The sequence below is a fragment of the Ranitomeya imitator genome, chromosome 9, assembly GCF_032444005.1.
Source record: "Ranitomeya imitator isolate aRanImi1 chromosome 9, aRanImi1.pri, whole genome shotgun sequence".
In the NCBI taxonomy this organism is placed as follows: Eukaryota; Metazoa; Chordata; class Amphibia; order Anura; family Dendrobatidae; genus Ranitomeya; species Ranitomeya imitator.
In genome coordinates, this window is record NC_091290.1 from 42,962,010 (window position 1) to 43,083,905 (window position 121,896).

The window sequence follows — 121,896 nt, forward strand, 5'->3', positions numbered from 1 at the left end:
CCTCATATGCAAAGTTTTATCAGTCATTTTGTTCAGAATTTCTTCAGAGCGCCATCAAAGTTTGGTCCTACTTTCATTAGTTTTTTTTCAGACATAAAAAAAGATGAAAAATTTTAGTATCCGAGTGCTGTTTGATTTTTTTTCACAGACCCATAGACTCGCTTAGCCAACACTTGGATCAATATTGGACGTGTCTCTGTGATTTCGTACTGACCAGTCATTCCAGAGGCGGACACAGACTGCAGAGGGCCCCTGTGCAAGAAATCTTCCCGCCCCCCCCCTCCATAAAGTTATGTAAACATATACTGTAGGTTGTAATATTTATCAGTTTAGAACACAACTATCAACTCTAAATAATACATTTAAGTTCCATACTTAACAACTGAATATAACACAAAGCAGTCATGCAATTGATGTCATATCTGCACAGAAGACCCTTGCAGATCATCCTGTCAGCCAATCACAGATGTGCTTGTAAGGCAGTGTGTGATTGGCTGAGAGGTAACCATGCACAAATGTCACTGTGCACTCCATATAACCTTAAAAATGTACCAGGCACTCTGTAAATCTCTATCCCCATCCACACCCCCTATAAAGTGGATCAATCATTTTAATACATTTTTTCCGGGTGGGCCGGCCCTTCCCCTACCTAGACCAGTGATTAATTAATTCCTCCCCTCACCCCCCCATTTTCATGTGTAATGTAAAGACCCAGTCCCGTGGATCACTGAGGCTCTGGGAATAGTGCACGAACTACTGCCCGTGCACAGCAACAGTGAGTCACAAGCAGAGCAAGCAGGGGTGGGATTCAAATTTTTAACAACAGGTTCTGTGTTTGTGTGTAGGAAAACCACACCCATTTTTTAAGCCACATCCATTTACACAGACCTTTTCCTCAAACATATACAAGTAGGGGCGCAGTCAAACCATACCTCCCAACTTTTGAAGAGGGGAAATGTTATGACCTGGTGGTCAGGACAATAATTGACCTGGTGGTTAAGAGCACACGGAATGACCTGATAGTTACTGATAATAAAGGACGAGCTCTGGGACGTGGGAACTCTGCTGACCGCAATCCCTAAACCTATCAACCGCACTAGAAATAGCCGTGGATTGCGCCTAACGCTCCCTATGCAACTCGGCACAGCCTAAGAAACTAGCTAGCCCTGAAGATAGAAAAATAAAGCCTACCTTGCCTCAGATAAATTTTTTTTTTTTTTTTTCTCTCTCTCTCTCTCTCTCTCTCTCTCTCTCTCTCTGTCTCTCTCTCTCTCTCTCTCTCTCTCTCTCTCCCTCTCTCCCGTCCCTGAACTGAAAAGCTGGTGTTACACAGTGCAAATCGCTACAGCGCACAAGCGACAACATGGCGATAGGCTGAAAAAAATGGCACCAAGCGCGTCATACGAAACGCGACTTTGGCGCGAAAGTCGCGTACCGCATGGCCGACCCCACACAGGGATCGGGTCGGGTTTCATGAAACCCGACTTTGCCAAAAGTCGGCGACTTTTGAAAATGAACGATCCGTTTCGCTCAACCCTAATAATGACTGTGAGTAAAGATGAAAATACAAACACAGAGATGAAATAGATTAAGCAAAGTGAGGCCCGACTTACTGAACAGACCGAGGATAGGAAAGGTTACTTTGCGGTCAGCACAAAAACCTACAAAAAGACCCTCCGCACCGACTCACGGTGTGGAGGCGCTCCCTCTGCGTCCCAGAGCTTCCAGCAAGCAAGACAACAAAATAAATAGCAAGCTGGACAGAAAAATAGCAAACCAAAGAAATACAAGCTGGAACTTAGCTTCTGATGGGAAGACAGGTCACAAGAACGATCCAGAAGTGAACTAGACCAATACTGGAACATTGACAGGTGGCCTGGAGCAAAGATCTAAGTGGAGTTAAATAGAGCAGCAGCTAACGAATTAACCTCGTCACCTGTGAAAGGAAACTCAGAAACACCCACCAGAGGAAGTCCATGGACAGAACCAGCCGAAGTACCATTCATGACCACAGGAGGGAGCCCGACAACAGAATTCACAACAGTACCCCCCCCTTGAGGAGGGGTCACCGAACCCTCACCAGAGCCCCCAGGCCGACCAGGATGAGCCAAATGAAAGGCACGAACCAGATCGGCAGCATGAACATCAGAGGCAAAAACCCAGGAATTATCTTCCTGACCATAACCCTTCCACTTGACCAGGTACTGGAGTTTCCGTCTCGAAACACGAGAATCCAAAATCTTCTCCACCACATACTCCAACTCCCCCTCAACTAACACCGGGGCAGGAGGATCAACGGATGGAACCACAGGCGCCACGTATCTCCGCAATAACGACATATGGAACACATTATGAATGGCAAAAGAAGCAGGAAGGGCCAAACGAAATGACACAGGATTGATAACCTCAGAAATCTTATACGGACCAATGAAACGAGGCTTAAACTTAGGAGAGGAAACCTTCATAGGAACATAACGAGACGACAACCAAACCAAATCCCCAACACGAAGTCGGGGACCCACACAGCGCCGGCGGTTGGCGAAACGTTGAGCCTTCTCCTGGGACAATGTCAAATTGTCCACCACATGAGTCCAAATCTGCTGCAACCTATCCACCACAGTATCTACACCAGGACAGTCTGAAGACTCAACCTGCCCTGAAGAGAAACGAGGATGGAAACCAGAATTGCAGAAAAACGGCGAAACCAAAGTAGCCGAGCTGGCCCGATTATTAAGGGCGAACTCAGCCAATGGCAAAAAGGACACCCAACTAGAATACTATAAGGATATACTTAGATTAGACAACCAAAAAGAACACAATATCCTAAAAAAATACTTTATTGATAATATCTAAAATTATAATAGAGAAAAATATACTTAAATGTATGCTACCAACATCAACCACCTGGGTTCGGGTAAGGTAGGAAAAAAAATGTAGGAAGTGGTAACAAATGTATTCCTGAAGCAGTCCCTGTTAGGTGGCCCTAGAATATATTACACCTACCTAACAGCGGAGGTTGGCACCCTAAATAGCGATGTGGCGCCCCCGCTCCACGTCGACTGTCCCTTCTTGCCCTAACTGGGCCCTACCAACTACCCACGCCCAGGAGCCCCACAGACATACAAACAAATTGACCAGAAAGGTCACACTAACCAAAAACGTGAAAAAAATTGTGAAAAAAAAAGTGAAAAAAGTGTAACAAAGCCTACTAAAAAACCGCAGCAAAGGAATAGTGCTGCGTAAAAGTCCACTAAATTACATGTACCCCAAGGCTATATCAGCCAAACTGGTATATATATTGCTCGAAAAAATAAAAATGAATAATAATATACAAGCAGCAATCAAAAACCAGAGTTATGGGGTACAGTAGAGCACCAATCTCCTGTGCTCATAAATGCTTCAGAGGTCATAAAAAATAATAAGAACCCCTAGTGTTAATACTCATATGTCACTATCTTTGTTAGTACATGACCCACATGTCATAAGCGGCAGACCTATACCTAGCACCCATACAAGAGGTAACTTCCTAGACTAAGTGTCTAAGATACGAAAATAGCAGATATATCAGCTTACTCAAAGGGTGTTCAAATGTTTAGATGTTATATAAATGTACATCCTAGATACCAAATGAATTCAGCATAAGATGTCAGATATAAAAAATGAGCAAAATATTCAACAAAAAAGAAGAAAAAATGATCAAACACAAATGAAAAAATGAACACTATGCCAGGTATCACGTATAGTGTCTCTCATTTAGGCCGGGGACACACACAACGTATAAAAAAAGGTCCGTTTTTGACGGACGAGAATCGCACAAATGTTACCAAAACAATGATCCGTGTGCAGTGCGAGGATGCGATTTTCTCGCATTAAATGATCCGTGTGACATCCGTGTGACATCCGTATGGCATCCGTATGGTGAGATTTTCTCACACACTTGCAAAATGAGCAAATAATGGCTGAGCCTTTCCTGTCACCTGCCCAATGCCTGAGAATTTCTCGCAAGTCACACTGCTGGTCCGTGTGCTGTGCGATTTTTTTTCTCACCCCCATAGACTTTCATTGGCGATTCTCGGCCGAGAAACGCTGACAATCGCAGCATGCTGCGATTTCACTCGGATCCTGAATACGGCCGAGAAAATATCGGATGATGGGAGCTGCCCCATTGATTAACATTGGGACGAGTGCTATGCGATTTTTTATCACCTTGCACTCGTCCGTATTACGGTCTAGTGTGACCCCGGCCTTAGACTGGGCCCATATGTAAGCAAGCCCCACGTAGCTGAGGCCAATCCCTCAATACCATCCCTTTTATAAATGCTATACTAGATACGAGCCCTTTCGTCTGGGAGATGTTTGGTGTCACATATGATGTCTCTCATTTAGATTGGGCCAATATATGAAAAAGCCCAACACACCTGAGGCCAATCCCTCATTCTTTGCATATAGGTAAATGCTGTACTCCGTTCTGTGAGAGCTTATTGGGATGGGTGATATATAAATTTGCACCCTAGGTACCATACAGGCTCAGCATCAGATATAGAAACTAAAAAATAAATAAAATATGAAACTAAACAAAACCAAATAATCAAAATCAAATGAAAACATGTCTGCTATATCAGGTATCACATATGGCGTCTCTCATTTTAATTGGACCTATACATATAGGAGCCCAAGACGCCTGAGGCCAATCCCTCATTACTTTCTTATAAGTAAGTGCTAAGTTCGGTCTGCCATGACTGAAAAAATGGAAAAACTTATCTGAGTATGTGACATAGTTCGTCCCATCTCGCCATCCCTACGCGTTTCGCCCCTTCCCAGTATAGGGGCTCATCAGGGGATAAATTAGGGTGTAGCAGCAATGGCTCAGGAAGTGGATTTATCGCCTCAGGCCTCAGGCGTCTTGGGCTCCTATATGTATAGGTCCAATTAAAATGAGAGACGCCATATGTGATACCTGATATAGCAGACATGTTTTCATTTGTTTTTGATTACCGTATATACTCGAGTATAAGCCGACCCGAGTATAAGCCGACCCCCCTAATTTTGCCACAAAAAACTGGGAAAACTTATTGACTCGAGTATAAGCCTAGGGTGGAAATGCAGCATTTACCGGTGAATTTCAAAAATAAAAATAGATCATTATTTCCCCATAGCTGTGCCATATAGTGCTCTACACCATTCATATTTCCCCATAGCTGTGCCCCATATAGTGCTCTGCACCGTTCACTGTGCCCCCTAGCTGTGCCATATACAGTGCTCTGCACCGTTCACTGTGCCCCATAGCTGTGCCTTATACGGTGCTCTGCACCGTTCATTGTGCCCCCTAGCTGTGCCATATACGGTGCTCTGCACCGTTCACTGTGCCCCCTAGCTGTGCCTTATACGGTGCTCTGCACCGTTCATTGTGCCCCCTAGCTGTGCCTTATACGGTGCTCTGCACCGTTCATTGTGCCCCCTAGCTGTGCCTTATACGGTGCTCTGCACTGTTCATTGTGCCCCCTAGCTGTGCCTTATACGGTGCTCTGCACCGTTCATTGTGCCCCCTAGCTGTGCCTTATACGGTGCTCTGCACCGTTCATTGTGCCCCCTAGCTGTGCCTTATACGGTGCTCTGCACCGTTCATTGTGCCCCCTAGCTGTGCCTTATACGGTGCTCTGCACCGTTCACTGTGCCCCATAGATGCTCCACATTAATCTGTGCTGCCGCTGCTACAATAAAAAAAAAAAAACACATACTCACCTCCCTTGATTGCAGCTCCCAGCGTCTCGTTCCGGCGACTCCATCTTCCCGGCGTCTCTGCTCTGACTGATCAGGCAGAGGGCGCCGCGCACACTATATGCGTCATCGCGCCCTCTGCCTGATCAGTCAGAGAGCGCAGACGCCGGGAAGATGGAGGCGCCGGCCGGGAAGATGGAGCGACGCTCGGCGGCTGGAACGAGGACAGGTGAATATGCTATACTCACCTAGTCCTGGCGATCCTCGCGCTGTCCCTCTGCCTGGTCTTCGGTGCCGCAGCTTCTTTCTCTATCAGCGGTCACCGGCACCGCTGATTAGAGAAATGAATAAGCGGCTCCGCCCCTATGGGAGGTGGAGCCGCTTATTCATTTCTGTAATGAGCGGTCCCACGTGACCGCTGAAGAGAGGAAGAAGCTGCAGCACAGAAGCCCGTGGGACGGCAGGGACAGCGCGAGGATCGCTGGGACTAGGTAAGTATGCCTCAGCGCCCTCAGCCCCTCACCTGCCGACCCCACCGCTACCGTGACTCGAGTATAAGCCGAGGGGGGCACTTTCAGCCCTAAAATTTGGGCTGAAAATCTCGGCTTATACTCGAGTATATACGGTATTTGGTTTTGTTTAGTTTCATATTTTATTTATTTTTTAGTTTCTATATCTGATGCTGAGCCTGTATGGTACCTAGGGTGCAAATTTATATATCACCCATCCCAATAAGCTCTCACAGAACGGAGTATAGCATTTACCTATATGCAAAGAATGAGGGATTGGCCTCAGGTGTGTTGGGCTTTTTCATATATTGGCCCAATCTAAATGAGAGACATCATATGTGACACCAAACATCTCCCAGACGAAAGGGCTCGTATCTAGTATAGCATTTATAAAAGAGATGGTATTGAGGGATTGGCCTCAGCTACGTGGGGCTTGCTTACATATGGGCCCAGTCTAAATGAGAGACACTATACGTGATACCTGGCATAGTGTTCATTTTTTCATTTGTGTTTGATCATTTTTTCTTCTTTTTTGTTGAATATTTTGCTCATTTTTTTATATCTGACATCTTATGCTGAATTCATTTGGTATCTAGGATGTACATTTATATAACATCTAAACATTTGAACACCCTTTGAGTAAGCTGATATATCTGCTATTTTCGTATCTTAGACACTTAGTCTAGGAAGTTACCTCTTGTATGGGTGCTAGGTATAGGTCTGCCGCTTATGACTTGTGGGTCATGTACTAACAAAGATAGTGACATATGAGTATTAATACTAGGGGTTCTTATTATTTTTTATGACCTCTGAAGCATTTATGAGCACAGGAGATTGGTGCTCTACTGTACCCCATAACTCTGGTTTTTGATTGCTGCTTGTATATTATTATTCATTTTTATTTTTTCGAGCAATATATATACCAGTTTGGCTGATATAGCCTTGGGGTACATGTAATTTAGTGGACTTTTACGCAGCACTATTCCTTTGCTGCGGTTTTTTAGTAGGCTTTGTTACACTTTTTTCACTTTTTTTTTCACAATTTTTTTCATGTTTTTGGTTAGTGTGACCTTTCTGGTCAATTTGTGTGTATGTCTGTGGGGCTCCTGGGCTTGGGTAGTTGGTAGGGCCCAGTTAGGGCAAGAAGGGACAGTCGACGTGGAGCGGGGGCGCCACATCGCTATTTAGGGTGCCAACCTCCGCTGTTAGGTAGGTGTAAGATATTCTAGGGCCACCTAACAGGGACTGCTTCAGGAATACATTTGTTACCACTTCCTACATTTTTTTTCCTACCTTACCCGAACCCAGGTGGTTGATGTTGGTAGCATACATTTAAGTATATTTTTCTCTATTATAATTTTAGATATTATCAATAAAGTATTTTTTTAGGATATTGTGTTCTTTTTGGTTGTCTAGGCAAAAAGGACACCCAATCATCCTGATCAGCAGAAACAAAGCATCTCAGATATGTTTCCAAAGTTGGATTAGTTCGTTCGGTTTGGCCAATTGTCTGAGGATTGAAAGCCGAGGAAAAAGACAAATCAATGCCCATCCTAGCACAAAAGGATCGCCAAAAGCTTGAAACAAACTGGGAACCTCTGTCAGAAACGATGTTCTCCAGGATACCATGTAAACGAACCACATGCTGGAAAAATAATGGCACCAAATCAGAGGAGGAAGGCAATTTAGACAAAGGTACCAAATGGACCATCTTAGAAAAGCGATCACAAACCACCCAAATGACCGACATCTTTTGAGAGACGGGGAGATCCGAAATAAAATCCATAGAAATATGCGTCCAGGGCCTCTTCGGGACCGGCAAGGGCAAAAGCAACCCACTGGCACGAGAACAGCAGGGCTTAGCCCGAGCACAAGTCCCACAGGACTGCACAAAAGAACGCACATCCCGTGACAAAGACGGCCACCAAAAGGATCTAGCCACCAAATCTCTGGTACCAAAGATTCCAGGATGCCCAGCCAACACTGAACAATGAATCTCAGAGATAACTCTACTAGTCCATCTATCAGGGACAAACAGTTTCTCTGCTGGGCAATGGTCAGGTCTATCAGCCTGAAATTTTTGCAGCACCCGCCGCAAATCAGGGGAGATGGCAGACAAAATTACCCCCTCTTTGAGAATACCCGCCGGCTCAGGAACACCCGGAGAGTCAGGCACAAAACTCCTTGACAGGGCATCAGCCTTCACATTCTTAGAGCCCGGAAGGTACGAAACCACAAAATCAAAACGGGAGAAAAATAACGACCATCGAGCCTGTCTCGGATTCAACCATTTGGCAGACTCAAGATAAGTCAAATTCTTGTGATCTGTCAACACCACCACGCGATGCTTGGCTCCTTCCAGCCAATGACGCCACTCCTCGAATGCCCACTTCATGGCCAACAATTCACGATTACCAACATCATAGTTACGCTCAGCAGGCAAAAACTTTCTAGAAAAGAAAGCACATGGCTTCATCACCGAGCCATCAGAACTTCTTCGCGACAAAACTGCCCCTGCTCCAATCTCAGAAGCATCAACCTCAACCTGAAACGGAAGCGAAACATCTGGCTGGCACAACACAGGGGCAGAAGAAAAACGACGCTTCAACTCCTGAAAAGCCTCTACAGCCGCAGAAGACCAATTGACCACATCAGCACCCTTCTTGGTCAAATCAGTCAACGGTTTAGCAACAGTAGAAAAATTAGCGATGAAGCACCGATAAAAATTAGCAAAGCCCAGGAACTTTTGCAGGCTCTTCACAGATGTCGGCTGAGTCCAATCGTAAATGGCCTGGACTTTAACAGGGTCCATCTCGATAGTAGAAGGGGAAAAAATGAACCCCAAAAATGAAACCTTCTGAACTCCAAAGAGACACTTTGACCCCTTCACAAACAAGGAATTCGCATGAAGGACCTGGAACACCATTCTGACCTGCTTCACATGAGACTCCCAATCATCCGAAAAGACCAAAATATCATCCAAATACACAATCAGGAATTTATCCAGGTACTCTCAGAAGATGTCATGCATAACGGACTGAAATACTGATGGAGCATTGGAAAGCCCGAATGGCATAACCAGGTACTCAAAATGGCCCTCGGGCGTATTAAATGCTGTTTTCCATTCATCGCCTTGTTTAATACGCACAAGATTATACACCCCTCGAAGATCTATCTTGGTGAACCAACTAGCCCCTTTAATATGAGCAAACAAATCAGACAGCAACGGCAAAGGATACTGAAATTTGACTGTAATTTTATTAAGAAGGCGGTAATCAATACAAGGTCTCAAAGAACCATCCTTCTTGGCCACAAAAAAGAACCCTGCTCCTAACGGTGATGACGACGGGCGAATATGGCCTTTCTCCAAGGATTCCTTTATATAACTCCGCATAGCGGCGTGTTCTGGCACAGATAAATTGAACAATCAGCCCTTAGGAAACTTACTACCAGGAATCAAATTAATAGCACAATCGCAATCCCTATGAGGAGGGCACTGGCTTTGGGCTCATCAAATACATCCCGATAATCCGACAAAAACTCTGGAACTTCAGAAGGAGTGGAAGACGAAATAGACAAAAATGGAACATCACCATGTACCCCCTGGCAACCCCAGCTGGACACAGACATAGATTTCCAGTCCAATACTGGATTATGAACCTGTAGCCATGGCAACCCCAAAACGACCACATCATGCAGATTATGCAACACCAGAAAGCAAATATCCTCCTGATGTGCAGGAGCCATGCACATGGTCAATTGGGTCCAGTACTGAGGCTTATTCTTGGCCAAAGGCGTAGCATCAATTCCTCTCAATGGAATAGGATACTGCAAGGGCTCCAAGAAAAAACCACAGCGCCTAGCATACTCCAAGTCCATCAAATTCAGGGCAGCGCCTGAATCCACAAATGCCATAACAGAATAGGATGACAAAGAGCAAATCAGAGTAACAGACAATAGAAATTTAGACTGTACCGTACCAATGGTGGCAGACCTAGCGAACCGCTTAGTGCGCTTAGGACAATCGGAGATAGCATGAGTGGAATCACCACAGTAAAAACACAGCCCATTCCGACGTCTGTGTTCTTGCCGTTCAGCTCTGGTCAAAGTCCTATCACATTGCATAGGCTCAGGCCCATGCTCAGATAGTACCGCCAAATGGTGCACAGCTTTACGCTCACGCAAGCGTCGATCGATCTGAATGGCCAAGGACATAGACTCATTCAGACCAGCAGGCATGGGAAACCCCACCATGACATCCTTAAGGGCTTCAGAGAGACCCTTTCTGAAGATTGCTGCCAGGGCACATTCATTCCACTGAGTGAGCACAAACCACTTTCTAAACTTCTGACAATATATCTCCGCTTCATCCTGACCCTGACACAGAGCCAGCAAGATTTTCTCTGCCTGATCCACTGAATTAGGTTCGTCATAAAGCAATCCAAGCGCCAGGAAAAACGCATCAACATCACGCAATGCCGGATCTCGTGGCGCAAGGGAAAATGCCCAGTCTTGAGGTCCCCACGTAACAAAGAAATAATGATCTTTACTTGTTGAACAGGGTCACCTGAGGAGCGAGGTTTCAAGGCAAGAAACAATTTACAATTATTTTTGAAATTCAAGAACTTAGATCTATCCCCAAAAAACAAATCAGGAATAGGAATCCTAGGCTCTGACATCGGATTCTGAACCACAAAATCTTGAATGTTTTGTATCCTTGTAGTGAGATTATCCATCCAAGAGGACAGACCTTGAATGTCCATGTTTACACCAGTGTCCTGAACCACCCAGAGGTAAAGGGGAAAATTGAGACAAAACACACTGCAAAGAAAAAAAAATGGTCTCAGAACTTCTCTTATCCCTCTATTGAGATGCATTAGTACTTTGGGCCACCTGTACTGTTATGACCTGGTGGTCAGGACAATAATGGACCTGGTGGTTAAGAGCACATGGAATGACCTGATAGTTACTGATAATAAAGGACGAGCTCTGGGACGTGGGAACTCTGCTGACCGCAATCCCTAAACCTATCAACCGCACTAGAAATAGCCGTGGATTGCGCCTAACGCTCCCTATGCAACTCGGCACAGCCTAAGAAACTAGCTAGCCCTGAAGATAGAAAAATAAAGCCTACCTTGCCTCAGAGAAATTCCCCAAAGGAAAAGGCAGCCCCCCACATATAATGACTGTGAGTAAAGATGAAAATACAAACACAGAGATGAAATAGATTAAGCAAAGTGAGGCCCGACTTACTGAACAGACCGAGGATAGGAAAGGTTACTTTGCGGTCAGCACAAAAACCTACAAAAAGACCACGCAGAGGGCGCAAAAAGACCCTCCGCACCGACTCACGGTGCGGAGGCGCTCCCTCTGCGTCCCAGAGCTTCCAGCAAGCAAGACAACAAAATAAATAGCAAGCTGGACAGAAAAATAGCAAACCAAAGAAATACAAGCTGGAACTTAGCTTCTGATGGGAAGACAGGTCACAAGAACGATCCAGGAGTGAACTAGACCAATACTGGAACATTGACAGGTGGCCTGGAGCAAAGATCTAAGTGGAGTTAAATAGAGCAGCAGCTAACGAATTAACCTCGTCACCTGTGAAAGGAAACTCAGAAACACCCACCAGAGGAAGTCCATGGACAGAACCAGCCGAAGTACCATTCATGACCACAGGAGGGAGCCCGACAACAGAATTCACAACAGAGAAAGAGGGTGAAGTTTGTGGTGCGCGCAGCGCGCCACAGCAAATCTTAAGCCACGCCTCTGACCACACCCATTTCACAACTAGTCACACCCATATCCACATCCCAACCACAGCCATTTAGCATTGCTGATCACACGGTTTCATAAACAATAATTATAAACAAAAAATATGGCCACACAGTGCTCCATACTGTATAATGGCCACCAGGGGTGGATTAAGGGTAGCCAGGGCCCCGGGCTGTTCAGACACTGTGGGCCCCCTCGGTCATGTGACGTGGTCATGTGACGGGGGTCATGTAATGGGGTCATGTGACGGGGGTCATGATATACCTGAACCAGATTATTCCAGAAAAATGGCCGGGCCCTACTCTACTGTAACCTATTAAATATTAGTTAAAATATGCAATACAATTTAGGTATATTTTGATTTATTTTTCAATTTTTAAAATGACTAATATCACATACAAGGAACAAATACCACCGCACCATGACCAGACCACAAATTACAACCACATTGATCGAATAATATCACATACAAGGAACAAATACCACCACACCATGTCAAGACCACATATTACCACCACTTGGTGACCAAATAGCACATACAAGGGACAAATACCGCAACACCATTTCCAGACCACATATTACCACTATATAGTGACTGAATACTACGATACTGATCAGTAATAAAAAAAACAAAGCACAATACTATCACTATAAGTGCCAGTATTCACAGGAGATCTGTACTTAGTATGCAGTGTCTGTGTAGAGGTAATACAGAGATCACTGGTGGTATTTTACACAGGAGCTCTGTATATAATGTTTAGGTAAAACAGTGATCACTGTTGACATTGTACACAGGACCTCTGTGTATAGTATACAGTGTATAGTGTCAGTGTATAGGTAACACTGACTCACCAGTGACGTCTCTAGGTAAAGTCCTTCATCTTTCATCCAGCACAGACCGCCATCATTTCTTCCAGCCAGGACTCAACTCGTTTCTGCAGGAAATAACACAGTTATCTCAAGCTCCGCTTGCAGAACACATTACTTAATTTTTAACAACTTCTACATTACACCACATGAAGAAAAAAAGGCGATATAGTGTCACTCTGCACAGCAACAGGACCGCCCCCCATTTAAAACAGTATACTCAAAAAATAAAATAAATACAGTACATCACTGCAGTAATAATATCCCTTAATTAGCCCCTATGGTAATAATAAAATTCCCCATCCTGGCCCTGTGTATCTCATTCCTGGCTCCAGCCATATGTTCTCGCATCCTGCACTCATGAGTACCCATTCTACCTCATATGATCTCCCCATCCTGCCCCATCAGTCTCCATCGTATCCATCCTGCCCCATGATCCTGCACGATCTGTCTCCAATCCTGCCCCGTGTCTTTCATTCTGCCCCGTGTCTCCAATCATGCCCCGTATCTACATTCTGCCCATGCCTCCAGTCCTGCACACACGGCTCCACTCTGTACACCTCATACACACACGGCTCCACTCTGTACACCTCGTAGCGGGGGCACACGGGGCACTCTCAAATCGGGACTCCTTAGCGATATACGGGAAGGTTGGGAGGTGTGGTACTGGATCGCGGCTCTGAATCTCCCTCGTTCGGGGAACCAGCTGCTTTTTTAACAAGCGGTTCCATTGAACCGGGGAGAACCGGCTGAATCCCACCCCTGAGAGCAAGCTTCAGTGACTCACTGTGACTGAGAGGCCCTCCTTCACCCTCCTCCTCCCTCCTCCTCCCTCCTCTTTTCTTGGTCCAACGTCTGCTACCTGTCCCCTCACCGCAGACCGCAGCAGTGACAGCTGGCTGGACAGCAGCATAATATATGCTAGCAGGTGAGGAGGGGGGCCCATTTAACTGTCATATCACATGCGTGCAGCAGAGCGGGCCCCCCTGCTTCTCCTGTTAGCAGTAATATTACCGCCAGCTGTCATTTACATTCATTGCTTTGAATGCCCGTCGGGGGCCCCCTCCCTCTCTGGGCACAGGTTAAACAGGCGGTATGTCCGCCCATGAGTCATTCTGCAAAAAAAAAATTGGTTATGTGAACAACCCCATAAACTGCTATGCTACGTGCAAGTTCTATGAATGAAAAATACTGATAACACCCGTCTGAGAAAAACAGATGTCTGAATGAGCTCTAATTATCTTATTTCGAAGATGCAATTGGGACAAATTTAAAGGAAATAAATTAATATTTCATTGAAATACTGGGAAAAGACAAATATAAACAAGTAACTGTTGTGTTTGGTCCCGCTTCAGTCATATTCCTGTAAAATAACAAGGCTAAAAACTTATCCACCATGCACAGAAAGTGATTCCCCTTTGGCTTCTGTGGGTGCAAATAAGAAATCTGATCCTTCCCCTTCTCCTCCTTGCCCTTCCCCTTCTCCTTCTCCTTCCCCTTCTCCTTCTCCTTCTCCTTCCCCTTCTCCTTCCCCTTCTTACCTTCCCCTTCTCGCCTTCCCCTTCTCCTTCCCCTTCCCCTTCTCTTTCCCTTTCCCCTTCTTCTTTCTCCTCCTCTTCCAATTCCTCCTCAGAAAAGGGAATAATTGCTAAAAAGAAAAAATGCACAGCGCAAGAAAATATAAGGCAGCATTCACTCATCTCTGTGTCACGGTCCAAGACTAGAGGCGGCAGGAGTGGACACCAGCTTATCTTAATACTTGATTCTACCTGCTTTTGAGGTGGTAGTAGCCCCTTACCTCTTGGACCGTGTGGCCGCACAGGTTGCACCAATGGTATGTCCGTCCCTGTGCTGGGGGTCTCCTGACCTGAACTTGATAGGCTCATTTATGACTAAGATATGGCAGCACCCTTGGGATTCGCAGTTGTTTCCCTATTCCTTTGTATTGCCTCAAAATTGGCATTAAAAAAAGATCAAAAAGTTTTGCGTACCAATAAAAACTACAACTCATCCTGGAAAAGAAAAGAAAAATAAAGATTTCACCAAGCTTTATCAATTGGGGCAGCGGAGGTGGGGATGGAGTACAAAAAATTGGGTTACACTATTTGTAAGACAAACCTAATTTTAAAGATTTTTTTAAAAATGTATTTTAAAATTAGTGAAACAAGAAAGTAAAAATATAGTAAATGGTATGGCAGCAATAGTACTGACCTGCAGAATAAAGTTAACCCATTTCCAACATTGGGCGTACATTTACGCCGATGTCAGACTCCCTCCTTTGATGTGGACTCTGGCAGTGAGCCCACATCTTTCCCGGCACATGTCAGCTGTTTTGAACAGCTGACATGTGCCCCAAAGAGCTGTGGGTGGAATAAGCAAACCCACATGAGGCTGTGATGATAAAAAAAAAGTGTAAAAAGGTATGACTCTGGAAGTCGCAGATGATAAATCGGAAGCAAAACAATGAAAAATGGCACGGTGGGAAAAGAAGCAGGTGCAGAAATGTGATGAATGCTTTGTTACATACCAACTATAAATGGCTTTGCATGGGACTATGAATTCTACAGAATAGAATTAAATATGCTCTGAGGGTGTGCTGACACGGAAAAAATTGTTACATTTTGCTTTTCTTTACCAGGACCTTCCATGCTTTTGGCTGATAAATGGGGAAGAATCCATAGCATGACCGTGACGTGTAAGAAAAGCTCTTAAAATTGAATTGTATTGTGACCAAACCCAAATTTACAGCCTGATATATTGTTTTGAGGCTCCAATTAAGATTTTAGGAGTACCACGGTTAGTCTGGACTTTACAGCCTGATATATTTTTTTGAGGCTCCAATTAAGATTTTAGGAGTCCCACGGTTAGTCTGGACTTTATGGACCATTTATGGACTGTGAAATACCCTCACGTAAATCCGGCTTTAGGAACAATTCAAGACCAACCTAAGGCTGAAAGATACCTATGTAAAATTACCCTTTGGTGCCACAAACCCATTGATTTTTTTCCTTTTACTCAATTTCCCCAGGACTCAAACGGGGGCAGGAGGCATTTTTTTTTATATCTTTGGAATATTGATTTATGCTTTTTTCACACATAGGACACAATTCTTAATTTGTCTTTGTTTATTTATTTTTTACGCCACTGTTTTTTTTTTTCCCGCATTCATTGATTTTTTTTCTGTGCTTAATATTCTTCAAAAGTAAGTGGTAAATAAATTTTGAGCAAAATCAAAAATGCTCAGAAAGTTGCTTTTTCCTCTGTAATAGGCAAAATTATCTAGCGTACAGAAAAATCACTCAAGGGGGAAGCTTGGAATACTTTTTCGTCAATTTTTTACTTTTTTTAAGAACTCGTGATTGATATATCTGGAAGCCCTAAATACTACCCACAATGCTGAACATTAAAAAAACAAAACACATGAAAAAAGATAAAAATCGACTTTTAAAAGGGCACAAATGAACTGAAGAATTAGGTGAAAATGAAAAACAGTCAAAAAACTCCAAAATTTGGACAAAAGAAAAGGCGCAAATGTAATGATGAATCGGATCGATAGTTTTTTTTTTTGCTGACGTGAAATAACCCACCCATATGTATTGTACTATAAATTGCTGTATGTGGTGTTGAATATGCACCTGAAATCCACCATGTCTGAATTTACCCTTAAAGGGATATTCCCATCTCATACATTTATGCCATATCCACAGGCTATGAAATACATGTATAGCAGACTCTGATCTCATCAATGGGACCCACAGTTAATCTCATGAAAGGAGCACAATTGCATTCTGCTTTTTATGGAAAGGAAATCAAAACTTCCATATGAATGAATGAGAATTCTGTCCATCTCTTGGCTGAGAGCAAAAAATGTCAGAATCCCATACTCAAGGTACATGCAGGTCAAATTGGCAGGAACAGCAACTCCTAAACATTAGTCGAGGTCTCAATTCTTCATGGCCCTTATTCACATTTATGTTATTAGACATATGGTAAGATTTTTATACTAGAGGTTAGGACAATCCCAAGTAGGGTCACCGTGACGTGGTGGGATTAGTTTTACATTTTTTTTAATCAAGATTATGATAATCAATTACCCTATATTGTTTTTAATGCTCTATTGCTATTTCTTTACTGCAGGGTATATGCTCATTTTGTTTTTATCTTTGGTTTTATCTATTTAGTGGCCTGTGTGAACATGCGCTTACATGCTGCATGCACACCGACTTATATTAAAGTTCATTTCTTTCGTTTTTTGATTCAGTTTTTTTCACTTTGTAAATAAGGGCATGGCGTCCCTTTTCTTTGAGCGGGACATTACGTTTATAAAGTTCCTCACTGCCGGGTGTCCATTAGTCACGTTTTCGGTCCTTTTTCACATTTATGTCATTACTTAGTCATATGGTAAGTAGAGATGGGTGGACCATTGGATGTTCAGTTTCGCGGGTTTCTGCTGAACAGTTAAAAAATGAGGGAGCACCCCATTTTTTTTTTATTATTATTTATTTAAATAATTAAAAAACACAGCATGGGGAGCACTATTTTTGATAACCAGCCTTGCTAAAGCTGACAGTGAGTTTTGCCTGTGTTGGTTATCAAAAATACAGTTGAACCTATGCCTTTTTTAGTAAATTATTCATTTAGAGAGCAGGCATTGGCTGATGAATACTCCCATCAGCCGCACCTCCTCTTGCTGTTATTAGCAGCAGCAGGTGAAGGCTGATGGGAGCAGTAATCCCATCAGCCCACGCCAGTGACCAGAGGTAAACTTTATACTTTCAATCACAGCTGTGGGCTCACACTGTCATTTGACAACATGGGAACCGTGGCTGTCTGACCAGCAGTAATGATTTTACCACCGATCAGAAGCAGTGTTTGCTGTGCTGACATGCAACACTTGTGTTCCTGGTGTAGTCCATGTTCGGTGTCTGTGCCCGAACAGTAGATGTTCAGTACAATAGCTGAACTTTACTGTTCGGGTTCACCCAACTGTAGTATCTATGCTTATTAACACCTGTACTGCAGATGAGAGAGCCAGCAATCACCAAAAGAACTAGCAAAATGATGCTCATTCATCGGCTTATTGGGTAATTTATGCTGGAACAAAAATGATTGTTCTCAGCAGCACCTTGCCTGTGTCATCAGGAGATGTGCTGCCGATAACATATGATACTTATAGGGACAGAGCGTCCTATTAGAGATCATTCTACCCCCTTAATTCTTCGCCAGCCTGTGTAAAGAGGCCAGTAAACGAGCACCGAACTACTTGAATATTGTCTATTGTTCCCGTTTAATGGTCTGAAATCAACTTGTGTAAATACAACATAAATATTTCTTTGAGGCAGCAATATGTTAGCATTGAGGGCCACACTTTTATTTTTTTGCAGAGAGCTACATTTTATCTAAAACCAGCTCTGACTAAAGATTACCACTGTCAGATGTAAAAAAAAAAAAAATCCTATATTCAATTTCAAGAGTGCCCATAGCCTTTTAAGAAAAGCATAGCAATTTACCCCAGGTATGCCTTGTGGGGAAAAGCGTTAAAGTAATTCAGGTGTGTACTAAATAAGTAGGGCAGGTTATTCTTGTTGATCTAGCACATTATGCCAGAAACTGAGCATATACCATATGCTGCTGAGCTGACAACACATTGCCGGCTGCCTGCACAGAATCACACGGTAAGCTCCTGATTTTCAATGTTACGTTATATTCATTAGTTCTCTATTATCTCGGCTTAATTTCTATAATAAAATAATAGAGTTCACTGTGCAAAAAATAACATTGCAGCAGCATGAATGCCTTTTCGTACTTCCTCGAGTTGTAGCTGCTGCAGAAGATTTCCACTGTGGAAATTGTCATTTTTTTTTATGTCTCAGTTTTTGTGATGTTTGATCATGAAGGGAATTACTATAAATACTGCAGACAGTTAAAATAAAAAAGTACTTTTTTTCCAGTTGAATGAAAGCCAAAATATGTCTGCTTTCTGCAAATATTCTTAATTATTATTATTATTATTATTTATTGTTATAGCGCCATTTATTCCATGGCGCTTTACATGTGAGGAGGGGTATACATAATAAAAACAAGTACAATAATCTTAAACAATACAAGTCATAACTGGTACAGGAGGAGAGAGGACCCTGCCCGCGAAAGCTCACAATCTACAAGGGATGGGTGAGGATACAGTAGGCGAGCGTAGAGCTGGTCATGCAGCGATTTGGTCAATCGGTGGTTACTGCAGGTTGTAGGCTTGTCGGAAGAGGTGGGTCTTCAGGATATATATAAATATAATATAAATTTAAAGAGAACATAAGACCATGTTTACATGATGTGAAAACACTCCATTATTTGCTGCGATCTTTAGTAATTGTGAAGTAAACAGTTGCAATTTTTTTTTCTTCAAAACCACGATTTGGAAAATTCCAGCAAGAAAACATATTGCATTGCATGAACACAGCCTAAAACTTCCTCCACATTCAAGTTTATTTACTTAAAGTTAACCTCTCAGCAGGATTTTGCTAATTAACCTACAGACATTGTCAGGTTGTCGCTCTTGCACTGATTAAAATGATACCTGGGGTGAAGAAATCTGTCTTGTGGTTCTTGTGTAATCAATGTTAGAAGTTTTCCGTTAATGGTATGCCCATGCTCCAGAGCAGGACTGTAGGCAGAGTCTTATATTCCTACTCTAAGCCGGAGAAACCAAGGAAAGACCTGCCCACTGGCCGTCCCAAAGCACAAACATGTTCCTTATCATAGAGACAGAAAGAGACAGACTGTTTGTGCTTCGGGGCGGCCTGTGGGCAGGTCTTTCTTGGTTTCTCTGGCTTAGAGCAGGAAGATAAGACTCTGCCTACTGTCCTGCCCCAGAGTACGGCATATCATTAACGGAAAACTTCTCACAGTGATTACACAAGAACCACAAGATGGATTTCTTCACCCCAGGTATCATTTTAATCAGTGTATCAACGATAACATGGCAGCTTGTAATTTACTTAGCAAAATCCTATCAACAGGTTCACTTTAAGAAACACGTCAAGATGTCCAGAGTTTTTTCATGTTTTTTATTTTTTAGCCATTTCTTGTGTTTTATTTTTATTTTTTACTTTTTGCTAATTGCTTTACTAGTTAACAGTGGGATATTTTTAATATCACAAATAATGTGATTTATTCCCTTCTATCCCAGGCCATTTTCTTTTTTCGTTTTCTCCCCCCTTCTTCCCAGAGCAATAACTTTTTTATTTTTCTATCAAAATGAGCGGGCGAGGGCTTATTTTTTGTGAGACGCGTTGTATGCTTGAACAACACCATTGATTTTACCAAATAATGTACTGGAAAGTGGGAAAAAAATAATTCAGTGTGGTGAAATTGCAAAAAAAAGTGCAATTCCACAATTTTTTAAATCATGTTCACTAAATGCTATAACTGACCTGCATTTATGATTCTCCAAGTCATTTCAAGTTCACAGATACCAGACATGTATAGGTTATTTTTTGTTCAACCTTTTTTTACACTTTTTATTTGCTTTAATAGTCTCCTTAGGAGACCGGAGGCAGCAATCTTCTCATTGCATGCTTCAGCTCTGCTATGTGTAGCAGAAATGCTCATCTGCTATGAACACCGGCCACAAGGGCGGCGCTCATATCAGATCAGCAATGACAACCACAGGGGTCTCCAATAAATCTCAGATTGTCATGCCAACCCACTGGCACCAGGCGATCATGTGACAGGGGCACTGATGGGTAGAGTGCGATCATGATAAATTCCGCTGTGAGAGATTAATTAATTCATCATGTTAACATCTGTGGGTGGATCACAATTCCACCCGCGGCTGTTAGGGCCACATGTCAGCTGATCAAATCAGCTGTCATGTGCCGGAAAAGATGCGGGCTTAGCACAGGCATCCGCGTCAGAGTGTGAACCTCTACATATGATGTTTTTGAAGGGTTGCACACTCCTAAGTCATACTGATAGGGAATATAGATTGTGAGCCCCATTGTGGCCAACGATGATAATGTCTGAAATGGTACTGCGGAAAATGACAGCTCTACAGTCATGGCCAAAAGTATTAACACCCCTGCAATTCTGTCAGATAATACTCATTTTCTTCCTGAAAATGATTACAAACACAAATTATTTGGTATTATTATCTTCATTTAATTTGCCTTAAATGAAAAAACACAAAAAGTATTGTCCTAAAGCCAAATTGGATATAATTCCACACCAAACATAAAAAAGGGGGTGGACAAAAGTATTGGCACTGTTTGAAAAATCATGTGATGCTTCTCTAATTTGTGTAATTAACAGCACCTGTAACTTACCTGTGGCACCTAACAGGTGTTGGCAATAACTAAATCACACTTGCAGCCAGTTGACATGGATTAAAGTTGACTCAACCTCTGTCCTGTGTCCTTGTGTGTACCACATTGAGCATGGAGAAAAGAAAGAAGACCAAAGAACTGTCTGAGGACTTGAGAAACCAAATTGTGAGGAAGCATGAGCAATCTCAAGGCTACAAGTCCATCTCCAAAGACCTGAATGTTCCTGTGTCTACCGTGCGTAGTGTCATCAAAAAGTTTAAAGCCCATGGCACTGTGGCTAACCTCCCTAAATGTGGACGAAAAAGAAAAATTGACAAGAGATTTCAACGCAAGATTGTGCGGATGTTGGATAAAGAACCTCGACTAACATCTAAACAAGTTCAAGCTGCCCTGCAGTCCGAGGGTACAAAAGTGTCAACCCGTACTATTCATATAGGTCTGACTAAAAAGGGACTGTATGGTAGGAGACCCAGGAAGATCCCACTTCTTACCCCGAGACATAAAAAAGCCAGGCTGGAGTTTGCCAAAACTTACCTGAAAAAGCCTAAAACGTTTTGGAAGAATGTTCTCTGGTCAGATGAGACAAAAGTAGAGCCTTTTGGGCAAAGACATCAACATAGAGTTTACAGGAGAAAAAAAGAGGCATTCAAAGAAAAGAACACGGTCCCTACAGTCAAACATGGCGGAGGTTCCCTGATGTTTTGGGGTTGCTTTGCTGCCTCTGGCACTGGACTGCTTGACCGTGTGCATGGCATTATGAAGTCTGAAGACTGCCAACAAATTTTGCAGCATAATGTAGGGCCCAGTGTGAGAAAGCTGGGTCTCCCTCGGAGGTCATGGGTCTTCCAGCAGGACAATGACCCAAAACACACTTCAAAAAGCGCTAGAAAATGGTTTGAGAGAAAGTACTGGAGACTTCAAAGGTGGCCAGCAATGAGTCCAGACCTGAATCCCATAGAACACCTGTGGAGAGATCTAAAAATGGCAGTTTGGAGAAGGCACCCTTCAAATATCAGGGACCTGGAGCAGTTTGCCAAAGAAGAATGGTCTAAAATTCCAGCAGAGCTTTGTAAGAAACTCATTGATGGTTAGCGGAAGTGGTTGGTCGCAGTTATTTTGGCTAAAGGTTGTGCAACCAAGTATTAGGCTGAGGGTGCCAATACTTTTGTCTGGCCCATTTTTGGAGTTTTGTGTGAAATGATCAATGTTTTGCTTTTTGCTTCATTCTCTTTTGTGTTTTTTCATTTAAGACAAATTAAATGAAGATAATAATACCAAAGAATTTGTGTTTGCAATCATTTTCAGGAAGAAACTGAGTATTATCTGACAGAATTGCAGGGGTGTTAATACTTCTGGCCATGACTGTAAATAAGCAAAGCACAATAATAACAATGATAATGGAGCAGGCTACTTGTTTTCAAAGTGCCAAAGCTTGTCATCAAGCCTTTACAACAAGTAGCTCTATTTTGAAAACTGGGTTATGTTTGTGTACCCTCGAGAGTACGTTTAAAATCAGTATTCAGCCTATTCATCAATCTAAAAACACGGTGGCAGACAGCCAGCAGATGATTTCTTGGCTTGACAGTGGCAGCAGCAGACGCCGCACCATAGAGAATTTGGACTTGGCAGGTAAAGAGATGTTTGACAATGTAGGGCCAGCAATCTTCAGCCTTGGTAGCAATCACAAAATGATTAAGCAATTGCATGGATAACCTGGTCTTCTTGGATTTGACAAAGCCACCAGCTCCTCCGAATCTCCTCTCTAACAGTACACTGGAAGCTGGACCAGCTTTCCACTGGTCCAAACTGCTGAGTCAAAAGTCCATGGAATCGGAGATCAGGGTATCTGCTAGAGAAAGTACACAATGCAGGTCTGACTGAGCTGTTCAGGTAGTACAACTTTGCTGTCATGGAAGTGAAATAATTTTGGTTTGTCAACTTTAAAAGATTTACCCTTTTATGACCTGCTTTGCAGAGGGGCTTCACATGTGAGGAAGTGGTGACGCTACAGGAAGTGGTGACGCTACAGGAAGTGGTGACGCTACAGGAAGTGGTGACGCTACAGGAAGTGGTGATGCTACAGGAAGTGGTGACGCTACAGGAAGTGTTGTCTGATCAGACATATGGTCATCAACTGTCACATGTGCAAAAGCTTCATTGATTAAAGAATGCAGAATTTCTTGATAATACACAAATCCCCCTCCACCCCAAAAATATCTTAACAATTTATGAAAAAAATTATAATTTTGGTAAATAGTATTGCAGTCATAGAAGACAAATTATTTTGTTTTGATAATTTTCAATAATTTTGCCCTTTCTTACAATCCGGAACAGGGGGTTACCAGACAATTTACCCCAGATGCAGGCACAATAAAATTGAATTTCACCCAAAATTACAAAGATGATTTCATTGTAGAAGAATAAAACAAATTGATGAACATACGTTTTGTGCCCAGACCTGACAGGGTTGCCATTTAAGTAAATAAATAATGGCAGCTAGGTAACCTCCATTGTGCTTGAGGGCATGCAATTATTATGCAACTGGAGGTACAATCCATTGTAGTGAACATGGACATGCGAGCGTACAATTTCCACATAATTGGATGACTGAACACAGGTTTTTTAGGCACACAAAAGAAAAACCAATGATGCAATGGAGATAGAGGAGGAAGTGTAGGGAAAGCAGTAGGTGAGGATAATGATGGGGCTGATGGCAATGACAATGCTCTTCTTGTGGGTACAGACTCATTACCACAAAATTGATCACAAGGTAAAGGATAGCTAAAGTGTTGCTCATCTTCTTGGTCACTTTGCTTTCCCCACATGAGCAGGTAATGCTGTTTCATATGCTAATGGAGAGATGTAGTTCCTATTTGATCTGCACCAGGATTTACCCAGCTTATTTTCCAACAGCGCCACTGGCATTCTGAAACAAACTGGTCCTGCAGCAACATAGTAAAGAATTCCCCTACATAAGATGCCTACACATATCATCATTATCTCCATCACAGTTGTAAAGGCTCCATCATCAACAACAGTCACAACACAACCTGCTCCAGAGCTGAACTCCAAGAAAGCAGAGTTTGTCTTAGCTAATTTAGCCATACATCATGAACAAAAGCAGAAAAGGATTCTCCGCACAGCTGCTATATAGTTAGATTCTGTACGTAACACAACCCAAATCACTACGAGAGCCGGCATGAAAAAATACCTTTTACAATAGAAACGGGGCGCAGCCTCCAAAGTAATACATTGTAGTCCATGAAGAGGTAGAAAAGAAGTGCACTTACCCGTATATAGTAGTCACAATATTTATTCGGACATATTACAAAGCGTGCAGGGAGGGATGTGAAAAAAAGCGGACAACGGCCGTTTCGTGCCTCAGCACTTCAACGGGTCCAAAACGGGTAAGTGCACTTCTTTTCTACCTCTTCATGGACTACATTAGCCATACATCACCTGGCTCCCAAATCTTTTCCACCACAGAATTGTTATCATTATCCTCATCATCGTCATCCCTGATTCAGCTGACATTTGCCTCAGTGTAGGAAATGGTCTGGGCTCCAAGCCCCCTGTCTGATTACATCTCAAGGTGTGCCCTGGCTCAGAGGGCTACTACCTTCCAGTACCCCTACTACCATGGATTCCATAGCCAGTTAAACAGCTTAGCATAAAAATCATGCCCTCTATCTTTTCTGCTCCTATGTCATCCAAGAACAAAGGCTGACTGTTCACGTCTTTCAACAAATTAACTGGAAGAAGTTGTTCTGGTGTAGTACAGTGGGGGAAAAAAGTATTTAGTCAGCCACCAATTGTGCAAGTTCTCTCACTTATAAAGGTGAGAGAAGCCTGTAATTGACATCATACATAGACCACAACTATGAGAGTGAAAATTAAGAAAGCAAATCTGATGGTGTCACTGTCAGAGGCTACATCATCCTGGTGTGATTGAGTTGAATGGTGTTTCACCCAAAATAAGAGTATTTTGCTCATTTGTCGGGTAATCGTTAGCCTGTTTACACTGCATGATTATCACGAACGACCATTCCTACGAACTCTCAATTGCATCAGACGTGCAGTGTAAATGCACCTTAAATGTGCAGCATGATAGCTATGAAGTCATTAGAAGATAATGGTAAGAAGTTAGGTATCTTTCTTTTCAGTAACAAAGCATGAGGAGAAATAAAATTCATGTGACTTGTTCAAATACATTGCCCTTTGTTCTCAGAGCAGTGTTGCATTTGAGAATGTTCTGTATAAATAGATTTATCCTGTTTAACCCCTGAGTAACCAATTATAATTTTGACAAACACAAAAACTGCAATTTTCCTTTGCTTGATAAGTTTTCGAATTTTACAGAAGAACACTATATTTTTCCGTGGTCATTAAAAATCCAAATATTTTAAAATATAATTACCGTATATACTTGAGTATAAGCCGAGATTCTCAGCCCACTTTTTTGGGCTGAAAGTCCCCTTTTTGGCTTATACTCGAGTCATACCCGGGGGTCAGCAGGGGAAGGGGAGCGGGGGCTGTCTAATTATACTTACCTGCTCCTGGCGTGGTCCCTGCTTCCCCGGCGCTGCAGCTTCTTCCTGTAGTGATCGGTCACATGGTACCGCTCATTACAGTAATGAATATGCAGCTCCACCTCCCATAGGGGTGGAGCCGCAAATTCATTACTGTAATAAGTGGTAACGGCGACCGCGTCACTACAGGAAGAAAATGCAGTGCCGGGGAATAGACGTGCAGGGACCGCGCCAGGAGCAGGTGAGTATGACGGGGCAGTGCGTGATATTCACTTGCTCCTCGTTCCACCATCGGCGCCGCTGTGTCTTCCGCAGTGACGCTCAGGTCAGAGGGCGCAATGACGCGATTAGTGTGCGCCGCCCTCTGCCTGGACGTCGGTGCAGAGGATGGGAAGACACAGCGGCGGTCAGCGGTGGAACGTGAAGCAGGTGAATATAGCAAGTGCAAGGGTCCTGAGAGTTGAGTATGTAATTTTTTTATTTTTTTAATCACAGCAACAGCATATGGGGCAAATATCTGTATGGAGCATCTTATGTGTCCATGTGCAGCATGATATGGGGGCAAATATCTGTATGGGGCATCTTATGTGGCCATGTGCAGCATTATATGGGGGCAAATATCTGTATGGGGCATCTTATGTGGCCATGTGCAGCATTATATGGGGGCAAATGTCTGTATGGGGCATCTTATGTGGCCATGTGCAGCATTATATGGGGCAAATATCTGTATGGGGCATCTTATCCGGCCATGTGTAGCATTATATGGGGCCATGTGAAGCATGATATGGGGGCAAATATCTGTATGGAGCATCTTATGGGACCATAATCCACATTTGTGGAGCATTATACGGGGCAAATGTCTGTATGGAGCATCGTATGTGGCCATGTGCAGCATTATATGGGGGCAAATGTCTGTATGGAGCATCTAATGTGGCCATGCGCAGCATTATATGGGGCAAATATCTGTATGGGGCATCTTATGTGGCCATGTGCAGCATTATATGGGGGCAAATGTCTGTATGGGGCATCTTATGTGGCCATGTGCAGCATGATATGGGGGCAAATATCTGTATGGGGCATCTGTATGGGGCCATGTGCAGCATTATATGGGGCCATGTGCAGCATGATATGGGGGCAAATATCTGTATGGAGCAACTTATGGGACCATAATCCACATTTGTGGAGCATTATACTGGGCAAATGTCTGTATGGAGCATCTTATGTGGCCATGTGCAGCATTATATGGGGGCAAATATCTGTATGGAGCATCTTATTTGGCCATGTGCAACATTATATGGGGCAGTTATCTGTATGGAGCATCTTATGTGGCCATGTGCAGCATTATATGGGGCAAATATCTGTATGGGGCATCTTATGTGGCCATGTGCAGCATTATATGCGGCAAATATCTGTATGGAGCATCTTATGGGGCCATAATCAACATTTGTGGAGCATTATACGGGGCAAATATCTGTATGGAGCATCTTATGTGGCCATGTGCAGCATTATATGGGGGCAAATATCTGTATGGGGCATCTTATGTGGCCATGTGCAGCATTATATGGGGCAAATATCTGTATGGGGCATCTTATCTGGCCATGTGCAGCATGATATGGGGGCAAATATCTGTATGGAGCATCTTATGGGACCATAATCCACATTTGTGGAGCATTATACGGGGCAAATGTCTGTATGGAGCATCGTATGTGGCCATGCGCAGCATTATATGGGGGCAAATGTCTGTATGGAGCATCTTATGTGGCCATGTGCAGCATTATATGGGGCAAATATCTGTATGGGGCATCTTATGTGGCCATGTGCAGCATTATATGGGGGCAAATGTCTGTATGGAGCATCTAATGTGGCCATGCGCCGCATTATATGGGGGCAAATATCTGTATGGGGCATCTTATGTGGCCATGTGCAGCATTATATGCGGCAAATATCTGTATGGAGCATCTTATGGGGCCATAATCAACATTTGTGGAGCATTATACTGGGCAAATGTCTGTATGGAGCATCTTATGCGGCCATGTGCAGCATTATATGGGGCCATGTGCAGCATGATATGGGGGCAAATATCTGTATGGAGCAACTTATGGGACCATAATCCACATTTGTGGAGCATTATACTGGGCAAATGTCTGTATGGAGCATCTTATGCGGCCATGTGCAGCATTATATGGGGCAGTTATCTGTATGGAGCATCTTATGTGGCCATGTGCAGCATTATATGGGGGCAAATATCTGTATGGGGCATCTTATGTGGCCATGTGCAGCATTATATGGGGGCAAATATCTGTATGGGGCATCTTATGTGGCCATGTGCAGCATTATATGGGGCAGTTATCTGTATGGAGCATCTTATGGGGCCATGTGCAGCATTATATTGGGGCAAATATCTGTATGGAGCATCTTATGTGGCCATGTGCAGCATTATATGGGGGCAAATATCTGTATGGGGCATCTTATGTGGCCATGTGCAACATTATATGGGGCAGTTATCTGTATGGAGCATTTTATGGGGCCATGTGCAGCATTATATGGGGGCAAATATCTGTATGGGGCATCTTATGTGGCCATGTGCAACATTATATGGGGGCAAATGTCTGTATGGAGCATCTTATGGGGTCATAATCAACATTTGTGCAGCATTATATGGGGCATATTTTATTATGGAGCATCTTATGGAGCCCATCATAAACTGTATGGAGCTTTATATGGGGCTCTTGATTCAATATGGATATTCAAAAACACTTAACCTACTGATGTCTCAATTAATTTTACTTTTATTGGTATCTATTTTTACTTTTGACATTTACCGGTAGCTGCTGCATTTCCCACCCTAGGCTTATCCCCGAGTCATTAAGTTTTCCCAGTTTTTTGTGGCAAAATTAGGGGGGTCGGCTTATACTCGAGTATATACGATACCTAGAATTTTCAAATCCTCTAGACTGTAGTCAGCAATGTACACTTAAAATATTTATCCCTTAGCTAAACAGAAAACTTCGGGGGTGCAAAGTGTTTAGATGCAGTGAAAATTGATACTGCCAGGTGACTTGCCACATCTGAAAGGTGGCGTCTGATGAGGACCTTCAATGAGCATGATGTACAGCCTGTATACTGTATACAGAATTATCCATTATATTCTTTATTTAGATGCCAAAGAAAAATCAGATGTTTTCCCATTTCCTCTAGATATCTTGTATGTCCTCTTGTCTCTTCTTGACTTGCATCCAGATTTTACTATTGGAAAAGTAATCCATAGTTAATCATTTAATGAAGATAGAAGTCTTTAGTTTCTGATTGTAGAGAAGATGAGTTGCCAAAGAAAATGTCAGAAGGTGCATCAAGAAGTAGTGACTGATGTCAATTCTCACAAAATCACTGTTGACGAATTAATCAACACTGGCATTTTGCAAGTCAATCTTGGTGAAAGGAATAATTAAGTAAGATGCTCAAATTCATTACAAAGGACCCACTTCTTAATGACTTTGACTCATCTTTCAGACGTCATGCGCCACCACAAGAAATGTACTCTATTCGTGGACTGGAGTACATTTCTGTCGTAAATTACTACACGTTTGATGTGTTAATTCATGGTCGTGTACGACCATTCCTCCTTTCCACCAAGCTTGGCAACATTTCCACAAAGTTTGAAGAGCTGGTTCATAAAGACACAATAAACTAAATAAAACTTCTAAAGTTGCATAAAAAAGTTACAAAATCTGAAACAGAATGAGTGCGACGTCTGTGTTGTGATGAAAATTGGTCTGTTTTTTTCACATGACGTCTGAATGAGTTCTTGGGCTGAATTCACATCTTCTTATCTCAAGTAAACAGAGCATTGATGATATTGAGGTGCCGTCCAATCACATCACTGAAACATTCAAAGAAATGTGTGTGTCTGGTACTCAAATTGGACCAAACTAGTTTTTGCAGTTATCGGCCCACAAATAAAAATGGACATGTAAACGGAGCCATAAACTATAACATCTCCATGAGTTTTCTGTTAAGTGAACCAATAGCAGATATGTGATAACAGATGGACTTGTTAATGAGACATTCTCTCTTCTGAACCATATTCTAAGGCAATTATTTATGACCAATTTAGAAGTGATGAACTAAAAGTTTCTCTCCTGATCCAAACAGGTATCATTCTAGATCAATATCCACAACAAGAATTCTATATATTAATGAAGGTGTCGGAGACCAGGGCAGCAGCCATGGCCGACAGCAATCCCTATATCGCTCCCTGGACCCCTTTCCGCATAGGATCACATCTCTGTTGCAGTACTTTGTAGCTGGCTCCCTGCACTATTTGGACTTGCCCGGTATGGGGATGTATTCCTCACAGACGGTTCCGCATTAAAGGAGACACACTCCGGCTTAACTTCAATGTTAACTCTTTTACTCGGCCCAGCTTGTTTAAATACAGGCACTTCAAGTATCACAGTTCATTTCTTCCTTTCTGTCCCTTCTCTGTCCTTTCCTTCACTATGTTCAGCCCCGGGTCGGACCGAATCTCCCAGTCCGGTAAAACCCATTCCCTCCGGAATCCTTGCCTCACATGGGGGAGTTCTACACTAATTCTCCCCGATTTTAAGAATTGCCACCCAGGCAAAGATCTGCCACATCTTGCTTGTGCTGCCCAGCTGAATAATCTTCTTTCTCTATGGGGACAGATTCCTTTATCTGAGTCCGCAGCGCTGTCGTACATCTTTCCTCCTAGAGGAATTCTTCAGCACTATGTATGCTATGCTGGGTCCCTCTCTTTAATGATGCTGGGGCACATTGACTCCTGGCCAAAAAGCCCAGTGAGCTGCACGGGCGCCCAGGCTCAACTGATTAAAGCCAGGAAGATTATTCTTATCCCACTGTGCCCCCTCCTACTCTAACGATATGACATCCGAGTGCAGTACTATGTTTTACACCCAACCATAGAGTTGAATAGTTGCGCGTGATCCAATTTATGCAGATTTTTTTTAATCTCATGAAGAATTGACATGAGAAAAAAGGCAGATCTGCACTACCCCATAGTATAATATTGGTCCGAGCTCTATCGGATAGCACTCATCAGAGTTATATGCTCGTGTGAACGAGCCCTGATTCCCACTATAGTCAGTTTCTGGGGAAGCTTTTTCCATAGATTCAAAGTTCTTGGAAATAAGGTTTTTGGTATCTTTTCTTTCTTCACAGAGAAGGAGTGTGCCCTTGGCATGTTTTTTTTTAGCAGTGTAAATTGTGTGGTTTTCACTCTGATGGAGACTCATCTACCTTGGTTGATGATGGTTTGGTTTTTGGAAACACTGAGATAAGTTTTACATTTGGCATTCATGCAAACCACAAAGTTTTACAGAAAGTCTACAATTAAGTAATTCTACTCATGATACTGTCTGACACTGCATTCATTTCTGGAGAATCAGCCATAGTCAAAACTAGGAGTGGATTCAAAACAGGATGGCGGTGAAAACCTCTTTTTGACTTTCAAATAATTACCAAAATCCTACTGTGTGTAAAGTGTATTTATACACCACTTACTAAGCTGACAGCATTGAATGGAATCAATAAGTTTGCAAAGGTTTTGGCACCAATGCTCTCATAGTATACTGTAGACATGGTAAACGTGTGCTAAGGAGGCAAAAAAGATGGCAAGGTATAACCGCCCTCCTTTTTCTGTACGTCCCTAACTTTGAGCCTTCCAATGGCACATATGACATAGTTTTTAAGGTTGAAGGTAGACTTAAGTCCATCGAGATCAACCTATAGCCTAACATGTTCAAGGCAAAGCCTCCATGGGGCAGACATTAATAGCTTAATATTAGGGTCAAAAGTCCTTTCCGACTCTACATATGGCAAACAGACTAGTTCCCTGGATCAATGCCCCATTACAGAATCTAGTGTCCATAACTTATAATATTATATTTATCTAGAAAGGCATCCAGGCCCTCCTTGAATATTAGTAGTGAATCAAACATTACCACATCTTGTAGCAGAGAGTTTCATAGTCTCACCGCTCTTACAGTAAAGAATCCATAGTCTTTCATCTCTTACAGTAAAGAATCCATAGTTTCTCCTCTTACAGTAAAGAATCCATAGTCTCTCCTCTCTTACAGTAAATAATCCATAGTCTCTCCACTCTTACAGTAAATAATCTATAGTCTTAGCTCTCTTACAGTAAAGAACCCATAGTCTCACTGCTCTTACAGTAAATAATCCATAGCCTCAGTGCTCTTACAGTAAAGATTACATAGTCTCACTGCTCTTGCAGTAAAGAAATCATAGTCTCACTGCTCTTGCAGTAAATAATCCATAGTCTCACTGCTCTTACAGTAAAGAATCCATAATTTCACTACTCTTACAGTAAAGAATCCATAGCTTCACTGCTCTTACATTAAAGAATCCACAGTCTTACTGCTCTTACAGTAAAGAATCCATAATTTCACTGCTCTTACAGTGAAGAATCCATAGTTTCACTGCTCTTACAGTAAAGAAATCATATTCTCACTGCTCTTGCAGTAAAAAAATTTGCATCTGTGATTATGATTAAATCTTCTACGTCTATAATTATAATTAAACTTTCTTTCCTCCAGTTTTCAATTTTATATTTTTAATACCATAGGCTAAATTCACTTTTGCATCGGAGGCTCAATTGAAAGTTTGGTCATTATTTTGCCAACAAAGTAAGTCTTGTTAAAAGATATGTGCCTTACTGGATTTTTCTCCCCTCTAGGGTTTGTTGATGCAACCGGACAATAAGGCTAAAGGTACCGTCACACTAGACCATATCGCTAGCGATCCGTGACGTTGCAGCGTCCTTGCTAGCGATATCGTCCAGTGTGACAGGCAGCAGCGATCAGGCCCCTGCTGTGCTGTCGCTGGTCGGGGAAGAAAGTCCAGAACTTTATTTGGTCGCTGGACTCCCCGCAGACATCGCTGAATCGGCGTGTGTGACACCGATTCAGCGATGTCTTCACTGGTAACCAGGGTAAACATCGGGTAACTAAGCACAGAGCCGCGCTTAGTAACCCGATGTTTACCCTGGTTACCATCCTAAAAGTAGAAAAAAACAAACACTACATACTTACCTACAGCCGTCTGTCCTCCAGCGCTGTGCTCTGCACTCCTCCTGCTCTGGCTGTGAGCGTCGGTCAGCCGGAAAGCAGAGCGGTGACGTCACCGCTCTGCTTTCCGGCCGCTGTGCTCACAGACCGTACAGGAGGAGTGCAGAGCACAGCGCTGGAGGACAGACGGCTGTAGGTAAGTATGTAGTGTTTGTTTTTTTTTACTTTTACGCTGGTAACCAGGGTAAACATCGGGTTACTAAGCGCGGCCCTGCGCTTAGTTACCCGATGTTTACCCTGGTTACCGGCATCATTGGTCGCTGGAGAGCGGTCTGTGTGACAGCTCTCCAGCGACCAAACAGCGACGCTGCAGCGATCCGGATCGTTGTCGGTATCGCTGCAGCGTCGCTAAGTGTGACGGTACCTTAAGTTAACACAAGATGTTTTGCTGCTTTTTTTATTATAATTTTCAGCTGCATTTTACAGTACCAGCAAAGCATTTGAGGTTTCAGAAATCTCATCCACACACATTGTTTTTTTTGTCATCAGTATTTTGTGCTTTGCATGTTTACTTGGACATAGAGCCTGGTCACTTCTCAGTAATTTTTCAGCGTTCTTCACCCAACTTGAAAAAATGCTGAAAAAAGGCACCAAAAACACATGTATCATTTTTTGCTGCATTTTTTGTGCCGAAACCTGTTTCTATGGAATATGACTTTTTTTTTTTAACACTAAACTTTATCAGCATGCACAAGGTAAACATTTGGCATGCCAAAACCACTGCAAAAAATGCATCAGCTTCTTTCCTACCAAGAGATCAGGTTTTGCTGCAGAAAAAAAAAATGCTGAAAAAGCGTCTAGTGTGAACTTACCCTAAAACTCAAAGATTGAGTCTGAGCCGGACAGAGAATAACTTGTTTGCTCAATGTATGTCAGGGGTGTCAAACTGCATTCCTCGAGGGCTGCAAACAGGTCATGTTTTCAGGATTTCCTTGTATTGCACAGATGATAATTTAATCACCTACACAAATAATGAGTTGGTGATTAAATTATCACCTGTGCAGTACAAGGAAATCCTGAAAACATGACCTGTTTGCAGCCCTCGAGGAATGCAGTTTGACACCCCTGATGTATGTGACATGTTCATTAATATCTACCGTAATTAAAATGAAAAAAAAGAAGAAGCTATTTTCTATTAGATCTGTCCTATCATTTAATCTAAGGCATAGAATTAATAATTAACATTTGTGATCTCATTTGTTAATATTGATTCTTGAGGTATAGGAAAGACAAAGAACATTCTGGCACTTAAGGACTGAATTTCTCTAGCAAAATACTATAAATCCTGACGATCGGTTTCGTCCTATTTAAAAGATTACCGGTATTAGTTGTTTTTTTTTTTTGGTGGGGGAACTGACGGCGTTACTACTTCAGTAATTGTTATAGTTTTCTTAAAAACTTCTCGATAGTTACAGGATATAAACGGAATTGATCTTTAGAATACGTCGGTGTACTTGATGGGCGTATTCGCCTTTTCTTCTGATTACGCCGTCTTAAATAAACACCGTTGCTGGAGATAAAGTCCTCAGAACACACATGGCACATAGCTCTAAACAATTAAACTGTAAAAACGAGTATTCTGCTATGCCTCCATAAGGCGCTGACATTTCCCGGAGTCAGGTTTTGCCGGTACTGTGACATTTTTAGAAGGAGTGGGCTTGGAACGTGCAAAATTTTTTTTACTACTCTTCATATCACAAAATACTGAAATGTCTCCACTGGAAGAAAGTCCGTCTGCTGAACTCCCCTAGTACTTCTAATATTCTTTGAATCCTCCTGAGCTATGGATATAACAGAACTTGGAAAATAATGAGCAAGTGATCTCTATAACGGGGAAGCAGAAACTTTGGGTATGTTCACACATGGCATATTTGTCATAGAAGTGTTTGCAGAAACAACCACATTCAAATGCGTGCAATTTAAAAACTTAAGGTTAATTTGGATCTTTATTTTACTGTTTGTATATTGATGTGTCAGAAGTTATGTAATCTAGCCTAAAACTGGAGATGCCGCGTGTCAGGTGGAAATAGGGCCAATTTGCTGGCACTCGTCACACGATTTCACATATATCGAGTTAGTTTAAATAATTACTGTCATTATTGTAAAAGCATTACATGTCGCAGCCCCAGAATGGAGATTTACACCTGAGGGATGTCTTCTTCCAAGGCTGAAATGAATAATTGTTTAAAGAGGTGGTCCAAAACACAAATTAATTTTAATTCTAAGTGTCTGTGTATTTGATTTCATGATCTATTTTTTAAAAAATTCAATATCCTGCCCTAACTAGACTAACTGCTTTCCCCCCTACTTCCTCTTTGATGATGCTTCGTGTGAGAATCCCAGTGTATGCTGGGATTATCAAAGCGTTATCAGGGGGCAGAGGCGTTGGTCACTGCCGTAGCCTCTGCCCTCTCCCCAAAACGAACCCTCATCAGTGACCTCCGTTTCAGAGGCCCAACTTGAGTCACTTGTGGAGGCGGCGCTGGTCTCTGCACGCCGGGTATTCTTACAATGCGCATTGACAGTGCGCTCTCTTGTCAGCTTGTTACTTCTGATCAGAGCCAGCGAGAGAGCGCACTGTCACTGTGCACTGAGAAGAAGAGAGCACAGTGGGAAGAATCTACTGAGCTTATGTCGGAATTGATACCAACGCATGCTCAGTAGAGCAGTGACCAGTCCAGTCTCGGAGTCTCTGCACGCTGGGTATTCTTACAATGCACATTGACAGTGCGCTCTTTTGTCAGCTTGTTACTTCTGATCAGAGTCAGCGAGAAAGCGCACTGTCACTGTGCACTGGCAAGAATCTACTGAGCATATATCAGAATTGATACCAACGCATGCTCAGTAGAGCAGTGACCAGTCCAGGCCCAGAGATCACTGGTGATTCTTCAACAACTCCATGGCATTTCCTCAATGAAATTTTGAATTCCGACCATTGTTTGTTACAACTTAGAGAAATTCTCCAGGTGAGGGTATTTCCAAAAGATGCATTGATTTTAAAACAAGGGAATCTGTGGTTCCACACATTCATGAGCTTCTTGTATTATTTTATATATATATTTTTTTCCATATAGTCTCCAGCCCAGAGTTGTAATTATGTGTCTAGGTCTTAGCAGAAATAGTTTAGCAGCCTATTATATTGACATTGTACTTCTTGCACTGGGAGAGGTGTATCTTTCTAGATCATGTTGCCCTACTTACTTCTACACCTCCCAGAGTATAAATCATTAGAGCAAGCTCTGTGCAGACACTATGCCAGCATGAAATGTCAGCTCAGCAGCAGTAAGTACATGCGAAATACAATAGATTTGCAGAAATTAAGATAATCCAGCTGTATTCCGCGTATCCTGTTTACATAGTTTTTTGCGTATTATTTTTATTCGTTACTCTGCTTCTGTGCCAAATTGTACAGCACAAAGTAATATTAAAGTCATAGGTGTATGAAGAGGACATGGCTTTAGGATATTGCCGGCTTTAACTTTTTGAAAAATTGAGATAATTAAAGAGAATCTGTCAGAAAGTTTTTGTTTACCCATCTGAGAGCAACATTATGTAGGGGCAGAGACCCTGGTTCCAGTGATGTATCACTTAACGGGCTGCTTGTTGTACTTTTGATGAAATCACTGTTTTCGATGCAAAAGATATAGCAGTTCTTTGAATGCCCGAGCTCTGTATCACCCCGCCCACATCACTGATTGGCAGGTTGGTGGTGTGGGCGGAGTTATACAGAGCTCATGAATATGGAAGACTACATGGCGGCAGGTATACTAGTCCTCTGGTAATAATTTCCTGCTGATAAAGAGAGTGATTCTATAAAAACTGCACGAAGCAGCCGAGTAAGTAATACATCGCTGAAATCACTGTCTCTGCCCCTACATTATGCTGCTCTCAGATTAGGAGGCAAAAACCTTGTGAAAGTTTCCCTTTAAAGAGAATATAAAAAAAAAAAAAAAAATCACTGATCACTTGGTAAAGACACCACCACACTCCATGGCCGAGTCTGTCTGTAACCTTTGGTAGTTTGTGTAATGAATGATACACTGAGGCTGGAAGTTTTACAGGGCAAGATCTGGCAGTGTTGCCTAAGTCTGTTATTAGCATATTGAATATGATGTCTTATGGCATTGGTAATTTTCGAAAACAATAAGGGTGCGTGCACATGGAGAGTTTCTGCTCCAAATACTCTGCAAAGTACTCAACCTCTGCAATCAAATTCATAAATTTTGGAGATTGGGAAGCAAGAAATAGATTCTTTTTGGATATAAGGCCTTTACATGTACAAGATAAGTAGTAAATAGTGATGAGCGAGTATACTTGTTGCTCCGGTTTTCCCGAGCACGCTCGGGTGGTCTCCGAGTATTTGTGAGTGCTCGGAGATTTAGTTTTTGTTGACGCAGCTGCATGATTTACAGCTGCTAGCCATCTTGAGTACATGTGGGGGTTGCCTGGTTGCTAGGGAATTCCCACAGGTATTCAGGCTGTCCAGCAGCAGTAAATCATGCAGCTGAGGCAACGAAAACTAAATCTCTGAGCACGCCAAAATACTCAGAGATCACCCGAGTGTGCTCGGGGAGACCCGAGCAACAATGCTAATCGCTCATCACTAGTACTAAACCATTTTGTATCTTGGATGCTATAGAGTGGTGTTTGAGTATATTTGTTCCTTGATTTCCCTGAACATATGGGACACGAGACATCGATCGTCTGGTCATTGGGCTGGTGATGAGTGTTAAGCCCCCGTCTCACATAGCGAGATCGCTAGCGAGATCGCTGCTGAGTCACAAGTTTTGTGACGCAACAGCGATCTCAGTAGCGATCTCGCTATGTGTGACACGTAGCAGCGATCAGGCCCCTGCTGTGAGATCGCTGGTCGTGTCGGAATGGCCTGGACCATTTTTTGATCGTTGAGGTCCCGCTGGGTAACACACATCGCTGTGTTTGACACCTTACCAACGACCTCGTTGACAGGACGTCCCATTGAATCATCATGAAATAGCATCGTTCTACAGGTCGCTACAGTTCGCCGCATCGCTGCTGCGTCGTTGGGGAGATCGCACTGTGTGACATCTCACCAGCGACCACATAGCGACGCAGCAACGATCCCTGACAGGTCGTATCGTTGTCGGGATCGCTATAGCGTCGCTATGTGTGACGGGGCCTTTAGTCCAGATACAGTCTCTCTCTCTCTCTCTCTCTCTCCATCTTGGTGAAATCTCTCACTGCTCTGCAGCCTGGTGGAAGGAAAGTCTAGATGCGAATGTAAGAAATGAATCTTCAAGGACATGTTACAGCCAATATTCTTATATATTCTGATGAGATTTTCCACCAACTCTTCATAGTTATCTGCTCTTGAGTTTCCCCCCAAAATAAGTTACCATTAATGCAATAAACGGAGAAACTTCTCATCTTGAAGAAGCTTATGCATCTGAGGACCAATAAGGACTCTTTCCTTTATCTTTGCTTCACTCAACCTTGGAAATATATCAATGAGATACTTGAATACGTTTGCATTTTTATCCATCGCCTTTACAAAGTTCTTCATTGGGCCCAAACTGATATGCAATGGTGGTAACAAAATCTTCTGTGGGTCAACAAGTGCTGGATGCAGGACATTTTTACTCCCTGGCTGAAGTGAACGTTGGAAAGGCCAGTTTCTTTTATTGTAGTGTTATTCTCCTGCACTCACAAAGCAACAGTACTCTGTATATCCACCATGGAGACCAAGTAAGAGGGCAACTACCTATAAGTTACCACAGAGGGACCACAAATGTTGGTCATAGTTCAGGCACCTCAATAGCTGTTTCATGTTATCATAGGTTTCTTTCTTGTGGATTGTATAAGCAACTGGAATTGAAGGTAGCGCATTCCCATTATGTGGCAAGACGGCTTTTAGGCTTGTTTTGGACGAATCGTTGAAGAAGATCCATTCCTCTGGATTATGACTTAGTTTCAGACTTTCCATTTAACTGTTGACGTTGTTGCCATAAGATCGCCTTCCATCAAGAAGTGTTGGACAAGATCTTATTCACGGTTGCGGAACAAAGAAATCTAAACACTGCCCACTAGGACATTCCACTGAAATAGCATAATCTATCCGCTTTGTTAATGTAAGAATGAGGCTTATCTGAAAAAAAAAACATAGAAATTTGTCAATAAGCTAAGAAACTAACCTAAGAAATCCTAAAACTGTATACCTTACACAGGGAGCATTTAGAAGAATAGGTGACACAACTGTAATTAGGATGACGTTGTCGGAGCTGAGTTGGCGTTTTTTGATTGATTGCCATAAAATGAGAGACTACTGAAGACTCAAAAGACTAAATAGATGATTAATAGACCAGCTACTAGCAATACAATAATGATGATGAAATAATAAAGACACTATTTTTCTATAAACCTGCATGTTAGGAGTCGAGTTCCGGCCGCTGCACAGGGGGAATCTCGAGCCATGTCTGCTGCGGTCTCCCATTCTGCTTCATCTGCAGTGGAACCTGCTCAGCGGAGACGTTTGTCCCAGCGTCTCGCTCAGCCTGATACTGTGCAAAGGGTTACTGCTGCCTTTCCAGGTTCTGCTTTTGTAGCCAGCACTGGTCAGCGGTGTGCAGGCTTTTCTTGGACTAAGTCCTGCTTTGCACACACTGAGCATGCCCATGGAAGGACCTCTCATTGGAGGTCGGGGGGGTCACACGCTCAGGCCCGGTAGCAGCTCCTATTGGACCACTTGGAAGGTCCTTGTCTGTTACAGCTATAAAAGGTTTGCATGGCCCCACGGCCATGCGCTAGTATCAAACCAAAGTCTATGAGCTCAGCGCCAGTGTGGTCATGTCTGGATGTGGTTAGGGTCTGGCTGGAATAAGCCCCTAGAATACCGGCACCTCCGGTGAGGAGTTTGTATGTGTGTATTCAGGGCCTTGGCTGGAATAAGCCCCTAGAATACCGGCACCTCCGGTGAGGAGTTGTTTGCCTGTTTCTCTGACTGCATGACCACAGTTTTGCTCTGTTTGGTAGCTGTGTACCTCTGTGAGGTTAACAGGGCACAGCATCTTGTTTCTAGCGAATCTGTGGAGTTAAAAGAGTTCGCTTATACCGCCATATAGCGCCGCCATTTGCCAGCAGCAGGTTCCTCTCCTGCACGGTGGACCCCGGGTTGCGAACGCACCTATTAATACATATATGTATACTCGGTGCGTTCCGCCAACCCTAACACTGCATGAAAGGTGTCATAAGTAATTGCAACTTCCACTGGTTATTGAAAATTAGAGACAATCAGTAAATTTAAGTATCATATTCTTTTTTAGCACCAAAAAATTAGTTAGGTTCAACTGTTTTCATCTCTGAGTTGGCAGGAACGTTTTATGAAAGGGGTAAATCACTTTAAAGCACCACTCCAGCATTATTTTTTGGAGTGGAGCTACTTATCTAAATTTCCTGTTCCTTGTCTCAAACTTACAAGTCTCCATCTTCATCTGTTCTTGGCACAACTCTGGTTCATATCCAGCAGTTTGTGACCTACCGGATTGCTCCAGTGTTTGCTGAGGGATCCAGAAGACACAACTCAATGTTAGTCTGTGAGAACTAGAATGAGGCCAGAATGAGTATATCATTGACTTATATTGAGAGCTTATGACCATCAGCTCTGAATTCCGATGAGTCAGAAGGTGCCGTCACAAGATTCTGGCACAGGATCCGGTCCCAGCTTAAGAAGGAGGTTGGTAAGTATAATACTATGAGCAGGGAACTTAGATTAGGCTAGGTTCACACTACGTTAGTGCAGTCCGTTCAACATATCCTTTAAACGGACTGCACTAACGCAAGTGCCGGCGCTTGCACAGCACTAGCGCAGATAGAGCTTCTGCTAGCTCCATCTGCGCTAACGGCACGCTAGCAGTGACGGACCCAGAAGCGCTTCAGGCGGCGTCTCGGGTCCGTCACTCAATGATGGCACATCGCTAGCGCACGCCCATTGTGGGCGTGCGCTAGCAATGCGCTCGCCATTGCTTGTAATGGCGGCGTTAACGGACTACGCTACATTATGCCGCGGTGTAATGTAGTCCGTTAAACTTGTTCACACAACGCAGTGTGAACCCAGCCTTATTAGTAGCACTACTCCAGTGCTGCAATACAAAAAATTGCTTTAGTGGTGAGAACATCAGGGACAATGAAAAAAATACAAGGCTACTTCAACAAGGGCTTTTTCATAATCCTAAGAGCACCTTCTCTGGTTTTTCTTATGGCTCCATATCCATGTAGTTGTTGGTGAGGCATTTTTACAGAGGTGGTAAAATACTGCCCAATGTTTGTTCTCAGGCTCCAGCAATCTCTGAATTAGAAATAAGATTATTTTTTCTACTAGTTCAAGATTATAGCATACTGAACCCACAGTTAGATAGACTGTGTTCAAAGAAGTGTCACAAAAGTATATTAAAAACTGAATATCTTTATTATAAATGGTTAAAATACATAAATAAACATGAACATTGAATAAGGTGCCTCAAACAAACCAACAAATACACATGAGGTCAGCTGGAGCAGGACACTTAATAATTTAAACAGGAATGAAACTATATGAACAGTGCACATATCAGGGTGTTGGAGGATGCACATGATTCAATGCAATCCTCTGGATTCAATGGCAAGACTAACCAAGAACTTAAGCCATGGATCTAACAGATCCCAATGCACTCTATGTTTCACACTATTACTGTAATCACAGAACATGTAAATAGCAAAATACCCCACGCCCCAGGAAGAAGCCCACGCGAAACGCGCGTCGGGGCTGGAAGGTTCAGCGTGCCATTTGGCCGAGCACTTTGGGAGAGACACGGATCAGGTAATATGTACAGGGCGTGGGGTATTTTGTTAACCATTTATAATAAAGATATTCATTTTTTAATATACTTTTGTGACCCTTCTTTGAACACAGTCTATCTAACTGTGGGTTCAGTATGATGTAGTGTTATGTGAAGTGCTGCCCATCCCTTGCAGGGAATATGGGCTTGGGTGTTATGCTTATAATTCAAGATTATTTAGAGTTTTGGAGGCAAAGTAATTTCAGCAATATTTTTCATTTTTGCTCGGGCAAGCCCAATCGACGGTGAAGCCTCTGGGTCTGTCTGGTGAGGTCCCACTTGGGACAGTTTGAGAAGCTCTGCTGTAGGCACTTCATGACTATTACTCATTGTCAATAAATAAAGTAAAAAAATAGTTTTTTAGAAGAGTTGTAACATTTAGCAAAAAGCTCCAGGATAAAATGCCATGCAGTACATACGTAGTTTAAACACTAGCGGGAAGCTGGTTAAACGGCCAACAATTGTCGAAAAATACGCAAGTGAAGACGTCCACTGGACATTAGGGTACACCACTCTTAAGCCCCATTTTACAAAAAAAGGCATTAATCACTGTGAATGCTCTTTGGTGTCTGGGAATACAGTTAGGGTATACTTTTTATGTTTCATAGTCTGATGTTAACTTATACTTTCTAAAAGAACTATTTCTGTTTCTGAAAAGTGTAGTTTTGAGATATTTGTAACTTTTGCATTGTCTGCATATTTTGGTGTGTACAAGCCTTAAGCATCATTCAGATGTCCGTGAATCACCTACATGTTCTATCTGTGAATTTTTTGGATAAAACTTGTACCCATTGTAATCTCTGAGGCTGTACACATGTCTGAGTGTCCTATAAAAAATAATGGAAACATGTCAGTTTGTGATCTGAGTCATGGATCAAAATGACCCATACAAATCTGTGACAACACATGGATGGCATCAAAGTTTATTGCAATGAATGGGAATAGCTTTGCAATCAATATTTTTTACGTGAAAATCACTGATGGTGAAAACTAAGGTTGGGGTCATACAACATTTTTTCTCTCATCCAAAAGAATCGGATTCTGATCAGAGTGTGATCCAGTTCTCTCAGATGAGAAGATGGAAAAAAATATTTTTTCCATCTTTTCTATGATTGGCAGCTTTCTGTGTACACTGTGAATAGGCAGAAAGCTGCCAATCAGTGGCGGGGGCTGGGGTTATACACAGCTTAGCATTCAGAGAACTGTTGGATCTGCAGCAGATAAAACTATGACTTTATAAAAAAATGTAGCAAGTAGCCTAGTAAGGGAAATGGAGTGCCCGCTAGGACCATGGGGTACTCAGGCTGGGTCCGGCAGTACTTAAAGAGGTGGTCACGAAAGCGGTGATCCGGTCCGTGGCCCTGGGCGTCCAGCAAAAATGATGAAGGGAAGTGGACAATAAAGTATATGGGAGACAATTTGTGACGCCACCTGTGGTATTCAGCCAGAATGGCCGACGCTGCTTAAAGGGACCGCTGGGGCAGATGGTAACACAGTGAGGATGGTTCTGCTCCACACAGGTGGAGCAGGGCCCCAGGGCAACCGATGCAGTTGGTAAGGGATGATAGACGGTGGGGTGCAGGACTGAGGGCGCAGGAAATAATTGAAGGACACAGAGATTGCAGTTTCCTTTACCTTTTACTGGTGCAGTCTGGGGCACAGGTTACAGGTGTTGATGGGGTCCGGGCTGCCTGAGAGTAACTTGGGATCCACCTAGCCAGGTGGGTTCGGAGGCCTTCCTTCTGCGCTGAATTCTCTGTCTCTTGCTGCCTGAAGCTTTACACAAGTTCCTCTCAGTGTCTGTTACTCCTAACCCGTATGGTTGACAGCATGAACCTTTCATGGGCACTGTCTTCTCACTGGCAGCCCCAGGCTCCTGACTTACTGTGGTGCCTCCAGGTGCTAGATGGGCCAGGAGACCTGCAATCTCCTTCCCTCCTGTACTAGTTGCTTGGCCTTTAGTACCCATGCAACCATGGACTCCAGTGTCCGGTTTCTTATGCGCTTAATCCTGGGAAGAGCTCAGTCACAGCTCCACTCCCAGTCTCTCTCCTCACATGCTTCCTCTCCCTTCACTGTTTCACACAGAACTCTCTAACCCTGCCTCCAGACCAGAATTTAAAGGGAAGTTCCCCTGAAACTGGGTTTAGAGCTCTTCCTTCTGACTGGAGTCAGGAAAGTGTAGTATGTTTGTATTACCTGCTAAGGGGATCCCTCCTTACCTCCAGGCATGACATTGCCCCCCATGGGAAGGCAATGCCATTGTGGCAACTGGACTCCTGGGGTGCCACAGAAACATTGCTGGTATCAGTGTCTCTGCCCCTACATCATACTGCCATTAGATTGAGTAGAAGTAAATCTGATTCCCTTTAAATATGGCTTTTTTAATTATTCCATTTTTAGCATTGTGACCTCCACTAAGAAGCACATCTTCCTTTTGTGATTCTACACTATTAAATAGAACTGCATTAGGTTTGCGATTGGACAGTACAGTTGTCTACTCTGTTTTTATGAACATAAAAATAGAATTAACTTGCAAAATGGATAAGTTACATAACTGGTGAAAACCAAAAGTAGAGGAACTCTATTAACTGGGTTGTCCTCTACTTTAACATTGATGACTTATCCTTAGGATAGCTCATCAATGTCTCATCCTTGGTTTTATGACACTTGACACCCGGCACCCCCACCGATTAGCTGTTCCCGGTGTCAGTGGCAGTTGGAACTGCTCAGTTATGGAGCTGCACTGCACAACTCCGTCGACGGAATAGTGGGCAACGCTAGGTATAGCACATTCACCCTCTATTAATTTGAATGGGAGATGTGCAGTATTTGGCTAGGGCCACTATACAGTTAACGGAGCTGTGCTGTTTGTGCAGCTCTGAAACTGAGCAGTTCTGGTTGCCACAGACACTAGGAACCGCTGATTGCTGCAGGTGCCAGATGTCGCACCCACACCAATCAGACAATGATAACCTAGCCTAAGATTAGGCCATCAACATTAAAGTCTCGGACAACCCCTTTCATTATTATGCAATTTCTTTTAGGTTCCATTATGTCAGTTTTCCAATGGAAAAAAAAGCGCATCATGCAGAATTTTTTATGTAGTTTTAAAAACGATCACATAATGGAACCTAGAGAAACACCATAATATTTAATAGGGACGCTGTCACGACTCTGTTGTTGTCACGCCCTACAGACGTGTCTATCAGGTGGACCCACTGGACCGCAAATACAGCGGTTACTGATACCAGGAAGGGAGAACCAGACCAGGAAAGCAGGTTCAAACACTTTATTGTACAGTAATACAAACACTAGGGGAGACACCCCAAAGGAAGGCCACAGGGCCACAACACCAGAAAGCCTCTAAGGAGACCAAGGCTTGGAGTGACCCCTATACAGGGATTTCCCCTAGACCACCAATAGAGGGTCCGATGAGGCAGACACCTGTGTTAAACCGACCTAGGAGGTAGGAAGAAATGAATAAACAAAACAGGGCTGAATGTGGAACTTGGAAGCAGGAAGAAGACTGCAGGGAACCACACAGGATACTGGACTCCGGATGCTGTGGAGACCAGACTCGATCCTAGGGAAAAAGGAATACAGAGTAAGACAGGCAAATTGGACTGATAAGCTTAGCAGGATAAGACCTGGAGCAGGAACTTCAGGATAATAGAAGTTGCCCAGGCGGCGTCCAGGAGTGACTGAGATCCTTATATACCTCCAGCCTCCAGGTGATAGGCCGGGAGGAGGGGCAGTGAGTAGGGAGGGGCTGACCCTTTAAGAAGCCAGAGAGCTCACCTGCCCGCCCCCTGTGCACTCCCTAGGAGAGGGAGAGAAAGGAGAAAGTGCAGCAGACATGGGAGCAAGGACCCGGGCAGCATGTCTGCAGGGACGGACCCCGGAGCGCCGGCGGACGACCGGAGCGTGACCCTGCTGGCTAAGGACAGGACCAGAAGAGGTAAGAGCAGGCGGGGAAGAGAAAGAAGGCGCCCCGGACTGCGAGGTGGTGACAGTACCCCCCCCCCCCTCCAGGCCCCCCCGGGCGGCGACTGGCAAAGAACTGCCGTAGGAGACGAGGAGCATGGACGTTGCCCTCCGGCTCCCAGGACCTCTCCTCAGGACCAAACCCCTTCCAGTCGACCAGGTACCATGTGGCACGCCCTCTCTTCTTCATGTCCAGGATGGCACTGACCTCATACTCGTCATTGGCCGAAATCGGAGGAGGACGCTCTCCCGGATCCTGGGAGAAGCGGTTGAGGATCACAGGTTTGAGGAGGGAACGGTGGAAAGAATTATGTATTCGCAAAGAAGGAGGCAGTAGTAGCCGATAGCACACATCGTTGAGTCTCCGGGACACCTCGAACGGTCCGATGTACCGAGGTCCGAGCTTGAAGGAGGGCACCTTAAGGCGGACGTACTTGGCTGATAACCATACCTTGTCTCCTGGTTGAAATATCTGGGCATCAAGTCTTCTCTTGTCAGCATGGTCCTTCATGCGCTGGGATGCTTTCACAAGAGCCTCACGAGTCTTGTTCCAGATGTTGGCGAAGTCGCGAGCCACGGCCTCTGCTGCAGGATTGGGAGTCGCGATGTCCAAGGGAGTCGGGATCCTCGGGTGTTGCCCATATACAATAAAAAATGGAGTGTTACGAGAGGACTCACCAACATGATTATTGTATGAGAACTCCGCCCAAGGCAGTAGGGACGTCCAGTTGTCGTGGTGTGCGTTGACAAAGTGTCGTAGAAAACCTGCCAACACCTGGTTTACCCGTTCCACCTGTCCGTTAGACTGTGGATGATAAGCCGAAGAGAAGTCCAAGGCAATATCGAGTTTCCTGCAGAGAGACCGCCAGAATCGGGACACGAATTGTACTCCCCTATCGGAAACAATGTTGGAGGGTAACCCATGCAACCGGAGGATATGTTGAACAAACAACTCGGCCAGCTTGGGTGCCGAAGGAAGACCAGGCAGAGAAACGAAGTGACTCATCTTGGAAAATCTGTCCACCACGACCCAGATGACAGTATTCCCGGAGGATGTAGGGAGATCCGTGATGAAGTCCATCGCAATGTGTTGCCATGGTTTTGATGGTATAGGCAAGGGCAAGAGTTGACCGGTGGGAAGCCGTTTGGGGGTCTTGTTGCGGGCACAGGAAGAACAGGCTGAGACGTAGTCTGACACCTCTTGACGCATCCCAGGCCACCAGTAGTGCCGACCGATCAACTGTAGAGTCTTTGTCAGACCCGCGTGGCCGGCTAGCAAGGAGGAATGTCCCCAGCGAAGGATGCGTTCTCGACTCAGTTCGGGCACCAGCATCTTACCAGGAGGTACCTGCGACAGTCGAAGCGGTGCAACCATGATCACCTTGGATGGATCGATGATGGGACGAGGCTCCTCCTCCTGATCGTTGGTAAGAAAAGACCGGGAGAGGGCGTCAGCCTTGATATTCTTATCTGCGGGACGAAAATGAAGACGGTAGTCAAACCGAGCAAAGAATAAAGACCAACGGGCCTGACGAGGATTGAGCCTCTGGGCAGACTGGAGAAAGGCCAAGTTCTTGTGGTCGGTGTAGATCACCACCGGGTGCACCGCTCCCTCTAGGAGGTAACGCCACTCCTCCAAGGCCATCTTGATGGCAAGGAACTCACGGTCACCAATGGAGTAATTCCGCTCACAGGGGGTAAAGGCCTTTGAAAAGAAGCCGCAAGAGACCATGCGTCCGGAGGCGGCTTTCTGCGTGAGGACGGCACCGGCACCTGTGGAGGATGCGTCCACCTCCAGAAAGAACTGCTTCTCAGCGACGGGCCTGTGCAGGGCTGGTGCGGAGGAGAAGGCCCGTTTGAGTGCCTGGAAGGAACACTCGGCCTCTGGAGTCCATCCATTAGCAGGTATTCCCTTGCGTGTGAGTGCTGTAGGAGGCTTGACCAGATCCGAGAAGTGCTGGATAAACTGCCGGTAGTAGTTGGCGAATCCTACGAACCGCTGGATGGCTTTGATCCCGACCGACCGAGGCCAGTTCATGATGGCCAACACCTTGTTAGGATCCATCTCCAGCCCAGAGTCAGAGACGATGTATCCAAGGAACGGCAGAGAAGACCGCTCGAAGAGGCATTTCTCATACTTGGCATACAAGCGGTTCTCCCGTAATCGAAGGAGAATTCGTCGGACGTCTCTTCTGTGTGTGGGTAGGTCTGGGGAGAAAACCAAGATGTCATACAGGTATACCACTACACATACGTACAGCATGTCACGGAAGACGTCGTTCACGAACTCCTGGAAAACGGCTGGTGCGTTGCACAGTCCGAAGGGCATCACCCGGTACTCGAAGTGACCATCACGGGTGTTGAAGGCGGTTTTCCACTCGTCACCAGCCCGGATGCGGACAAGGTTGTAAGCCCCTCGCAGGTCCAGCTTGGTGCAGATTCGGGCTCCCCGGAGCCGATCGAAGAGTTCTGGAATAAGAGGCAGTGGGTACTTAATCTTTACCGTGATAGCGTTTAATCCGCAGTAGTCAATGCAAGGACGCAAGGACCCGTCCTTCTTTTTCACGAAGAAGAACCCGGCTCCCACAGGGGATGTGGACCTCTGGATGAATCCCCGGGCCAAGCTGTCTGTGACGTATTCTGACATCGCCTGAGTCTCAGCAGGGGACAGAGGGTAGACTCGTCCTGTAGGAAAAGAAGCACCTGGAACCAAATCGATGGGACAATCATAAGGCCTGTGCGGGGGCAAGACCTCTGCTTCTCGTTTATCGAAGACATCCGCAAATGCCCAGTAGGCCTCCGGAAGTCCGGGCAAGGACGTAAGTGAGGGAGGCAAACGGATAGGCCGGACGGACAGCAGGCAACGGCTATGGCAGGCCGAACCCCAACGCTGGACCTCCCCACTTCGCCAGTCTATGACTGGCTCATGCGTACGCAGCCATGGCAGACCGAGCATGAAAGGCGGAGAGAGAGTGGGTAGCACGTAAAAGGCAATCCTCTCAGCATGGAGAGCTCCGATCTGAAGCTCCACCTCACTGGTAATGCCCTCAACGGAATCTAGTAGGGGTCTCCCGTATATGGTGGTGATGATGCGGGGATGCTGCAGGGGGTGTATAGGAATGCCGAGGCGGAGAGCCATGCCTCGCTGAATAAAGTTACCTGCAGATCCCGAGTCCAAATACGCCAACTCTGAGAATCGCCTGTCACCGACTTTCACCTGTATGGAAACAGTTAACGGTAGAGAGGTATCACTCTCACCTAGGATGGCCTCTCTTACCTGTCCTAGGTGGAGGAGTTTTCCGGTCTTCTGGGACATTGCCGGCGGAAATGGTTGGAGCCACCACAATAGAGACACAACCTCCGGGCGACTCTCTCCTCACGCTCCCGGGGACTCAGCCGGAGACGATCCACCTCCATGGGTTCGGGTGCTTCAGCAGAAGAAGCGTTACCTGGTAACAGGGGCCTCTGAAAAGAGGGTGCCAATCGAGGTGGTCTTTTCTCCTGGGTTCTCTCCTTGGTGCGTTCTTGTAGGCAGCGATCTATCCGGACGGCAAGGGAGATGTATTCATCCAGGGTACCGGGAAGATCTCGTACGGCGAGCTCGTCCTTCAGGCGACTGGATAACCCTCTCCGGAAGACACCGATCAGGGGCTCGTCAGACCAGCGAAGCTCAGAAGCCAAAGTGCGAAACTGTATGGCGTATTGGCCAACCGACAGAGTACCTTGCTGTAAGTTGAACAACTCCTCCGTGGCAGAAGCCACCCGACCTGGCTCATCAAAGATCTTCCGGAAGGTGTCCAAAAAGGCCCGCAAATCGGATACAATGGGGTCCTTGTTGTGAATTCTGTGGCTGAATTCACTCCTGTGGTCACAAGTGGTACTGCAGCTTCTGAGCTTCCTCCCTCAGGTGTTCTGGTGAGCTCGTTGGCTGCTTTGTTATTTAACTCCGTCTGATTCTGTCTTCCTTGCTCCTTGTCAATGTTCCAGTGTTGGATCTGAGCTTCTGGATCTTTCCTGTGGCCTGCTGCTCTGCTTAGATAAGTGCTTCTTTGCTTTTGTTGCTACTTTTTCTGTCCAGCTTGTCTATTCGTTTTGCTGGAAGCTCTGAGACGCAAAGGGTGTACCGCCGTGCCGTTAGTTCGGCACGGTGGGTCTTTTTGCCCCCTTTGCGTGGTTTTTTGCTTTAGGGTTTTTTGTAGACTGCAAAGTTCTCTTTGCTATCCTCGCTCTATCTAGAATATCGGGCCTCACTTTGCTGAATCTATTTCATCCCTACGTTTGTCTTTTCATCTTGCTAACAGTCATTATATGTGGGGGGCTGCCTTTTCCTTTGGGGTATTTCTCTGAGGCAAGTCAGGCTTGTTTTTCTATCTTCAGGCTAGTCAGCTCCTCAGGCTGTGCCGAGTTGCATAGGTAGTGTCAGGCGCAATCCACAGCTGCCTTTAGTTGTGTTTAGGATAGGTTCAGGTATTGCGGTCTACAGAGATTCCACGTCTCAGAGCTCGTTCTATTGTTTTTGGATTATTATCAGATCACTGTATGTGCTCTGATTGCTGGCACACTGTGTCACTGGATTGCCTACATAACAGTACAAGGAGCCAAACTAATGATTCTCAATAGAGGGAAAAAAGAAGTTCTGACATCATTTTTTTTTCTCAGCTCTGTGTTCAGTCTTTTTTTTCCCCTAGACATTTGGGTGTTTCAGGACACAGGTGTGGACATGGATATTCAGGGTCTGTGCTCTTCAATGGATAATCTCGTTACAAATGTACAAAGGATTCAAGATACTATTGATCAGAAATCTATGTTAGAACCAAGAATTCCTATTCCTGATTTGTTTTTTGGTGATAGAACTAAGTTTCTTAATTTCAAAAATAATTGTAAGCTATTTCTGGCCTTGAAACCTCATTCTTCTGGTAATCCTATTCAACAGGTTTTGATTATTATTTCTTTTTTGCGCGGCGACCCTCAGGACTAGGCATTTTCTCTTGCGCCAGGAGACCCTGCATTGAGTAATGTCAATGCGTTTTTCCTGGCGCTCGGATTACTTTACGATGAGCCTAATTCAGTGGATCAGGCTGAGAAAAATTTGCTGGCTTTGTGCCAGGGTCAGGATGATATAGAAGTATATTGTCAGAAATTTAGGAAGTGGTCTGTACTCACTCTGTGGAATGAATCTGCGCTGGCAGCTTTGTTCAGAAAGGGTCTCTCTGAGGCTCTTAAGGATGTCATGGTGGGTTTTCCTATGCCTGCTGGTTTGAATGAGTCTATGTCTTTGGCCATTCAGATCGGTCGACGCTTGCGCGAGCGTAAATCTGTGCACCATTTGGCGGTATTGTCTAAGATTAAACCTGAGCCTATGCAGTGCGATAGGACTATGACCAGAGTTGAACGGCAAGAACACAGACGTCTGAATGGTCTGTGTTTCTACTGTGGCGATTCCACTCATGCTATTTCTGTTTGTCCTAAGCGCACTAAGCGGTTCGATAGGTCTGCCGTCATTGGTACTGTACAATCCAAATTCCTTCTGTCCATTACCTTGATATGCTCTTTGTCATCGTATTCTGTCATGGCGTTTGTGGATTCAGGCGCTGCCCTGAATCTGATGGATTTGGATTATGCTAAACGTTGTGGGTTTTTCTTGGAGCCTTTGCGGTGTCCTATTCCGTTGAGAGGAATTGATGCTACACCTTTGGCCAAGAATAAACCTCAGTACTGGACCCAGCTGACCATGTGCATGGCTCCTGCACATCAGGAAGTTATTCGCTTTCTGGTGCTACATAATCTGCATGATGTGGTCGTGTTGGGGTTGCCATGGCTGCAAACCCATAATCCAGTATTGGATTGGAACTCTATGTCGGTATCCAGCTGGGGTTGTCAGGGGGTACATGGTGATGTTCCATTTTTGTCTATTTCGTCATCCACTCCTTCTGAGGTCCCAGAGTTCTTGTCTGATTATCAGGATGTATTTGAAGAGTCCAAGTCCGATGCCCTACCTCCGCATAGGGATTGTGATTGTGCTATCAATTTGATTCCTGGTAGTAAATTCCCTAAAGGTCGATTATTTAATTTATCCGTGCCTGAACACGCCGCTATGCGCAGTTATGTGAAGGAATCCCTGGAGAAGGGACATATTCGCCCATCGTCATCACCACTGGGAGCAGGGTTCTTTTTTGTAGCCAAGAAGGATGGTTCGCTGAGACCGTGTATTGATTACCGCCTTCTTAATAAGATCACTGTTAAATTTCAGTATCCCTTGCCATTGTTATCTGACTTGTTTGCTCGGATTAAGGGGGCTAGTTGGTTCACTAAGATAGATCTTCGTGGTGCGTATAATCTGGTGAGAATCAGGCAAGGAGATGAATGGAAAACTGCATTTAATACGCCCGAGGGTCATTTTGAGTATCTAGTGATGCCGTTCGGACTTGCCAATGCTCCATCTGTGTTTCAGTCTTTTATGCATGACATCTTCCGTGAGTATCTGGATAAATTCCTGATTGTTTACTTGGATGACATTTTGATCTTCTCAGATGATTGGGACTCTCATGTGAAGCAGGTCAGAATGGTTTTCCAGGTCCTGCGTGCTAATTCCTTGTTTGTGAAGGGATCAAAGTGTCTCTTCGGTGTGCAGAAAGTTTCATTTTTGGGGTTCATCTTTTCCCCTTCTACTATCGAGATGGATCCGGTTAAGGTCCAAGCCATCCAGGATTGGACTCAGCCGACATCTCTGAAAAGTCTGCAAAAATTCCTGGGCTTTGCTAATTTTTATCGTCGCTTCATCTGTAATTTTTCTAGCATTGCCAAACCATTGACAGATTTGACCAAGAAGGGTGCTGATTTGGTTAATTGGTCTTCTGCTGCTGTGGAAGCTTTTCAGGAGTTGAAGCATCGTTTTTGTTCTGCCCCTGTGTTGTGTCAACCAGATGTTTCTCTTCCGTTCCAGGTCGAGGTTGATGCTTCTGAGATTGGAGCAGGGGCGGTTTTGTCACAGAGAGGTTCTGGTTGCTCAGTGTTGAAACCATGTGCTTTCTTTTCCAGGAAGTTTTCGGCTGCTGAGCGTAATTATGATGTGGGCAACCGAGAGTTGCTGGCCATGAAGTGGGCATTCGAGGAATGGCGTCATTGGCTTGAAGGAGCTAAGCATCGCGTGGTGGTATTGACTGATCATAAGAACCTTACTTATCTCGAGTCTGCCAAGCGCTTGAATCCTAGACAGGCCCGTTGGTTGTTATTTTTTGCCCGCTTCGATTTTGTGATTTCGTACCTTCCGGGCTCTAAAAATGTGAAGGCGGATGCTCTGTCTAGGAGTTTTGTGCCCGACTCTCCGGGTTCATCTGAGCCGGCGAGTATCCTCAAGGAAGGAGTCATTGTGTCTGCCATCTCCCCTGATTTGCGGCGAGTGTTGCAAAAATTTCAGGCGAATAAACCTGATCGTTGTCCGGCGGAGAAACTGTTCGTCCCTGATAGGTGGACTAGTAAAGTTACAGGTCCTTCTCAAAAAATTTGCATATAGTGTTAAATTTCATTATTTACCATAATGTAATGATTACAATTAAACTTTCATATATTATAGATTCATTATCCACAAACTGAAATTTGTCAGGTCTTTTATTGTTTTAATACTGATGATTTTGGCATACAACTCCTGATAACCCAAAAAACCTGTCTCAATAAATTAGCATATCAAGAAAAGGTTCTCTAAACGACCTATTACCCTAATCTTCTGAATCAACTAATTAACTCTAAACACATGCAAAAGATACCTGAGGCTTTTATAAACTCCCTGCCTGGTTCATTACTCAAAACCCCCATCATGGGTAAGACTAGCGACCTGACAGATGTCAAGAAGGCCATCATTGACACCCTCAAGCAAGAGGGTAAGACCCAGAAAGAAATTTCTCAACAAATAGGCTGTTCCCAGAGTGCTGTATCAAGGCACCTCAATGGTAAGTCTGTTGGAAGGAAACAATGTGGCAGAAAACGCTGTACAACGAGAAGAGGAGACCGGACCCTGAGGAAGATTGTGGAGAAGGACCGATTCCAGACCTTGGGGAACCTGAGGAAGCAGTGGACTGAGTCTGGTGTGGAAACATCCAGAGCCACCGTGCACAGGCGTGTGCAGGAAATGGGCTACAGGTGCCGCATTCCCCAGGTAAAGCCACTTTTGAACCATAAACAGCGGCAGAGGCGCCTGACCTGGGCTACAGAGAAGCAGCACTGGACTGTTGCTAAGTGGTCCCAAGTACTTTTTTCTCATGAAAGCAAATTTTGCATGTCATTCGGAAATCAAGGTGCCAGAGTCTGGAGGAAGACTGGGGAGAAGGAAATGCCAAAATGCCTGAAGTCCAGTGTCAAGTACCCACAGTCAGTGATGGTGTGGGGTGCCATGTCAGCTGCTGGTGTTGGTCCACTGTGTTTCATCAAGGGCAGGGTCAATGCAGCTAGCTATCAGGAGATTTTGGAGCACTTCATGCTTCCATCGGCTGAAATGCTTTATGGAGATGAAGATTTCATTTTTCAGCACGACCTGGCACCTGCTCACAGTGCCAAAACCACTGGTAAATGGTTTACTGACCATGGTATTACTGTGCTCAATTGGCCTGCCAACTCTCCTGACCTGAACCCCATAGAGAATCTGTGGGATATTGTGAAGAGAAAGTTGAGAGACGCAAGACCCAACACTCTGGATGAGCTTAAGGCCGCTATTGAAGCATTCTGGGCCTCCATAACATCTCAGCAGTGTCACAGGCTGATTGCCTCCATGCCACGCCGCATTGAAGCAGTCATTTCTGCCAAAGGATTCCCGACCAAGTATTGAGTGCATAACTGAACATTATTATTTGTTGGTTTTTTTGTTTGTTATTAAAAAACACTTTTATTTGATTGGATGGGTGAAATATGCTAATTTATTGAGACAGGTGTTTTGGGTTATCAGGAGTTGTATGCCAAAATCATCAGTATTAAAACAATAAAAGACCTGACAAATTTCAGTTGGTGGATAATGAATCTATAATATATGAAAGTTTAATTGTAATCATTACATTATGGTAAATAATGAAATTTAACACTATATGCTAATTTTTTGAGAAGGACCTGTATCTCTGAACTTCATTGTTCGGTGTTGGCTGGTCATCCTGGAATCTTTGGTACCAGAGAGTTGGTGGCTAGATCCTTCTGGTGGCCATCTCTGTCACGGGATGTACGTACTTTTGTGCAGTCCTGTGGGATTTATGCTAGGGCTAAGCCCTGCTGTTCACGTGCCAGTGGGTTGCTTTTGCCCTTGCCGGTCCCAAAGAGGCCTTGGACACATATTTCGATGGATTTCATTTCTGACCTTCCCGTTTCTCAAAAGATGTCAGTCATTTGGGTGGTCTGTGATCGCTTTTCTAAAATGGTCCATCTGGTGCCCTTGGTTAAATTGCCTTCCTCCTCTAATTTGGTGCCTTTGTTCTTCCAGCATGTGGTTCATTTGCATGGCATTCCTGAGAATATTGTTTCTGACAGAGGTTCCCAGTTTGTTTCAAGATTTTGGCGAGCCTTTTGTGGTAGGATGGGCATTGACCTATCTTTTTCCTCGGCTTTCCATCCTCAGACTAATGGCCAGACCGAACGAACCAATCAGACCTTGGAAACATATCTGAGATGTTTTGTTTCTGCAGACCAGGATGATTGGGTGTCCTTTTTGCCGTTGGCTGAGTTCGCCCTTAATAATCGGGCCAGCTCGGCTACCTTGGTCTCTCCATTTTTCTGCAATTCTGGGTTCCATCCTCGTTTCTCTTCAGGACAGGTTGAGTCTTCGGACTGTCCTGGTGTGGATTCTGTGGTGGACAGGTTGCAGCAGATCTGGACTCAGGTAGTGGACAATTTGACCTTGTCCCAGGAGAAGGCTCAACTTTTCGCTAATCGCAGACGCCGTGTGGGTCCCCGACTTCGTGTTGGGGATCTGGTTTGGTTATCTTCTCATCATATTCCTATGAAGGTTTCCTCTCCTAAATTTAAACCTCGTTTTATTGGTCCGTATAGGATTTCTGAGATTCTCAATCCTGTGTTGCGGAGATACGTGGCACCTATGGTTCCATCTGTTGAGCCTCCTGCCCCGGTTTTGGTGGAGGGGGAATTGGAGTATATTGTGGAGAAAATTTTGGATTCTCGTGTTTCTAGACGGAAACTCCAGTATCTGGTTAAATGGAAGGGTTATGCTCAGGAAGATAATTCCTGGGTTTTTGCCTCTGATGTCCATGCTCCAGATCTTGTTTGTGCCTTTCATGTGGCTCATCCTGGTCGGCCTGGGGGCTCTGGTGAGGGTTCGGTGATCCCTCCTCAAGGGGGGGGTACTGTTGTGAATTCTGTGGCTGAATTCACTCCTGTGGTCACAAGTGGTACTGCAGCTTCTGAGCTTCCTCCCTCAGGTGTTCTGGTGAGCTCGTTGGCTGCTTTGTTATTTAACTCCGCCTGATTCTGTCTTCCTTGCTCCTTGTCAATGTTCCAGTGTTGGATCTGAGCTTCTGGATCTTTCCTGTGGCCTGCTGCTCTGCTTAGATAAGTGCTTCTTTGCTTTTGTTGCTACTTTTTCTGTCCAGCTTGTCTATTCGTTTTGCTGGAAGCTCTGAGACGCAAAGGGTGTACCGCCGTGCCGTTAGTTCGGCACGGTGGGTCTTTTTGCCCCCTTTGCGTGGTTTTTTGCTTTAGGGTTTTTTGTAGACTGCAAAGTTCTCTTTGCTATCCTCGCTCTATCTAGAATATCGGGCCTCACTTTGCTGAATCTATTTCATCCCTACGTTTGTCTTTTCATTTTGCTAACAGTCATTATATGTGGGGGGCTGCCTTTTCCTTTGGGGTATTTCTCTGAGGCAAGTCAGGCTTGTTTTTCTATCTTCAGGCTAGTCAGCTCCTCAGGCTGTGCCGAGTTGCATAGGTAGTGTCAGGCGCAATCCACAGCTGCCTTTAGTTGTGTTTAGGATAGGTTCAGGTATTGCGGTCTACAGAGATTCCACGTCTCAGAGCTCGTTCTATTGTTTTTGGATTATTATCAGATCACTGTATGTGCTCTGATTGCTGGCACACTGTGTCACTGGATTGCCTACATAACAGGTCCTCTCTCTCCAGTAGTGGGTTGAACCAGGCCAAGGCCTCACTCTCCAGGTGTGATGCCAGAAAGGCCACTTTCGCCACATCCGTAGGGTATTGATGAGGGAGAAGCCTAAAATGCAGCTGGTATTGGTTGATGAAACCCCTGCACATCTTTGGATCCCCAGAGTACCTGGTTGGTTTGCAGAGGCGAGGGGAAGACTAGACGCCTCCTACGTCACTGGGATCCAACACGGGTGCGGCAACCGGAGCAGAAGGAGATCGCTGCAGATTCGAAAGCTGCTCATCCACAGACGTCATGTAACTCAGCATCTGGGTCTGCATCCGTCCTTGTTGATCCAACTCCTGATGGAGATCTGCAAGATGAGAGGAGAAAGATGCATCCACCCCCTGAGGGGAAGCTAGACGGGCCTCAAGGGTACGCATGAACGCAACTACCTGTTCCTGGCTCTGGAGGAGACTAGCGAGCTCCCTCTGAGCATCGAACCTGGCATCAGCGGGGTCCATGGCCTGGGCAAAATCTGTCACGCCCTGCAGACGTGTCTATCAGGTGGACCAACTGGACCGCAAATACAGCGGTTACTGATACCAGGAAGGGAGAACCAGACCAGGAAAGCAAGTTCAAACGCTTTATTGTACAGTAATACAAACACTAGGGGAGACACCCCAAAGGAAGGCCACAGGGCCACAACACCAGAAAGCCTCTAAGGAGACCAAGGCTTGGAGTGACCCCTATACAGGGATTTCCCCTAGACCACCAATAGAGGGTCCGATGAGGCAGACACCTGTGTTAAACCGACCTAGGAGGTAGGAAGAAATGAATAAACAAAACAGGGCTGAATGTGGAACTTGGAAGCAGGAAGAAGACTGCAGGGAACCACACAGGATACTGGACTCCGGATGCTGTGGAGACCAGACTCGATCCTAGGGAAAAAGGAACACAGAGTAAGACAGGCAAATTGGACTGATAAGCCTAGCAGGATAAGACCTGGAGCAGGAACTTCAGGATAATAGCAGTTGCCCAGGCGGCGTCCAGGAGTGACTGAGATCCTTATATACCTCCAGCCTCCAGGTGATAGGCCGGGAGGAGGGGCAGTGAGTAGGGAGGGGCTGACCCTTTAAGAAGCCAGAGAGCTCACCTGCCCGCCCCCTATGCACTCCCTAGGAGAGGGAGAGAAAGGAGAAAGTGCAGCAGACATGGGAGCAAGGACCCAGGTAGCATGTCTGCAGGGACGGACCCCGGAGCGCCGGCAGACGACCGGAGCGTGACCCTGCTGGCTAAGGACAGGACCAGAAGAGGTAAGAGCAGGCGGGGAAGAGAAAGAAGGCGCCCCGGACTGCGAGGTGGTGACAGTTGTCAGCTGTTCCGGGACTAAGGGCTCCTTCTCTGTCCCCAACGCTAGGGGCACCCTAGCTCCCCCGTCTCCCCGGATTACTTCTGATGGTGAAGATGCCGGGGCCACATACCTTACCTTAGCTCCTGAATCCACTATCAGTCTGTACCTTTCCCCACCCAGAGAAGCAGAAATTAGTAGTAGTGCACCGTAATACACCAACCAGAATAACAAGGTAATATGAGCGGGGGGTACCGAAAAATACCAAACATACAAATATACTCACACATATAACTGAGGAATGCACCGGGGAGTGGAGGATGGGTTAAACCAAAGTAGGAGGAGAAATGGAATTATCACACACTCAAAACCTTGAAACAGTCACAGATAAATCCACCAAACGCCTTTTATAATAAACAACAACCTCCAGCCATGCAGCATAAGCTTGCACTGACAATGAGTGCTAGCCAGGACCCAGGAGAGCACATAGAAGATGGGAGAGGCTAACAGTGCACAGCTGAGAGCATTAGCTCCAGGAGCTCTCAACTGAGCAGATTAACCCCTGCATTGCCAAAGAAATTTACATAATTTATTATGAAGGTGAAGTGCTTCTAATTAGTACAGAAGTAGGAGAAATCAGACGCTGCAGTGTTCTGCCTCCTCTTTGTCGCGGTAACCCCGTGACAGATTCTTTCTTCCATTTGCATCAGTTATGCAACAGATTTGTTTTAGCTGTTTGTTCCTAAAACTGCAACAAATGGAATTTTTAAATCAAGTCTAAGTAATAACAAATATTCCTATGATAATCATCATCACATTCCAGAGATTAAACGATCATATGGGTTTTTTTGCTGTTGTATTATACTGCTGCTTTGCTGTGTAGATAAAAATTGTCTTCAGCTCTTTAAAAACAACTTTTCTAAAACATTCTGTGCAAATAATTTGGACTTGATTTGTGACAATGTGGTTTGCTATTGGGTAGCAATGATGTAGGTTGACGATGTTTGTAGTTGTTAAATACTTAAAATATATGATTATCTGTACATATGTGATCCTGAAATTTTGTTTCTTTTTTTTTTTAACACATCATGCCATCGTGAGACAATGTATTTATGGGTATTGTGAAATTATTGCAATGTTCGGTTAGCAAATTAAAGCACTTGACAGATAGCAAAAATAGCATTTGGTGGGTTTGTTGTTTTTTTTTTGCCACCTTCTCAGACGTTTCTGTAAATGGGAGGAGAATTGAAAGATGAATGTACTAAGAACACAATGAACTTCCAGAGAACTTGCATTGTTGACTTTGTGTATGTTTGAACATTGAGTAGTTCCTGCTGGTAAAAAAACCACAAAAAGAGTTTCTGATCAAACTTGTGTTGAGGTTTACGTTATGAGTAGAAATTTATGACAGAATTGAGGGAATATATTCTGAATCGTTCGCCAAATCTGGATTTGCCATATTCGTGCCGTATTGGTACCCTATTCGTGCCGAATTTATGTTTGATGATCGGTTCGAACATAATCATTCATTTCTACTCCCATTAACTCCAGTGACGTTTAGCTGTGTTTGATGAATATTGCAAAAACATATTCTCTGCAGATCATAATTGGAATTGAATTTTTCAAAATTCAATTCCAACTCTATTTATGACACCAAATCCATCAGATGAGAGATGACGCCAGCGTCTGACAGACCCCATTGACAGAGGTCTGTTGGGTTCGGTCGAGAAGAAATTAAAGCAGCATGCAGAACTATTTTTCCCGTCAAATACAGTTCCTTGAGAAAATATTCATACCCCATGCTTCATGGTACACCCACAAACTTAAATGTATTTTGTCGAGCTTGCATATAATATACCAACACAAAGTAGCAAGTATTTGTGAAGTGTAAAGGAAATGATACAAGCTTTTAAAATTAATTTAAAAATATAAATCTGAAATTTGTGACGTGCATGTGTATTCAACCCCTTGAGTCAATACTTTGTAAGCCCACCTTTTGCTGCAGTTAATGTTGCAAATCTTTTGGGGTATGTTTGTACATCAAGGAGATTACATTTTTGCCCATTCTTCTCTACATGTACGCTCTCGCTCAGTGAGATTGAATGGAGGCATCTGGGAACAGCAATATTCAAGTCTGGCCACAGATTCTCAATGGGATTTTGGACTGGACTGTGACTGGGCCATTAACACACATGAATATGCCTTCATCTAAACTATTACATTGAAGCTCTGGCAGGACATTTAAGGTACTGTCACACTAGACGATATCGCTAGCGATCCGTGACGTTGCAGCGTCCTCGCTAGCGATATCGTCCAGTGTGACAGGCAGCAGCGATCAGGCCCCTGCTGGGAGATCGCTGGTCGGGGAAGAAAGTCCAGAACTTTATTTCATCGCTGGACTCCCCGTAGACATCGCTGAATCGGCGTGTGTGACACCGATTCAGCGATGTCTTCACTGGTAACCAGGGTAAACATCGGGTAACTAAGCGCAGGGCCGCGCTTAGTAACCCAATGTTTACCCTGGTTACCAGCGTAAAAAAACAAACAGTACATACTTACATTCAGCTGTCTGTCCCTTGCCGTCTGGTTCCTGCACTGACTGCTGGTTGTAAAGTGAAAGCAGAGCACAGCCACAGCGGTGAGTCACCGCTGTGTGACTCACCGCTGTGCTGTGCTTTCACTTTCACTTTACGGCCAGCAGTCAGTGCAGGAACCAGACGGCAAGGGACAGACAGCTGAATGTAAGTATGTACTGTTTGTTTTTTTACGCTGGTAACCAGGGTAAACATCGGGTTACTAAGCGCGGCCCTGCGCTTAGTTACCCGATGTTTACCCTGGTTACCGGGGACCTCGGGATCGTTGGTCGCTGGAGAGCTGTCTGTGTGACAGCTCTCCAGAGACCAAACAGCGATGCTGCAGCGATCCGGATCGTTGTCGGTATCGCTGCAGCGTCGCTAAGTGTGACGGTACCTTTAGGCTCTTGTCCTGCTGGAATTTGAACCTATGCCTTAGTCTCAAGTCTTTTGCAGCCTCTAACAGGTTTTCCTCCAGGACTGCCCTGTATTTAGCTCCATGCATGTTCCTATCAACTCTGACCAGTTTCCCAGTCCACTCTGAGAAAAGCCTCCCCACAGCATGAAGCTGTTTGATGGTACGAATAGTGTTTTCAGGGTACCTTAAAATAAGTTTTTACTCCACACATAGCATTTTGCATTTAGCCCAAAAACGTCTTTGGTATCACCTGACCAGAGCACCTTCTTCCACATGCAAGCTGTGTCCTCTACATGGCTTTTAACAGACTGCAATCAGTACTTCTTATGGTCACTCTTCCAAAAAAGTCCAGATTTGTGGAGTGTATGACTAAGGTCACGTCCACACATTCAGGATTTGGTCAGTATTTTACATCAGTATTTGTAAGCCAAAACCACGAGTGAGAGAAAAATACAGAAGTGGTGACGTGTTTCTATTATACTTTTCCTCTGATTGTTCCTCTCCTGGTTTTGGCTTATAAATACTGATGTAAAATACTGACCACCTACTGAACATGTGAATGTGGCCTTATAGTTGTCCTGTGGACAGATTCTCCCACCTGAGCTGTGGATCTCTGCAGCTTATCCTGAGTGACCATGGGCCTCTTGGCTGCTGTTCTATTTAGAGTTCTCCTTGCTTGGCTTGTCAGTTTAGGTAGACATCCATATCTTGGTAGGTTTACAGTTGTGCCATACGCCTTCCATTTTTGGATGATGGATTGAACAGGGCTCCATGAGATCTTCAGAGCTTGGGCTATTTTTTTTATAATCTAACCTTGCTTTACTTTACTTCACAACTTTATCTCTGACCCGTCTGGTGTGTTCCTTGGTTTTCATGATGTTGATTGATCCCTAATGTTCTCAAACAAACCTCTGAGGCCTTCACAGAACAGCTTTAGTTATTCTGAGAATAAAATACACTCAGATGGACTGAATTTACTAATTATGTGACTTCTGAAGGCAATTGGTCACTCAGAATTTTATTTAGGGGTATCAGGCTACAGGATGCTGAGTACAAATGCACATCACATTTTTCAGATTTATATGTTTTAAATATTTAGAAAACCATGTATCATTTCCTATATACTTCACAAATACTAGCTACTTAATGTTGGTATATCACATAAAATGAAAATAAAATACGTTTAAATTTGTGGGAGTAAATTGAAATAATGTGAAAAGGTTCACAGGGTATGAATTCTTTTTCAATGCAGTGTATGATGGAATGTGTGCTAGAGTCTGCAAATGCAACCTCAAACTACGATGCGAACGCCTCTTTACGAAAGGGTAAAGTGGCTAAAACTTTAAAGGGATTTTCAGAATTAATTACTTATTGGATGTGCAATGTTATTCTGAGCTGAGTATCTGCTTCCAGGGCTTCTTGCTGTGGGTGGTGTTACCATTGCCATCAGCTCTCTTCTCTCTCATAGACTTTGGGGCGGATTTATTAATATGGTATTAAAAGTTGATGGGTTAGAATTAGACCACATGTGGAAAATGAGTCAGAATGGTGCATCTTTAGATCCATTTATCTAACTTTACAATGCACAGTTTTTTTGCACCAAAGTTTTTATGTAATTTGGCTCATCTTAAGTCGTGCCCCTTGAAATAATAAATATAGTGAAATTAAATTAAGAATACTGGGGTATCCTGTAAATCTGCTCCAGTGACTCTGTTTACAGCTGCCTTCCTGACTTTTCTTTTAAAATGTGTAAGAAAGTAATGTAATTAAACTTTCTGCTGCCCAACATGACAAACACGATCTATCTTGGGAGAGGGAGGGCGAAAAGACATAGAATAATGGATGCATTATGCATGTAGTTTGTGACCTCCTGTATTGCATGACAAAGATATCTGCATGAACAAGGAACTACTAGGCAGTCATAGAATCCAAAAATAACAACTTTATTGGATAAAATATATAAAACTTATTACATCAGACAGTCGGGCTCAACGGGGCCAAAAGATAGTATCCAGATAATACCCACATACAAAAAAGCCCAAGGTAATGTAGGTCCCTAGTACAAGTCATGTATAGATATATAGGTAAACCAGCAATACACTCAAATGTGGAACATGGGGATGTCTACATAGTACAAATATCACAGCACAGTAGCCTATAGAACACATCCTCTATTCCTATAATGACTTTAGATCACAAAATACCTCTCCATAGTACCTTGTCAATGAAGACGCTGACACCCAGGTACACCCTTTCACCCCGACGCGCGTTTCGGTAGTGTTACCTTCCTCAGGGGGCGCAGATATCTGCATGTACGGCCATGTTAAGTATTTGGTCAGTATTTTATATCAGTATTTGCAAGCCAAAACCAGGGGTGGGACAATCAGAGGAAAAGTATAATAGAAACACATACACCTCTCCTTATTTTGGCTTACGAATACTGAAGTAAAATACTCATCAAATACTGAACATGTAAGCCTCAGACTGGCTTACAGAGGCATCTCCGCTACAGATTGTACATTAGTAAGACCTCTTACTGCATTGAAAATGTGTATATAATTTCTGACCATTACAATACTTCTTGAAATTAACTTTGGATATTTGTCTGCTACATAAATGAGACCTGGCTGGGGAAAAAAAGGAAATTTGGAAACTCAAATGCTTACTTCTTTATTGCTGAGTTACTGATGAAAATATATTTATTTGATTTACAGGTATCAGAAATCACAACAGCATGAGAGAGAAAGAAGCTAACCTTCACTTTGGAAAAAGACCAAAATGTTTCACCTTCAAAAATTAGGTCTGTATTATTCTTTACAACTAGTTGTGAGTTATGTAGTACACCTGTCCTAGTGTAACCTGTTTTTGGAAACGAAGAATTTGGTTTTATTATGTAGCTTAGAAGCAGATTTTTCTCCAAAATCCTTATCAAAAACAGTTTAAAAAAAACACATAATAGAAAAAAAAAGGTACAGTATCATTTCCTTAATGTGGAATTTGCACCAAACTTTACAGTATAGTCAGAAAATTGCAAAAAAAAAACTTGTAGAAAGAATTCAGCTACAATAAGTGCAACAGAACTGATTAAAACACATCATAGAAACACTTGGATTTCTGATGTGGATTCTTCTGTAAAATATAAATCTGATTTTTCTGAAATAAAAAAATCTCTATAAGTATATTCTTCTGTTGGTGTTTTCAATTCTGACATGGCTTTCTTTTTTTCTTTACTTTTTATTGTTCAGTTTGGTTGGGATTTTTCTTCATCAGAATTTTTAAAACTAAATTGAAAAAAAAAATGCAATGATCGGTAATGTGATTTTCCCACTCAAATCAATAAGAAACTAATTCAAGGAGTATTTGACCTGAATCCACCACAAACTCCATATTAAAAAAATCTGTGTGAATATTTATTCAGTTGCCAATTTCGTGGCCATTTTACAGGCACAGTTTTCCCTCAATAATTGACAAGTTGCTTAGTTTTACAGCCTAAAAAAAAGAAACAGAATGTGGAAAAAAATCAATAGGAACCTCGTTCAAAGAGTAATTGAAGTAGTTTTTCGTGTGGATTTTGGAGCCGCATCTGCTTCAAAATTTATGTAAAAAACCCTCTGCTTACTATTTATGTAATTCAAAGAGAACCTGCTGCCATATTGAATGAATGGAATAGAAAACGGCAGCACTCACCGATCTTCTTAACAGGTGCCTTTATTAGTTAAAAATCTTCACGGCTCGGGGGTGAATGAACAAGAGAATGTGGGAGCAGAACGACGGCCGTTTCGCGCCAATCTGGCGCTTCAACGGGTTAAGCTGCAGCGGTGGTGCGGTCAGCTGTGCTTTTTTCTGCCATATTGAATCATTCATCTCGTTCCCTTTAAGTCATGCTCAAGGACAACATCCTAAAGGTAGATATTCAGTAAAAATAACGACGGAAGTGAATGAAAAATGCGTTTTAGGTCTGTGACGGGGCAGCTTGGAATACTTGAGGACTGTAAGGCAATGTTCACACGTGGTACAATTGCAGCTTTTTTTGCTGCATATTTTATTCAGCACATGTGGTGTGTCCCAGGAATAATTAATGAGATTTTCTGAACTCTCATGCACAGGCTGCTTTTATTATTTTTTCACGCAGATATAGAGACCTGCTGTATTTTTGCTGAAATGTGGCATGTCAATTTTGACTGTGGATTTTTTTTTTAAATTTTCTCCACTTACGAGAAATTCTGATCAAAATAATTGGTCCGTTTTTCTTGTATCTGAGAAAATCAGACTTCTGAATGAGGAGTAAAAATCTCATGGTTTCACATGAATCTCAGCGATCCATTAGGTTTATTAGCTTTTCAGTATTAAATGTTATTTACGCAACAAATCTTCCATATTGTCTTTCACAAAGCAGACATGGAATATCGGTTTCCTGGTAATATGTAGATGTTTTCTTGTACTTGCCTAAGACATAATACTTCATGCACTAAGCTGTCCTTACAAGACTGTAGACTTAGACTGTATCTACAACCTCTTTAAAACCAACACTTTGTTTAACTCCTCTGTTTAACAGCAAACATACTTGCTCTGCTCTCATGACTGATCTTTAAATCTTTGTCGTGAGCAAGTATATTATGCAGCACAAGTATTTTGATCAGAGATTGGAATATCAAGTGTGACGCCCAGGAGACCGGGATACCCAGCACCGGACCAATGGAGTCTGTCTCTTGAGGGGGATGTCACGGGTGGCTTGACCCGGTGCTGTGGCCTCAGGCAATGCACAGTGTAAGGGGTATCATGAGGGGACAGGCACTTACTTGATCAGCAGCAGGTTCTCCCAGCGGTGACGATCCCGATCCTGGATAGATGGCTATTGTCCAAATGAAAGACTGAGGCACTGAAACGTTTAACCAGTTTACTTTAACATAAAAGGATTTACAACCAGTCCTGTCACCGGAGTCTGTATGGGAACTCTGAGTTACTTTGACCCTGCCGGGGTCTTCGCCTCTTATTGTGCGCAATTTCTGTGTGGCCCTGCTGCTGTATGTGAACTGGCTGCCGGCCCAATCTGTCCCCTCCGGGTCCTGGTTCGACGGGCAACCCGAGTCCTTTTATCGGTTTACCCCCTCTGGGAGTACCGCTGAACTCTGTGTCTGTTGCTGCGTCCGGCCCTAGTGAAGCTGATATCACCTCACGTTTTTCCGGTTGCTGTATTATATATAATGAATACAGCCACGGATCCGGTATCCGTCTTTGCGCCTGTTCTGGGTAGTGATTAATGCTACCCGGTTCTCACAATGTCCTTTTTCTCTATCCCTCTTCTCCTCAGGCCGGTGATTTAGGCCTGGTAACAGTCACCGGGCTGTTAGAGATTCAATTGTATGACCTCTCACTTTCAGCTCCTTAGCCCAACTGCCATTTCTTCTCTCAGACCAGAATGGATCAAGGGGAGTCTCTGGAGCTCCCCCTTCTGGCCGGAGGTGGTAGTGCAGTCTTGCTATTTTAGTATTTGTACTTACTGTCAGTAACTATTTTTGTGGCAAATACCCCTAGGGGTGCCACATTCCCCCTTAGTTAAGAACAGTACTCCGGGACTGTGGGACAATAACATTTTGAAATAACAATTAATATGTACAGAGTCTTAAAAATGAAAAGTTACAAAAACCACTCAAGGAAACAAAAATAGAGTTCTGTAAAAAGTCACTTCAAATAGCGTCCATTAATACAGTTCTATCCTTGAAGGTATTAGGAAAGGCACTGTACTTAGTGTCCAGGAATTTAGTTCCATTTTTCCAACGGAGTTATCAATATAAAGTCTAAAGAAAGTTCAAAAAGAGCAAAAAGCAAAGTTCAAAAAGCAGTCTTTCCGGAGCTTTGATTTAGTGCCTCCGGGCTGATAAAAAGTTCAAGAATATGCAATAAGTTCATACAGACAAGTCTCTGTAGGCACTGGGCTTAAACGTTGCAGACTGATAACAATGACTATACTACATTTTCTGTTTAACTATATACGGCATAACATATATACAATTCACATTATGAGCTTTATAGTTGGTAATCTGCATACCTGGCCGGTAATTGACCCTGGGTACTACGCTGTGATCTACGTAATAGCGGTGTCTCTTCATGTGGTGTACTACTGTCTACTGCGGATGTAGTATCTGCCCGCTCTGCTAAAGATAATTCCACGACTATGGAGTTGGCAAGTCCACCGTGAATGGGATTACTCTGACCAGGAATCTGTTCTTCCTGGCCTGGAACCTCCTGTAGTACGGGGTCAGCCTCTTCCTGTCTTGGGACTTCTGGTATTGGGTTCGGTGTTGGGTAAAAGGCCACCATGGGAACCACTACTGCACCATGGTATGTTAAGAACAAAACCTCAGATACAGATACCATTGCCATACAAAACAGTCCTGTCTGGATTACCCAGGACTAAATGGGACAATCCCCCGAGATACTTCCAAATATATAGAAACCAAGAAACATGAAGTATTTAACTCATAACTTGTTTAATAAAAAATAATATATTTATTAATACACTAACAAAAACTTATAAATAATACAACATAACTCCAGACACATAAACAAAATAATAATAAACAGAGTCAATTTGAATATTGGGAAAAAGGTGCCCTAAAATCAATGCTGCATCATGGGTATAGAGACGGGGAGCAGGTAAAAAACATTATATCACATGGATACCAAACGGAGTAAGTATAGACTACCAGTACTTCCTATATCTCCAAGCACCCATAGGGTAAACAACATATTACTAGGTAAAGCAGAAATGCCCCATGGTCAAGTGACCCCAAAGTAATATCAGTACCTATATAAGGGAACTAGTCCCATATTGTATTCTTACCCCTTACTCCATCCATAGATGCCAGCATGCGCCCCTATACAATTCACATTATGAGCTTTATAGTTGGTAATCTGCATACCTGGCCGGTAATTGACCCTGGGTACTACGCTGTGATCTACGTAATAGCGGTGTCTCTTCATGTGGTGTACTACTGTCTACTGCGGATGTAGTATCTGCCCGCTCTGCTAAAGATAATTCCACGACTATGGAGTTGGCAAGTCCACCGTGAATGGGATTACTCTGACCAGGAATCTGTTCTTCCTGGCCTGGAACCTCCTGTAGTACGGGGTCAGCCTCTTCCTGTCTTGGGACTTCTGGTATTGGGTTCGGTGTTGGGTAAAAGGCCACCATGGGAACCACTACTGCACCATGGTATGTTAGTAGAGTTTTGGGAAAGTCTCCTATACAGGTGTGATACACTTCCTCTTCTTTTTCCTTTACTGGTTGAACCTGTATGGGTTGAATAACTTCTGGTTCTGGCTGGACAACGTCTGGCTCTTTCAATGCTTCCGGACATAATTTAAGATTGTCTCTTGACTAGTACAGATGTTAAGCCTCCGTTTTTGCTAATGAGACACATTTTAGGATTATCCACTCTTGTTGGTAAAACTGTGTAGGGTACGGCTTCCCACTGATTGTCCAGTTTATTGGTTCGACGATTTCTCTTGAGCACTTGGTCACCCGGTCTTAATGGGGTTGCTAGAGCATTCTGGTTGAAAGTTCGCTCTTGTCTTTCTCTAGTTTGCTGAAGGCTTCTTTCCACACTCTCTTGCACTTGGCGATACTGCTTTTGCCGTATGATATCCCATTCCTAGGAGTAAGAAGCAATGAACATGAGCTCCTGAATTTCCATCACTTTATACCTTGTAATGAGTCAACTGTAAGACAAAACCTGGAAAAACTCAACTCCGTGGAACATAAAAGTGATCTGGACTGAACTGGACTTTACATTTTATGAAAAAAGGAAGAATTGGAGGATTTAAAGGACAAAACAAGAATCTCCTGGAGGACACAGACTGGAAGCAGCCGACATCATGCATCTGACATCCTGATACCTGGACCTATAGAAGGTAGGAGAATTCTTTAACTACAACACAACCTATAGACTTGCTACAAATTAATCTTCTTAGAAACAAGGATTATAATTAACATATAACTACAAAATGGAAAACACAAATTTAGAACATGTAAGTGAACAAAGCCCAGAGCCAGAGACACAGGAATGCTGGGGGCCAGATCAGGAGATAACACAGGGGGGCAATAAATCCAAGATGGACTACGTTAGAGAGAATCCAGAGACTCTTTATGCAGATTTCACAAAGAAAGAACCAAAAAGAAAAACCAATGTATTATTCTATACAGGCCAACCCTCAGCCTGGCGCACTGCGCTGTGCAAACGATACAAACATGTATCTAAAACCAACGATAAAGGTGTCCAGCAGATTAAAATTACCAGCCAAGCAGAGGACACCAATGCGCTCACCATACTCCTATACAAAACTGGCACAGTCATGGCGCAGGGGACGGAGGAGATTCTGCAGCAATTTGAAAATTGTTTCTCCGATATCAAAGAGCAGGCACAAACCTATAAAGGACTACAAGCCCCAGCAGCTACCTCTAATGCTCACATAGGGATTCCCAGACAGAGCCGCCTAACCCCTGACACTTCACACCTCTCGCCCGATAACATCAGAGACTTCTTATCTCAACTAGAAAGAGACTTGGTCCAACTGAAATTAGCATGTGAAAGAAACTCACAAAGCAACGCAAATTACCAAGCAGCAAATGACACAGCCACACAGAAAATAAGGGAGGAAATATGTGAAATGAAGTGTAAATACAAGGCAGCACTACAGGAAATGGGGGAACTGAAAAAAGACAATGATCAACTCCGAAAGGAGATTAGAGAATTAAAAGCCCATAGCCCTGGTCATCTGAACCAGCAGGGGGCAACGAAAACAAGCCAGAGAGCAGACAACATGGCCACCACTGAACAGAATGTAGAGACACCAAACAGCATTAAAATAATAACCAACAATATGATGGAAGAGAGAAAAGAACCAGCCACCAGCAAAGCCAGCACCACAGACCCCCATCAGCAGCACCGTAGCCCACCCAAGACATCACAAAGTCCTGATACTGTCCTAATAATGGACTCAAATCCTGAAACCAGAGAGATGGAAGAGAGAACAGAACCAGCCACCAGCAAAGCCAGCACCACAGACCCTCGTCAGCAGCACCGTAGCCCACCCAAGACATCACAAAGTCCTGATACTGTCCTAATAATGGACTCAAATCCTGAAACCAGAGAGATGGAAGAGAGAACAGAACCAGCCACCAGCAAAGCCAGCACCACAGACCCTCGTCAGCAGCACCGTAGCCCACCCAAGACATCACAAAGTCCTGATATTGTCCTAATAATGGACTCAAATGGGAAGTACCTAAATACACAGCGGCTATTCCCAGGAAAACAGGTCCGTACAATCCGCTGTGCAAGTATTGAACAGGTGACAGAGGTCATCAGTAGACCACGGTTTACCAACCCAAAGCACATTATTATACACACGGGTACAAACAATCGGCCAGACCAGCAGATCGCAGAACAACTGATCAACCTGGCAAAGATGGCAAAACTAAAATTCCGGGACAGTAAAATCATTCTGTCATCGCTGCTTCCAAGAAAGGACATACCCAGGCAAACCACCCAAGCCATCAATGCAGAACTGACTGAAAAGATCAAGACTGTGCCAAACGTGACCCTGGCACAACACCTCTCCATAAACAACAGTCACCTGCACGATGATAAACACCTCAACAAACAAGGGGTCAGCCTCCTGGCCAAAGAGCTGAAGGACATCGTGCTAAACAGAGACCCCGGGCCTGGATTCAACAGTGGCCATAATCACACTGAAAGACCCCCGAGAACGATAAAGCAGAAAACCCCAAGGCTACCTCCTGAAGCTGGAAACAAAGCTCTTCACCCAGTGTCAGACCATCGGAGGTGGAGACCTCCACCGAGGAGACCACCAAGCCCACACAGATACATGCAGAGCAGAGATAGGAATGAGATAATAAACCTGCTCAATGCACTGCGCAGAATAATAATGTGACTGGATGGAACCAAGCACTTCTATAAAACTGTCAGAAATCCAGTTTGTCCCACACAGCCATACTCATTACAAGGTATATACACACAAACCACACAGAAGAATGTCTTCACTTACAATCAGCAGCTGGAATATCCAGGGTCTCAACGCCTCAACCTTTGGATCTAAAGCAAAGGACTCTGATTTTATACAAAGTATGAAAAATATAGACATTCAGATCCTCCTGGAAACATGGACCAGAGCCGAAAACGAATCCCTGGTGCCTATTGGATACAAGGAATTCTTGGTCCATGCCCAGAAAAATAAAAACATCAAACAGGGCCGGGGCTCAGGAGGAGTAGCGATCTGGTATAAAGAGGAGCTCCACCAGTACATCAAACCGGTGAAGAAAGGAGACAGCCACATATGGATCAGAATCAGCAGCTCCATCCTCACCTGCCAGTCTGATGTCCACCTCTGTGCCACCTATATACCACCGCCAGAGTCCCCCTACTTCAATCCAGACTGCTTCTAGATCTTACAAAGAGAAGCCGCCCATTATCAGGCCCTGGGCAAAGTTCTCATCTTTGGAGACCTCAATGCAAGAACAGGGAGAGAGAGAGACTTCCTGACCACGGATGGAAACATCTACATACTTGGAGCAGAGAATGACGGCCAAGACCCTGTACACACTGAGAGAAACAGCTATGACAGTACAGTCAACAAAAGTGGCAGAAAGCTCCTGAACGTATGTAAAAGTTTAGGACTTCATATCCTTAATGGACGAAGCAAGGGTGACTCCTTAGGAAGGTATACACTAAATTCCCATGTAGGGAGGAGTGTAGTTGATTACGCCATTACAGACCTGAACCTGGCAGATGTCAGCGCCTTCATAGTCACCCCACAAACGCACCTGTCAGACCACAGCCAACTTCTTCTGTACATGAAATCTACAGAGAAACCATCCACTCAGAAGCCACAGCAGAGCGGCCTCTTCACCCGGCCTCCATCCTATAAATGGTCCAAAATGTCGGCACCAAGATATAAAGAAGCTTCCAGCAGACCTGAAATACAGCGGATGCTCCACCACTTCTACAACCTTGAGTACATGCCAAACCCAGAGGGAGTGAACCAAGCAGCAAAGGACCTCAACAATATATTCTACGCAATGGCCAGACTGTCTGACCTTAAAAAAGTCGACTACAAGAGACCAAAAGAAACACAGGTCAATGGCTGGTTTGACAGAGAATGTAAAGCTGTACGGAAGACCCTGAGAACAGCCTCCAACAAGAAACACAGAGACCCCAACCACCTGGGTCTGAGGGAAGCCTATGACTCCATACAAAAGCAGTACAAAACCATCCTCAGGAGGAAGAAGCAGAGTTACATCTCTACCAAGCTCAATCAACTCCAAGACGCTCTCCAAGACAACTCCTTCTGGGAACTATGGAACCACATGGGCACCAAAGACAAGAAAAACAACAACCATATCCAAAATGGCAACCTCTGGCTCCAATACTTCAGAGACCTCTATAAAGACATTCCAAAGGAAGGACTAAGCCAAGAACAGGAAAACATAATGGCGAAACTAAAAGCAATGGAGGAAAAAATCAAAAACTTCCAAAACCCGGTGGATACACCTATAACACTACAGGAAGTAACCGAGAGACTCTCCTCCATAAGATGTAGAAAAGCCGGTGGCCTAGATGGAATCCTACCAGAAATGCTGAAGTACAGCCCACCAGAAATACAGGCTGCAATGGTTAAACTCTTCAATATTGTACTGAGTGCCGGCTACTTCCCTCGTACCTGGAACCAAGGCCTCATCACACCCATCCACAAGAGTGGGGACAGGTATGACCCAGCTAACTACAGAGGCATATGCGTCAGCAGCAACCTGGGAAAACTGTTCAACAGTATCCTGAACAAGAGGATCCTCACCTTCCTCACCGAGCACAACGTCCTCAACAAGAGCCAAGCAGGGTTCATGCCGAACCACCGCACCACTGACCACATCTATACTCTGCACAGCCTCATTCAGAGACACGTCTACAATACAAAGAACGGGAAGATATACGCCTGCTTTGTGGACTTTAAAAAGGCTTTTGATTCAGTGTGGCACCCGGGCTTATTCCTGAAACTGCTGGAGAGTGGAATAGGAGGAAAGACCTACGATGTCATCAAAAGCTCCTACACCGAGAACAGCTGCAGCGTGAGTGTGAGCGGCAAAAGAACGGCTTTTTTCCAGCAGAGCCGCGGAGTAAGACAAGGCTGCAGCCTAAGCCCAACGCTCTTCAACATCTACATCAACGAGCTGGCTACCGCCCTGGAATCCTCCTCAGCACCAGGTCTCACCCTCCACGACGCCCAGGTGAAATTCCTGCTGTATGCAGATGACCTGCTGCTGCTGTCACCAACCGAGAAAGGCCTCCAGGACAACCTGAAAATCCTAGAGAAATTCAGCTCCACCTGGGCCCTACCGGTCAACCTAAAGAAAACCAACACCATGGTGTTCCAGAGGAGAAAGAGAAGATCAGACCAACACCCATCATTTATCCTCAACAACTGCGACCTCACAGGAACGGACAAATATACCTACCTGGGCCTAGAGATTCACCGGTCAGGGAACTTCAAACAAGCCATAGAGACCCTGAAAGACAAGGCCTGCAAAACCTTCTATGCCATCCGAAGGACACTCTACCATCTGAAGCCACCAGTGAGGGTCTGGCTAAAAATCTTCGACTCCATCATCGCCCCAATCCTCCTGTATGGCAGCGAAGTCTGGGGTCCTCACACCTACCCAGACTGGTCAAAGTGGGACTCCAGTCCAACAGAAATATTCCACCTGGAATTCTGCAAGCACCTTCTCCAGGTCCATCGGAGCACCTCCAACAGTGCTTGTCGGGCCGAGCTGGGCAGATTCCCTCTACACCTAACAGTTCTAAAGAGGGCGCTGTCATTCCGGGCTCACCTGCATAGGAGCAATCCAAGCTCCCACCACCATAAAGCCCTGATACATGAAGGTGAAACAGAAAAACCAGAACCCCCGGAACAGCCCAGCCAAACCCAACCGGAGCAGAACACCAATCACAACAACCTGACAAAAGCCGGAATTAGGAAGATGGCAGATGAAGGCCAGGAGAGGTATGTCAGTGACTGGAAGAATGATATCATCAGCTCACAGAAACTGACCATGTACCGGAGCCTACAGAGAGACTACAGACTGGCCCCCTATCTGGAGAAACTCCCGGACCCCAGAGACCGCCAGATCCTGAGCCGATATAGACTCAGTGCCCACAGTCTGGCCATCGAATGTGGCCGACACAGGCAGAGCTACAAGCCCAGGGAGGAAAGACTGTGCCAACACTGTGACCAGGAGGCCATAGAGGACGAAACCCACTTCCTGCTACACTGCTCCAAATACTCAGCAGTGAGGGACACTCACTTCAGGAGACTCTCACATCTCTTCCCAGACTTCATCACCATGAAGGAGGAAGAGAAAACCTATATCTTGCTGGGAGAAGAAGAGAGAGCGGTGGAGATAGCAGCGCGGTATGTGAGCGAATGTCATAGACTACGAGAAAGAGAACTATGATGCCATGGACTATAGCCCCCAACCTGGACCTGCCCCATCCACCTCCCCTATGCCATGGACTATAGCCCCCACCCTGGATCTGCCCCATCCATCTCCCCTATGCCATGGACTATAGCCCCCACCCTGGATCTGCCCCATCCACCTCCCCCCACAGCTCCTACCCAACATCCCCTCAGTCCCTATCCCTATTGCCTCTATACACTTGCTTTGGCAAAACTGATGTGTATTTGGTCCTGCCAATAAAGCTTCTTTGAATCTTGAATCTTGAATCTATCCCAATTGGAGTCTTGAACTTCTGCGTCTGGTTTCAGAATTCCTATTTCTAGATCGATTGGTAATTGGCCGGGTCTTGCACGCATAAGGTAAGCTGGGGTGCAGTTGGTGGAGCTCACCGGGACATGATTATACAGATCCACCAAGTCAGGCAATTTCTCTGGCCATTGATTCCTTTCTGTCTCAGGTAAAGTCTTTAGTAGGTCTATTACAATATGGTTCATCTTCTCGCATAAGCCGTTTGTTTGTGGATGATAGGCCGTCGTCCGGATCTTTTTGCAACCATACATATTACAGAATTCTCTGAAGATCTCTGATTCAAAGGCTGTACCTTGGTCGGTGAGAACCTGTTCCGGATATCCATGGGGTCTACAAAAGTACGTTTGGAACGCTTTGGCTGCTGTTTTTGCTGTCAGATCTTTTACGGGTACTACTACTAAGAAGCGTGAATAATGGTCCACGATGGTCAAGGCATAGACATAGCCGGACCGGCTTGGTGTCAACTTCACATGGTCCATGGCTACAAGTTCAAGTGGTTGTTTGGTGATTATGGGCTGCAGTGGTGCTCTTTGGTTCTTTTGATCGTTTCTTCTGAGGTTGCACGGGCCACAATTTCTGCACCACTGTTCGATTGATTTTCTCATCCCGACCCAATAAAATCTTTCTCTTAGAAGTACTTCTAACTTTTTCCAACCGAAGTGACCAGCACCATTATGGTAAGCTTCGAGGACCATCTTCACATCTTGTTTAGGCACAATAATCTGCCAAACCAATTCATGTGTTTTCGGATTGGTGTATCTTCTACAGAGCTTCCCTTGATACAGGAACATTTTGCCTCTCTCTTTCCAGAGTTGATGCGTCTCTTCTGGGGCATCCTCATCGGGATATGCACTTTGCTCAGTCAACAGTCCTTTCACCAACTTCACAGCCGGATTGCTGTCTTGGGTGTCAGCCCATCTATGGTGTGCTAACGGATTAAAATTCACCTCTTGTTGTTTCTGATAGGTACTTGACTGATGATGTTTTGCCTTGGGACGATGGAAGGCTGGTAGTTCAATTTCTTCAAGCTCTCCCGTTTCCTCTTCTACATCTCTCAAGTGTGGCATCCGGGATAGGGCATCGGCATTTCCATCCTTGCGACCTGCTCGATACTTGATTATGAAGTTGTAATTAGATAACCGGGCTATCCATCGCTGTTCTAACGCACCTAATTTAGCTGTGTCCAGGTGGGTCAACGGATTGTTGTCAGTATAGACAATAAATTCTGCAGCGGCCAGATAGTGTTTGAAACGCTCCGTCACAGCCCAAACTACTGCCAGTAGTTCCAATTTGAAGGAGCTGTAATTTTCTGAATTTCTTTCAGTAGGCCGGAGCTTTCTACTTGCAAAGGCGATGACTTTCTCCCGACCTTCTTGCTTTTGTGACAGCACCGCTCCTAGTCCCACATTACTGGCATCGGTGTAGAGGATGAAAGGTTTATGGTAATCTGGGTATGCCAGAACCTCTTCTCCGGTTAGTGCCTTCTTTAGTTGTTCAAAGGAGTCTTCCCTTTCGTCGTTCCACTGAAAAGGAGGGTTTCGGTTTGAAGGTTTCTTCGTCTGCCCTACCAAGGTGTCTTGCAAGGGTGCTGCCAACTTGGTAAATCCTTTTATAAATCTGCGATAGTAACCCACCAATCCCAGGAATTGTCTCACTTCTTTTGCGCTGGTAGGTCTTGGCCAATCCCTTATGGCGCTTATTTTCTCGGGATCTGGTGCTACTCCCTCCGAACTCACGATGTGTCCCAGGTACTGTACCTTTGGCTTGAGAAGGTGACATTTGGATGGCTTGACTTTCATGCCATACCTGGATAAGGCTTCGAACACTTCTGCCAGGTCTATTAAGTGTTGTTCGTAAGTCTTTGAGTAGACGATCACATCATCTAGGTACAGGAGGACGGTCTCGAAGTTCTTGTGTCCGAGGCAGCATTCCATCAGCCGCTGGAAGGTACCGGATGCGTTGCAGAGTCCGAACGGCATGCGATTAAATTCACATAGACCCATTGGTGTGGTGAATGCCGTCTTTTCCTTATCTCTCTCAGCCACAGGGACTTGCCAATACCCGCTTGTTAAGTCTAAGGTGGAAAAATAATTAGCAGATTTCAAAGCAGTTAAGGACTCTTCTATCCTAGGCAAGGGGTAGGCGTCTTTATGGGTGATGTTATTAATCTTCCGGTAGTCTACGCACATTCTCATGGTTCCGTCCTTTTTTTTGACAATCACTAGAGGGGCCGCCCAGGGGCTACAGCTGTCTCTTATTACCCCGGCCTGTTTCATTTCCCTCAGCATATCTTTTGCACATTGATAGTGAGCGGGCGGTATGGGTCTATATCTTTCTTTTATTGGGGGATGGTCACCTGTGGGGATTGTGTGTTCTACCCCTTCTATCCGTCCGAAGTCCAATGGGTGTTTACTGAAGACTTGTTCATATTCCGTCACTAGCCTATACACCCCTTGTTTTTGATGGGTAGGTGTTGAATTTATGCCCACGTGTAGCTGTTGGCACCAATCCTCCATTTCTCCATCTGAGCCACTGCCTTCCACCTGACAGGTTGGTTCTAAGGGCTCAATGGTTGTGATGGCATTGTTGTCAACAGTATATAGCTTTGCCATTGTAGCATACCTTGGCAAAGTGACCTCTTCCTCTCCACAGTTCAAAAGTCGTACCGGCACTCGTCCCCGGTGTACCTCGACTATCCCTCGTGCTGTGAGTATAGTGGGCCTGCTGTCGGTGTACACTGGTTCTATTAAGGCTTGATAATCTTGTCCCTTAGTACCAATGGCTGCTCTACACCATACCAGCATTTCTGTTTTTGGTGGGATTACAATAGACGTTGGATCACTTACCCTCACACTGCCGATTTCTCCACCTGCAACTTCTACCTGTTGCCTTAACATCAATACTTTTATTTCCCTCCGGAGAACTCTCTGCTGGCAGGATTGGGCAGTTTCAGCAATTTGCTGTAAGACAGAAATGACTTCGGAAAAGCAGTTCTCTAACACATTCATTCCTATCAATACAGTTGGTTCACAGTTCCGCCGGTCAACATCAACAACAATTATACCCTGTTTCTTCAGTTCTACTTTACCAATCTTTATGGTCATCTCCCTGAATCCTAGTTTTGGTACCAACTTACCATTACTGGCCCATATATCTAGTTCAACATCAGAGGGCCCTTTATCAATATCTGCATCAGCCCAGTACCTCTTATAAAGGATATACGGTATAGATGAAATCTGGGAACCTGTGTCCAGCAAAGCGTTGAGGGGAATTCCGTCCAGCACGATCGGGATAATGGGTCGTCCTCCGATGTACCTGTCGTGCCAGGGTGTTGGGCCTTGAAAGTTCATTCCTGCGAAGCGGCCCGCATTCCCAGGGGATTCCCGTTTAAATCACAATCTCGTGCAAAGTGGCCTGGCTGCTGGCAACGGCGGCAAATGGGCTGTCCATCCGGTTGGTAGCGGTCGCGGGGTCGTCCTCTCCATGTCGGGTATCTCCGGGGTCTCATCCATGGAACATCCTCTCTACAGTTTGCCAACTCCATCTTGTGTCCTCTCATCTCCTGCATGGTTTTAGCCATTGAAGCAACAACATCAGCTAAAGAGTCAAGCTTTTGTTGAAGAGCCTCATTAGTACTGGGCCCCAGGGGCTTAGCAATGGCCCCAGACATAGCTGATGTCACTGGCACTCCCTGTTGTTGAGGTGCCTCTGCCATGGGTTGCGCAGGATCCTGATCCCGAGGTGCCTCTGCCAGCTGGAGACGTATAGCGCTCTCCTTTAATTGGGCAAATGTCAATTCAGGGTTCTTAAAAACAAGCATGCTCACATGCCCCCGGTGAGAAGGGGTGTAGAGTCCCTCAATAAATTGATCTCTTAGCAGTTTATCCGCTCCGGTGTTAAAAATGGGTTCAGCCAGTGTAAGTGATTTAAGGGCTTCCTGCAGGTTTAAGGCAAAGTCTCTCACGCCCTCATTAGCTTTTTGTTTGCAATTAAAGAATCGTATTTTAGCTTTGCTGCTGGCCGTGGTTTCAAATGTAGCTTTTAATCCAGCAAATATGCGTTCAACAGTGCCTTTTAGATCAGCTGCCCATGCTGTGACTTCTCGCTTAGCATGGCCACTTAACTGCATCATCAGGAGACTAACACGCTGAACTTCACCCACAGGGAACATGTCAAAATGGGCCAGCATCTTTTCTCTGAAATCGTCAAGGGTATTAGGCTTACCTTCATACATTGGAAGCCATGGGCCACCTGGGGTATATGGCATCAGCACCGGCATGATGGGCGCCACTCCTTGCACCGCTGCGCTGCCGGACTCTCTATTGACACTCTGTCTTTCAGCTGCATTAGCGTTGCCGGGTGCTGCGGCGTCTCCGTGCTGCGACATACTGTGCCCCCTTAGTTAATCTGGACCCTTCCGGTCCTCCGCTTCCGTCGGGATAGTGTAGATTCGTTCCGCTGTGCAGCAGGATCGATTTTCCCCTTGCTCTGATGTCAGAGCGCTCAGCTTGGTGCCGCCCACAATGACACGCCCCCTGCTGCTCCCACCCACCGCGCTCTGTAATGGCGGATTCTGAAGTTTTTCAGTTAGACTGGGGCTCAGGTGATGGCGTAGCTCAATTAACAGTCTCGTGCCTAACGGTTATGAAGTGATTACCTCAGGGGATGGCGGCCATCTTTACTCCATTATAACCAATGGGGAAAAGTCACTTTCAATAGTTTTCAATGGGGAATGGATTTTTCTTTAATAAAGTCAATTTTCAAGATTTTTCATCCCAGTTTTCACAGTTTTGGGCTCCAATCACGGCACACAATACCCGGTATACGGGCTGGCTAGATCCTGTTCGTGACGCCAATTGTGACGCCCAGGAGACTGGGATACCCAGCACCGGACCAATGGAGTCTGTCTCTTGAGGGGGATGTCACGGGTGGCTTGACCCGGTGCTGTGGCCTCAGGCAATGCACAGTGTAAGGGGTATCATGAGGGGACAGGCACTTACTTGATCAGCAGCAGGTTCTCCCAGCGGTGACGATCCCGATCCTGGATAGATGGCTATTGTCCAAATGAAAGACTGAGGCACTGAAACGTTTAACCAGTTTACTTTAACATAAAAGGATTTACAACCAGTCCTGCCACCGGAGTCTGTATGGGAACTCTGAGTTACTTTGACCCTGCCGGGGTCTTCGCCTCTTATTGTGCGCAATTTCTGTGTGGCCCTGCTGCTGTATGTGAACTGGCTGCCGGCCCAATCTGTCCCCTCCGGGTCCTGGTTCGACGGGCAACCCGAGTCCTTTTATCGGTTTACCCCCTCTGGGAGTACCGCTGAACTCTGTGTCTGTTGCTGCATCCGACCCTAGTGAAGCTGATATCACCTCACGTTTTTCCGGTTGCTGTATTATATATAATGAATACAGCCACGGATCCAGTATCCGTCTTTGCGCCTGTTCTGGGTAGTGATTAATGCTACCCGGTTCTCACAATGTCCTTTTTCTCTATCCCTCTTCTCCTCAGGCCGGTGATTTAGGCCTGGTAACAGTCACCGGGCTGTTAGAGATTCAATTGTATGACCTCTCACTTTCAGCTCCTTAGCCCAACTGCCATTTCTTCTCTCAGACCAGAATGGATCAAGGGGAGTCTCTGGAGCTCCCCCTTCTGGCCGGAGGTGGTAGTGCAGTCTTGCTATTTTAGTATTTGTACTTACTGTCAGTAACTATTTTTGTGGCAAATACCCCTAGGGGTGCCACACAAGCATAGCTATCATTTGACTCAAACCAGAGTGTGATTTTGCTGCTCTTATTCACCATAAGTGCTTTTGGCGAAAATATCTGTCTAATTTGTTCAGAAACAGCCTAGATTCTGGTGCTCTGTACTTTGCCTACCTTGCCTACCACTCTATTTCATTGGTTGGTTTTTCTTCAACAGCATTTTGCCAGCATTATAAGAGCTGGAACTTCCTTTCCCCTAATTTTTTATATTGGAGTGATCCTTTCGTTTTCCATTAGCATGTCTTTCCTGAAATGAAAGGCCACCTCTCTTATGCCTGTATGGTTTCCCTTCTTGATTTACCGCATGATGTTTACAAAATAATTGACTGTTCTTTTAAAGGAATAGTTAATCTGTCTTGTTAAGACTGGATTGATGATCCAGTTAAATTATCTGTCTTGTTAAAAAACTGACAACGCAAGCCATGAGAATAAAAGAAGATATAGTCACCCGGTAAATCTGTCCACTCTAGTCCTATGACAGACCAGAAATGATGATATCCGATCACCAATCCCCTGATCCTGCAGTTAATCGGTGGCTGCTCAGGTGTAGGGTGATCATGGCATCATCGCTTATGGTCCAATGTAGACCATTAGAACTGCAGTGCTGGGGTGAGAAGCTTGTTCCCAGGGTGACTATATCTTTGATCTGCATGGCATGTCAGAAAAACCTATAAATCAAGGTCACATTGACCTTGTTGAATCATTGGTTAACTTGCAAATCCACCCAAATGTTATACAAAACAGTTTTACGCACTTTAATGTAATCAGTTCTGTTCCATATAGGCGCTATCCCATGCAACAATACTCTTTCTAAAAACACTGAAAACAGTTCTTCAAAGAGGGACAATGGTCCATTACACAGCATCAGATAGACAGGAAAATGTTGGTTATGCTTCTCGCTGGGGAAGTGGATTCTTCTAAGCTACAATAAGTTTGATGTTGGGTGGGCTGCAGTATGTCTCCCTGTTCATCAACCTTAACTCCATCAAGGAGGAGTAGACTTTCCTACACAGATTCCAGTACACTTTCCTACACAGATTCCAGTAGATTTTCCCACAAGGCTTCCCGTGGACTTTCCCATACGTAGTCCTGTAGACTTTCCCACACAGTTTCCTGTGGACGTTCCCAGTGCGTTTCACTGTTCCTCACCCTTAACTCCTTCAAGTAGGTGTAGACTTTCCTACATAGATCCCCCTATACTTTCCCATTTGTACTCCTGTAGACTTTCCCACAGAGTTTCCTGTAGGCTTCTAAGTGTGTCTCACTGTTCCTAACGCTTAACTCCATCAAGGAGGTGTAGACTTTCCTACACAGATTCCAGAAACTTTACCATGTGGTTTCCCATGGACTTTTCCATACGTACTCCCATAGACTTTCCCACACAGTTTCCTGTGGACTTTTCAAGTCTATATAATTGTTCATCACTCTTAACTCCTTCAAATAGGTGTAGACGTTCCTACATGGATTCCCATGGACTTTCCCATACAGAATCCAGTTGACTTTCCCACACTTACTCTTGTGGACTTGACCTTATGGATTCCTGTAGAATTTCCCACACGGATTCCCATGGATGTTCATATACAGATTCCCATGGATTTTCCACACTTAAATTCCCGTGAAATTTCCCACACGGATTCACAATTGGCAACAAATGCATTGTAGTGAAAAACATTTTGCAAAGTCAGGGATGTAGCTAATAGGTACAGTAGTGAGCAGGATGAGAAAAGCTGGAGGATGAGACTGCTTCATAACTATAAGGCTTCATTTACATGTGCTGTTTGAATTTATAGACTAGTCACATCTGAAAATTGTGTAGCAGACTGGCTCTGTGTGTACATTCGAATTGTAGATAGGTGCAGAAGCTGCCTGCATTTACATGTAATGGCATGGTCTATAAATTGTGCCTTTTTTTATTTCCCTGCCCCTGAGGTATGTGTAGAAAATCACCAATGTGGTCTAGGAGGCTAGCATAGATTATATGTGCTGTCCGTCTGCTAAACCGACTTAATATCAGTTTGCCCGAACATACCCTGAGACAGTTCTCGAGTAGAACCACAGGAACGGGCAAATCCAAAAGATGAGCTATGAGAGTAATCCCTGAACAAGGTCTTGCTCAGGTTAAGAACACAATCAACCACGTAACAGGAAAGATAGCACACAAGGATGTTCCTTCATCTTCATATGAGGGATCCATGGTGTTTGGTTAGTTGGCAACTAGAGCCGCCATCAACCTTAGGGGACTCATTATCACAGTGAGGGAAGTAACCAATACCCATATTGAATAACATGGGCTCTGTATTCTGCAACTGCTCCATATGTACAGAACCTGGAGGCAGCACACACATGTGAAGGAGCCTAAGTGTAAATTATAAATAATACACTTTTATTTGTTCATTATATTTCACGGATCTATACCAAAGTCTAACAACTTTGATATAAAATACATTAGTACAAGACCAGGAGACTGACTTGTTAACAGAGAGAGAATTAGTCCTCTTAGTTCAGTCGTGTTGGCTTTTTCGTAACCGTTGGGTTGGCTTTTTTATAACATCTTTTTAAAGGATTTATGCTCTTACAGATCAGTATATGTACGTTATTTTTTTAAATGACCCATAAAAAAGATTGTGTTTCCATTGATGGATTGAGACTGGAACTTTGGTCACAAAACACAGGTCATGTGGCCAAAGATTGCTGTATGTTGCTGCTACATCTTAGCATCTTGTAAGTGGATGGAGTTACATGGCGACCCACAGGGTACTAGTCACAAAAAGTACTACTGGTTCCACTTTTTGTGACTTGCATGTGCAGCACCCCACGTAACCGGGTGCTGCAGTGATGTTGCCTTCCCTTCGGGGAGTGTAATATCATGCTTGGAGGCAATGGAGTTCTTTTCACCAGGTAAGGCACTCACACACAACACATTCCAAATCCAGGCCAGGAGGAGGAGCTCGGTACCCGGACTCAGGGGAGCTTCCCTAAGCTATATGTATCCTGACCTGGAGGAGGAGTTAGTTAGTTGGTCCAAGGAGACCAAGCAGGACAGTCTGGGAGAGACAAAGAAGGAGAAGGAAGTCTGAGAGAGCAGACAGAGAGACCTGGCAGTCACATGGGAGCTGCAGCCTCTGGAAGGAGTTGTATAAATGATTGAGCTTCTGAGGAAAGGAGCAGAGGAGAGGAACAGGGCTCAGAGGGGAACTGTGTCCAGGCAACCTCAGAGCCGAAGCGCAGTACCGGGTACCGGGAGCCTGAGGCCTTAGTGGAACTGTAGGACACTTGGCAGAACCGGAGGGCTGAGAACTTTATGGGATTGGCTCACACCATGCCTGAGACGCAGCAGCACCAGAGGAGCCTGGGGCATGATAGTGTCCCTATTATAAGGCTCAAGCTGCCCGTCATGCAGATACCTTTCTCAGGACAGGAGGAAAGAGGATTATGCTTGTAAGCTTCACTCCACGTAGTGGCAGCAAGGACCTCATTTACAGCAAGTGCTAGTTGAAAAGGCTCACGGACCTCAACTGGAAAAGGGATTCTGTCATTGCCTCCAGGGCGGCCGGACCACAGGACACCTGTATCTGGTACCCTGAACTGTGGACTGCTACTGCAAGTAAACCAGGTAAAGACTTTACAACTTGTGTCCTTTGTTCATTACCTGGCATACACCATCATCGCCATACACCCAAGGACCCTGGGGACCCACTTCACATGTGGGAAGCATTAACATCATTGCTGCAACAACATCCCCCAGAGTACCCCTTTAAAGCAGCGTTGGTCCCACTATTGACTGAGCACCACAGGTGGCGTCACGACAAACTTTATCTACAGTTCCCCTTTAAAGACCTTTTCCCCTTTTTAATTGGACCGTGACATCCCCTTTAAGTTGACCGGACCCGGTACCGAGTACCCTGCTGCCCTGGTACGGGCGCTCCACTTGTCAAATGTGATCCATTTCACTTGCATTATGCTGTCATGTAGCAGGGCATACACCAATCTTTGGCCATGCTTCCTATGTCACAGCAAAAGTCGCCACTTAGCCCCAAACAATGCAATTTTTAGCATGTGTGTTTTATATTCTGTTTTATTTTATTCACAGCTGTAGGGATGTTAAGGGATATTTGCTTGGATCTTCTCACTCCTCAAAATAAGGTATGAATTCAATTTATTAGATACTTATATTAATTGTCAAATAGGAAATGCCTTTATTTCCAAGAATGTAGTTACTCTAGTTATACAAAATATGTTTTTCAAAGAGGTTATCATTAAAGGGAATTTGTCTGCAGATTTTACACCCAAACTATTTTGTATGCTCTTGTAGCTCTTTCCAAGACAAGTCCAGAAATACCTTTACCTGGTCAGTCCGTTCCTCTATTATTGAGAAATCAGTGTTTGAACTGATATGCAAATAACACTGAAGAACTGTTTGTAGATTTGAAATCTGTGTCACTCCGGCTCTATTCTCTGCCCAGCGCTGCCACCTCCTGCTGTTTGACTTGTAGCCTCTATGCTGTGTGTCTTCAAGCAAAGGAGGAGTGCTGGGCCGGGAATAGAGCTGGAGTGACAAGGCTTCAGATCTACCATAGTCCTTCAGACTGATTTGCATATCAGTTCAAATTCTCATTTCTCAGTAACTGAGTAATGGATTGGTCATGTAAAGGTATTGCGGGTCTTCAAAAAGCCTTCATGAAAAAATACATCCACCTGACAGATTCCTTTTAAATGTAACCTGAAACAATGTTGAAATGTATCTACTGTGATTTTGTATATTGCTTTTACTTGTGAATACTCTGTCTCGGTCAACAGTTACTTATCTGATAACTTAGGTTGACATTTGTGTATTATGGTCAGAGTATGGATGTGTCAATGAGGCTGTAGAGTTTGGCATAGGGGATCCGTTGACCTGTTCTAGACATAATGGTTCGTAGTCAGACCATGATACTCAGACTTCTGAATTCAACCTTATCTGGCCTCTACTGTATATAATAGTTGTGGATGATTGCAAAATTAAACAAATGTAAACTGAACATGGCATACAGATATTTCATGATAATTTTTAGTGACAGTAGACACATACATGTTTAAAAAAATAATATTTTCATTTTCAGGCATAAACTGGCATGGTGACAAATTACTGACTCGAACATAAAGTTTTAACCCTGAATCCAGAATGTGCAGTGCATTTGGTAATCTACACTAAATTTTATAAAGTTGATGAGTTTTTCATTCTGATATAGAATCTGTATTCAGTTAATAAAACAACAGTACTTTCCTAGAGATAATGCTCTGTATAGCATGACTAGAGCAGTTAATGTTGTATTCTCAAGTTATTACATTGCTTTAGTTAATCAGGTTGAAAATAAGCAAGTTTGCATGTGGCTTGCTTTTTCTAACTGCTGTCATTCTCCTGCAATGAAAGCTTTTATCTTTCAAAGTGCACAGTTGGTTTACCTAGAGCTTGGCTACCAGAGCCTGCAAGGATTCTTGCCGCGTATGCTCAGTAGTTACTGTATATTCCAGAGAGGGGTTAACTCCTAATATCCCTGTCACCTCTCTTCAACCAATTGATTTCTATATAGTTAGCAGCTCAACTCCCTCCCTTTCTCTCTCAGCTCCTGACAAGCTGCTGTTATAAATCTTGCAAAATCACCTGACCTCTTTATCGGCAGCTTTCAGAGCAGTTCTCCTAATCATGACTCTCATTGTCCAGAGCCCTATGCTTGCTCAAATGCCCTGTTATCTCTATATGTAAACATGGTGACACCAGTGTACACCCCATATTAAAACTACTGATAGATGGATATGTTACAGCTGAACTTGTGCTGAGCTTTATAGTTCTAATACTACAGGTCTGCTGCTCACCTGAACTGTCACTGAAGGAGGAGAGTCACCCTGCCAGAAACCAGAAAGTGAAAAAGACTGGAATGTGGTTAGCTGCTCAAGAAGCAACTTGAGAATAACCATTTAATGAGAATTTATGTTATTGATTCTTCACAATGACTTATATGATACCCCAAGGATTTCTCCAGAATAGACATATTGATGACCTATCAAATTTTAGACACTCAGCATCCACACTGATCAGCTGCTATTGACTTTGTCGGCAGCCGGATGTAAACATTGACTGAAGCTAAAACAGCATAGCTATTTACAATGTATAGTGGTTGTTCCCATGTTCTGCAATTCAACAACTTATGTTAAATGTCTTGTAATGAAGTTGGCAAATTGAGTATTGCCATCTGCACCATGGGCACCAACATTCTTAGAAACCTCACTTTAAATACCCTGAAAATTGGGAATGGGCAAAACCAATGTGTTCATTGCTACCCTTGCCCATAATGTGCACAGCACATGCTGAAAATTGAACGCTACATAGGAAATTTCAGCCATATAGATAGTAATATGGAAAATGAAAAAATATTACAATACAAAAAGCAAAGAGTGAACCAGTTCTCTCCGGGTGTGGATAGGCTTAATCCAAGCCACGGGCCATGCTACTGTGTAGCATTCCAATTAAAATCCAAAATGCATCTTTAGTCCAGCCACATGGACAGAGCATAACATTTTCGTTATTGAATATTTAGTAAAAACATGTTATAACAGAGTAACATCATAAAATGAGATACGGAGCATATGCGTTTCGAGTGGTTAACCCGCTCTTGATCATGGCATACAATGTTCAACTTTTTTTGCCATAATTAAGAATGGGTTAACTGATCGAAATAGACTATAATGGTGTTGAATCCCGAATTGGACATAACCCCAACAGGGCCACTGAATGAGTGCCTAAACGCAATGTGAAAACGCCCTTAGTGAGCTCAATTCAATGACAGATTTTCAGTCCACCTATCTTCTGCGCACATTGGCCTCCTCTGTGAAAGGACCACTGCTGTAGAAGACCATTTCTTAAAGGTGTTCGTCTCAAAGAGGTTCCTCTGTATTGTATATATTTTATTTAATACATTACTTTTTGTTTTGTTTTGTAGAGAATATGACCTTCCGATATATGTCACTCCAGATTCAACTGCCAATTTCAGATACTTTGAAATACTGTCTTCTGGCGCTGGCTATTGCTTTGTTTCTGGCTGCTCTCATAATTTTAGCATGCAAAATGCGCCAGTATTACTCATATAAAGCGGGATCAATTGGAAAAGGTGAGTGGGATATTCATATCAGAAAAAGCTGCAAACGCTGATAAAATCACAAGAAAAAAAGATCTGAATAATGAATTTATACATATGGCAAAATTATGGGTAGCTCTTACAGAATAAGTGGTTGAGGACACTGTCAAAGCTGGTTTCTGGTAGCCACAAAAACTGTAGCAAAATAGCATGAGGACAGTGCTCAGGACAATCCTATAGTAATATAGTCATGTTAGTGTATCTAGCTTCAATGACACATATATTCAGCTTGAAAATACCTTTATAATTATTTCCATAATGCTTGGATGGAATAAAGTTCTAAAACACTGAGATTTTTATTTCTGGAGGGTATACTTTAATAAATTTATACTAGAGATGAGTGGATTGATACATGGAGGACCGAGTCGAGTTTGAATCAAATTTTCTGAAATTTGTAGTTTCATTTTGAGTTTTGATTCATGGTTCAAAGAAAAAAAAACAAACAAAATCACGCATTTTCTACACACTGCTGAAGCATCAGAGAGCTGGCTAATGTCTTTTTTTGTGTGGCCTTTCCATAATGCCCTACAACTATGACCTCTAGTGGAATATCATAGCTTGCAATGTGGTGGTCAGTACCTGGGCCATCACAGATCAGCGGTTCCCAATGGAACACAGTTTGTATTGTAGAGCAGTTTTACATCTATGGAGTCACTGGCTAAGTATCTCTCCTGTAGAATGTAAGGGTCCTCTCTCCTGTAGAGTGTAAGCTCTTATGACCAGCAAGGTCCTCTCTCTTCTGTAGAGTGTAAGCTATTATGGTCAGCAGTTTCCTTTCTATCTTCCATAGCGTGTAAGCTCTTATGGTCAGCGGGGTCTTCTCTATCCTGTAGAGTGTAAGCTCTTATGGTCAGCGGGGTCTTCTCTATCCTGTAGAGTGTAAACTCTTATGGTCAATGGGGTCTTCTCTCTCCTGTAGAGTGTAAGCTCTTATGGTCAGCGGGGTCTTCTCTATCCTGTAGAGTGTAAGCTCTTATGGTCAATGGGGTCTTCTCTCTCCTGTAGAGTGTAAGCTCTTATGGTCAGCAGGGTCCTCTCTCTCTCCTGTAGAGTGTAAGCTCTTATGGTCAGCAGGGTCCTCTCTCTCTCTCCTGTAGAGTGTAAGCTCTTATGGCCAGTGGGGTCCTCTCTCTCTCCTGTAGAGTGTAAGCTCTTATGGTCAGCAGGGTCCTCTCTCTCTTCTGTAGAGTGTAAGTTCTTATGGTCAGCAGGGTCCTCTCTCTCTTCTGGAGAGTGTAAGCTCTTATGGTCTGCCATGTCCTTTCTATCTTCTGTAGAGTGTAAGCTCTTATGGTCAGTGAGGTTCTCTCTTTCGACTGAAGAGTATAAGATCTTATGGTCAGTGGGGTCCTCTTTCTCATTTCTGTATAGTGTAAGCTCTTATGGTCAGCGAAGTCCTCTCTCCTGTAGAGTGTAAGCTCTTATGGTCATCGGGGTCCTCTCTCTCTCATGTCTGTAGAGTGTAAGCTCTTATGGTCAGTGAGGTTCTCTCTCTTCTATAGAGCATAAGCTCTTATGATCAGCGAAGTCCTCTGTCTCTTCTGTAGTGTGTAAGCTCTTATGATCAGCGGGGTCCTCTCTCTCCTGTAGAGTGTAAGCTCTTATGATCAGCGGGGTCCTCTCTCTCCTGTAGACTGTAAGCTCTTATGGTCAGTGGGGTCCTCTCTCTCTCGTGTAAAGTGTAAGCTCTTATGGTCAGCGGGGTCCTCTCTCTCCTGTGGAGTGTAAGCTCTTATGGTCAGCGGGGTCCTCTCTCTCCTGTAGAGTGTCAGCACTTATGGTCAGTGGGGTCCTTTCTCTCTCCGGCAGAGTGTAAACTCTTATGATTAGCGAAGTCCTCTCTCTCTGCTGTAGAGTGTAAGCTATTATGGTCAGTGGGATCCTCTCTCATGTAAAATGTAACTTCTTATAGCTAGCAGGATTCTCTCTCTCTCTTCTGTAGAGTGTAAGCTCCTCTTGTCAACGGGGTCTTCTATTTTTATTCATCTCCCCCACATGTACCGGTATTTTCAGAGCAATTGAAAGCTTTCCAGTACTCAAATTCATGCAAATTTATTTGCTGCAAATCAAACTTTAATATCTTGATAGTAACTCATTTGTATTAAAATAATAGCCCATTTGCATCTATCAAAGCCACCAATCTTATCTGCTATGTTTGCATGTGTCTGAAAAAGAAGTTCATGGACTTTGAAAAATACAGCATTTGTCATAATCCAGGCCGAGGTTTGTGTTTTGTTTTTCTCTCCCTGGTCTGGTCGTGCGGGGGTTAACCTTCTCTGCCTCATTTTGGGTTCTGTGGGACTATTTCAGTCTGCTGTGGCCTGCAGACCAATGTCAGTGATAGTTCATGCTCCCAGGCTAGAGCAGCTGACCCCCTGATACCGTGTTTTGTCCTCTGCCCGTTTACTCTGCTCCCGTGACTTCCCTTTCCCGACACCCCGCTTGTCTTAAGGTACCGTCACACTAGACGATATCGCTAGCGATCCGTGACGTTGCAGCGTCCTGGCTAGCGATATCGTCCAGTGTGACAGGCAGCAGCGATCAGGCCCCTGCTGTGATATCGCTGGTCGGGGAAGAAAGTCCAGAACTTTGTTTCGTCGCTGGATCTCCCGCTGACATCGCTGAATCGGCGTGTGTGACACCGATTCAGTGATGTCTTCGCTGGTAACCAGGGTAAACATTGGGTTACTAAGCGCAGGGCCGCACTTAGTAACCCGATGTTTACCCTGGTTACCTTCGTTAAAGTAAAAAAAACAACCACTACATACTTACCTACTGCTGTCTGTCCCCGGCGCTCTGCTTCTCTGCTCTGGCTGTGAGCACAGCGGCCGGAAAGCAGAGCGGTGACGTCACCGCTCTGCTTTCCGGCTGCCCGGCGCTCACAGCCAGAGCAGAGAAGCACAGCGCCGGGGACAGACAGCGGTAGGTAAGTATGTAGTGGTTGTTTTTTTACTTTAACGATGGTAACCAGGGTAAGCATCAGGTTACTAAGCGCGGCCCTGCGCTTAGTAACCCGATGTTTACCCTGGTTACCGGCATCGTTGGTCGCTGGAGAGCTGTCTGTGTGACAGCTCTCCAGCGACCAAACAGCGACGCTGCAGCGATCCGGATCGTTGTCGGTATCGCTGCAGCGTCGCTTAGTGTGACGGTACCTTTAGTGTTCGCTCCCTGTGCTTGGACCTCTTAGTATGTGACCCGGCTTGTCTTCTGACCTGTTTGACTGTCTCACATCTCGGTTATCTCTGCTCCCGTCTGGCACTGACTTTGGCTTGTATTTGACCACGTGTATTGCTGTGACCTCTGGTACTTCTTGTCCTGACTGTTTCTGGCTCGGCTCGTCTGACCACTCTCTCGCCACTTGGTGGCGCCTGTGCTGCTGCTCAGTGGTGCTACGCTGTGTGTGCAACCTCTCTTCCCTCACCAGCACCCCCTGATGGGGCTTGCGCTATACTGCACTGCAGCAGCATTACAGCATTTGAGTTAAAAGCCACAGCATTGATTTACTCCAGAAAGCTAGTGTCATGTTGGGACACTAGGCAAGGCATTTTGTCTATTAAAATGTAAAAAAGGGTAAAATATTGCTAATAATATACAAAAGTTAAGTTAGCCCAAGCCATTGCATTGCTGCTTATTAATTCCATAACTGTTTTCTGTTGCAGGCGACAAGAAGTTCATAACTGCTTCTAATGTTGAAAAGAAAACTGAAGGAAACATTCTTGTAAAAAGTTTATCTCCAAGCTTTTTAAAGGTTGCAAGAAAGGAACAAGACTCAAAGGTAAGTTTATCTATAACTTTAGTTGAATACAGACCACTGGACAATGATTTAAAGGTCCTCAATTACCAAAATGAGGTGCAACTTCTGGCCTCCTGCTTTTCTCTGGTCTTCTACAACATGGAAAAATTTTGCTAGCATGAAAATTGAAAAGGCTAACTAACCCTTCTGAGCAATTCCTGTTATGTTGGATGGCACAACAACCTTTGCCATTTTGGGGCAAATGATTTTCATAGAGCGGGATTCCCATGTTGGAACACCTTTCTGAGCCAGAGTGGACAGCCACTGATAAAGGCTGTTTTCATACATCCATGTGTCTCGGTCCATGATTCATGAATCAGCATTAGAGTCTGTCAACCCGAACGCAACAGCCTCATTGGCATATATGAGGCGGTCAAGTTCTCGGACACCAATGCATGGATGTGTGACGGCAATGTGTAACTTACTCTCTCTAGGAGAATCACTCCATACCCGTTTTATATGGACTGCTGTTCATCTGAGTACCAGGGCTTTTTTAGAAGTCAAGCCTGCTGGTTTAATTTTCAGATGGTGTTATCATGGTGAGACACCTCTTTACATTCTGGCTGGTTATTGCTTTGGTAAAGTTGGCAAAAGCTTTTCAAGCTTAGCTGAGGATCTACTCAAAATTTGCCAGTCCATCAGGATTTCCACTATAACAAAAGCCTAATTGCGGAGTTTTGCATCACGCACGCATCTGTGTCATGATCCAAGCACGAACTGTGATGGACGGCCTGGCTGAGGATCTTCTAACTATATGTCTATGAACCTGTTGAGTTGGGGTCTGGAGACCTGTGGTGGATCCGTGAATCATAGACAAGTTAACTTGGCTCAAGTGCTTCCAGCTTTGGTCCAAACATGGATTAAGTGTATTTATCCTTCTGACCTTTTAAAACATAACTTCCAAGGAAACAAGGATGGATAATTGTAGCTCAACTCTAGTCTTGACAGTTCTTCACCTACTTCGAAATGCCATTGCTTTAACCAGACATATTAAACCATGCAATAACTGTTTCAAAGTCCTCTTTCTACACTTTTCATAGCTAAAATCAACCTCTAGATATCTAACAATATACACAATAAGCCCCAAACACATTGACACCTATCATCAATAGTTCAGAACGTTCTCCTATGGATCTCTTCATGGAGTAGCCAAACCCTTTATGTAGGGATAAGACAATTGATTTGCAGGACTCGGGTCCAGTGGACACGTCAGTCGTCTGCGGCTCCTGGATTGGAGCCTTTTGAACCGCCTCCTAGATGCCATTCTCTCCGACTCCTTTTCTGATTTCTAGTCCTGGTGGGACATTATTGTTTTGGCAATTGCCAGGACTAAAATCACAACAGTAGCTAATAATGTCAACAGGTAAGAGGAAGTTTTCAATGCTCCTGTTTGGAAGCCTGCCTAGACCACTGAAACAAGGTTCTATGAATTAATTTAGCCCTCTCTGGTTTTTTTAGGAAATGTAAAATTTAAAAAAGACTGAAAAATATTTAAGTTTGTCAGAACCATATCTCAAAAATTAATATTGATAGTGATATACATAGTGACAGATGCTTCTAGTATTAAAAAATAAAAATGCTTCTATTTTATAATTTAGTCTGATTAAATCATGAAATGGCTGTTCTCTGTTAATTTTCTAGATTCAGCTCATGCAGAAGGAAATGGAGAAACTGGAAGTACACTTAACCCCTTCACCTCCTAGCACAGAAAGCCTAGATGATGTGGGCAGTGACTCTGACCGTCCTCAGGGGCCCAGAGGAAAGCTTAAATTTAACCTTCAGTATAACAAAAAGACGACAACCTTAGCACTCACTGTGATTGAAGCCACGGATCTTCCAGAATACAGCAGAGACCCATTCGTAAGGATTCGAGTCTTCTCCAAATCTGAAGAACCACAATCTGAAGTCCAATCTGTCATCCATGAACGTGAAACCAAAGTGGTGAAAAACAACAGAAATCCAGTGTTTGATGAAGATTTCTCATTTTTGCTAAAGGATTACCTATTATCAAACCTAAGTCTGAAGCTTGAGGTAGACAATCTAAAATGTTGATTCTTGATCTGTTTGTTTTATTGACTGTCAGAATTAAAGGGTATGTCTCACAAGGGCGTAGGATTGTCACAGATTGAAGTCTCATGTTTGAGGCCCCTTCCAATAGTCAAAGTAGAGTGGCTCTCTTTGGCATATCTGATCCCTCTATTTTACATGGTGTGCCATAGACTTGCCTGCCTACACGTAATTCAGCATTTCTCCTTTTGTGGCTGCAGCTAGAAGTAGAGATGAGCGGTGTTCGAGTCGAACTGTTCGCCAATTTCAAATTCGAGCTGTTTTGGGCGGTGTTCGAGTTGTTCGACGAACTCGAACAATTTGCTTAAAATTTGGCTGTTCGAGTTTCTGTTCGATAACTGTTCGTTCACCAAAAGCCTAACTTGATTTGCACATTAAAACTGTTTATCATTGTTAATAGACTGTTTCAGTGTATAGTGGGCGGGGGATAGATCTGTGCTGAAATAATGCCAATCTCCATTTTATTTTCTTTCCCGCATTTACAGTGGGGCGGTGCAGTCTCTCAGCCTATCAGCAGTGCACACACAAACAGCAATGTGCATGTGATGCACACAAGCAAGGGCATGTGTCATTGGCTGTGTATGTCACATGTCCTTGCCCTATAAGAACCAGCCATTTGCCCCGTCGCCACCATTTCCTCATTGCTGTAGCTTAGTGTTAGATGGCACCGCTGCTGCTGTGGGCGCTATACAGTCTATGAGTGCTTTTTGGAGCGAATTTTCAGAAAGATAGGTTTAAGGAGTCAGGTGGAGTCGGGACTAGTTGTAATATCAGCCCTTTTCAGAGTAGATTACAGCAGTTCATAGCACTGTTTGCCAGGCAGGTCTGTGCCAGGGCTGTGCAAGTGTTTGTCACAGCATTTGGTGTAATCTAGCTCAGCCAATCCTTTTGGGCTAGTAGCATTGTCTGATAGTCATCTGAGTAGCCTGCCTGTGAAGCTAGCTACACCGCCTGTGTATCTCAATTTTTACTGCATCTAACCCAGTTAATAGCTTTGGTCCTAGGAGCAATGTCTGCACATCAGCAGAGTAGCCCGCCTGTGAAACTAACTATACCGCCTGTGTATCTAAATTTTTACTGCATCTAATCCAGTTAATATTTTTGGGCCTAAGAGCAGTGTCTGCACGTCAGCAGAGTAGCCCGCCTGTGAAACTAACTACACCGCCTGTGTATCTCTATTTTTACTGCATCTACTCCATTTAATATTTTTGGGCCTAGGAGCAGTGTCTGTACATCAGTAGAGTAGCCTGTCTGTGAAACTAACTACACCGCCTGTGTATTTATATTTTTACTGCATCTAATCCAGTTAATATTTTTGGGCCTAGGAGCAGTGTCTGCACGTCAGCAGAGTAGCCCGCCTGTGAAACTAACTACACCGCCTGTGTATCTCAATTTTTACTGCATCTAATCCAGTTAAAATTTTTGGGCCTAGGAGCAGTGTCTGCACGTCAGCAGAATAGCCCGCCTGTGAAACTAACCACACCGCCTGTGTATCTCAATTTTTACTGCATCTAACCCAGTTAATAATTTTGGGCCTAGGAGCAGTGTCTGCATGTCAGCAGAGTAGCCCGCCTGTGAAACTAACTATACCGCCTGTGTATCTCAATTTTTACTGCATCTAATCCATCTAGCTCAGGAAATCCTTTTGGGCTTAGTAGAATTTGGTGCTACTCAGCAAAGTACCCCACCCATGAAGCAAGCTACACCGCCTGTTTACCTAAGTACTATTTTTTAACGGCATCTAGCCCAGGAAATCCTTTTGGGCCTAGTAGAATTTAGTGCTACTCAGCAGCGTACCCCACCCATGAAGCAAGCTACACCGCCTGTTTACCTAAGTACTATTTTTTAACGGCATCTAGCCCAGGAAATCCTTTTGGGCCTAGTAGAATTTAGTGCTACTCAGCAGCGTACCCCACCCATGAAGCAAGTTACACCGCCTGTTTACCTAAGTACTATTTTGTATGTCATCTAGCCCAGGAAATCCTTTTGGGCCTAGTAGAATTTAGTTCTACTCAGCATCGTACCCCACCCATGAAGCAAGCTACACCGCCTGTTGATCTAATTACTAATTTTTAACTGCATCTAGCCCAGGAAATAGTTTTGTACCTAATAGCATTTTGTGCTACTCAGCAGCGTACCCCACCCATGAAGCAACCAACACCGCCTGTTGATCTAAATACTAATTTTTAACTGCATCTAGCCCAGGATATTGTTTTGTACCTAATAGCATTTTGTGCTACTCAGCAGCGTACTTCACCCATGAAGCAAGCTACACCGCCTGTTTACCTAAGTACTATTTTGTAATGGCATCTAGCCCAGGAAATCCTTTTGGGCCTAGTAGCAATTTCTTCTACTCAGCAGAGTACCCCACCCATGAAGCAAGCTACACCGCCTTCTTCCTTTCTCAATCTAGCCCCTCGTCTCTGGGGTGTCCACTCTCCCTCCAGCTCCATCCTTCTCACAGGTGGACTACCGCGTGTTTTCACACTGTGGCGAATCTTTTGGGCCCAGGCATAAGAAGTCGTCGAGGTAATGGATAATATGTGCCGCCTTACAAACGTCCATGACGACACATTCGAGGAAGCAACTAAATGCCTCAAATAGTGAGCAGGATATGGAGCACCCCATGGGCAAACAGCGATCTATGTAGTATGCTCCTTCACAGAAGCAGTCCAATGGGAGGACACTATTCGGAGGCATAGGTAGTAACCGGAACGCCCCCTCAATGTCTGTTTTGGCCATTAGGGTGCCCCTTACCAACTTCTTGACCCGCCTGATTGCCTTGTCAAAGAAGGTACAGTACATAGTACTGTACTTGGTTCCGCGTCGATGTTGTCGTTTACTGACCTGCCCCTTGGATATGACAAATGGTGGATTAGTCTGAATGTATTGGGTTCATTTTTTGGCACAACTCCCAACGGGGGTACCACTACTTTCTAAGGAAAGTGTTCTGAATGGACCCGCCGCCATTCTACCTAAAGATATTTCTTTTTTTATTTGTTTTGTCAATACGTCTGGGTGTTGGTAGAGTGATTTTAGATTTTTACTCCAGCCTTTCCTGAATTTAGAAGGGCATGACGTGCCTATATCTGTGTCTCCTCCTCCTTTTACTCCTCCACCTCTTTTCTTTTCACATGACTATATGTAGTTGTGACTTTTCCATGTGTTTGTTGTGTCTTCTGAGCAGTTTGTCAGCTTTTGGACACCTTTTAAGGTGTTTTCTTTGTGTTTTCTATGTGTTTGTATGTGTTTGTGTTTGCCTGCCATTGGTTTCAATGGGGTTCAACGGTGTTCGTCAAACATTTTACGAACATTCGTCGAACACGTCCCTGTTCGACGAACTGAACCCGAACACTAGGGAGGTGGCTCAACCCTAGCGAGAAGTTCCTGGAGCTGGACCATAAATGATCCGCTAGAGAAGAGGTTGTCATAATAAACCAACTCCTGAAGTTCTTGTACTTTTTTATGTTAATTAGATTTAATTCGCTTTTATTTAAGAGGAATTTGTCACCAGGTTTTTTTTACTTGATCTGAGAGAAGCATAATGTAGGGGCAGAAACCCTGATTCCAGCAATATACTGTACCACTTACAGGGTGCTGCAGTTTTGATTGAAAGCTTTTTTCTGGTGAAGATCTACCAGTTCTCAGAATACTGAGCTCTGTATAACCCCGCCCACACCACTGATTGACAGCTTTCTGTCTAAACTGTGCATAGGCAGAAAGTTGCCAATAAGTGGTTGAGGTGTGGTTGGACTGCCTGGAAGAAGGTTAAGTAGTCCGCTAGTGATAATAATCTGCTGATTAAAAATTATTTTATCAAAACTACGGCAAGCAGCCCAGTAAGTGATACATAACTGGAATCAAGGTCTCTGCCAGTACAATATGCTGCTATCAGCTTAAGGTAGCTTCCCTTTAACTAAGTGAACGGTCATATTTTTTGAATGATTAATCATGAATTGGTATCATCCACCAGAAAGGAGAAAAATATGAGCTAATGCCAGGATGGGATTTTTAATGAGTTAGAATCATTTGAATTCCTTGTTTGTTTCTTCTTTCCGATGTGCGCTGCTTCCTGTCCTGGCTGCACCTTCTACTGTATGAGCGGTCACGTGGGGCCGCTCATTTATAGTGATGAATATGCGGCTCCACCCCTATGGGAGGTGGAGCTGCATATTCATGATTGTAATGGGCGGCACCACGTGACCGCTCATACAGTAGAAGGTGCGGCCAGGACAGGAAGCAGGAAGCAGGACAGGAAGCAGCGCCAGCCAGCGAGGGAGCCGGGTGAGTATTTTAATAACAGCGGGGGGGCGCACAGTGGGAGGGAGGGGGGTGGGGTCATGGATCTTTATTTTAAACACGATTTTTCATATCTTCTCTACAGCAAACGCTGCTGCAGGGAAGATATGAATCGCAGCTTCAGCACCAGTGGAGGGGACAGCGCTTACAGTAGCGCTGTCTCCTGCACGGCACACGGACTGCACACGGACAACGTCCGTGTGCAGTACGTGTTTTACACGGACCCATTGACTTTAATGGGTCCGTGTAATCCGTGCGCTCCCACGAACACTGACATGTCTCCGTGTTTGGCACACGGAGACACGGTCCGCAAAAAATCAATGACATCTGCACAGATGCATTGATTTCACTGTGTCTACGTGTGTCAGTGGCTCCGGTACGTGAGGAAACTGTCACCTCACGTACCGGAGCCACTGACATGTGAAACCGGCCTAAAGGGAATCTGTCATCACATTCGACCTAACTAAACTATTAATTGTCATGCTCCAGGATACTAACCTTCGAGCCTGTATTTTGTAGTTTTCTTCTCTGTCCGCCGAGCCACAGCAGACACACCTTTTTGCTGGGTATTTAGGTTCTGTTATTCTGGTTGCTGTCTGTTCAGCATAACACAGGTGTTTTCATTTGTCTGCCCTATCACCTTTCGGGTGCCGCTTTATATTCTGTCCCTCTGCTGTTGAGAGCTTCTTGTCACTGTTCAGCCATTCTGCTATAGCTTAAAGCCATTCAGTGAAATTCCAGCTAGGTTTTGTTTCCTTGCTGTGTCTGTTCATTACTCTGTTCCTTTTTTTGTTTATTTTTAAAAAGTAGGCAGCATATAATCTAACTGCAAATACGTTATACTTTATTTTGTATTTCATGGTTTACTTTACTCACTCCGGGTGCGAGAATTCTCGTAACTGTTTGTTTGCTGATTTTCAACAAGTCTACATGCACCTTTTAAAGCTCTACTCTTTCCTTTGTATAAGAAAGGAATATTTGAATTGAAAACTCACAGATGAGACATTAATTTACTTTATCTTTGAAATATTTCTCAAAACAGGTAAAAGATTTTGACAAATATTCCAGACACACTCTAATTGGTGAGACGAGGACTGCGCTGAAGGATCTAAAAGCTTCAGAAACTTTGGAATTCGTTGAAGATTTGCAGGAGAAAACAAAGGTACAACAATGACTTGTGTATACAGTATGTGGTTTGTGTGTATGTATGTATATATATATATATACAGTGGGGCAAAAAAGTATTTAGTCAGTCAGCAATAGTGCAAGTTCCACCACTTAAAAAGATGAGAGGCGTCTGTAATTGACATCATAGGTAGACCTCAACTATGGGAGACAAACTGAGAAAAAAAAATCCAGAAAATCACATTGTCTGTTTTTTATCATTTTTTTTGCATATTATGGTGGAAAATAAGTATTTGGTCAGAAACAAACAATCAAGATTTCTGGCTCTCACAGACCTGTAACTTCTTCTTTAAGAGTCTCCTCTTTCCTCCACTCATTACCTGTAGTAATGGCACCTGTTTAAACTTGTTATCAGTATAAAAAGACACCTGTGCATACCCTCAAACAGTCTGACTCCAAACTCCACTATGGTGAAGACCAAAGAGCTGTCAAAGGACACCAGAAACAAAATTGTAGCCCTGCACCAGGCTGGGAAGACTGAATCTGCAATAGCCAACCAGCTTGGAGTGAAGAAATCAACAGTGGGAGCAATAATTAGAAAATGGAAGACATACAAGACCACTGATAATCTCCCTCGATCTGGGGCTCCACGCAAAATCCCACCCCGTGGGGTCAGAATGATCACAAGAACGGTGAGCAAAAATCCCAGAACCACGCGGGGGGACCTAGTGAATGAACTGCAGAGATCTGGGACCAATGTAACAAGGCCTACCATAAGTAACACACTACGCCACCATGGACTCAGATCCTGCAGTGCCAGACGTGTCCCACTGCTTAAGCCAGTACATGTCCGGGCCCGTCTGAAGTTTGCTAGAGAGCATTTGGATGATCCAGAGGAGTTTTGGGAGAATGTCCTATGGTCTGATGAAACCAAACTGGAACTGTTTGGTAGAAACACAACTTGTCGTGTTTGGAGGAAAAAGAATACTGAGTTGCATCCATCAAACACCATACCTACTGTAAAGCATGGTGGTGGAAACATCATGCTTTGGGGCTGTTTCTCTGCAAAGGGGCCAGGACGACTGATCCGGGTACATGAAAGAATGAATGGGGCCATGTATCGTGAGATTTTGAGTGCAAACCTCCTTCCATCAGCAAGGGCATTGAAGATGAAACGTGGCTGGGTCTTTCAACATGACAATGATCCAAAGCACACCGCCAGGGCAACGAAGGAGTGGCTTCGTAAGAAGCATTTCAAGGTCCTGGAGTGGCCTAGCCAGTCTCCAGATCTCAACCCTATAGAAAACCTTTGGAGGGAGTTGAAAGTCTGTGTTGCCAAGCGAAAAGCCAAAAACATCACTGCTCTAGAGGAGATCTGCATGGAGGAATGGGCCAACATACCAACAACAGTGTGTGGCAACCTTGTGAAGACTTACAGAAAACGTTTGACCTCTGTCATTGCCAACAAAGGATATATTACAAAGTATTAAGATTAAATTTTGTTTCTGACCAAATACTTATTTTCCACCATAATATGCAAATAAAATGTTAAAAAAACAGACAATGTGATTTTCTGGATTTTTTTTTCTCAGTTTGTCTCCCATAGTTGAGGTCTACCTATGATGTAAATTACAGACGCCTCTCATCTTTTTAAGTGGTGGAACTTGCACTATTGCTGACTGACTAAATACTTTTTTGCCCCACTGTATATATATATATATCTATACATATAATTGTCTAAGGGTTTTTCCGTCTGTCTGTCTGTCTGTCTTTCTGTCTGTCTGTCTGTCTGTCCTGGAAATCCCGGCTCTCTGATTGGTCGAGGCCGCCAGGCATATACCCCAGCGCATAGGGCCCCAGGCAGCCCACAGGGCCCCAGGCAGCGCACGGGGCCCCAGGCAGCACACAGGGCCCCAGGCAGCACACAGGGGGGCAGAGACAGTGCACAAGGGAGGGGGAAGAGACAGCGTGCAAGGGGGGAAGAGACAGTGAACGGGGATCCAGGCAGCACACAGGGGGGCAGAGACAGTGCACAAGGGAGGGGGAAGTGACAGTGTGCAAGGGGGAAGAGACAGGGAACGGGGATCCAGGCAGCACACAGGGCCCCAGGCAGCGCACAGGGGGGCAGAGACAGTGCACAAGGGAGGGGGAAGAGACAGCGTGCAAGGGGGGAAGAGACAGTGAACGGGGATACAGGCAGCGCACAGGGGGGCAGAGACAGTGCACAAGGGAGGGGGAAGTGACAGTGTGCAAGGGGGGAAGAGACAGCGCGCAGGGCCCTGTGTGCTGTCTCTGCCTCCTGTGCGCTCTCTGGGATCCCATGTGCGCTGTTTGGGACCCCCTGTGCGATGTCTGTGCCCCGTTCTTGAGTATATTAAAGATTAAAGCATATTAAAGATCCGATTTTTCACGCTTATGAGAACCATTGAGTGATGTACTCAAGAACGGGGCCCCAGACATCACACATCGCACAGGGGCCCTAGACATCTTAGGCTAGTTTCACATTTGCGCATGGCTGTGTACGCTCCCGCCAATTAAGCTCCGCCCAGGTGCGCATGTGGCCTGCGTACCCTATCTTTATCATTGGGTACGCAGGCCCTGCGGATGTTTGGGTCCGCATGTGTTGTTTTGACGATTCGGTGAACGCAAGAAAATCCAGCTTGTTGCCTTCGCCGCGAGTTGCAGCACCGTCAAAAGAACGTCGGCGTAGCTTAACCGGCGGGGCGCAGCAGTGGTCAAGGTTTCACTGAGAGCGTACGCATGCGCACGGCTGTACGCAAATGTGAAACTAGGATTGAGTGATATACTCAAGAGCAGGGCCCCAGACATCGCACAGGGGGTCCCAGGCAACGTACAGTGGGTCCCAGATAGCGCACAGGGGGGCCCAGACAGTGCACAGGGGACGTGCGCTCTGTCTATTTCCCCCCCTTGCGTGCTATCTCTTACCCTGTTGCTCACTATCTCTTCCCCCTGTGCGCTATCTGGGACCCCCTGTGGACTGCCTGGGGTCCTGTGCACTGCCTGGGGCACCGTGCGCTGTTTGGGGCTTCATGCACTGCCTGGGGCCCCTGTGGGCTGCCTGGGGCCCTGTGGGCTGCCTGGGGCCCCGTGCACTGCCTGGGGCTCCGTGCGCTGTTTGGGGTTCTGTGCGCTGCCTGGGGCCCCTGTGAGCTGTCTGGGGCCCTGTGGGCTGCCTGTGGCTCCGTGAGCTGCCTGGGGCCCCGTGCACTGCCTGGGGCTCTGTGCGCTGTTTGGGGCTCCGTGCAGTGCCTGGGGCCCCTGTGGGCTGCCTGGGGCCCCTGTGGGCTGCCTGGGGTCCTGTGCACTGCCTGGGGCTCCGTGCGCTGTTTGGGACTCCGTGCGCTGTTTGGGGCTCTGTGCGCTGCCTGGGGCCCCTGTGTGCTGCCTGGGGCCCCTGTGTGCTGCCTGGGGCCCTGTGCCCTGCCTGGGGCCCTGTGGGCTGCCTGGGGCCCCTGTGGGCTGCCTGGGGCCCTGTGTGCTGCCTGGGGCCCCTGTGTCCTGCCTGGAGCCCTGTGTGCTGCCTGGAGCCCTGTGTGCTGCCGGGGGCCCCTGTGTGCTACCTGGGGCCCCTGTGTGCTGCCCGGGGCCCTTTTGTGTTGCCTGGGGACCCTGTGTGCTGCCTGGGGCCCCTGTGTGCTGCCTGGGACCTTGTGTGTTGCCTGGGGCCCCGTGTGCTGCCTGGGGTCCTGTACCTGTACCCGGGGTATATTCTGGCCCAGAGGGGTATAAACTGGACTAGTCCAATTTATACCCCGGGGTATAGTTTGGACTAGGCCAGAATATACCCGGGGTGTAATCTGGCCTAGGCCACTGTAACCCCGGGTATATTCTGGGTGGGGGGGTTAAGCTGGCCTGTTATACCGGAGTTGCCTGGGTATAGTAAATATCTGTGGTTAGTTAAAGCACCTCACTTCTCTTATTTTCCCATCACGCCTCTCATTTTCCCGCTCACATCTCTCATTTTCTCCCTTACACCTCTCATTCCCCCCTAACACTTGTCATTTCGACCTCACATCTGTCATTTTCCGATCACTCCACTATTTTCCCTCCCTCCTCTCATTTTGCACTCACACCTTTTCATTTTCACCTCACACCCCTCATTTTCACCTCACACCTCTCATTTTCCCCTCAGTATATACATGTTTGTCATCTCCCTTATATATAGTATACACCTGTATGTCATCTCCTGTATATAGTGTATACCTGTATGTCATCTCCTCCTGTATATAGTATATACCTGTGTGTCATCTCCTCCTGTATATAGTATATACGTGTGTCATCTCCCCTGTATATAGTATACCTGTGTCATCTCCTCCTGTATATAGTATATACCTGTGTCATCTCCCCTGTATATAGTATATACCTGTGTGTCATCTCCCCTGTATATAGTATATACCTGTGTCATCTCCCCTGTATATAGTATATACCAGTGTGTCATCTCCTCCTGTATATAGTATATACCTGTATGTCATCTCCTCCTGTATATAGTATATACTTGTGTCATCTCCTCCTGTATATAGTATATACCTGTGTCATCTCCCCTGTATATAGTATATACCTGTGTGTCATCTCCCCTGTATATAGTATATACCTGTGTGTCAACTCCCCTGTATATAGTATATATGTGTGTATCATCTCCTCCTGTATATAGTATATACCTGTGTGTCATCTCTCCTGTATATAGTATATATCTGTGTGTCATCTCCCCTGTATATAGTATATATCTGTATGTCATCTCCTCCTGTATTAGATCGCGTTCACACGTTATTTGGTCAGTATTTTTACCTCAGTATTTGTAAGCTAAATTGGCAGCCTGATAAATCTCCAGCCAACAGGAAGCCCTCCCCCCTGGCAGTATATATTAGCTCACACATACACATAATAGACAGGTCATGTGACTGACAGCTGCCGTATTTCCTATATGGTACATTTGTTGCTTTTGTAGTTTGTCTGCTTATTAATCAGATTTTTATTTTTGAAGGATAATACCAGACTTGTGTGTGTTTTAGGGCGAGTTTCATGTGTCATGTGAGATGAGTTTTGTGTGGCGACATGCGTGTAGCAACTTTTTGTGTGTCGAGTTGCATGTGACAGGTTAGTGTAGCAAGTTGTGTGCAGCAAGTTTTGCGCATGGCGAGTTTTGCGCATGGCGAGTATTGTGTGGTGCGCTTTGAGTATGTGCGAGTTTTGCGTGATCCTAGTTTTGCATGTGGCGAATTTTGTGCGTGGCGAGTTTTGAGTGGCGACTTTTGTGTTTCAACTTTTATGTGGCGAGGTTGGTGTATGTGTGGCGAAATGTGTGCTGAGGGTGGTGTATGTGTTCAAGCACGTGGTAGTGTGTGGCGCATTTTGTGTGTGTGTCCATATCCCCATGTGTGGTGAGTATCCCATGTCGGGCCCCACCTTAGTAACTGTACGGTATATACTCTTTGGCGCCATCACTCTCACTCTTTAAGTCCTCCTTGTTCACATGTGGCAGCTGTCAATTTGCTCCAACACTTTTCCTTTCACTTTTTCCACATTATGTAGATAGGGGCAAAATTGTTTGGTGAATTGGAACGTGCGGGGTTAAAATTTCGCCTATATATATACACTCTGGAACTATTCACTCAGACCTGCTGAATGTAACCTGAATGTGTTGTGCATATAGCTTAAGGTACCGTCACACATAACGATATCGTTAAGGAAATCGTTATGTGTGACAGCGACCAACGATCAGGCCCCTGCTGGGAAATTGTTGGTCGCTGAGGAAAGTCCAGAACTTTATTTCGTCGTTGGATCTCCCGCCGACATCGCTGGATCGGCGTGTGTGACGCCGATCCAGCGATGTCTTCACTGGTAACCAGGGTAAACATCGGGTTACTAAGCGCAGGGCCGCGCTTAGTAACCCGATGTTTACCCTGGTTACCAGCGTAAACGTTAAAAAAACAAACACTACATACTTACCTTCAGCTGTCTGTCCCCGGCGCTCTGCTTCTCTGCACCCCTCCTGCATCCTGTGTCAGCGCCGGCCAGCCGGTAAGCAGAGCGGTGACGTCACCGCTCTGCTTTCCGGCTGACCGGCGCTGACAGTGCAGAGGAAAGCAGAGCGCCGGAGGACAGACAGCTGAAGGTAAGTATGCAGTGTTTGTTTTTTTAACGTTTACGCTGGTAACCAGGGTAAACATCGGGTTACTAAGCGCGGCCCTGCGCTTAGTAACCCGATGTTTACCCTGGTTACCGGGGACCTCGGGATCATTGGTCGCTGGAGAGCTGTCTGTGTGACAGCTCTCCAGCGACCACACAGCGACGCTGCAGCGATCGACATCGTTGTCGGTATCGCTGCAGCGTCGCTCAGTGTGAAGGTACCTTTAGTAAAAGTTCCTATGTAATTTTTTTTTATCATGTACTTTTCCTTCTGATTAGCCACATTGGATAGTGCTATATGTGTATCAGATATGATTTATATCTTTTAAGAAGTTAATGAATAACATTTTGTTCTCTTGATCTTGGATTAGTCTTGGTTTCCCTTGTCCAATCATTATCATAAAGATATGAGGACATAAGCCCTTTGTTAGAAAGTTGACTTTCTGACTGGCCGTGCCTGTCTTGTTATCAAGTGCCACATTTGCACATTTGACTTTCACAGCGTTGCTTACTTACCAATTAGACCATAGACAACGAAATAAGTAAAACTAAATATTCTTTTTAACATTAATTCTCTTCTTAAATTTAATCTAAAGTTATGTTACATTTAAGTTCAAGATCTTTGAAAGCAAGGTAAGGGAAATTTGTAATTGAAAGATAGATAGACACCTGTCCTGTGTTTTGGAGACATGCCTGGTTTTTGTATACAAATACTGATGAAATACTGATGTGTGAATAAAGCCTAAGACGCATCAATGTGGTAATGTTCATGTAGGATCTTGAATTTTGTCCATTTTGCTGGGCACGTTAGATATTCGTTTTTTCCTTTTCCTTACAACATCTCATATTTTTCCCCAACATTTAAAAAAAAAAAATTTCAGCCCAGAATCCCCTTTAATTTTGAGCTGCCGTGAAGATTGGGTTTGGCCACCACCAGTTCCAGTGAGCTGTTGAGAGTGGACTACTGCTAAAGAACGCTATAGTATTACGTAAAGGCCACTGAAAGGGTCGACCAGTGGGTACAAATTGTCTGTCTGGGTCAAATAGTTTAGTTTTTTTTGTTCCAATGCTGTTCAGTTCCCCACCAGTCTCTTCATTTTGCTGCAGCGATGATTTCCTGTATTGGGGACATGTGACTGCTATAGCGAATCATTGTGGGGATTTCACAGAATTGGAATGGGAGCAGCAAGAAATCATTAAAATTCTTGCTTCTAATTTTTTTTAACTAATTTTGAACATTTTGTAAAAATATGTATTTGCTCGTACGACAACTCTTACTATAACGCATGTAATAAATGGCCAGCTGATGTCAACCATCGTGGTTCGTCACTATGGTGCATTTATTCTTCTTCTTTAGCTGTATTCTAATTTTGTGGTACAAATCGCAGAACAATGAGAAATCTCATGATCTTCTGAGCTTGGAGCCCATTTATACCGGCCAATGTTTGGCAACGAACGTTCCTAGGAGTGCTCATTTCCTAACTATCGACCGGTCTAAGGGCGCAATCTGACGGGCGTATTTATTGGACCGAGATTGGAGCGCAGTACATGGACTGGCTGGCAGCTCTCCCGAGCGTGATCGCTATATGCAAATACATGAAGCAGTTGTAGGATGCTAGTAGGTGCGTAGGATGCAGTGAGACACAGGAGGCAGAGCAAGGGTTAACGTTTTTTATATATAGGAACATTAAGGCTATGTGCACACATCAGGATTCTTTGCAGAAATTTCCTGAACAAAAGCGGACTTTTTCCGCAGGAAATCTGCATGGGTTTTTTTGTGCGTTTTTTGAGTGGATTTTTCGCGTTTTTTTCCAGAGCTTCCCAGTGCATTAGATGGTGGGAAATCCATGAAAAATCTGTAAAATTATTAAACATGCTACTTTTTTACCGCGATGTGTTTTTTTCGCGGAAAAAAACGCAATATGTGCACAAAAATTGCAGATTGCATTCTGTTAATAGGATGCTTAATGGATGTGTTTTTTTTCACAGTTTTATAGCGAAAAACGTGAAAAATCCAGAACGTGTGCACACAGCCTTATGGTACACGCGGGAAGGGGGGGGGGGGGTAAAGGATGTGATTGGAGGATAGGGGGAAAGTCAAATGCAATAGAATATAATGGATCAGCTTATCAGTCTCTGTGCACTGGAGGAAGGTGACTGGAAGACCCCTCAGCGGCGCTGCAGATGGCGCGAGACGTCTCCGATCCGGTCCCGCAGATGAGCGATGTACTTTCTCCTTGCGATGACGAATCCTCCAGATTCTTCAGCACGTGATCTCCTGATCCATGCACACGGTGGAGTAGAGGTGATGGTCGGCGGCACAGAAGAAGAAGCAGAAAGTTCAATAGGCAAGGCCGCAGTAGAAGCACACAATCTAGCAGACACAGTCACAGGCACGGGCACGGGCCGTCCTTAGCAGGCACCACAAGGATGGGACTAAGCGGTGCCTCTGCAGTGGTGAGCGGAGCCAAGGTCCGTACTCTATCCTGGTCACTACCTGGTGCGGATGTCCCTCTGGGCTGAGTGGAAGATGTGTCGGCAGTCTGGCTAGCTGGGGGTATAGGCACAGCTAGCGGGCATGGGTCCGTGGAGAGGGAGTTAACCATCTCTCTACTCACAAGCTCGTTCCCCGCCAAGTGTCCCGTCTTCCCGCTCAAAATGATATTTATATCGGACCCGCCCCCATCAGTCAGGTGCCCTGAACTGCTCCGGTCCACAATCTGTTCCCCCTGAAACACTTGTGACAGCCCCTATGGTTCCGGCCCAGATACGCAGAAGAGACCACTAGCTTGGCTCTCCACCCTACACAGTCATGCTCAGACCAGGAGACCTACTTCCGGTACATGCAGTGCGGTCCGATCTGGATCTGATTTATACGGCCCTCTGACTACACTCTAAACATTCTGGCAATTCCTCTATGAATGAGCAAAACACTTGTTTTTTAGGTGAATTAATTTTTCAACTTACTTAAAAGTTACTTTTTTCGGCAGCATATCATCCCGTGTAAACGTGCTGCCAAGAACGATGTTCTGTGTCCATAGAATATCAATCATATAATCTGTGTGCATAAATGTATGGTCGGCCTATCTTAGGGACAATTTACACTTATCGATATGTAGCTTTTAAATGACTGCCTATTGACTACATGTTAATGTGCACAGGAAAATCATATTTTTGGCAGCACTACACCCAGTGGCGGATTATAATGAGGTCAATCTGGGCAGTAGCCCAGGGCCCAATGGTGTGGGGTGGACCCTGGGCAACCGTTCAGATTGACCGCCGCCATCAGGGCATTACTACCCTGACTGGCGTATGGGCCCAGTGGGCAGAGGGGGCCCTCATCGGGCCCTGTCTTATCTGCTCACTGGGCCCCTATCGGCGCTGCGGCAGTTTAAAGCTATTGACGTGTGGGCGCGTGCCCGCACGTCAATAGTTAACAGCCGCCAGCCAATTGGAGGTTGGCAGCTGAAGTCAGCAGCAGCACGCACGTCGCAGGCGTCTGATGTCATTGTCAGTCGCCGGCGAGTGTGCGCTGCTGGGGGGAGCATCACCGAAGGAGCGCGGACAGGTGAGGAGAACTAGGTTTTTTTTTTTATTGCAAACGGCAATCCCCCCCAGACAAACTGGGGGCAGGATGCTGGACACACTGGGGGCAGAATGCTAGACAAACTGGGGGCAATATGCTGGATACACTGGGGGCAGAATGCTGGACACACTGGGGGCAGGATGCTGGACACACTGGGGGCAGAATGCTGGACAAACTAGGGGCAATATGCTGGACACACTGGGGCTGAATGCTGGACACACTGGGGCTGAATGCTGGACACACAGGGGGCTGAATGCTGGACACACTGGGGGCAGGATGCCAGACACACTGGGGGCAGAATGCTAGACAAACTGGGGGCAATATGCTGGACACACTGGGGCAGAATGCTGGACACACTGGGGCTGAATGCTGGACACACAGGGGGCTGAATGCTGGACACACTCGGGGCAGGATGCTAGACACACTGGGGGCAGAATGCTAGACAAACTGGGGGCAATATGCTGGACACCCTGGGGGCAGAATGCTGGACAAACTGGGGGCAGAATGCTGGACAAACTGGGGGCAATATGCTGGAGACACTGGGGCAGATTGCTGGACACACTGGGGGCAGTATGCTGGAGACACTGGGGCAGATTGCTGGACACACTGGGGGCAATATGCTGGAGACACTGTGGCAGATTGCTGGACACACTGGGGGCAGGATGCTGGACACACTGGGGGCAGACTGCTGGACAAACTGGGGGCAGAATGCTGGACAAACTAGGGGCAATATGCTGGACACACTGGGGCTGAATGCTGGACACACTGGGGCTGAATGCCAGACACACTGGGGCAGGATGCCAGACACACTGGGGGCAGAATGCTAGACAAACTGGGGGCAATATGCTGGACACACTGGGGCAGAATGCTGGACACACTGGGGCTGAATGCTGGACACACAGGGGGCTGAATGCTGGACACACTGGGGCAGGATGCTGGACACACTGGGGGCAGCATGCTGGAGACGCTGGGGCAGATTGCTGGACACACTGGGGGCAATATGCTGGAGACACTGTGGCAGATTGCTGGACACACTGGGGGCAGATTGCCTGACACACTGGGGCAGATTGCTGGACACACTGGGAGCAATATGCTGGACACACTGGGGGCAGAATGCTGGACGCACTGGGGGCAGAATGCTGGACGCACTGGGGGCAGGATGCTGGACACACTGGGGGCAGAATGCTAGACAAACTGGGGCAATATGCTGGATACACTGGGGCAGAATGCTGGACAAACTGGGGGCAATATGCTGGACACACTGGGGCAGAATGCTGGACACACTGGGGGCACGATGCTGGACACACTGGGGGCAGGATGCTGGACACACTGGGGGCAGAATGCTGGACAAACTGGGGGCAGAATGCTGGACAAACTGGGGGCAATATGCTGGACAAACTGGGGGCAATATGCTGGACACACTGGGGCAGAATGCTGGGCACACTGGGGGCAATATGCTGGAGACACTGGGGCAGATTGCTGGACACACTGGGGGCAATATGCTGGAAATATGCTGGACACACTGGGGGCAGAATTCTGGACACACTGGGGCAGGATGCTGGACACACTGGGGGCAGAATGCTGGACACACTGGGGGCAGGATGCTGGAGACACTGGGGGCAATATGCTGAACACACTGGGGCAGGATGCTGGACACACTGGGGGCAGAATGCTGGACACACTGGGAGCTGAATGCTGGACACACTGGGGGCAGAATGCTGGACACACTGGGAGCTGAATGCTGGACACACTGGGGGCAATATCCTGGACACACTGGGGGCTGAATGCTGGACACACTGGGGGCAGAATGCTGGACACACTGGGAGCTGAATGCTGGACACACTGGGGGCTGAATGCTGGACACACTGGGGGCTGAATGCTGGACACACTGTGGGCTGTATGCTGGACACACTGTGGGCTGAGTGCGGGACACACTGGGGAAGAATGCTGGACACACTGGGGCAATATGCTGGAGACACTGGAGCAGATTGCTGGACACACTGGGGGCAATATGCTGGATACACTGGGCAGAGATGCTGGACATTGGGGGCGAGATGCTGGACACTGGGGGCAGAGATGCTGGACACACTGGCGGCCGGATGCTGGAGACACTGGGGGCAGTATGCTGGAGACACTGGGGCAGATTGCTGGACACACTGGGGGCAATATGCTGGACACACTGGAGGCAGGATGCTGGACACACTGGGGGCAAAATGCTGGAGACACTGGGGCAGGATGCTGGAGACACTGGGGGCAATATGCTGGACACACTGGGGGCAATATGCTGGACACACTGGGGGCAGGATGCTGGACACACTGGGGGCGAGATGCTGGACACTGGGGGCAGAGATGCTGGACACACTGGGGGCAGTATGCTGGAGACACTGGGGCAGATTGCTGGACACACTGGGGGCAGGATGCTGGACACACTAGGGGCAATATGCTGGAGACACTGGGGCAGTTTGTTGGACACACTGGGGACAATATGCTTGCGACACTGGGGCAGATTGCTGGACACACTGGGGGCAATATGCTGGACACACTGGGGCAGAGATGCTGGACATTGGGGGCAGAGATGCTGGACACTGGGGGCAGGATGCTGGACACACTGGGGGCAGGATGCTGGACACACTGGGGCAGAGATGCTGGACACATTGGGGGCAGGATGCTGGGCACATTGGGGGCTGGATGCTGGGCATATTGGGGGCAGAGATGCTGGACACTGGGGGGCAGAGATGCTGGACACACTGGGGGCAGTATGCTGGAGACACTGGGGCAGATTGCTGGACACACTGGGGGCAGGATGCTGGACACACTGGGGGCAGAATGCTGGAGACACTGGGGCAGGATGCTGGAGACACTGGGGGCAATATTCTGGACACACTGGGGGCAATATGCTGGACACACTGGGGGCAGAATGCTGGACACACTGGGAGCTGAATGCTGGACACACTGGGGGCAATATCCTGGACACACTGGGGGCTGAATGCTGGACACACTGGGGGCTGAATGCTGGACACACTGGGGGCTGAATGCTGGACACATTGGGGGCTGTATGCTGGACACACTGGGGCAGAATGCTGGACACACTAGGGGCAATATGCTGGAGACACTGGGGCAGTTTGTTGGACACACTGGGGACAATATGCTTGCGACACTGGGGCAGATTGCTGGACACACTGGGGGCAATATGCTGGACACACTGGGGCAGAGATGCTGGACATTGGGGGCAGAGATGCTGGACACTGGGGGCAGGATGCTGGACACACTGGGGGCAGGATGCTGGACACACTGGGGCAGAGATGCTGGACACATTGGGGGCAGGATGCTGGGCACATTGGGGGCTGGATGCTGGGCATATTGGGGGCAGAGATGCTGGACACTGGGGGGCAGAGATGCTGGACACTGGGGGCAGAGATGCTGGACACATTGGGGCAGGATGCTGGACACATTGGGGGCAGAGATGCTGGACACATTGGGGGCAGGATGCTGGACACATTGGGGGCAGGATGCTGGACACTGGGGGCAGAGATGCTTGACACTGGAGGCAGAGATGCTGGACATTGGGGGCAGAGACATGCTGGACACACTGGGGCAGGACTGGAGACAGATGGGGCAGGATTGGAGACATGGGCAGAATGTAGATACAGGGCATGATTGGAGACACGGGGCAGAATGAAAGACTTGTGGCAGGATTGAAGACAGATCGTGCAGGATTATGGGGCAGGATGGATACGATGGAGACTGGTGGGGCAGGATGGGGAGATCATATGGGGCAGAATGGATGCTCATGAAGGCAGGATGGGAGAACATATGGCTGAAGCCATTAATGAGATACACGGGGCCAGGATGGGGGATATTATTATTACCATAGGGGCTAATTAAGGGATATTATTACTGCAGTGATGTATTTATTTTATTTTTTGAGGACACTGTTTTAAATGGGGGGGCGGTCCTGTTACTGCGTAGAGTGACACTATGTCGCCTCTTTTTCTTCATGTGGGTAATGTAGAAGTTGTGAAAAATTAAGTAATGTGTTCTGGAAGCGGAGCTCGAGATAACTGTGTTATTTCCTGCAGAGACAAGTCCTGGCTGGATGAAGTGATGGCGGTCTGTGCTGGATGAAAGATGAAGGACTTCACCTAGAGCCGTCACTGGTGAGTCAGTGTTACCTATACACTGACACTATGCACTGCATACTATATGCAGAGCTCCTGTGTATAATGTCACCGGTGATCACTGTATAACTTCTACACAGACACTGCATACTAAGTACAAATCTCCTGTGAATACTGGCACTTATGGTGATAGTATTGTGTTTTTTTTTCTTCCTAACTGAAGGGTAAATTGACTAGATCAATGGATGTCTGACATGTTATAGTTTCACACAGCAACTATTTTTCTGGAATAATCTGGTTCAGGTATATGATGACCCCGTCGCATGACTCGGTCACATGACCCCATCACATGACCGGGGGGCCCACAGTGTCTGAACAGCCCGGGGCCCTGGCTGCCCTTAATCCACCCCTGACTACACCTGTTTACCCTGGACGATGTGCAAGCGAGAACAAAGATTTTTTCAAGCAAATTAAAAATTCTTTTTACTCTGTGAACGCTTCATTCACGATAATCATCTGGTGTAAATGCAGCTTAAACAATGTATTCAACAACCACCAATAATCTTGGATGCAGATAACTGGCAATCGTTTAATGGCCACAGGTTAACAAACGTAAACTCACCTTTTATTCTTACATCTCTGGCTTGTAATACAATATTGAAAGGTATTTTTGTTTTTGTTTGTCTCCAACTTTTTTTTTTAGAATCCTGCAGGGTAACAGATTAGCAAAGTAACTAGTATGATAAAGCACCTGATTCTGATTACATAGCTATACAATCATGGTGTACTGTGTACATAAATCTGAGAAAAACAAGGTTCCAATAAGAATTTGGTCTTCAAGATACATCTGAATATTGGGAGATTTAACACCTGAAAGGGGAGAGAATATTGCTACTCAAAGTTCAGTTTTCTGGGATTTGCAGAGAAGTTGAGATCTGATACTTGCCCACGTCTAGATGTCCCCTGTTGCTGACTCTGTCCCTGAAAATAGGTATAAAAAATGTTTTTTTGTGCCTAATTTTCTAATTTTTTAACCTCATTTTACGTTAAGTTTAGCTTCACATGAGCATATAAAAAATCATCCAGGCTTTCATCCAGAAATGTAGGACAGTTTTTTTCTTACTAGTTGTGATCCGATCCGTGTTTTTTTTTTTGTTTTTTTTTACAGTAGCAGCTATTAATCTTTTACAGGATCATTTACAGTTTCCCATGTTGCAGAAATGCAATGCATCCGTAAAAATCAGATGCTAGACAGTGGCTCTGTATGGTATCCATTTTTTTTTTTCGTACACCCTTAGATTTGAATGTGTTAGGCCGCCGTCACACTTGCGAGTTTTACGGACGTATGAGCGCAGAAAATACGTCCGTAAAACTCGCAAAACAAACATCCCAATGATTCTCTATGCCCCTGCTCCTATCTGCCGTATTTTACTGATCAGTATTATACGGCTTTCTACGGCCGTAGAAAATCGCAGCATGCTGTGTTTGCCACTGTATTGCGCAAATAAAACGCCAATGAAAGTCTATGGAAGCCCCAAAAATACGGATCACACACGGACCAGCAGTGTGACTTGCAAGAAATACGCAGCGCTGTTAGAGAGAAAAGCCGGCAATTCAGCGCGGTGTACAGTAAAATCACACTGACAGCTTACAATAGAATAGGTATAATATATATAATGTCAGTGAGACACATATATATATATATATTAATATTTCATCCAGCGCGATATAGCAGAAAGCCGGTAATTCAATTACCGACTTTTGCTATCTCCTTCCTAAACCCGACATGATATGAGACATGGTTTACATACAGTAAACCATCTCATATCACAATTTTTTTTGCATATTCCACACTACTAATGTTAGTAGTGTGTATATGCAAAATTTGGCCGTTCTAGCTATTAAATTAAAGGGTTAAATGACGGAAAAAATTGGCGTGGGCTCCCGCGCAATTTTCTCCGCCAGAGTAGTAAAGCCAGTGACTGAGGGCAGATATTAATAGTCTGGAGAGGGTCCACGGTTATTGCCCCCCCCCCGGCTAAAAACATCTGCCCCCAGCCACCCCAGAAAAGGCACATCTGGAAGATGCGCCTATTCTGGCACTTGGCAACTTTCTTCCCATTCCCGTGTAGCGGTGGGATATGGGGTAATGAAGGGTTAATGCCACCTTGCTATTGTAAGGTGACATTAAGCCAAATTAATAATGGAGAGGCGTCAATTATGACACCTATCCATTATTAATCCAATACTAGTAAAGGGTTAAAAAAAACCACACACATTATTAAAAATTATTTTTATGAAAAAATCACAAAGGTTGTTGTATTAATTTATTCTACTCTCAATCCACTCACTGAAGACCCTCGATCTGTAACAAAGTCAAAATAATAAACCAAGAATATCCATACCTTCCGAAGATCTGTAAAGTCCCACGATGTAAATCCATCTGAAGGGGTTAAAATATTTTGCAGCAAGGAGTTCTGCTAATGCAGCGCTGCTCCTTGCTGCAAAACCCCGGAGAATGAAGGTAAAGTAGGTCAATGACCTATATTTACCTGCATTTGCGGTGAGGCGCCCTCTGCTGGTTGTCCCTAGATCGTGGGAACTTTCCTAGAAAGCTCCCAGGCTCGAGTTCATATGAGGACAACCAGCAGAGGGCGCCTCTTATGAACTCGAGCCTGGGATATATAGACAGTATATATGTTTTTTTTTGTTTTTTTTTACACATGGATCCCTTGTATAGCCGTATGTTGGTTTGGCAAGCCTGCGAGAAAAACACGCAGTACGGATGCCATACGGATTACATACGGAGGATGCCATGCGCAAAATACGCTGACACACCCTGCCTACGGAGGAGCTACGGACCACTTTTTTCTGGACTTTTCAGCGTATTACGGCCGTAATATACGGACCGTATTGTCTTACGCCAAGTGTGACGCCGGCCTTAGTCTACACGGATTTTTTTTTCACATGCAGATTTGGCTGGTGAAAAAAATTGCTCATTTGCTCCATTGATTAACATTGGTTCAAGTGCCTGTCTGTTCTTTTTTTTTCACCGGACAGCACTCAGACCAAAAATAGGGTTGTGTAAATGAGCCCTAAGAAAATCTCATAAGGTTGGTACAATGAGGCAAATGACATGTAGATAGCAAAGATTACCAAAGGTTCACCTTATGTGGACACAACTCCAATTATATACACTTATTTGATTTGATTGCAGCCAATGTCTGTATCCTTTACGCAGGAGACGTAAAATTACCATAGAGTAGTCCTTCAAACTAGGAGAGGGTAGACTCCCACCCCATCAAACAGATATCTCTAGGGCTCGGAATGTAGCAAAACCACAATGTAAGCAGTAGAAAAGAAATTCTCCCTTGGCAATGTCTCACGTTACTTGAGAAGGAGGCCTGTGAGCCCAGAAATTCACAGTAATACGAGATTTTGCTAAAAAATACTTTCTCTTCATCTTCATCCACTTAAGTTTTAATGGATTCCGCACCCTCAAGATGTCCATTTGATAATGGTGGTGATCCATCCCTTCCTGTCTGAAATATAGCAGTGATGATGGCAGCATTTGGAACAAGGTTTTAATGGAGATACCTCTTTAGTGTATGCTCTTATCATTATCAGCATTTACGTAGTAAACATGATCAACGAGCTTGACGGACTGGAGCAAATCTTCTAGGAAAAGAAATTTATTTCAGATCTTACCACGGCAGGCAAATGGGGTTTCAGGAAGTACTTGACTAAGTCAAGCAATAAGTTGAAATTCGTTCCTACTCTTTTGCAGCTCAATAGGCTTTAGTTTACACAAAAGGTGGTCAGATGTTGGAAAAATAAGCCAGCTCACCCATGATGCATAAACCAATCTTCGGGAGCACGGACCTGCTGTGTCCAGGCGTATAAAGTCCAAAAAAGAAAAGAATGTCCAGCTTCACCGAATCCGTAAAAAAGAGTTTTCATGACAATGTCATGATTAAGGGAGCTTAGTCTCCAGAAACGTGTTGAGATTCTTACCCATATGGTTCGTGCTGAAGTCTGTATCCTCTATGTTCAAAGTTTGTGAATAAAGAAAACTATTTTTTACGGATTCGGTGAAGCTGGACATTCTTTTCCTTTTTGGTCAGATGTTGGCCTTATGTATTTTCTTGTCTAATAAATGTGTATGTGCACATAATTTTTTTCAGGCATGCCCGCTTTAAAACCTGCCTGAAAAAGGGCTCTTAAAATACTCAAAAGAATGAATATATATATATATATATATATATACAAAAACAACTTGCTGTTCATACGTTCAATTTCTTGAGCATCTTTTAACCACTTCAAGTTTCCAAAGACGCCAAACAGTTAAAAGAAGTGACTTGCCTACTCTTCAGGTGTTTTCCGCATTTTATGCTCTATGCTTACAAGTCAGTGGAAGGGCTCTTTTTGAGTGTTTTACCAGCATTTTTTCTTGAAAAATTGACAGCACTATCGGAATTGTTGATTTTAGATTTAAAAAAAAGTCTGAAAAATGCCAGTATTAAAACATAAATAAAAAATAGTCAGCCAATAACATTGAAACAGTGCTGATGAGAGTGCAACCCTTCCCCCCACTGGGCATGTATGTGCACACAACACTTTTAATCCAACAGCGGACAAGCTGGAATTTTCTAACACAAAGCTGCATGAAGAAAAATCTGGCAGATTTTGTCCTAAAGAGACACTGATGGCATTTTCTATAAAAAGAGTGGGAGGTTTCCAATCAAAACTGCCCGAAGAATGAACATGTTACTTCTTCTAAGCCCTCCAAGGTTTCCAAACTCTGAAGTGGTTAAAAGACGTGACATAAGCCAGAACAAGAGCACAGCAATGCTGTTTTTACATGGCTGTGCATCATGTCCATTTTTTGCAGCACCTATTCAGGTGGATTCTGGTTGGAATCCACATAAAAAGACACCTATGGAAAAAATCACCGGCACTTCCTGAAACTGTTTCCTATCGAAAAATTGGGCTCCCCTCATCTGGAAAAGACGCTGTGTGAACATAGCTTAAGATGTCCAGGTCCTACAAAATCGAAGCTCCTGTCCTCACCACATTACCCCATTGACTGTTTGTGATCTGATCCCACTGTTTATCTCCATTTTGCCAGAAATAATGGAACCGGTGCCATGAAAAGAAATACACGTGAGTGTAATGTGTTCAGAGAATAATCAAGCAAAAACCATGAGCATAACCCACAATTTTTCATTTCTTTAATTGGTATCTGTATTTTATACTTTGCTACCTTGTCTACTATCCCAGACTGAATCCCGCACTACATAACCACACGTAAATATGTGATTTTTGTGTATGTAAAGTATGGCTTTCTGAAGGGAAAACTACCAGAATAAAATTTTATTCTTTTAGCAATATGCATATAGTGTAATAAACTTTGGTATTTACCGCTTATTACAAATACTCTCTGTTCTTAAGAACACAGGGATTTTGATCAATAGTTTACATGTCGTTGCCTAGATTACTGCCTACCGATGCACTCAGTGGTGGGTGGTTTCTTAGGCAATTGACGCAACACTTACAAGCTCTTCGTAAAATCGTTTGTAAGCGATGCTCTAGAGATGACCAGATCATTGGATCCAGCCAACTTCGGTGACTCTGCGCTCCTCTTTGGGTACAGCATTTGAGTTTACAGTTTGGGCTAGTGGAGCAATTATGCTGTAGGACCAAACTGTTAATCATCATCGGCGCTCTGGCTACCAAAATGCTTAGTAACCAAAATGCTTGATGTTAAAGGGCGAATTGCTAATTTTACTCAATTTGTTGAAAAGTTTTTGACTTTAGAAAAATGAATTCTAATTCATTATATGTAACTATGTTCCATTGTGTCATTTTTTGTTGTTGTTTTTACATCAGGACATCATAGGAGAGGTCCTAATCTCACTGAAATGTCTCCCTACAGCACAGAAAATAGAAGTTGGGATACTAAAGTTTAAAACAAGCTCATCCAGCGTTATTAAGGAGAGGGGTAAGTCTATAATCAGTAGACTGACCTATGATTCAATTTATTACATAGCGTTTCCAAGGTGTAAACCAGGGGAGGGGAATCTTTTTTCCGCCAATGGCCTTTTGGATATTTATACCATCCTTCGGGGGCCGTACAAACTCTGTCCACAAAGTGCATCCTGACTGTGGCACTGGTGTCAGGACGTAATCTTTCATTGCATGCTCTTCAGTGTTCAGTAGTGAACACTGCATGTGTGTGCTAACAGGGCAAGAAGAAATTAATGGGCAGGTTGTAATCAAAACACAGCTCCTTGCCCAAGGATTCGGTCCTTGAGACTCTGCCCAGGGGCCGGATAAAAGGTCATCAAGGGCCGTAAATGGCTCTAGGGCCTGAGGTTCCCCACCCCTGGTGTAAAGTATTGACCATGTTAAAGAATTATCATAATTATCATACTTTTCAGTGTATCAGTCTGAGACTATGGCATAATACTGACATTTTGTATGACAATCTTAAGAATTTGGTGAATTTGACTCCAATGCATCTTTCTTTAACAGGTATGTATCTCTTAAAGAATTTGCACATCTTTCAGCTGCCGTGCACTACCGCCAAAAATGTACTTCAGTCATGGGCTGTCATAATTTATGCCACTTTTGTTGGACAAGCTATGACGGAATTGTAGGGCCCAGAATGCCCACACACTCTCAGAACGCCACCAACTGTTTAAAAAGTTGGTTGAGCTGGTCGGGAGTGGCGTAAAAATGCCAAACGTCACAAAATATTTGTGCAACTTTAGGTTTGTGATGTATCATGCAGTTTTACACCAGGAAACTGGCAAAACCTGTTCAGTAAATTGAGGCCTATGTTTGCCTCTGCATTAGAGGTTACATTTGAAACCTCTGTGGCCATTCTATTGGATTGGCTACACCAGAAACTGCAGCGTACAGCGTGCTCTATAGAAGAAAATAGAGATTTTTCTGCAGAAATTACCTAGTTTTAAAGGAATCAGTCAGCAGATTTTTGCTATGTAACCTGACAGCCACATGATGTAAGAGCAGCAGAGTATCTGATTACAGCGATGTGTCACTTACTGGGTTGTATTTTGCTGTTATAATACAATCAGTGTTTTATCAACAGGAGATTATCATTACAGGACAACTGACTATGTGCCTCCTAGTCCAACCCTATTCCCAGCATTGATTAGCAGATTTCTGTAACTGTGCACAGAAAGCTGCCTATCGGTAGCAAAATGTCATTTTTAGATTCAAACCCAATTCCAAAAATGCTGGGACACTGTGTAAAATGTAAAGAAATTAAGTAAACAATGATTAGGAAATCTCAAAGACATTGTATTCACAGTAGAACATAGGACCACACATCTCCGAAAAAGGTGTGTTAGAAAAATGATGGAAAAGTGGTATTAATGACAGGGTACTGGATTGTTCGTTTTCTACTAAGTCACATGATTGTGTATAAAAAGAGTTTGTTAAAGAGGCAGAGTCTCTATGGGCTTGTACAGTGTCCGACTGGGAAAGCAAGGACCCCTCAGTCACATTGACTCTGGGGGTCCACTGTTCAGCTGCATGCAAATATTACATAACCTTCATCCAAAATTCTACCTTTGCTTCTGTATAATAAGTTGGCAGTTTGTTGAATGATTGTTGAAATATTATTTTTGTCTGGTAAATCAAATGTATTTGGCCATGTTAAGAGATAAGTGACTTACTCCTGCACAGGGGCCCACCGGGGAATTCACCTGTCCTCCTATGGGCCAGTCCGAGCCAGGGTTTGTATTATGCCATGTAACTTTTAAAGTCATATTCTATCATCTCAATATATTTTTGTCTTTCCTTTTCAGATGTGTATGCAAGAATAGATGTATTTAGCAATCAACATAAGCAAAAGCATCAGAAGTCAAGTCTACGAGCAAAATCAAAAGTAACCGTGTTCAATGAGACTTTTCTTTTTAGTCTTCCTGACCCCGGTAAAACTCACTGCTTGATTCTTATCTCCCTGTATGAAACTTTGTCCACTGGGAAGAAGCTTATTGGGCAAGCAACACTGGGCAACCAGAAGACTAATTTAAAAGATCATCATTGGGATTTAATGATACAATCTCTACGTCAGCCAGTAGCTGACTGGCATCCTCTCTATATTTAATGCAATAGCTCGGAACACTGCTGTCCATTTCTTTTACTGTGACCAAGATTGTTAGATTGGTGGACAAAGGTCCTTCACATAACTCCTTGGATTTTAGCCAATACTAGATGTTTCCTCAAGAGAAATAAATTAAGACTGTCTACATACAGATCCTATATTTATGGAGAACCAATTAAAGAAGCTTCCGGAAAGTGGCAATATTAAACTAATGAACAGGCAATAGAGTTACAATTGAAAAGCATGGTGTTACACTGCTAAAATATATGGTGTATGTGCATTTTGTTATGCAAAATAAGAATAAAATGACTGTCTGCCATAAGTTATGACTACCTGTGCATCGCTAACTTCTTACAATGGTATAGTTTAGGTGGGTCTCGGTTCAACACAGTATGTCAGAGACAAATTAAAATCCATAAAAACAACTCTGGACACAAACCCAACTTTCTGACACTGGGCACTACATTGCGACTCAAAATCCTTAGGTACTCTTCAGATTTTATAATGAATTATACACAGTCAAGGCGCCCAGTGCCAGAGGCAGCAAAACAACCCCAAAACATCTTTGAACCTCCACCATATTTGACGGTAGGTACTGTATTCTTTTCTTTGTAGGACTCATTCCGTTAGCAGAATGATTTGCTTCACCAAAAAGCTCCATCTTTGTCTCATCTGTCAACAAGATGCTTTCCCAGAAGGATTTTGACTTGCCTACATTTTGGCAAACTGCAGTTTAGCTTTATATGTCTCTGTTTCAGCAATGGAG

At 44.7% G+C, this 121,896-nt stretch overlaps 1 protein-coding gene across 3 annotated transcripts; it reads left to right on the forward strand.

Moving 5' to 3' along the window:
* Positions 1–18,458: 18,458 nt before the first annotated feature.
* On the forward strand, positions 18,459–121,452 carry LOC138649767 (synaptotagmin-1-like). 3 transcript variants are annotated; one of them, XM_069740430.1, is made up of 10 exons: positions 18,459–18,541; positions 63,801–63,886; positions 84,780–84,832; positions 85,789–85,866; positions 87,667–87,834; positions 91,521–91,636; positions 93,296–93,685; positions 99,063–99,182; positions 118,886–118,997; positions 120,832–121,452. In XM_069740430.1, exons 4-10 carry the CDS (start codon positions 85,851–85,853, stop codon positions 121,131–121,133), a joined length of 1,224 nt encoding a protein of 407 aa, XP_069596531.1. In that variant the 5' UTR covers positions 18,459–18,541; positions 63,801–63,886; positions 84,780–84,832; positions 85,789–85,850; the 3' UTR covers positions 121,134–121,452. The 3 variants fall into 3 exon arrangements, with proteins under 3 accessions (XP_069596531.1, XP_069596532.1, XP_069596533.1); XM_069740431.1 differs by lacking the exon at positions 18,459–18,541 and adding an exon at positions 34,432–34,687; XM_069740432.1 differs by lacking the exon at positions 18,459–18,541 and adding an exon at positions 36,101–36,119.
* The last annotated feature ends 444 nt before the right edge of the window (positions 121,453–121,896 follow it).

What these genes read in the sequence shown, in the direction of transcription:
- LOC138649767 (XM_069740430.1), top strand. An exon ending in AGCGGGATCAATTGGAAAAG is followed by an intron (nt 87,835 to 91,520) that starts GTGAGTGGGATA and finishes TTTCTGTTGCAG; the next exon opens with GCGACAAGAAGTTCATAACT. An exon ending in GAAAGGAACAAGACTCAAAG is followed by an intron (nt 91,637 to 93,295) that starts GTAAGTTTATCT and finishes TTAATTTTCTAG; the next exon opens with ATTCAGCTCATGCAGAAGGA.